Genomic DNA, 144179 nt, shown 5'->3' on the forward strand with positions numbered 1-144179 from the left:
ATAGAAAGTTTTGCTGAGCATGTTTACTTCCGTTTATGTGATTCTTGTCAACTTTTTTTTCAGATGATAAGAAACATTGGTTTGGAGATAGACTGTGCGCACCAGGCTCTAAACAGTAATGTAATGTGTTAGACTAGAGGAAGTGCACTCTAAAAAGAAAAAAAAAATCTAAGAAGGAGGAGGATTAAGCACTTCTGTGCTTCTGAAAAAATATAATCTATGCAAGCCCTGAAATATAGTTTACTGTATAGAATTTAATGGCTGGGCATGGGGTAGAATCAGAAGCCTTTTGGGGCTATAAAACCAATGTTACTAAAGATACGGTACTTACTGATGTTTGCTTATCTCAACACAAGACGATGGCATTTTGTCTCCCTTCCCCCTAAATTGCGGGCCAGATGCCTCAAACTGTGCCCACCCCATTGCCGGCAATGGCAAACAAGTTATGAAACGTCACGACACGTCACGTGACATTGTGAGTTTGACACCCCTGCCCTAAACCCAAAATGAGAATTCAAGCACAGGGGTTCCCAATTTTGGCAGTTTTAAGACGTGTAGATTTCAACTTCCAAAATTCCCCAGCCAGCATGGGTGGGGGAGTTGAAGTCCACACATTTTAAAGTTGCTAAGATTGGGAACCCCTGTTCTCGCATCAGCGACGTGGTTTTCTAATTCAGCTTCCAGTCAACAGAGAAATCAAGGGACGTAGAAGCATGGATAAGGGTGAAGGGAGCAGGGTTCTTTGTTCCCCGAGGCAAAGTTTTCAAAAAACCCCATTCCCCCCCAGGGTAAAAAAAAAATGGTTAGCACCAAGCTTTCTCAGGCTGCAACAGTTGGGGGTGTCACAAATCCTCTTCTTCCCTTCCACCATTAGCTAGGGAAGGGCTTCTCCCCCCATTTAGATAGAATATAGCCACATGGGCATGTTTGGACTTACATACCCCTCAGAAGACCCCCAGCCACAGTGGCTGCCTGAAAGTTTTATCTTTTCAGACCTATTAGATCTGGACTGCAAAAACCATGAGATGGCAGCAAGAAGGGACAAAAGAGCAGGCCAAGAGATTGAGTGGCCTGATCTAGCAGATTTATTCTCTCTCAAGGCAAAGAAAGAAAAGAGGAAGGAAGCAGCCAACAATCAACAGAGAAGCCACCAGGGACCACTTCAGGACCTGCTGGGGGCCTCTCCTTTCATCTGTGCTTCTCTTTCACCATGGTTCCTGTTCTCAAACAGGACAGCAGAGATACAGAAACTGGTTGTTGTTGTCTAGAGGTCACCAAGATTTTTCCAGTCCAGACCATGTAGCCCAAGCCATTGTGTTTGCTCAAGGCCTGGGCAACAAAGGGGAACTTGGTTGAGGCCCCCAGTGGTTGCAGATCTTAAGGCAAATGCCTCCCCAGCCTTTACAGTAACTAATACTTCCCCGTTTATTAGCAATGTATTACAGATCTCATTTTCAGGTGAGAGACTGCGAGCTATTGCAATCTACTTCCCAGCCATTTTGAAGCTGAAGCTGCTTTAGGTAAGGTAAAGGTTCACCCGCACATGCATGCTAGTCGTTTCCAACTCTAGGGGCCGGTGCTTATCTCCGTTTCAAAGCCGAAGAGCCAGTGCTTGTCCGAGGACATCTCCGTGGTCATGTGGCCGGCATGACTAGACGCCAAAGGTGCATGGAACGCTGTTACCTTCCCTCCGTAGTGGTCCCTATTTTTCTACTTGCATTTTTACATGCTTTCGAACTGCTAGGTTGGCAGAAGCTGGGACGAGTAACACGCTCACTCTGTTACGCGGCATTCGGGATTCGACCTGCCAAACTACCGACCTTCTGATTGACAAGCTCAGCGTCCTAACCCACTGAGCCACCGCGTCCTTGAAGCTGCTTTACAGGTAGTCATTCTGATAAATGGTTTAGCAAGGAGGAATGCTTCTGCATCAATTCCCCAGCTCTCTCAGTACCATTTGTGATGAAATTCTGCTTCTTGCCAGATTGGGTGGAGGGAGGCTTATTGGGATGATTCACTGGTTCCTGGCTGGCAGATCCCACAAAGGGATCTGCAGCACCTTTCCTCATTTTTAAGGCATGCATTCCATGGGGTTCTGCAGATTTACTTTGTGTTTTCATTGCTACTAAAAGTGCTGTGGTTAAGAGCTAATTAGTTTGTTAGCTAATCAACTTATTCTTTTCAGGCTAACTAGAGGTATTTATTCACCCATGAACGATATTCAGATAGAAATCTATTTCCATCCTTTATACACCTCTTAAAACATTAGAGATTTTATTTTTTTCTTTTCACAACAAAAATATTAATATTAGTGTGACAGTATAAACATATTCAGAAGTTCTCCATCTGTGCAAATCAACAGATCCATTTCCAATGGGCATTTTGTGGGTCCAAGAGGGCTTGATGCAACTTCAGCTGAAGATTCTAGTTTAGGATGAAAGTGATTCATCTTGATTTTTATCAAGAATGAAGTGATTTAAGAATGAAGATTCATATTGAAAGAACCATCTGCAGACTTTAACAGATACACTTCTCAGTGGCAATAATTTGGAAAAAAAATCACAGGAAAGTGAGGTTTTTTTTACCTTTTGGGTTTCTATGGTAATAGGATTACCCAGTGCTTTTTTTGTAAAAAAAAAAAAAAAGTGCCAGAACTCACACGTGTCATACAACCCGCCTTGCCTACCCTACAAGGTTCCATCCAAAAAAGGTGCCGGAACTCCGTTCTGGGCATTCTATGACCAAAAAAAAGCCCTGGGATTACCACATACCAGGCACAATCACCAGTTTGACTTTCTTGAACTCTAGACCTTTATGGAACCCCCCTGTAGATTTGGATGAAGATAACAGGGATGGTAGACCTTTTAAGGCAGAGGTCCCCAACCCCCTGCCCCCTACTGGCCTGCTCTACAGGGGTGTGAATGCTTTGTTGCTTCTTGCCTATTGCTTATTAATGATTATGTAGCTATGTTTTCCAAAAGTGTACAAAAACTATGCTAATTTGGATATTGGAGCCTTTTGATTTGGAATGTAGTTCCAAGAGCCCACCTGTTTGCACTGTACACTTGGCCACTTCGCACCAGGGGAAAAATATGTCCGGCATTTGATTGGGGTGGTTCACAGTTTGGCCATCAAGCAGGAGTGCTTTCTTGCACCTGCCTGCACTGCTATTTGCCTGTGGAGCCTTCAGGGCAAAGAGATGCTTCCTCCCACCTGCAGCTTCTTGGATATTGGGCTTAATAGCTCCTGTCTTTGCCTTCGCAGTAGTTACTAGTGATACAGGAGGATCATTTCCCACTTGCTGCAAGTGATCCTGTTGGTGCTGCCACTTCACTCGGTTAAGGGTATAATCCTGCCTCCTTCCCCATATCCTCTGTGCCCCTGCAAAATACAGGCTATTTTGAAGGAAAAATCTGCTGCCTGCAGGCGGAGGAGAGCTCAGTCAGGAAGGGTCCGACCTCCCCGGTTTTTTTTTGGTCAAAAGTCCTCTCCAGCAGTTCTTCGGCCTCCTCCTCCGACTGAAAGCTCCCCCATCTCCCTCGGGGCTACGGCACAGGCAGCAACTATTAACGCAGCTGGGTCTGCTCTGCTGCTGCCCTGGGTCCCTCCTGGGACTTGCTGAGGGAGACGGCAGGTGTCTCCCCATTTTCTCTCTGCCTTCACCTCGGTTAGAGGTCATTAAAATACGAACTCTCCCAAATCCAGTTCAACACACATCTTTGAAGGGTGCGCACGCGATCACTCCCGGATATCAAGAACCCTCGGATTAATTTTTTTTTTAAAAAAAAAAAAAGGCGTGGATTTTATGCCGAATCATCTAACCGACAAAAGAGCTCCAAATCCAGTTGCTCAGGCTGGAGAAGGAGAGAAACGGCAGGCTTTCCCTGCTCTCCCGGGGGTTGGGGGTAATGAAAAGGGAGTCAACAAGGGCGAGGCAGGCAGGATCAGGCGAGAGGCTTAAGTCAGAATTGTAATTATATGCAGCTTTGTGGGCTTGGGAAAGGTAGGATCGCGCACCAAAGCAAGCAAAAGCAAGAAATTAGAATTAGCGCGGTAGAGGAAACGCAACGAATGCAGCTTCACCTAGAGCAGGGGTAGGCAACCTCGGCTCTTTTACGACTCATGGACTTCAAATCCCAGAATTCCTGAGCCAGCCAAGCTGGCTCAGGAATTCTGGGAGTTGAAGTCCATGAGTCATAAAAGAGCCGAGGTTGCCTACCCCTGACCTAGAGAGAGCCGAAAAAACAGCGCAACAAAAAAAAAAGCCGACCAGGGCCAGCCCCACAGAATTTTGATAGGTCGATTTTATTAAGATGGTAAAGCCGATTGGCCAGCCGCTAGCATCACTTTTAGGGAGCCTATCACGCTGCTCAGTTACCACGCTCCCCCCTCCAAACCTGAAGTTGTAACATGGTCTGATAGAATCAGAGGGGTGCGTTTACATCAGAGACGCAACATTCTGGACATCTCTGGACCGCTGCCGGGAGTTGGTTTTCTCTTTCTTTCCTTGCACCTGATGTTCTTCCTCGGTAGTGCAACTCACAACTCTGTGGTGTTTTGTTTTTTTGCAATGTTCTTATGTTTTTTTTATGAAATTTGCAAGATTGGGATGTCTTCATCCATCAAAATATCTCTGAACAATTATTTTTAGCATTTTATTTAAATGTCCTTAAAGGGTGAAGAAAGGTTTTCAGCTGGGAACAAGAATCCTCTGAATTTTTTTTCAACACATACAAAATACAGAGAGGGAAGGAGAAAACTCTTCACTAATTAGACGGCTATACATACATTCATCAAGGATATTCTTCCAACTCTAGCTGTCCGTATAAAGTGGCTTATGCAAGGCTACTGTGCAGTATCTGAGGAAAAATTGAGAACACTACAGTAGGTGTTGACCTCCCGTTATGTCTCGCTCCAAACACCCACAGCCATTCAGTTTGGGCAAGACTGAGTTGGAAATAAAATCTGGAGTTTGACTTGGCAGGCCTTTGATCAAAAGATGAATTTGGCATCATCAGCATAGTATTGTTACTGAACCCAGTTGGCAGATGACCTCACCCAGTGGAGTTTCATATAGATCAGAGGTGTTGAAACTTGGCCCTTTTATGACCTGTGGACTTCAACTCCCAGAATTCCTCAGCCAGGCATTTAAGTCCTTAAGTCATAAAAGGGTCAAGTTTGAAGACCCCCTGATATAGATGTTAAAAAAGCAGGAGAGATAGTAGGGCAACATAGCAACACTCCCAGAGAGGAGAGGCCTGGAGGCAGATCTCTCCCCAAAACCAACACCAACAGGAACCAGCCTGGAGAAGAGAACTAACATAAAACCATGCCCCCAATCCCCAACTGCCTGGAAGTGGTATCAAAAGCTGCTGAGACGCAAGGAGCACAAGGATGAAGGACCACCTCCGACTCAATTCCGCCACTCCATCAACAAACAATTGATAATCTATGACAATGTCCTCCTGAGGGTGCGAGCTTTGCCAGGAATTCACATGTACCTATCAAGGACAGGACATTCTTGAGACAGATTTAGTCATTTGGGAATTTTCACTTCAAGCACCAATTCTTGAAAGCTTTTTGCATCATCAATTCAAGTTTTATATTACTTGCTGTTTTAATTTTATATACAAATAATTTTATCTAATAGTATTAATTTGTCTTGTTTCTGATTTTTCTAAACCCATGTTTGCCCAAACTATACTTTGATAGATCTTGTTGCCACCAGCTGGTTTTTGCAGCAAATTAAAATTTATACAATATTTTCTCTTTGGTTTCCTGGTTTAAAGTTTGTTATGAATATTAAGTTGCAAGAAACAAATGCAAACAATGTAATAGCTCAAAGAATTCAATTTATTCACTCCATGTCATGATAGAATAAGGCAATAAGTCATAAATATTAAGTATAAGACCAAAGTTAGGAAATTACCATTAGATAAGTAGCATGGGCCTAAGCTATTTGGAAACTATTAAGAAAACCCAAGGGTCACCAACATCCCCCCTCCCCCCAGATCCCTCTGGATGCTTCTGACTGAAGATCTCACTAATCAAAGTGATGCCAGCACTGCTGGGAACTGCAATTCAACATCTAGACCAATGTGCTCCCTGAAGCACTATTGTATTTAAACTATACGAGAGTAAAGTTGTGACTTAAGTCATCTAAATCCCTCTTCATTTAGCCTTTTGGCTAATCAAATTTATCAGTCACTATGAAATAAGGAAGCAAATACTTTGGTGTATAGAATAAGCAGTTTGTCAACTAAGGGTGGCATATGGTTCCATGTTTGAGATATCTGTAGTCACTCAAGATTGGGCTGATGAAATTTTGAAGCAAAACTCCACTTCCTTGGGAGCAAAGTGAAAAACAATAAGCCCAATAAATTAAAACACCAATGCCTCCTATTCTTAAAAACCCATCAAAACCTATCCTGCAATAAAACTCTTGTTGCCCTTATAGGTGATATTTATCCAAATTGAAAAGTTGCCAATCACTGGTGTAGACTGGTATTTAGATAATGCTTTGACCAGAATAACCTGTAAAAGTCCTTCTACAATCCCCATGTCAGGAACACAATTTACACTGACTTATTTTCCAGATTCCAGACTGTCAGAGCTTGTTTCTGGTTTTTCCTGTGGATGCATTTCAGAGTGAGGCATCCTTACTGGTAACTTTGGGTCTTCAGAACAAAACAGCAGAGTTGGGAAGGACCTTTGAGGTCATCTAGTCCAATCACCTGCTCGGGCAGGAAACCCTACACCATTTCAGACAAATGGCTGTCCAATCTTTTGAATGTTCCACCAAATTTTAATCCAAAAAGCTTTTATATTTCTACAAGTCCACCAGATATGAAAATAAGTAGCATCCAAACTGCCACATCTCCAACATTTGGGCTGTAAATTAGGATACATACAAGACAACTTTTTAGGATCCAAACGCCATCTATAAAACATTTTATAAAAAATTTCTCTTAAATTTTGGGCCTGGGTAAATTTTACATTTCTAACCCAAATTACCTCCCGTATATCCAATGGGATCGGTTCTTGAATATTTTGAGCCCACTTTACCATACAATCTTTAACTAATTCCATTTCCAAATCCCAATTCTATTAAAGCGTTGTAAATTCTCTTTATATGCGCTCGATTTTGATCTTTGATCTGCTTTGGAGAATATCTTGACTCCCTCTTCTTTGTGGCAGCCCCTGAGATATTCATGCACCTAATTATGGCATCAACATGTCCTGGCATTTTCTTTTTTTTCTTGGTCCATAGCCTTCATCTTAGCCCCAGCCCACAAGTAGGACAGGTTGAAGTTGCCATTAGCTGTATTTCCTCACTTAAATAAGTGCCATCAAAGTGGAGCTTCAACATTGTGAATCTAAGACTGTTACCTTGAAGAGAAGGCAAGCAACTGACTGTGATGCAAGAGCGGCAAGAGATGGCAATTCTATTTTCTGCCAATTCAAGGATAGATGGATAATGCCCTGATTCAGCAGTGAGGAAAATACCTTTCTAATATCTTCTATAACCACCAAACCATTGTTATGTCAAAATAACAGTAAAAAAGGACAGCCCTTATATCACCACAGTAATGACTGGATGATACTAGAAAATATACTGGAAAAGTCTGTAACTGGGATCTCGTTTTAGTTCCACTCTTCTTCTCTCCCAAATAAAATAAATCAACGCTTGCATAAAAGAAGAAGAAGTAGAAATAGCTAGGAAATAAGAGACACAACTACAAAAGAATTTATGCTATTGGGAGCTCTCAAATGCAATGGACAATGCTAAACCTTGAGGCATTTCTTGGAGAATTTAATGTAGAGTGGCAGCTATGTTCAGCCTGCATATTTGAAAATAAATGTATCTGTCACAAACTCTTATAAATCCAAAGAAAGCCGAACCCTGGCAGATAATTTTCCCGCAAGCAATTTCATTTTTTTTTTGAGAAGTGGATTGAACTTTAACAGCATAATATTAATTAGTATCCATTTCCTCCTCTAGCTCATTCTGAAGTGCATCCACACGTGAACTATCCTGACTTGTATAAGGAGGAAATGTAGAATCAAACCAAGGTTTAAATTTGGACTGCATTTTAAAAATGATTGAGCAAATTAAATAGCCCCATTCAATTATGCTACACTCTTTGTTGCCCATTTTATAAGCAAATCCAGAAGCGTGCATAGCAACAAGTCGCCCATTTTTGTCAAACACCGGTGAACCTGATGAGCCATCCAAAAAACAAGTATTGTAAGTGACAAGATTCGGATTGTTTTTTTCTTTCTCAAAACCTTTTGGATTATACGCATGGATGCATCTTTTATCCGAGTTGTAACCACACACGTAGTTGCTGCATTGAATTTTCTGCCCTTTCTGCCATTGTTCGCTATATTGATTGCCACGCTCAAATACGCTGACAACAAGACAAACATCCATAGACTTGATTCCTCCCTTTGGGTGACCCGTGATAAAAATGGGACCGTTTGGTGGTGGTGGGTAATGAAATTGCAACAGTCCTGGTGGAGGATGATTTTCACTTTCACTTTCTTCCAATTTCAGGACAGCAAAATCAAGATCCTCATCCGATATTTGAAACCAGTTTTCCAATGAGAACCACTTTTCTGTAGGATAGTCTTCTTTATAAGAGAAAGTTACACGGGCTAACTGCTTAATTCTATCTCCCCATTCCTTTGCTTCAGTTCCTTCTCCAACTATCTTCTTTACTACATGGTGACATGTTAATATATATCTACCGTGGAGAACAAAGCAAGTTCCAGCCCCTTGAAGGCATCCTAAGATATTCTTCCATTCTATATATCCAACTGAATTCATACGGGTACAAAGTGTCTCCACCAACTTAGCTGAGAGTGAGTCATTTACCTCCTTTCCAAAGCTTTTTTTATAAACTTCAAAGTCCTTGTTTTTATGACTCAAAAATTTGTAAATGTTTTCTCCTTCTTCCTTCAGCTTAGGATACACATGCAGGAGCCGGCATTCAAAGTACTGCTGGTGTAGTAGTTTAGAAGTACTGAGCTGTCCCTGCTCACAGTCTGGCTGTGGCTGTTGTGTTTTAGAAGCACTGAGTTGTCCCTGCTCACAGTCCGGCTGTGGCATTTCAGGGGTACTCAGCTGCCCCTCCCCAGCCAAGTCTAAATCATTCTGTTTCTTGTTTAGATCACTACTGTATCTGGCACCTTTTTTAGGCTGCACGTTAATTTCATAAACTTCATCTGGTTGATTTGATAAGGTTTCAACTAAGTCACAGTTTCCTCTGATTGTTCCTTTTTGTTCCAGTGTCCAATCCTCTTCTTTCAGAAATGGCAGAAAGCGGCCATCATTGCACAGGGCATCTTTTATCGATTCTCCTTTAGGGGCAAAGATACAAAATGTGCAATATTTGTTAATTAGCCTGCCATTTTTTATTATCGTACGGCTTTGTTTTCCACGGTTTCTACAACCTGTTCCACGGACATAGAACAATATACATTCTCTCCTATTGTCATATTGGCGATACCATACTTCATCAGTTTGCTTGTAGGACTTCATTTCAAATTCTGAGTCATCAGATAGGTACTTTAGAGGCATTCCCAGATTGATGAAGGAATCCCAAGTCTTTTTCTTCTCTATTAAGTGGAATTCTTTTTTCTTGTTTCTGTCCATCCAGGTACGAACACGTTGATTAGACCTGAGGGCACTAAGCAGACAGTCGGTAAGCCTGCCTCTCACTACATACTTCCCTCCATCTTCACCGAATGTCACCTTGAATTCTCGTTCTTCTTCACTTGCAGACTTGCGACTTGTTGCAACTTTTTCAGGACAATTATATTCATTGCTACTTAGTGGCTCTTGTTTGATCTAATAAAAGGCAACAATTAAATATGCATTTGCATTGTTATTTTGTTTTTCGTTAAAACACCAATAACCTATGTAAAGTAGATGTGAAACAATATTTGGTATGGAATATTTTCATAGGTGCTTTTAACCCAATTCAGGCATTTTCTGAACTGAATGTAATTAAGCTACCTAAGAAAGAAAGAAAATAACTAAGGCCGTGAGCACAAATCTTGGCTCAACATGTCAACAGTAGCAGATACTTTTTCCTCTTGAACACAATAACCTGAAGGTCAATTGTCTACATATTCAAACTGAAGGGGCTTATAATCTTCCCTTAACCAGGCACACTGCAGACCTGGGATTCTCAATCATGGATTAATTTAAAACATGTTCTGCTCTCCAGGTGCATGTGATTCCATAATGTACTAAGGAGAGGCACGGAGACTGTGGGGAAATTCCACCATGATATCCCAAAAGGAAAAGAATTAAAGGAAAGTTAGCTTGATTCATCAGTCCCAGTAATAGCAGAGTCAACTAACACTTTCAAAAACCAAGCACTGAGGATCCAATCAGGAGAATTGGCCTCTCTTATGTGGCATTTAAAAACAGGAAAAGGACAGACTCCATGTTTGTCTTTCAGGGTTTCTGTTTCTTCCTCTGGAGCAGGTGAAAGCCAAGTTAGCAGAGAGCCCTTAGCCATCAGCAGTGCAATTGCACATTCCGTTCTGAATTTGAATTTGGATAGAATGCTAGGATCAGTGGTTTCTTGTGGGATGGACCAAGATTTTCAAACTCTATTTTACAGAGAACTTAAGGGCCAAAATCAATAGAATCAAACTCAACCAATTTTCTATTACTAGAGTATGATTTGAACCAAGGTCTAGAGCAGGGGTAAGCAAGCTCGGCTCTGTTGACTCAGGAATTCTGGGAGTTGAAGTCCATGAGTCATAAAAGAGCTGAGGTTGCCTTCCCCTGCTCTAGAGCCTGCTCAGCTAGAGACAAGACTTAAGAGGCTGTGTCTGTTTAGCCCCTCCCCAGGTTGGGGAAGTTTTCACTGTCCGGCTGGGATAGGGTACTACTTCCCTATTTGAGTCTGGGGTACAACTTGGGGAGCCTCCTGGACTGGCAGCGAGTGCTGAAAGAGCAGGTAGCAGCTGCGGCAGGAGTGCCCTTGCACAGCCTCATCTTGCAGACCAATCACGTTCATTCCTTGCTCAACCGGAGGCCTTGCAATGGTTACTCATGCCCTCGTAATTGGACTTTGCAATGTATTCTACCTGGGGCTGCCCTTGAGCACAATGTGGAAGCTACAGCTGATTCCAACTGCAGCAGTGCAAGCAATAATGTATGCTTTTCACTATGCCCGTGTGTCACCACTGCTAGGTGAGCTGCGTTGGCTGCCAGTTGTGCATTTCAAGTGCCAATTGTCCTCAGGGCCTTGTCGCCTAAGGAAATGCCTCTCTCCGTTCTTTTCTGCCCACCCCGTAGTTAAGCAAAATAACTAGGTCCTCTCTCTTAAGTACAGTCATGGCCGAAATTGTTGGCACCCCAGAAATTTTTCCAGAAAATCAAGTATTTGTCACAGAAAAGTATTGCAGGAAAACATGTTTTGCTATACACAGGTTTATTCCCTTTGTGTGTATTGGAACACAACAAAAAAGGGAGGAAAAAAAGCAAATTGGAGATAATGTCAAACAAAACTCCAAAAATGGGCTGGACAAAATTATTGGCACCCTTTCAAAATTGTGGATAAACAAGATTGTTTCAAGCATGTGATGCTCCTTTAAACTCACCTGGGGCAAGTAACAGGTGTGGGCAATATAAAAATCACACCTGAAAGCAGATAAAAAGGAGAGAAGTTCACTTAGTCTTTGCATTGTGTGTCTGTGTGTGCCACACTAAGCATGGACAACAGAAAGAGGAGAAGAGAACTGTCTGAGGACTTGAGAACCAAAATTGTGGACAAATATCAACAATCTCAAGGTTACAAGTCCATCTCCAGAGATCTAGATTTGCCTTTGTCCACAGTGCGCAACATTATCAAGAAGTTTGCAACCCATGGCACTGTAGCGAATCTCCCTGGTCGTGGACGGAAGAGAAAAATTGATGAAAGGTTTGCAACGCAGGATAGTCCGGATGGTGGATAAGCAGCCCCAAACAAGTTCCAAAGGAATGCAAGCTGTCCTGCAGGCTCAGGGATCATCAGTGTCAGCGCGAACTATCCGTCGACATTTAAATGAAATGAAACGCTATGGCAGGAGACCCAGGAGGACCCCACTGCTGACACAGAGACATAAAAAAGCAAGATTACAGTTTGCCAAAATGTACTTGAGTAAGCCAAAATCCTTCTGGGAAAACGTCTTGTGGATAGATGACCAAGACAGAGCTTTTTGGTAAAGCACATCATTCTACTGTTTACCGAAAATGAAATGAGGCCTACAAAGAAAAGAACACAGTACCTACAGTGAAATATGGTGGAGGTTCAATGATGTTTTGGAGTTGTTTTGCTGCCTCTGGCACTGGGTGCCTTGAATGTGTGCAAGGCATCATGAAATCTGAGGATTACCAAAGGATTTTGGGTCGCACTGTAGAGCCCAGTGTCAGAAAGCTGGGTTTGCATCCGAGATCTTGGGTCTTCCAGCAGGACAATGACCCCAAACATACATCAAAAAGCAACCAGAAATGGATGGCAAGAAAGTGCTGGAGTTCTAAAGTGGCCAGCAATGAGTCCAGATCTGAATCCCATTGAACACCTGTGGAGAGATCTTAAAATTGCTGTTGGGAAAAGGCGCCCTTCCAATAAGAGAGACCTGGAGCAGTTTGCAAAGGAAGAGTGGTCCAAAATTCCGGGTGAGAGGTGTAAGAAGCTTATTGATGCTTATAGGAAGCAACTGATTTCAGTTATTTTTTCCAAAGGGTGTGCAAACAAATATTAAGTTAAGGGTGCCAATAATTTTGTCCAGCCCATTTTTGGAGTTTTGTTTGACATTATGTCCAATTATGTCCTACAGCACCTTATAGAACTAACACCAAAAAATGATGTTCTTATCATCATGGGGGATTGGAATGCTAAAGTAGGAAGCCAAAAGATAACCGGAATAACAGGCAAGTTTGGCCTTGGAGTGCAAAATGAAGCAGGGCACAGGCTGATAGAATTCTGTCAAGAGAATATGATGGTCATAGCAAACACTCTTTTCCAACAACCTAAGAGACGGCTCTACACATGGACATCACCAGATCGTCAACACAGAAATCAAATTGACTATATGCTCTGCAGCCAAAGATGGAGAAGCTCTATACAGTGAGTAAAAACAAGACCAGGAGCTGACTGTGGCTCAGACCATGAGCTTCTCATTGCAAAGTTTAGGCTTAAAATGAAGAAAGTAGGAAAAAGCACTAGGCCACTCAGGTATGAATTAAATCATAACCCTGTTGAATATACAGTAGAAGTGACAAATAGATTTAAGGAATTAGATCTGATAGACAGAGTGCCTGAAGAACTATGGACAGAGGTTCGCAACATTATAGAACAGGTAGCAACCAAAACCATCCCAAAGAAAAAGAAATGCAAGAAAGCAAAATGGCTGTCTGAGGAAGCTTTGCAAATAGCAGAGGAAAGGAGGGAAGCGAAAGGCAATGGAGAAAAAGAAAGATACGCCCAATTGAATGCAGAATTCCAGAGAATAGGTAGAAGAGATAAGAATGTCTTCTTAAATGAACAGTGCAAAGAAATAGAAGAAAACAATAGAATAGGGAGGATCAGAGATCTTTTCAAGAAATTTGGAGAGATGAAGGGAACATTTAATGCAAAAATGGGCATGACAAAGGACCAAAATGGCAGGGACCTAACAGAGGCAGAAGAGATTAAGAAGAGGTGGCAAAATTACACAGAGGAACTATACAAGAATGAGCTTAACGTCCCTGATAATCACAATGAGGTGGTCACTGACCTCGAGCCAGACATCCTAGAATGTGAAGTGAAGTGGGCCTTAGAAAAGCTGAGCAACAACAAAGCTAGTGGAGGTGACAGTATTCCAGCTGAGCTATTCAAAATCTTAAAAGACAATGCAGTAAAAGTGCTACACTCAATTTGCCAGCAAATTTGGAAAACTCAACAGTGACCACAGGATTGGAAAAGATCAGTTTACATTCCAATTCCAAAGAAAGGCAGTGCCAAAGAATGTTCAAACTATCACACCATTGCACTCATTTCTCATGCTAGTAAAGTCATGCTTAAAATCCTACAAGCTAGACTTCAGCAGTATGTGGATCGAGAACTACCAGAAGTACAGGCAGGATTTCGAAGAGGCAGAGGAACTAGAGATCAAATTGCCAATATACGCTGGATCATGGAGAAGCTAGGGAGTTCCAGAAAAACATCTACTTCTGCTTCATTGACTATGCTACAGCCTTTGATTGTGTGGATCATAACAAACTGTGGCAAGTTCTTAAAGAGATGGGTGTACCAGACCATCTTATTTGTCTCTTGATAAACCTATATGTGGGCCAAGAAGCAACAGTGAGAACTGGACACGGAACCACTGATTGGTTCAAAATTGGGAAAGGAGTCCGGCAAGGCTGTATACTGTCGCCCTGCCTATTTAACTTATATGCAGAGCACATCATGAGAAAGGCAGGGCTAGATGAATCAAAAGTTGGAATTAAGATTGCCGGGAGAAATATCAACAACCTAAGATATGCAGATGATACCACTCTAATGGCAGAAAGTGAAGAAGAGCTAAAGAGCCTCTTGTTGCGGGTGAAGAAGGAGAGTGCAAAACTTGGGTTGAAACTTAACATTAAGAAAACCAAGATCATGGCACCCGGCCCTCTCAATTCCTGGCAAACAGATGGGGAAGAAATGGAGGTAGTGACAGATTTTATTTTCCTGGGCTCCAAGATCACTGCAGATGGGGACTGTAGCCAAGAAATTAAAAGACGCTTGCTCCTTGGGAGGAAAGCCATGGCAAATCTAGACAGCACACTAAAAAGCAGAAACATCAGCCTGTCAACAAAAGTGCGTATAGTCAAGGCTATGGTCTTCCCAGTTGCAATGTATGGCAGTGAAAGTTGGACCATAAGAAAGGCTGAGCGCCAAAGAATTGTGGCCTTTGAACTATGGTGCTGGAGAATACTCCTGCGAGTCCCTTGGACTGCAAGGCGATCAAACCGGTCAGTCCTAGAGGAGATCAACCCTGACTGCTCTTTAGAAGGCCAGATCCTGAAGCTGAAACTCAAATACTTTGGCCACCTAATGAGAAGGAAGGACTCACTGGAGAAGAGCCTAATGCTGGGAAAGATTGAGGGCAAAAGAAGAAGGGGACGACAGAGAATGAGGTGGCTGGATGGAGTCACTGAAGCAGTAGGCGTGAGCTTAAATGGACTCCAGAAGATGGTAGAGGACAGGAAGGCCTGGAGGAACGTTGTCCATAGGGTCGCGATGGGTTGGACACGACTTCGTAGCTAACAACAACAAAATGTCCAATTCGCTTTTTTTCCTCCCTTTTTTGTTGTGTTCCAATACACACAAAGGGAATAAACCTGTGTATAGCAAAACATGTGTTCCTGCAATACTTTTCTGTGAGAAATACTTGATTTTCTGGAAAAATTTCTGGGGTGCCAACAATTTCGGCCATGACTGTATTATCATCTTGTAAAACCAAGGAAGTGGGCCTCCTGAAACAGTCCCCACTGTCTGAAATAGCATCCCATCAGCAATAAGGGCAGCATCTACTATGCTGGGATTCAGGAAAGGCCTTAATATGTCTCTGAGGTCCCTGTTGTGATCTCCTGTTTTAGTCTGGCCGAATCATTTTAAGTTTTTTGCTGTTCTTGGATTGAGTGGCTAATAATAATAGAGGCAGTCCTCAACTTACAACCATTTGTTTACAATAGAACTGAAAAAAGCGGCTTATGAGCATTCTTCAATTACACGAGTTGCACCATCCCCACAGTCACATGATCAAAATTCAGGCACTGGGCAACTGGCATGTATTTATGATGGCCGCACTGTCCCAGGATCATGTGATCATGTCCCAGGATCATTTGTACCCATTGACAAGCAAAGATAATTGGGGAAGTCAAATTCACTTAACAGTTACACAATTCACTCCACGACTGTGGCAAAAAAAGATCATAAAATGAGGCATAACTCACTTTAACTGCCTCACTTAGCAATGGAAATTTTGAGCTCAGTTGTGATTGTGGTTCAAGAACTGCCTGTAATGGCTGCCATACTAAAAATACCTTTGACTGCACTTAAGAGGATCCACACATTGACAAAACCTCTGCCACTTACCAAAGGCAAGGCTGCTTGGATCCACACATTCAGTGTGTGCCCATACTTTACAACATCCTTGGTTCTCTCAGAAATTGATGTGTATGAAGGCCAACCCTAGTTAAAAGAACTGGCGGCTGTGATCTCACAGTTGTCTACATAATAGGAATGATAAATGTTAACAGGTCCCACAGCCTGAAAATGTTTAAGCCACAGGATTGGAGGCAAGGAGAGTGTAAGGAAATGCATGTCATGACATGCCCATGGAAAGCATGACTCACCACACACAGACCATGAGAACAGGAACCAACTCAGAACAAGCAAGAACTCTACCTTTGCATTTTCATCACTGCTTACAACAGCGGAAGCATCTTTCGGCAATTCCATCCTTACTGCTGGTAAAATGAGGGGGAGAAAAAAAAGAGATGATGACCTAAACAAGAGGATTATACTCAATTTGTCCTGCTATTTTGACTTTTTTTTTACCCACTCCATTATTTATTTTCAGCATTTTTGCTGCTTTAGGCACATAAGCTTTTCGTTTATTCTCCCCGTTTATTGAATAAACCAAAACGCCACACTAAATCATGATCAAGATCACTAGCTTATGGCTGCGTGTGCTGGGTCAACCAGCTATAGTTTCTCCCGCCCGCCGACTGCTGTGAGATTAAATTCGCAGGCGGGACGACAGCTATAAAACTTGTCGGCAGAGAGAGTACTGTAATAAAGGAAATCACGATCGTTCGTCGTTTCGCGTTCACACGTTCATTCAAGAATTCTGTACCTTTAAAAGGACCTATCAGCCGAGGTTTGGAAACAAAAGTCGACAACGGGAGGTCTCTATCACACCTTCCACAACGCCAAAAAGGGGGAAATGACTACGATTTCTTGCGTCAGCTTTTCTAGAAAAAGCGAAGAGGGAGGGGACAAAGCGATTTTGTCCTCTTTTCCGGGGCGGTGGTTTGGGCCCTGGGCAACAACTGACTCATTTCGGCAAAAGTGATTTTCCCGCCCTTTTCCTTTTAGATAGCAGGAAGTGGAAAGCAGCCGCTAGCCGGGAAATGAAAGCGAAACTGGATCGACTTCTGAAATTCCTGGGCTTTCATTATGGCCTCTTGGAGCGCTCTGAGTCAAACAGTTACCGGAAGGCACAGAAGTGGGGGAAGAGTCGCCGAAGCCGGCGGGAGACTGCATCGGGATCGTTCCCCTCCTACTGGAAAGCTGGAAAGGCCTGGCGGGGGCTGGATGATTCAGAGCCTTGCTCGTTTCGGCTTCCGAATTTCAGTCCTGCTTGCATTCCAGCCCTTATCTGAAAAATAGGGACGGGGGGGGGAGGAGGAAACAAATCAGCGAACACCATTCTAGAGGCAAACAAAGTCATTACTAAAAGCCAACATGGGCTTGTCAAAAACAGATCATGCCAAACAAATCTTATTGCATTCTTTGACCGGGTGACAAAATTAGTGGACCAGAGGAATTCTTTGGATATGATTTACTTGGACTTCAGTAAGATATTTAATAAAGTAGATCACAACCTTCTCCTTGATAAGATAGAAAAATGTGGGTTAGACAGCATCACGTGGAGTCAGCGTGTGGTCCTCAATGGAACTGCATCTACATGGAGGGAAGTGTGTAGTGGGGTGCCCCAGGGCTCTGTTCTGGGCCCAGTGCTCTTCAACATCTTCATCAATGATTTGGACGAGGGGAGAGATGGGGAACTCATCAAATTTGCAGACGACACCAAGCTGGCAGGAATAGCCAACATTCCAGAAGACAGGCTTAAGATACAGGAGGACCTGGACAGACTTGAACACGGCGCTATCTAACAAGATGAAATTCAATGGTGAAAAAAGTAAGGTTCTACACTTAGGCAAGAAAAAACAAGTGCATAGGTATAGGTGTGGAGTCCTAGTGGACAATCACTTAAATATGAGCCCGCAGTGTGCTGCAGCTGCCAGAAAAGCCAACAACACAGTGCTGGACTGCATTAACAGAGGATAGAATCAAGATCACAAGAAGTATTAATACCACTTTACAATGCCTTGGTAAGGCCAAACTTGGAATACTCCATCCAGTTTTGGTCACCACAATGTAAAAAAGATGTTGAGACTAGAAAGAATGCAGAGAAGAGCAACAAAGATGATTAGGGGACTGGAGGCTAAAACATATTAGGAACAGTTGCTGGAATTGGGTATGTCTAGTTTAATGAAGAGAAGGATGAGGGGTAACATGATAGCAGTGTTCCAATATTTCAGGGGTTGCCACAAAGAGGGAGTCAAGCTTTTCTCCAAAGCACCTGAAGGCAGGACAAAAAGCAATGAGTGGAACAACCTTCCTCCAGAAGCTGTGAATTCTCCAACACTGGAGGGTTGTTTTTTTTGTATGAATTTTATTAGTTTTTGTGGGGTTAGTAATGAGATGGGATCGGGATTGGGGTTGGGATTTGGCTTAGGGTTAGGGTTGGGGTTGGGGTTTTTCCAAATAACATTCTCAATATTTAGCAAACAGCATAATATCTGGGTTCATGTGTTTAACAAGAAATAATAAATAGATAATTATCATAAACAATATGTTAATTAATCACTCTATAGTCTTCTTTCTAATATATATTCAAAGTTACATACCACATTCCTTTCTCTCTAACTCATGTTTCTAGCCATTGATATAAATTATCCCATGTACTAAAATACACTAAATCTTGTTTCTCTTTTATCTTTAAAGTCAATCTCCATTTCTACACACTCTATAGTTTTCTTAATTAATACTTCTTCATTTGGTAAATTTTCATTTTTCCAATGTTGGGCAAATACAATTCTTGCTGCAGTTAATAAGTGTAGAATTAAATATATACAACCTAATTTGCTCCTATTATTCCTAACAAAAATAATTCTGGCTTAAAATCTATTTGTTTTTAGTCATTTTCTCCAACCATAGATGTATTTTACGCCAAATCTTTTTGCTTTGGGGCATGTCCACCAGATATGATAGTAAGTACCTGGTCTTTATTTGCATTTCCAACACTTGTTTGAAGTATTTTTAAACATTTTTGCTAATCTCACTGGTGTCGTACGCCATCCGTAAAACATTTTCTATAAGTTTTCTTTATATGCCACTGCTTTAGTTAATTTAACATTTCTTTCCCATAACTCTTGCCAGTCTTCTAATTCTATATCATATCCAAAGTTCTTTGTCCAAATTATCATCGTTTCTTTAACTTGTTCTTCTTCCAAGTTTAACAGAAATTTATAGTGTTTCCTGGCTCGGGAATTCTGGAAGTCCACGAGTCATAAAAGAGCCAAGGTTGCCTATAGGAAAGGTTGCCTATAGAAACCCCTATAGGTTTTCTTGCCTGAGCAGGGTGTTGGACTAGAAGACCTCCAAGGCCCCTTCCAACTCTGTTATTCTATTCCAAATCCAGATTCAGAGAAGGCTGTGGTCAAGATCTTTGGCTTTAACATATGAATAAAAGAATTACCAAGAAGTACAAGCCAAGTCTCTTAAACAATCTTTTAAACTCAACTTGCAAATGTATAATAAAATCATATCATCCCATAGCAAAGTGCTGTAATGCATATTAAATACCTTAGGCATATGAACTGGACCTGTAATTATCTCCTTTTTAAAATACAGGAACTACAATGGCCATCTTCCACTGAGCTGATATACAGCTGGTAATATTTCTACATGCACAAATAACCCTGCTTGTTCTTTAAACATCATTTAATGAATTTCTTATGCTCTCTTCTAAGAGACAGTATATTAGCTTGCGTCTGTGTATACAGTATACAAAGGTAGATGTCCCTGAGTCCAGATAGCCCCTACCCATTTGAGCTTTCGTAACACCTTATAAACCTGGCTCTTCTGACAAGCTTTGGAAGGCATGTAGCGACTGGCTCTCTGATGGTTTGGGTTAATAATTCCTCCGTGTCACAGATGGATAGACCTTTTGCCCAGGGCAACAAATATTTACACTGAAAGCAACATCAAAAGGAAACTATGCAAAAGAAGGTGGGGCCAAGGAGCTTAAGGGGGAGGAGAAGGAACTTGCTGGAAAAAGTTTCTGTTTTGACTTCAAAACTGCTGCCTGAAAAATCAAATCATTCTCCGCAGTTAGGGACACTCCCATCACGTTTCAATGGTCCAATCCTATTGTCTGAGAAAATCGAAGTTCCTCTTTAGTCTTTCTTCATCTTTTACTTTTTTTAAAAAAAGAAATCTGTGAGCAGACTAGCCGAGAGTTCCTTTGGTGGAGAGAAAGAAGCTGTGGATCTGGGGAGCCAAGCAAGGTAAGGAATGCTTTTCAGACGACTTTTCCAAACTTCAGAGACAACCCTATTAGGGACAAAGTGTTCAGGAGATTTGCAGAGTTTTGATCTCCTTTTTTGGGGAGACCAAGTCCCTGCAGGTTTTCTACTAACCTTAGAAACATAGAATATAGAATCAAAGGGCTGGAGGTTATCTAGTCCAACTACCTGCTCAAGGCAGGGGACCTTATACCATCCAGGTCAAATGGTCGTCCAGTCTGTTCTTGAAAATCTCCAGCAATGGAGCATTTGGGAAGGCGAGCTGTTCCATTGATTAATTGTTCTCACTGTCCAGAAGTTTCTCCTTTGTTCCAGGTTGGGTCTCTTTAATGAGCTTCCACCCTTTGCTTCTTATCCTGCTCTCAGGAGCTTTGGAGAATAAACCAAACTCTTCCCCCCCCCCCATCTCAGTGACTCTCTGCAATTGTTTCATACTATCTCTGTCTGTTATCGTTTCACACTGCCCCTCAAGTACTGGAAGTCAGCTGTTATGATTAAAGCTGCTTCCCCTTTGCTGCTGTTCCATCCCCATCCTATGCCCTGTAAAGCACTGTTAGGGGCAAATAGGAGAAGGAGGATAATTCTCGGCACAAAGCCAGAATGAGGTCCTAACTTGGGTTTATCATATTTTTCCCAATTCAAAGAAGCAACCTGGTTAATATGTATTATAAAAACACAAGTGATGGTCTATTGTGTATGTATTGCAGCTATTGTGTGTGTGTGTGTTTGTGTGTGTGTGTGTATAGCAAAATGATATTTAAAAGAGTTGGATTATATATCAACTTCTGCAGCAATACTAAACTATTTTCCATTATCTTCTATTTCTACCATGGGTGGATCCATCCCACCAGGCTCAAGGTTGACTCAGCCTTCCATCCTTCCGAGGTAGGTAAAATGAGGACCCAGATTGTTGGGGGCAATTAAGCTGACTTTGTAATAATGCCGCTTGGGTGTGTGTGTGAAAGCCCTAATAAGCAGGCATATACATAGAATGAAGGCTACTGCTAAGCTTGTAAGCCACCCTGAGTCTTCGGAGAAGGGCGGGATATAAATGGAATTAAAATAAAAAAAAATAAAAATAAAAATTTGCATACATTTCTACTTCAACACAATTGCCAGAAATTGTAATTGTAACATTTGATTGCTACCTTATCTAGCTTTCTCCTTCTCTAGCAGCTTTGCCTTTGATGATGCTGGCTATGATTTCTGATATTTGGAGGGCATCAGCTTAGAGAAGGTTTGATTGAGTAATAACAAATAGTCTTTTCAATAATGAAACTTTTCCCTGTTTTCAGGACTGTGCAAGTAAAGTGGTCTTTTCCCTTCCCTGACCATGGCATTTTGGCTTTGGCCTCTCTTGGTTTTGCTGAGCACAGAGATTGCAATAGCTGAAGATCCGGGATTCAAAGCTTGTAGACTGCAAGGTCTCAGTGAAAAGGTACTCGAAGTACTACCTGGAGGTGGCTGGGACAACTTGCGCAATGTGGAGATGGGCAAGGTCATGACCCTCAACTACTCCCAATGCCGGACCACTGAAGATGGTGAGTACCTCATTCCCAACGATGTCTTTGTGGTGCCCCTCAAGAAGAGCACAGTGGAGATCCACTCTGAAATTATTGAAGACTGGCTGTCCTACACGGATGCATTTTCCAAATCCATCAATGCTGAGGCTTCCTACCTCACCGTGCTCAATGGCAGGTTCTCCACTGGTAGCCAAGAAACGAAGACCCACAATGTCTATGATGAGACAATCACCACAAGAGTGCAGGTACAGCATCACATCTACTCTGTGAAAGCTCAACCATCCTTTACTTTCCACAAGGACTTCCGTCATCAGCTTGTGAGCATAGGCAACCAGCTGGAGAACAACCAGAGTCGGATTGCTGAGTATATGGCAGAAATGCTGGTATTAAGCTATGGCACACATGTCCTCACAAGTGTGGAGGCTGGAGCATCCCTCATACAAGAAGATCAGGTGAAAAAGAAGTTTTTGCTGGACAATGAGGCTATGAAAGCAAGCATCACTGCCTCTGCCTCTGTTACTTTTTTCCACAAAGTCAATGTGGGAATTGGGACCTCCGTGGAAGGTTTGAGTAATATGACTAAGGACTATCTGGTAAATACTGTAAATTCCAAATTGGAGAGCTGGGGCAGTGTGCCCTTCTATCCTGGCATCACCCTCCAGAAGTGGCAGGAGGGCATCCCCAACAGTTTAGTGGCAATAGACAAATCAGGGCTTCCTCTGCCATTTTTCATCACCCCTGATGCTTTACCCGAATTGCCAGAGCCTACAGTCTATCGAGTGGCCACTACAGTGGAAAATGCTATCCGCCTGTACTATGCAATCAACACCCACCCGGGCTGCGTTGAGCCCAGCTCAAAGAACTTCAACTTCCAGGCCAATGTGGATGATGGCTCGTGCCAGAACCCCAGCACAAATTATACCTTTGGTGGAATCTTTCAGGAGTGCCATGGGGTTTCAGGCCAGGACCCAGAAGAGCTTTGCCAGGCTTACCGTATCCAGAACCCTTTGACTGGCAGCTACTCTTGCCCAAAGAACTATTCGGCTGTCCTGCTGCACCAAGAGCAACGTACAGCCAACCAGCCCAAGATGGAGTGTCACCAGCAGTGCCATTCCTGCTGGCTTGTATTTAAATGCTGTAACAAAGTGTGCGGCATCCGCTACTACCCCAGCACAGTGAAGTTCTTTGTTTATTGGTGTGCCGCCGCAGGCCCAATAACTCAGAACACAGGATTTCTCTTTGGAGGACTCTACAGTACTGGGAATGAGAACCCAGTGACCAGCACCTACACCTGTCCAGCCTACTTCTTCCCCCTGGTCCTCTTTGACAATCTGAAGGTGTGCGTCAGCAATGACTATGAGATGGGCTCCCGCTTTGCGGTGCCCTTCGGTGGCTTCTTCAGCTGCCAGTCTGGCAATCCTCTGGCAGGCTTACGGGAGGGGCAAAGCCCTGGAATCCTCCAGGATTTTTTCTACCAAGATTCCCCTACTAAGTACCCCATGAAATGTCCAGCTGGACATAGTCAGCATAAGGCATATTTAAGTGATGGCTGTGAAATTCTCTATTGCTTGCAGGCAGGGACACTTTTTGCTCAGCAGTTGGCTCCCATCAAACTCCCCCCTTTTCTGCGCACACCGTCCCCAAATGGCAGCCTTTCTGAAACAATCCTGGTGAGCACCGAAGGTAGCCAAGCCTGGGTCAAAATACAGCAGAGTGGGAGCTGGAGGTTGGCCAATGGCACAGATGCGAAGGAAATAGCTTTTCTTTTCCAGGGAAATGACCATATGGGACTATCAAACGGGGCCATTGCTGGGATTTGCATGGCAGGGATTGCGGTCTTGGTTATCTTGGTTTTTATCGTGTTCAGACTTCGGCGCTACAAGATGAGAGGCTACCAAAAGGTGACAAATGAGCAACTAGTCGATGATGATGGAAACTATGGAACCACAGAAACACCTCCAGAATTTAGTGCTGCCTGAAACATGTTTTCACCTATACTTTGAAGCTTACTTCCAATTGTGGGAAGTGGGAGAGGTGGAATAATAATGGAGAGTTGTGTAGGGATGGGGGAAGGAAGCATTAACTATGGGTGTAGGTAAAAATGTTTGATCAAAATGATGATAACCGGCTTCCAAGCAAAATAGTTTGCTTTGAATTGAGTGAATACAGGTAATTGATAATTCATTTACCTGAATACAGGTAAAATAAGCAACGAGGGGGAAATAAATTGAAAGATCTAGGTTTTATCACAAATGTCAAATTATATGAATGAAAGGAAAATAATTCAGCTGTAACAATATAGCTTTTTGTTTGAGCAACTGTAGTTCTGTAGCTGAAAGAGAATAGATTACACTGACAAGACAAGATAGGAAAGAACTTATAGGTAATTTTAATAGACTGCGACATGATTTAGAGCAAGAACAGCTCTTGCTGTAGTGTAATGAGAATTCATTTATATGTAGGAGGATTTATTTTACTTTTATTGCATCTGGACAGCCATCACTTGATACATTTTTAAAAAAGCGGATGAGCCACAATACCGAGTATAAGCAAGCTTCCTTCAGCAATCAGTCAATAAATCCTTTGTCAGTCTAATAAATTCTGTGTTGTTGTTTAGAAAAAGGTCTTTGACCCCTTAGGTGATTATTTTTTCACCACTGCCTTATTAAATTAGCCCTAATTGGTAAGATTGAGATAATTGCTTTAATTCCTGGAAATGTATGGGTCTATCAACATACTGTCTTACGAAACTCCACTTGTGCTGGAAAATAGAGATCAGCCAAATGCAAGTCAAATGTATGTGATAATATTCTGAAATGCTTTCTTGCTGAATACTTTGTATATTCCCTTTGTTTATCACAATAAATTGATACATTTGGAAGTTTATCTCTAGTTGCTCTTCTATAAGTGGCATTGTGGCCTAGCGGTGAAGACGCTTGCTTCCCACCCGGAAGGTTAGGAGTTCAGTCCTAGGTAGTGGCAGATGTTTCTTAGGACACAAAGAAAAAATACCTGCTGCGAACTCTGCATGGCATTAGGAAGGGCATCTGGACAGTAAATGCTCAACTCCATCCAGTCACCTGCAACTCTGCCCCGAGTTAAGGGATTTCAGGGTTGTAAAAAGAGAGGGTTTTTTTTTAAAATGGTTAGTTCTTCTCTCTCTTCTGTCAGGAAACCCAGCTTCCCTCCTTTAGACACTAGCCTTGTTTCTTCTCTGGGCCATGGCTGAAGTCCTTTCATCTCCTTTTTTCCACCCTGCAAAAAGACAACGGTTCCAAAACACCAACCAGTTCTATTCTGGGCCTCTGCTGTAGAAACATTCTTAGATAAACAGCTCAGACATTATATTATGCTAAGAATTATTGTGTTCTGGTATTTGGACTGAATGAAGTATTTCAATATACCTACAGAATGAGGGGGACACTACACACTGGCCCTCACTCCAGCCCCACGCGTTGCCCACGGAGCGGGCAGATTTCAAGAGCAGGAATGAAATTTGGCCTGTTAGAAATAATGTTCTCCTCAGTTTGAGTGCATTGAGATGTTGGGGTGGATGTGCCTGGAGAGCCATATGAGTCTTAACACTTAATTGTGCCCAATTCCCACAAAATGAGTGAGCAGGTCAGAGCCGGAAACAATGAATTGTTCAGGGCTACACGCTAGGTTTCACAGTTTAGAAAACTCTCATCAAATATTTTTTGTAAAACTCCCTCATTTCAGTTCTTCTGATATTTTTCTTAACAAATTAGAATAGAATTTAATGCTTAGTTGTTGTTTCTTAATTGACATAAAAGAAATTCTTTATAGCAAACGCTATAATTGGTTCATTAAATTTAGTGCAGGTAGTCCTCGACTTATGGCCGCAATTGAGCCTAGAATTTCCGCTGCTGAGTTTTGCCTCATTTTACGGTCTTTCTTGCCACTGTTCTCAAGTGAATCACTGCCGTTGTAATGTTAGTAACAAGGTTGTTAAATGAATATGGCCTCACAATTGACTTTGCTTGTTAGAAGGTTGCAAAAGGTGATCACACGGCCCTGGGGACACTGCAACCATCACAAATATGAGCCGGTTGCCAAGTGTCTGAATTTGGATCATGTGACTATGGGGGGATGCTGCAAAGGGAGTAAGTGTGACAAATTATCATAAATCACTTTTTTCAGTGCCTATTGAAACTTTGAACGGTCATTATATAAACGGTTGTAAGTGGAGGACTATCTGTATTATACGTACCCATTTTCCTCTCAGATGTGTTGAGCTACAAGTCCCATCATCCCCAGCCAGCATGTATTTCTTCTATTTTGTGGACCTATTAGGAGGTATGCTACACTGTTTAAAGCTGGGATTTAAAGCCTTACAAGCCTTTTCCTTGTGCAAAAATTGACTTTGAAAGAATCTCTCATGCTCTATTCTACTTCACCTATCTGAGGCAATTCTTGATTGGCCTCTTCAGATCAGAAAATAAAGGTGTTGCAGTTGTTCCTTTATTTTATCAGTTAGACCAGGGGTGTCAAACTGCCGGCCGGTGGGCCAGATGCGTCATGCTGAAACCGCACCCACCCCATTGCCGGCAATGGAGAAAAAGTTGCGATATGTCGCAACACGTCACGTGCCATTGTGATTTTGACACCCCTGGGTTAGACAAAGGGAGGAGGTAGAATTACCCAACTGTCAGAGCAGAGAGTATTTAGATTCATGACCTTTTTTAGTAAGGTAGTTGACTCATTGTTTGATGCAGTTGCGCTCACTCAAGGCAAAACAGATACACACATACTTCACTAAAAGCCAAAATCACAAGTCAGCTTGTCTTGATATTGGAACTGTCCTGAATTGTATTCAGAACTCATTTATTTGCAACTTGAGTCCTGGCAAGAATTGGGTCAGAAATAAGATAGCAATTCTCTCTCTTTCTAGCTGCCCCATATACCATTGCATTTATAAGTCTTTGGGGATAGAAATCCATCTTTAGCCAAGGTGCCTAAAACACCCCCAGTGTTGTTTCAAAAATACTTTATATTATTATTTTTATGCTAAAAAAGACCCTCTGTTTTGGTTTTTATGGGAACTGAGGAAGCTCAGGAATACTTGCATATTCAAATAGCTTTCAGCAAAAAGAGGTGATAGGCAAACATCTGTTTGAAGGATTACCTGGAAATAACAATCCAGACAGCTAATGGTCCTAGAGACCCCTCCCATAGGGATAGTATTCCAGGAGAGAGATAACTCATCTCTCAATTGCTGGACAGAAAGGCAGCTTCCTCACAGCAGTGGCTGAATGATCTGTCGCTCTTTATTTCTTTGTCATTGGTACTCCAATATTAAAAATATTGAACACAAATCAGTAGGGTCTTTAGGTTCAGAAGGCAGAGGGAAAACATCTGTCCAATGAACAGGGTATTCTCTAGTTTGGTAATGGAACATCTGCAAGCAAACAACCCAAGCTCAGAGAACACCAAAAACCGCACAGTTCAGTCCTGAGTTACAAATATTCTCTTGTGTCGGTAAATTCAACACTTAGTTTACACTCTTTGAGCAATCCCTACAAAAGTAGTATAAAATAGATAGCTGGTATGTCAGTTTAATTTGGAAGATCCTTGGTTTTCCTCAGCTTCTCCTGAGTATAAAGTAAAATGATACCTGTATAGCTTCCGAAGCATAGGGCTTTCTTTTAAAGAATAGTATGAAATGAATAGTATGCTGAGAATATTGCATAATCCCAGATTCAAAGAACAAACTTCTAATCCCTTGACATGTATAGTTTTTCCTCAAGTATTTAAAAACGCAAATACTTAAGATGGACCTAAACTGGTGAGGTGGGAACCAGCAATTTTTGGGCCAGTAACATTCATTACATAACCACAGCTCAACCATGGCCATCAAGGGTCCAAACAAGTATCTATTAATTCAGAATGGCAGGAGGAAAAGAAGTCAGGAGTACCCACACCTCAAGCATCATCATCATCATCATCATCATCATCATCATCATCATCATCATCATCATCATCATCGTCATCTACCGTAGTTGGAAGGGACCTTGGAGGTCATCTAGTCCAACCGCCTGCTCAGGCAGGAAACCCTATACCATTTCAGACAAATGGCTGTCCAGTCTCTTCTTAAAAACTTCCAGTGTTGGAGCATTCACAGCTTCTGCAGGTAAGTTGTTCCACTGATTAATTGTGCTAATTGTCAGGAAGTTTCTCCTTAGTGCTAGGTTGCTTCTCTCCGTGATTAGTTTCCATCCGTTGCTTCTTGTCTTGCCTTCAGGTGCTTTGGAGAATATAGAAGTCTTCGACTTCTTTGGACTGATGTGAGTGAATACTGTATTTTGAGTCTTCATTCTTATCTGTAGCATACATTGTGATCTAACCAAGTCTGGCAGTCTTCTGTCATTTCTAACCAAGAGCTCAATTATGAGGTTAGATGAGGTCTGCTATTTACTGCCAAGCCTGGGTGGGAAAATTGATTTATCCCATTTACAGAGATTCAATTAAACACTTCAGCCTACATCCATGAGTGTCTGAGCCTGTTCAATATAAAAATAAATACATATGACGTTTTATGACCCTAAGGAGAAAGAAAACATACTCACTACACAGAGAACATATAACGCAATTATTTTTATTAGGTGTATATTGAAGAGAGGTTCTTCTAGCAACTTATAAATGGTACTGTCAGAAGAATTTCCCGGTTCGTTTCCAGCTGGGGAAAGCCAACGATGAAGAAATTTGAGGACAGCAGCTACCGCAAAGCAGGTCTTTATTTCGGGAAGGCAAAAAAGTGACAAAGAAGTGACTTCAGTGTTCCTGCCTTGCAAGGTGGTCTCCCAGTCCTGAGTTGTGATTTTAATATGCTTTTTCTGCCCTAGGGCTGTGGGTTTGCTGGTTCCTTCTTTTGTGTTTTAATGGTTGTCCAATGTTCCCTTTCTTGTCTAAAGTGATATTTCTTTTGTCCAGTTTATATTTTGGGAGTTAATCCCATCAGGGGCAGGGCAAGGAGTTCTTGGCGTCTTTGCTATCTGATTTTCCCAATTGCTGGCTTGCCTCTGGCAAGTGGGGGTTTTGCAGCATTTTATAAGGTGTCACAGAAGTTCAGCAAAAGGCTTTTACAGAAAAAAGTGTGTCTGCATGTTTTTCTAATGGGGAGGAGAATATGGGAGTTTTGTCAGGGTAAATCTTCCAACAGTACCAAGCCCACCTTTTACCCAGAAACTGTTGTCTTGTGCCAGAAATCAGTTCACACTACCCAGAAGATCAAAACCCAAAGATGCCAGTCGTAAAGCTGATGATAGCATTACACTGTTGGAAGGCAGAGCAATGTGTGCCAAATCACCTGCTGTGAAGAATCCCTTTGCAGTGCAGGATGTCGGCTTCTCAGCAATGATGAAGATTTGGGTGGCAAGTGGCTATTTTCTATTGCATGAGAAGTGGTTCTTCATCTCCCAGCCCCTTCCAATTTTCTTCCTTCTGTATCTCATACGAGTGCATTTTTTCCCCCACTATTGTTTTTTTGTCCATGGAAGTCAGTGGTCTAATAAATTTAAGTCTACAAAATACTGAAATAATTCTTAAAATTTTATTTTAACGAATGCAGTTTATCATCTTGAATTAAACATCTATGATTGTATTTTGAATATTGAAACATACTTTAGAATATGGTCCTTCCGTGTATGAGGCTTGGAGCAATCGGATCCATTGAATCCCTCACAAATTAAAATTAAAAAAAAAGAGCCAGTTTGGTCTAGTAGTTAAGGTGTTGGTGTAGCAATCAATACTAATTCTTCAGCTCATTTCTTTTCCTCAGAACTCTGAAACCTGGCTGATATATCCTAAGCTTTAAGTAATTTTGGGGGGTTTATTTAGCTTTACCCCTCCAGTGTGTGAAGACTGTTGCATTTCAGTGTGGAAAATTGAGACACAAATGGAAATATGAGTAGAGAGGAGTTACAATTCATTTTCCACTCTAGTAGCTGAGGTATGGATAGGCATGAACTCATATGAAAAGAGGAACTTGAGTTAATTTAAATGTGACAAGCAATCAGGCATTTATCCTTAGTTACAGGCTGGCTGAAACAGTCACCTCTGATCAGAATATGAAAACATTCTGCTCAGCACCAGACTAAATATGGCAATTCCTCTTTCCCTAACATTCAGCTGTATGTTTAACACATACAGCTTGCCAGAATGCTTTAATTACCTAGCCTTGGTTATAATAAAGTTAGCTGGGCTTGCAAATAAGAAACATTATCTGCTAAACAGGAGATAGCAGCACATGGCCACAATGAGCTAAGTGCAGCTCTTTTCAAAATAAGCTAAGCAGGGTCCGGCTAGGTTAGCTTTTGGAGGGGAGCCATCAAGAAATCTCAGAGTTGTAATTTGCATAAGGTAGTTGAAAAAGAGTCCTAAAGAGGACAATGGCAAACTGCTTCCATGGCTGCCAAGAAAACAAAAGTCTAAGATGAACACAAAGGAATCTTGATGTTTACTCCTTTTCTAGTGCTTAGCTTGCCACTGCAACAGCATTTTCTGTCCAAAAATAAATGACAAAGTAAAATTAAAATATAACAAAATCTTCTCCTGTTGCAATAAATCTAGGGAAATAATGCAACAAACCAAGCCTAAAACTGATGCAATCTTTGGACAAAGATGTGAAGATTTTATTTAGCTAGCTAAATTTATATGGCTGCCCATTTCACACAAGCTGACTCTGGCCAGTACCACAAGATTTCTCATACCAAACAAATTAATAAAAAAGCAACTGCAGGGAAAATGTTAAAATAACAGTGATTTTTTTTTAAAAAAATATTTATTTATTTATTTATTTTAAAAATAGTAGGTTACTGTACTACTCCTGTACTCTTTTCTAGAATGGTGTTTCTGAAAAGACAGAAGGAAGAAGTGCTCTTCAAGAGAGAGAGGAACAATTCTGGCTTGGATAGTTATGTCGATATTAGTTTAGCTTATTTATATCTTAGAAAATTAGTACTAGACTAGTTGGAAATTGTAAGTACCTGTAGAGACATGACAAAAATAAGGCTTGTAAAATGGCTCAGGTCTGGCTTAGGCAAAAATAAGTTTCAGGGTCTTGTGAATCATTACTCCTGCTACATGCAGACGGGATAATCCGTTGGAACACGGGATAATCCGTTGGAACACGTAGGCAAGTAGGCAAGAACAATGAGCTTCCATATAGGGCATAGCCCTGCCTAAGCCCTCTCTGGAGAACCCAGACAGATTTCCATAAATGAAGGATATGCTGCTGGGAATTAATCCTGTCCTTTTAAATGTGTATTGTACAACCTAAGGAAAGAACACACATCAACCTGGGACAAGAAATGGAAAATTCCAGCTCTGACAGTTTGCAACCACTCCTAGTCTGTATCACGAACCCATCATTATGGCTCTGAAGCCCATCACCAAAATGAATTGTGGCCACAAAAGTTTCCCTTGATTCTGCTGTACAGTCACAAGGGAGCAAGAATAAAGCACAAAGTTGAATGGGAAATGACATATTTAATTGAATCAGATTCCTTTCCATGGGAACCTTTTGCAGGGTTAATCAGATTTAGGTCAATGCTATGTTATTTCCCAAATTGTCTACTTCACAAGCAGATCATTCATTGTTTTATCAGGTTTCTCGGCAAAGTTCACCGTGTACTTGGCTCTGACTCAATGCTTATTTCAACTCATTTTTTAATCAGTCAAGACTATCTTGTGCTCCAGTTGCTAAAGAGAGATGGATGGGAACTGAATACACATACAAGTGAGCAGTGGATAAAACACAAGAAAGCTCAGTTTTGCTGTGTGTTTCCTTCTCTGTCTTCAGCATGTTGTTTCAGACATTATTTTCTTCTATAAAACGTGTGTAAGAAATTGTATGCCAAGTGCCTATCACTATGCTATTGGGATTCATTTTTTGTTTTGTGAATGATCAGATCTGCTGTAGACCATTTTAAGCAATTCCTATTCAGGGGACTTAAGCTAATTAAGAAGTGAGTTTTCAACGAAGCCTTTTCAGAAGCCATAAGGATGGAAGTTGACTGACGTAGAAAAGTTTTTAAAAGTATGAGCCAATTGGTCTTTCCTTTTATTTGCAATGAACTCCCAGCCTTGAAGAACAGTGTTACAATAGAACTTTGATATTTATTTTCCCCTGCCCTGTCCTACACACACAGAGAGAGACAGAGAGACACTCAAACAATGCTTGTGGGAATTTTATGAGTGTTATAAAATTTTCTCCAATGAAATTTTTAAATTACAAAATATAATTATTTCTTAATTTTAAAAATATTGAAAGGAAACCACTTTTAATGCTATCTTCCAGAAAAGAGAGAGAGAGAGAGAGAGAGAGAGAGAGAGAGAGAGAGAGAGAGAGAGAGAGAGAGAGAGAGAGAGGGAGAGAAATAATAGACAGGGCAGAGGAAAACAGCCAGTAATACTGGGGCAGAAAAATCCAGTTAAAATTGCTAATGCCCTTTACTGAAAAGGACTTTTGTCTGAAACAACATCATGAACAAGATCTTGGCTGTGATGTAGGGATAATACAGAATGGCAGTAACTCAAAAACACTGAGGATCCAAACATAGAAACAAACCAACATTGGAATTTCACATATTTAATAATCTCCCTAACATAATTTATGACCTTTCTGTTCTCCCTGCTCTTTTGCCTGATTTGCATTTATTTTGCTGCAGCCTTCCCCAGCTGAGTATTTTCTAGAACGGTGTTCGTCAACCTGGGCAACTTTAAGAAGTATGGACTTCAATTGCCAGAATTCCCCAGCCAGCGTGTGAAGTCCACACATTTTAAAAGATTAAGAAATGCTGTTCTAATCTAGATAACTGAAGATGAAACTCAACCTCTTTGCTACCATCTGGCGGTCATCTGAATTTTTGTAGCTCAGTAATAGAATATAGAAAACACAGGATAATTTGACCACAGTAGGAGAGGATTCAACTTCTTTTGTAGTTGTTATATATTCTTAGGCAACTTAATTGCAGTTATAGAAATGCCTCTTCTAAGCAATGTTTTGCAAATACAGGTATTTCCACATAGGCACCAGTCTCATCCCGTTTTTACTTTCTTTCACACGTTCAAAATCTAGCGTCTTCAGAGACAGAGTGAGCTGTTTTGTGGTGTACCTGTCAGAGGCTCACAGGCAACTGAAATGGGTTGGCTGAGCTCTTATATTTCAACCTGATAAGTTGACCCCTGATTTCTCATCTCACTTATCCATTTTGAAACTATTTGGTCCATTTTGAACCAATCAGGAACCAGCTTTTTTGGATTCCTATGGCATGGACCAACCATGGATCTGCTTGCCAGTTCAACCAATCAGTTCTCCACTCTGCCTCTGAAGATGCCAGCCACAACTGCTGATGAAAAGTCAACAGATCACTGTCATTTGGCCCAAAAGCTCACCAGTGCTTCAGTGTCACGTTTTGTGCATTTCAGTAACTACAGGTGTAAATAAAATTCATCAAAAACATTTTTTAAAAGCAGAACATCAAATGGAGTTAAAATCCCGAATAACAAGATTCCTTGAATAACTTTTGAATTGGAATAAAAAGTACAGGAAATATTATCCAGCATTATAGCCGTTCAGAAAGGATAATTCTAAAAGTAAAAAAAGGTTTAACTTGAAAGTTTTTGTTATCACTGCTCTCTGCTGGTAGCAGCATTATCTGCATTCCTGTTTTCTTCTCCCATTGCTTATAATTTATTAGCCTGACATATTTCAAGTTTTGAAATTATTTTACCATTGGAATAATTAATACAAAAAATTGAAAAAAACATACTTTGTTTTAAAATAACACGCTTTATTTTTTAAATCTCTGAACAATTTTCAGTATTTTGATAAATAGCTCTCAAATAAAACCTTTTTGATAACATGAGTTAATCATGAAGTAAATTTCCATGTCTATAAAACTATCACTCTGAGACAAAACAAAACATTAATTGGTAGTCATTAACTGACACACAAATGTGCCATAGCTAGCATAGTCTGAGAAGAGGCATTCCTTCCAGTGCATATAAAAGGAGAATGCCTCTTCTGAGGTGACATTTGCTTGCCACAATTTTTAGAATACCCGAATGAAAGGTAATGCATTCAGCAGTATCCAAACATTAATTAACTTCCTTTTCGGCAAAGGAAATCCTCCATCTTCCCTCTTCTCTTGAATCACCAGAGATTTCGATAGAGCAATAAGAGCTGAAGAGACAGAAGGAATTTGTTCTACAGGCAAAGCTGTTTATAATAAAATTAATTAAAAATAATCTACTTGATTAAATGACACCCACTTTAATATTTTAATAAAATATTAATTTTAACCAATCAAACTAGTTATACCTTTATGTTACAAGTGAAATCTGTCAGTATTATTTTCATTAATCAAAAATACCACACTTAACATTTATTAGATATTTTCTTCCATCAGAAAAGTAGCTCACAGTACAAAAATAAGGAATCACTCATAATGATTACATTTCACATACTTTGCATATTTCAGTAGCTCAACAAACATGCTAAATGAAGCACTTCACATTGTTTTAAAAGAGGATAAATAAGCATTCAAGTTAGAAATAGTACAGAGAGAAGGCAGACACCATTATGGAAAAAATTATTATTTCTCGTGTTTCTTCAATGGACAGGTTCAATCTAGATCTTTCCAGTTTCACAATTCTGAAACTGGGTATTCTTACTGGCAGAGTAGCACTTGTCCTGGGTTCTTTATCCACCTCTGTCTCTAGGTTCTATAGCTGGAAATCTTTTCTGAAGGTTGTGGGATCATTTCAAAATCACATGAGAGGCAGTTCTGAAGATGGCAAAAGTGGAACTAAAAATAATATTTTCTCTCTATTTTTTTAAGAGGGAGCTTCAGCAGAATCTGAGCCAAAGAGCCTTTCATTAACAGAAGAGCAAAACTGGATTCAACCCAATGAAAGAACATTAAATATAAATTGTAAGTAGGAAACAGTGCTCTCCACCCCCAAGAGTCCATAGCTTAGATGACCAGAGCTTTTTACAGAAAAATAAATAGAATTATTTGCTCCTCCTCCCCTGTCCCATATGCCCAGCAATATGGGAGCAAGGAGTCTTACCACTGTGCACCAAGCTTTGTACAAAATCTATTCCATTGTACTGATTTTGGATGTTCATCTTCCTGACAACAAAGGGAATATAAATTTAAATCAGTATTTGCAATAAGGACAACTATTCAGAGGGTGGTCTTTCATGCTACTTGGCTTTCTTCATAATCATTATTCCCAGTAGCAAGCAACCCAAAAAATTTAAGGGAATTACACTCCCCAGAAAACTAAATGTTCTTCCAAATTTTGTGGTGGGGGTAGGGAGGCAGACACCATCACCATAACAGATAAAAGAGTTACTCCTTCCTCCAGCAGTCATTCCGTATTGTCCCTGAGCCTTACTACAGTTCTGTATTCTGAAATCTTCTGCTGTAATCTGGCAGGTCTTGTCAAAGAAGGAGCTCCCATTTCCAATATTGCTGAACATTATGGTATACTGTAGGGTATTCCAAGCAGTGAGGAGATGCCCTACTTCCCAATGTGTAGTCTCCCAATATGGTGACGCACATCAGAAATAAGTAAAATGGCTAAAGATGACAGCCTAAAAAGCTTTCCACTGTCATGAGATTAAATACATTTTTTTTAAAAAAAAAAGAATACATATTCCAGAGAAAGATTTTTTTCCCTCCCAAAACAAAATTGAACGCACAGACAATGCACTTCTTGCTGGCCAGCAAATTAAGCCCGATTAGCTGAGTCATCTTGATGCTCATTCTGTTGCCAGGAAGGACACCTTTCTGTTTGCCCACCAATTGGGTGCCAGCGCTGCAGACTTCCCATGACATAAGCCTGCCCATTGTGTCCTAAAATAACCAGTACATTCCTGTACAGTCAGTAAAGGCCAATCCCTATTTAATCTGTAAATCAGAAGACTTGGGCAATGAAATAGATGGCTAGCTGGAAGTACAATACAAATGCAAAACTGCCATAGCCTTCATAACAGTTCACCCATTCACATTCTTTCTATTCTTCTCTTTTTCTGTCTTTATTTTTGTTACCAAAATGCTTACTTAAGGTTGATTATGTTCATAGAACTGAAGAATTTTGCTTAAAGATTTCTTTTGGCTTATTTTATAAATATAAAACATACCCACAAAACTATTATAGTTCACTCTATTTAAAAAATTTTTTTTAACTTTGACCATACAAAAAAATGTCCATCAGTTTTTGCTCTGCATCAGTGTTGTTACTTATTTCTATTTCCTCTTACTCTGGAAAACAATCCTTGGATTACTCTGGCAACAAAATCCTGAGAGATTATCACAAATCCTTCCTACCTTCCACTAGATGCATACATTCAATTCCATAATCTTCCTTTTGGGGAGAGAGGGAGAGAAAGAGATGGAGTCCCTTCTGCATTTATTTTATGCACTAAATACTCTGGGCCTATATTTATCCAAGGTCACCGAATAGAGATTTCTTCCCCAAACAGAAAGACAGCCCTCAACCCTACACAACATGCTTCCATTGGTTTTTCAGATTTAAGCATGTAGAATCTTATTTATTTTGTGAGAGTTGTCTCAAACTGATCTGCATATAAACTTACAGAAATGATTTCTTGGGCAAATTCCTTCATACTAAATACCAGAACTTGAAATGATTTAACATCTTTAAAAATACTCTCTTGTGCCCCACCTGAGCATCATGGCCTATTGCTGATGAGAATGGAAAGGAGAGGCCTAAAGAAACATTCCTGAATGTCAGCCTTAGTGGTATTGAGGCATACATTTAGGATTGCTAAATGGGAAAAAAAAAGAAAGAAATGTAACTATGTACTTTGATCATGTTGGCTTCAATAATAGTTTTAGTCTGTGCTCTTCCGCCTTACAAAGGACTTTACTTTTTGTTCTTTACCTGCCCTTGAAGTTTCAAAAAACAGAAATTATGTACGTAATGAAAGTAAAAGATGGTTAATCTGAATCCAATTCCTTCCTATTTAATCACAGTTTGTTTAATCATGCTTTATTGACTAATCCACAATTGGTGGGTTCACATGGCATTGTGAAAATGGCTTATAAATGACAATGGCTTATTTGCACAACATGCTAAACCAAAATCTAATGAACCACATTAAGGTTTTGCGGGATGCTTAAACTCTGTAACTGTTGAGGGAGAAAAAGCTTCCTTTGAGTCGGGTCTCAATGTGGCTGCCCTAGGGCGGTGTTTCTCAGACTTTCTGAAATCATGGCCATCTGAAGAAACAATTCAGAGAAAACGTGATGACCATCCAGTTAGACCTGTGATAGGCCACCTTGGCTCTTTTATGACTCGTGGACTTCAACTCTCAGAATTCCTGAGCGAGTCATAAAAGAGCCAAGGTGGCCTACCACTGAGTTAGACAAAGCTTATGGTTTTGTCCTTAAGAACACGGAACACCTTACCTTTTTTGGCAAATAAATTTATGGTTATAATTCTATTTCCCATCCCATCTCCTGCATTTTTACTGTCAAGGCCTCCTAAATTCAGATTTGTACAAAAAAATATAATCCAAAATCAAGTATTTCTTTATTACTCGGGGCAGCAGATGAGTAGAGAGCTGAAACCCCCAAGTGGATTGTCAGGGCATGTAAAAAAAAAACAAAAAACCCTGACATTTTCCACCCGTCCACACATTGATTAGTCAACTGACCACCAATTATTGAAGAATAGACAGAAGCATGGCTGAAACAGTATTATGGAAAGGGTGGGAAAACAACCCACTCCCCCTCCCACTGCCCCAGTGTAGGCACAAGGGGAGTGTTGCCAAAGATGACAAGGAGGCAAGCTGCAGCTGTGATGTGGGTTACTATGCCAACAAGCTAATCTGCTGAATAACAATTGGCAGGTGGCAGTGCAGAAGTGATGGGGATAAAAGGTGTGCCTAAAAGTCAGATTTGTCTTCGGTAAGTACTCCTTGCAGTTGCAATTGGCGTCCCAACATTGCCTTGCCAACATTTTCAGAAGGGGTTTGCCATTGCTTTCTCCCCAAGGCTACAAGCGAGTGAGCGGCCCAGCTGGTTTCATGCTTACGTGTAACAGGAGCCTACACCAAAGCAGTTCTTGGTGACAGAGGAGGGAGGTGATAAAAGTGCTCTGCTTTGGGCTCCAGACATGCTAGGTACACCACTGGGCTGAAGTGACATGGGGAGGTTTACAACAGACTACCACATTGATCTCCGTCGCCATACTCGGAAAATCACTGCCCCGAGGCAGTGGTCCTTCAAAGCCACTGTATTTTAATTTTTTTTTAATAGGGACTGCTGCTAGTCGTCGTAAAGATCTTATCAAAGAAAAAGGCCACCAGAAGCACATTGATAATAATTTTGCAATGGAAGATGAGGAGTCTTTCCTCCTTGAAGAATCATGGGGAGGAGATTAGTGAATGGTATGTATGAAGCAGAGAACTAGTCTAGGCTGAAACTAGAGAGAGGCAGACAGTTCCTGGCAGAACTCCCAGGAAAAAGGCATCCATTGGAGTGTTAATATAATGAACACTCAACTGGTGCTCAGCCTGCATATAGTTGCAAATAGACCTTATATCTCAACAACACTAGAAGCCTAGAGTCACCATGTAGCACTGGTACTCTTGAAATTCTTTATCACTCGGGAATGGGATGCATATAGACTAATATGGATGGGAGCATTCTCTGCATGCTCAGGCTGGCTGGACTGCTTCAATCTAAATACCACAAATAAGGGAGAGACCTTGTTTTAAAGAAGCTTAAGAATACAACAGAAGCCTTATTTTTCCTGGGCCTGAGTCGGGCTGTCGCTCTCAAGTGCGGTGGATGATGCCTGAACTGATGGAGAGATTTTGTGAAGGTCTCGGACTGACCTGACGGTCCATTGGGCAAGCTCCTGTAGCACCTTCATGCCCCTTATTTTCCTTTCAAACAAGCTTTTTCCATCAGGGTTTGTTGTATTTTTTACCTCTTTGGCTGGCATATTGTGCTTCAGCTTTACCATCAGTTCCTCCAGTTGGTTAGCTAAAGCGGAAACTTGCAGCAAAACCGATTGGATAGATTCATGCAAAGCTACATCCTCTGGGGCTAAATCAGTTCTCTGCTCTTCTAAGATTTGATCCAACAGAATCTGAAATGCCCAATAAGCTTGCAAGTTGCTTCCCAGACGTTCATCTTCTGAAATCTCATTCCATTCTTCAACGTCAGCTATAGGTACTCCATCGATCAAATCAACATCGATCAAATCAAGGTTGTAGGGTTGGGCCAGCTCTTGCTTCTCAACCTGAAACAATGGGGAGCAGCAAGAGTGAGGTAGGAGGAGAAGATGATTTTAAATAGTAATTTTATTAAAAATTACAATTGCAACAATAAAAAATAATACAAACTAAAAAATAAATAAACAGAACAAACAAAGGACAGGACATCCAGCGAAGAAATGGTGCACTAGTGGAACTGACAGCTATAGTGGAATGAAGAGCCAGCAAGTATACAGACTCTTCAATAATTCCTCTCTGGACAAGGAGAGGACTTGAGATCAGCCACATGTGTTCCAGACAGTTGATCCTCATGAGGAGATCACAGGACAGTAGTCTCGCCACATGTGTTCCAGACAGTTGATCCTCATGAGGAGACCACAAGACAGTAGTCTCGCCACATGTGTTCCAGACAGTTGATCCTCATGAGGAGACCCCAAGACAGTAGTTTCTGGTGGGTTTTTAGCACTAGGAGATAAGAGAATAACCATCTAGCTGAAATCACAGCTGGATCTTTGAAAGGACACTGGGTTCCCACAATTCCTTTATAAAACACTTTTGGAAATTACTTGTTAACTTCTTTTCAGCTATTAGGAACTTTTGGATCAACAGGTTTTACAACACAGGTTGAATTTCCATCAGTCCTCAGCAAAATAAGTTTTAAATACAAATATTAAGATTTAAAAAATAATGGTTGAAAAAAATAAACCATTTGAAGACTATCCAAACATCCTAAGATAGCAGTATTAAAATTTGGTGGCAAAATTGCTTATTTATTTATTTATTTATTTATTTATTTATTTATTTATTTATTTACTCATTCATTCGTTCGTTCATTCATTCATTGAATTTCTATATGGCCCATCTCACCTAAATGACTCTGGGTTATTTAAATATATGTAATTGCAGGTCACGTGATTCATGGATGAAAAATAGTAAAATACGAACGGGAATGAAGGCCTCATTCTCACTATTAATTCCCAATGCCCAAAGAAAATGAACCCCATATTTTCAACTTAACTAGTGAAAGATATACCTGGCCTCCAAGTTAAAAATGGCTTCATGATCCTCTAAGCCATAAAGTTTGGGGCAGTTGGTCTGAAATGTTGCATAAACCAAGCCATTATGTTTTACTGTATAGCCAGTAGCTTTATCATTCTGAGATGGTTAACCGTCCAAGGATTAATTAGAGCTCAATCAATTTAGCTTCCAAAATTAGCTGAGTCAGCTAAGCACTGCCTCCTGTTGAGGCTATATTCTGAAGGAAAACATTGTTTTTTATTATTTATTAATAATATTTTTAATCTGCTCCAATCCTGGAAAAACCTAAACAGCATAACCATAAAACTCCAAACTCCACCACTGCCAGCCCCTAAATCTTTGTGAGAACAGAGGAAGGTTAGGCATTGGCCTAGCAAACTAAAATGCATTTTTTCCTGTTACTGAAACAACAGATGCAATTAAATGAGATCTGATCACAAGAGAGCAATTATTGCCCAACATGCCAAACAACTCAGATGGAACTAAGTCTAAGTCTAATTAATAAAATAGCAATATTAAATACAGAAGTTCCACTGCCTCATTATGAACCACTAGGGCACAGGTCGGCAACCGGCGGCTCCGGAGCCGCATGCGGCTCTTTGAGCCGTCTCTTGCGGCTCCCAGCCGCCCGGTGCGCGCGCACCTCTTCCAACGGGCAGTGGTGCACGCGCACCTCTCCAAATGGAGAGTGGCACCGCCTGTTTGGAGAGGAGTTGCGCGCGCACCTCCCCAAACCTTTGGGGAGGTGCGCGCGTACCTCCGTGCGAAGTTGCAGCGGTGCCGCTCTTTCAGGAAGGTCCGGTCGTTCGGAGAGGTGCGCGCGCACCTCTCGGAATGGGCAGGGGCGCCGCTCTTTGCGGAAGCTGCCGCGGCCCGTCTGCTAAGCTGCCGCTTTCGGCAGCTTCACAGACGGGCCGCGGCGGGCTTCCTGAAAGAGCGGCACCGCTGCCCATTCGCGCGGAGGTACGCGCGCACCTCCGGTCGTTCGGAGAGGTGCGCGCGCACCTCTCGGAATGGGCAGGGGCGCCGCTCTTTGAGGAAGCTGCCGCGGCCCGTCTGCAAAGCTGCCGAAAGCGGCAGCTTTGCAGACGGGCCGTCGCCATCGGGCAACCGGGAACCGGTTCCATCTCATTTTTAAAAAAATGGCAGCCGTGTGCGTCCGCGCATGCGCAAAAAACCTTTTTGCGCATGCGCGTGCATGGACACACGCACGCGGCTCCCTCTTTTTTTAATTTGTGATGGAACCGGTTCCCAGTGGCTCTTTTTCTTTTTTAGGTTGCCGAGCCCTGCACTAGGGGCAAAACACTCATTGAAGTTTCCATGAACTGGAGTGCTTCCCCACATGGCCACTGAGTGGAACTGCCCACTCAAATAAGAGCAGAACCATTGTAAAATGGTGCCTCTTACTCCCAAACCTTAGGTGTTCCAAAAGGATAAAGTTGGTGGTATTGAAAGCCACGGAAATTTTTAAAAGGACCAAGAAAGGTGTACTAGCCCCATCTAAGTCCTGACATAGGCATTTACTAGGGCAAGGGTCTTCAAACTTGGCCCTTTTATGACTTGTGGACTTCAAGTCCCAGAATTCTTCAGCCAGCGTGCCTGGCTGAGGAATTCTGGGAGTTGAAGTCCACAAGTCATAAAAGGGCCAAGTTTGAAGACCCTGCACTAGAGGAACCAATGTTCTTTCTAACACCTGAATCCTGACTAAAGAGGTTCAAAATCATCAATGTCCTGAGCAATCTTCTATAGCACCAAATTCTTCGTGAAAATTGCAGGTTGAAGACTGAACTTTATCAAACATACGTTGGTCCAGGGATAATTTCTACAATAAAGAGGCTCCTACTGTTTCCTTCAAATGAGGCAGCTTTAGTCCTTCCCTTGAAGAAGCATCAATTATTTTCCAGAACCAGTTGCTCACATCCTGTCTAGCATCTGGAGAATCTAATACCGTGACATACAATGACAAATTTTTCTTAAAGAAGGGGTCAAGTGGAGGCATCATTACTAGGTACATTTAGTAATATCAATTTTAATTTTCTGCAATCCCAATATCAAAATCAGGCAAACAGAAAAATCACTGTTGTTCCTTTAAGAAACAAGTATTTGTAATAATTAATTCTTTGATGCAGATGGGATTTCATATTTGTAATAATTCTATGATACTTTTGGGATTATTTCACGCTATCTTATCATTTATTTTTGAGATGAGCCTTTGAGGATGGGCAGATGATCCTCATCTTCAGTGAGGAAAGGACTCAACCCCATCCTGTGTGTCTTCAAGAGTGCAATTTGGCATATTTATTGACAAGAGTTCAACCTTGCTAAATTCATCACCTGATAATTGTAGCAAACCTAACTAAAACCAACCCATCCATCCTCTAGGAGTTACAATGGAGATCTCTTTTCATTACCATGCCACCTATTATTTTTGGGATGATGGTTATCTCCCCCAACTTACCATGTGAAATAGGTTTGGTCAAGATGGTCATCAGGGTGTCTGTTAAACTCCCTAAAATAAATATTATGTGGTCATGGTTTAAAAAAAAAATCAAGTTATACACATAGTCTCCCACAAGGTGGCCTTCTGGCACATAATTTTATCTCCCCCCCCCTCCCCATTTCTTTCCTGACAAAGCCAGACCTACCTTCAAATAAATAAAATTAAGCCCTTATTTCATTTCTGCCTTGATCTCCAACAGAAAATAGGTTCTCCATCCCTAAGGCAACAAACTGCAAAACATTCCTTTTGGGAGAAGCACTTTAAGATTTTTGTGCACATGGGTAAATACACACACACACACACACACACACACACACAAACAGAGAGAGAGAGAGAGAGAGAGAGAGAGAGAGAGAGGGAGGGAGAGGGAGAGGGAGAGAGAGAGCTTGATAAGCATGAATTCTTAGACATTTGAAATTTCTTTAATTTATTAGTTATTCTTTAGTAATACACCATTTTACTCTGTGATTTGAATGATTTGTTTTCTGCAGTTCAGCATCCAGTTGGGGGTGGATGACTCTGCCCGTGGGCAGGAAGAGCCAGTATGCACAGCGTTTGTCCATTCCAGTTAATATGATTCAGTATACCAATAATTCATCCCCTAATATTAGATGGCTTTTTAAGGGGAGTTGGTGTAAAGAAGAGCCGACGGCAGTCTTCAAATCAAAGGCAAAAAAATACCCAACACAGCAGCACCAGCTTGGTTTGGGAGCTGCACTTAACCCCTGGCACCCATTCCCTTCGGGCGTGATGAAAGCTCTTGCTCAGGTATCATCACGCTTGTGTATAAATCATACAATTTCTTGTGTAGGTATTATACAATTTTCTAACGAGTGTGCGCTGTTCATCGATTGATAGCCTTAACAAAATTATTAGGATTTTTTTTTTTTACAAAAAAAAATTGTGATGGAAGCAACAGCACAACGCTCTCTTCTCTCCAACGACACCCTATTTCTCTCCAATTTTGAACCCCCGGCCCTAAAAGACGACTCTTTCTTGCGCGCGCACAGAGGAACGCACTCAGCAGAGCAGGGGTCTTCAAACGTGGCCCTTTTATGACTTGTGGACTTCAACTCCCAGAATTCCTCAGCCAGCTTTGCTGGCTGAGGAATTCTGGGAGTTGAAGTCCACAAGTCATAAAAGGGCCACGTTTGAAGACCCCTGCAGTAGAGGAACTCACGTAGCATTCCAAGAGGCTGCTGACATCTGAGCGCATCTTCCTCAGGAGGCGAACGGTGCGATGCCACGACTCCTGCTGTGGAGGGGTCCCGGGCTGCCGCTCCGAGGAAGCCATCGCCCGCAGGGGACGGCAGGAGCTGAGGCGCCGCTCGCACCGGTGAAGCGATCTGGAGCTCCGGAATAAACCGCGCTCAGCTCCTTACATTCCAGCCCGAGCGAGAGAATTCCTCACGGGCGCGCCGCACGCGCTCGCTCGCCTTCCTTCCCCTGCGGTTTGAGGAGAAACTGCACATTCCGGGCGCGGAGCTTAACCCTCGGAGAGCAACGCGGGCGTTTCGGTCACCTCCTTGGCCCTTGTTTGGCCCCCGGCGATTGGCTCGTTCGCTCGGCGCTCCGCTCCTGTACGCTTTTCTCGGGCTTTGATTGGCTTAGAGCCCCGCTAATCCTTGTAAATTCAACCCAGGGAAATCTCTAACCCATCACACACGACCGGGAGATAAAAAAAAGATTTCAGACGCGTCTCTTCTCAAGCAGGGTTTATTTTCCAGTTGTGAAAAGAAACGGCTTCTTTGGGTGTCAATAAACCACTCGCCACCTTGGGGTTTTTGTTTTTGTGTTTGTGTGTGTGTGGAAAAGATAGATAACATGAATCTCTGCTGTTTTAGGTGTAGCCTAATTGATGCTGTTGCAATACAGTATTTATTGGCTTACGTTCCTCTCCGCTTTCCTGTTTCTTGGCTCAAGACAATTCGGTCGGAATGAAAACAGGGGAGCTGGCGCTTTCTCTCCTTTCAACCAACTCGAAACAACGGTGCTCAGGTGTGGAGTTGAAAAATAAATATTTTGTTCGTTTTAGACATTTCTTTTTTTCTTTTTAATCCCATTTATATCCCGCCCTTCTCCGAAGACTCAGGGCGGCTTACAATCTAAAGCACAAGTCAATGTGCTTAGCAGTAGCCTTCATTCTATGTATATGCCTGCTTATTAGGGCTTTCGGGCATCCCCCAAGCGGCATTATTACAAAGTCAGCTTAATTGCCCCCAACAATCTGGGTCCTCATTTTACCTACCTCGGAAGGATGGAAGGCTGAGTCAACCTTGAGCCTGGTGGGACGCGAACCTGCACTAATTGCAGGCAGCTGGTGTTCTACTTTGCCCATTCAATTTAAAAACCAACGTAAAACATAATTGCTAAAGAACTCCCACCATAACCAACCCAACCTATAAAAACAACAGCCAAACCCAGTCCATTGGGCTGTGGGATGTCAGCCCCCTGAGAAATCAAGTTTGGCCACTGGGTCACACACGTTTGGACACGAGGGCTGCCTTGGAAACTAACTGGCCCAAATGTAGCACCTAATACAGTAGAGTTATAGAATAACCAGGACACCTGATCCCTTTATTATAGCACACTAGCTGTGTCAAGCCCTGGTTTATAGATCACAATGGCTATTCTAAACAGGACAGATTACGCTGTAGAATATTCTATGAGGTTTGTTTTATGGTGAACCACACTGCCATTTGTTTTAGCTTAACATATTGCTGGAAGGAACACAGCCATTGTCCTTTGTTATAGCTGAGCATATTGTGCAACCCCAGCCCTTCGCTGCTTATTGAGCCATTTCAAGAACAATTCAATGCCATTGATAACTTACAGTGCCATACGTTTCCCAGGCTATTTGAAATATGACATTTATCAATCTGAGTTCTAGCAGCTTCTAGATGTAGAGTGAGTGATGTGCTTGTGCAGTCCCTAAAGTCTGAGCTTGAATGCTGAAAATCAGTGACATCTTTTCCCTGCTATTTTCAGATGCAAAATTACAATGGCATTTAGCAAGGAAAAGAACTAAACCCCAACTCTCATTAAAGACGTAGAAAACCACAGCTGCGTCCACCCATAGATTCAAAATATTTCCCACTTTGCATCAACATCTCACCAGTTTCAGAAATTGGGCCACCAAAAAACATTAGGGGAGGTTTTTGTTCACTCTTTTTCCAGAAAGACCACTGCTGGAGGCATGTTTGGTGGAATAGAAGATACAGGATTTGGGTGGTTGTTTTCCAGATATGACTAAATGGCCCAAAGTCTACATTTTCTATGGAAGAATAAGCGTCATCTAGTAGTAGTTTTTTTTAATCAACTACTTATATATTCTGGAACATTTGCATGGCTAGTGAAAATAGTTTGGTACAATGCACCCTATGATTTAACCACAATTTTAAAAAATGTGTGCAAATGGAGGCAGCATGAAACATGAAGGAGTTAGTCATTATATTTTATTCTACATAGGTTTCTTTGACTGCAGAATTTGAGATTTCATTAATAAATTTCAAACTCTTATTTAAATTAAGCTGATCTGAGGAAAGTTCCATACAGCAATAAGAATTGCCCAACAGTTGTGGCTGATTTCCTATAACAACTTTTAGATTGGTTAGTACTATGGACAGTGCTAATCCCGAATTGTACAATTCTGATAACTTCCCCTATTAAGATTTTTTTTAAAAATGCTGTAATATATATTTGATGTGATTTTTGCTGCTTTCATAATTGTTATAAAAGATTAGCTGCCAGACAAGAATATAAGGTAAGCTACTAAACAATTTAAATAAAATTAACATTGTAGGAAAATGAGATATAAAAGATGAAGCATAAAAATATTAACTGCAAAATGCCCTCACATCAAAATAGTTTTGTAGCAGAAAATTGTTATGCATGATTGTATTATGTCATTGTTTTTCAGTCAGCTTGGTAAAGAATTCTCTGGCACTTGTTTTCATAGCTGAACAAGTAACTGGATATTTTACTGGAATCCAAAGTAGAAGATAATCAAGGCCCAATGGCCGTAAGTTTTCTTGTTTTAGTAATCTGAAACAAATCAAACAAGCCGATACTGAAATTTAAACCTTGTAATGATCTATCAAGACTGTTTATATTCTGCACATACAATTCAAGCCTTAATACCCAAAGGAATTACAACTCCCCAGCCAGCACCTATGAAATAATGAACTTTTCAAGAGAAACTATCAGAGCTCCCATTACACTGTACTAGATTTGTGAAAACGATTTTTATCCTGCCTTATTTTATAAGTAACTCAAAGTAGTAAACAAACAAAATATTCTTTCCTCTTCCTGTCCCCCCCCCCCCAACAATCACCTTGAGTTGGGTTGGGCTGAGAGAATATGACTGGTGAGTCACCCAAGTGTCTTTCAGGCTCATAATTGCTTCATAATTAATTTCAAATTAGCAAAACAAGCTATATTATCCTGCTGTTTTCTAAAATGCTAATCTATGTTTTAAGATGGCATTGAAGTTTCCCTATTCTAGGTTGGGTTCTGTGTCGTGTTCTTGTCAGTTGTTGCAAGTACTAAGTGTATAACAACTCCATCAGTATGAAAAAAATCCTATCCACCAAAGTTATTGTCTAATATAGAAAGACTTCCAAGAATCTGACTTAAACTCACCTGGTTTTCACCAAACATTTCTTTTTAGACCACTCCTAATTTGTCACATTCTACAGTTGTTTTTCTAAAAAACACACCAATCCCCCTACCATGTTTGACATCCTTTGAAATAAGCCATTATGTGCTAGCAGTCTTTTAGTCATTTAGTATGCTACTGCATCTTAACAGAAACATAATGAAGCAGATTGCTCCAATTTCTTTTAACATTCTACTATACTGAAATGTATTTAATCAATTTGATAATTACTCATCTCAACAAGAGATTCAGGGTGGCAGAATCCTATACAATCCTCCAAAATACATTCAAAAAATTTTAAGTTGGGAAGATGTTTGGTTTCTTTTTCTAATAGATATTAGAAATGGTATGTTGCCTTTGTAACGAACCTTATGTTCTACGTAGCTCCTTGAAGGACATTGCTGAATTAGATTGATTTACTACACATTTGGACAGTCCAAATTCAAATGTTACAGAATGTCACTGACAGTCAATGCATGATCAAATACGTTCCATTCCTTAGAAATGTCATCTCTGGAGTTTATGTACATAATCTCCCACACTAGGTAAAAAGGTGAGGAAATTTATTATCCAGAATATTCAGAAACCTCAGAAAAAAATGGCACTTTCTTCTGAACTCAATTTACAGGGCATGCATAAATTTTGTCTGTCCGGTAGGAAACATCCCATTTTTTTCTTAACAGCTCCGTAAGAATTATTCAGCCATGATTCTCTCTCTTCAAGCTTGATCTTTAAAATAGCATACTGAATCATAAATATTAATTCTGTAATTCAATTTGTCTATAACTCCATACTGGAAGCAAAACATTATTTCCAAAGATTTTGAAGATCAATATAGAAATATTAAATTTATCATGATGGGAGAGAATAGAATATATTTTTTGTTAGAAGAATGAAGTAGCATTTTTAACCCTACAAACACAGCCACTTTTCAGGATACTTCCAAAATTAATGCATGCTGTTTGGGATAGTTTCATATTAACAGGCGTTTTCATAGGCCTTAAGCAAATTAACTAACCATTTAAATAGGGTCAGCCACATTTTTAAAAAATGCATTCCTTTCTGGCAGTGGTGGTGGATCCAGGTGTTCCATTTAGTCACATCTTACTGTTGTTTCTTTCATAGGCAATCTTCCGCAGCAGGGCATTGCAGAAAGACCTGCACTATGGCAGCGTGCGGGAAGCTACATTTCTGAACATTTCCCGTGTAGCCAGCATGTAACATGACACAGACTGCTTTTTCCCTTTAAGTATTTATTTTGGTTATGGCTTCCTGAATTTAAAGACATGACATGAAAAAACAAAGCATCCCTTTTAATTGTTTTATTTACTGCTGTACACACAAACCTTTATGAACATGGATCACTGCCCCTCCATCCTGGCACCCCATCTTAACTTCCGCTATCACTTTCTGAAAATGTGGTATGGAACAAGGCTTTTAAGGAATCACAAGACTTGTTAACTCAACCATCTGTTATTTAACTCTAAAAAATAGGGTGTGCCACAATGCAACACAGGTCTGTTGCCACTCAGTGGCTACTACTTCAGGTAGTTCTGCTACAAATTGCAAATCCTGTCCTTTCTCTGGTAGGATTCACAATGCTACTGCAGTTCTCCCTGGTCTTCACTACCATTATTAACAGAGATCTGACAATTCTTTCCAGCTGCAAAGACTTCAGCATTGTGCCACTTTTCAGAAACTATTTGAAGTAGATGGAGTACTTTTCACACAATAGAAGACTAGTCCTTGAAGAACATCTAAGCCTCGTGTTCTCACCAGTTATATTGGTTGTAGTGAAATAAAGGGCCACAAAGAGAGTTCTTATTCATATGACCAAAAAAGCTCCTTTTTGTCAACCTCTGACAAAAAGTGATATGAACTATCCTTTAATATTAACAGGAAGGGGTCCAACTCTTAAGAGAACCAGAGTGAGCTAATAGATATTACTAGACTACGGAACTGTATATGGAGTGGAACAATGTTAAATGAGTTACTGTAAACTATCCATCTGGTAGAGGGAAAATTATACAAGTTCAATTCCCAGCACCATGCTTCTTCCTGCGAAGGGAAAAAAAAAGAAAGGGGGGGGGGGAGATTTACTAGAAGAAAATACAAATAATTTGCTGCAGCTGTATTTGAAACTGCACGCTTATGATGGGAACAACATTAAAGGAATTATTATTGGTTGATAAACAGTCATCACAAATCTAAATTAGAAGTTTTCACCTAGAGTGCAGATGGCTATCCTGGCTAAATATATTATTTTAATAAAAACCACACTTGCATCCAATGGGGGAGGGGGACTAGAAACAAACAAGAGATTGATAGCCAAACAGAATAAATACTTCAAGTAATTTGCAAAACAGGGTTCATATGGTAATTTGTTCATTACGCTAGCAAAATACTGCATACTGTAATCAAGACAGAAGTCAGTTTCCTCAGTAGTATGTACACCTTTTCAGCTCCCGATACTTTTCTCGCATCAATTTTGATCACACAATTTGTAGCAGTAGCAGTCTTGTGGAACATGCAGTCCTGAGCTGCATGCAATGACACCTACACGTTATATACTGTATCTGAATGGCTGCCAAGCATCCAGGCAGGAGTCACAGAAAGTATGTAATGGACTGCAGTAACTGCTTCACTTTAGATCCAGTTAATTCTTGGCTTCAATGTAAAAGAACTATAAGTCTTCCTTCTAGATAATTAGCTTTGTAAAAAGATCTACTGGGAATAATTGTAGTTAATGGCAGCTAGCACTATATAGCAAGGTTTAGAACTATACCGGATACAGCTCCAGAATAAAGTCTGAATTGCAAATTGATTTACTTCTTGATCATATGAACATGTCAGATCATTAACAGAGAAGTACTACCAGGATATTGTACCATCATAAGCTCTCAGGTAAGAGAAGAGTTTATGTAAATCATGTGCTAAATATATCTTAAAGGTATTTTTTTAAACACTATTCCCCTCCAAATCTAGACCTATCTGGTGATAGTCAAATTCCACAGAAGCAATTGCATATATTTGGGAATAGTGGATATAATGCAGAGTAAAGCTGGTGCTGTTACCACTCTAAATCAAATAATGTCTCTAAATGAAGTTTGAAGAATTATATCAAAGTCTCACGAGGCAGAGCATGTTAGCAGCCAAGGCTCTTTAGAATAGTTAATATAACTTCTTCAAGACAAAGCTTCCTGTTAATGGCATGAGCCCATCAACGTCAGAGAGAAAAGAAAAGCACCACAGTGTAAGTGAGCAAATAGCAGGGAAGTTAGTGAGGGAATATATGACACCATTTTCTTGAAGAGGCATTACATCCTTAAACAATAAATGCTGAAGCAAACAGTTCACTAGAGGGGGTGCTAAAGACCTATCCTGCTCCACAAGTATTTCCTTCACTCAGACTGAATAAGAATTCCTAAACATGGTTTGCTGAAGAAGCCCATTCTGTTTTATATCCCTTACATAGGATGTTCAGTTTTGAAACAAAAACATTCTCTAGACAGCAACTAAAATAGACCCCTTTTAAGAAGGCAAATAAATAAGGAATTCATCACAACTTAAAAAAAGACATGTACAAAGTGCAAGTTTTCTTTTATAAGCCTAGCACCCATTCTGATTCTCCCATAGGTATTCTGCACCAGAGCAATTTTATATAGAGAGATGGCACTCCTCTTTCAGAAAGCAAGCACCAACATTTCAAGATCCCTTCTCTTTTCTTATGGATGGGAAGACACAAAATATGGGGAAAATATGCTGTTTTACAGCTCATCCTAAGGAGGGGGGGTTCTAAAGTGCCAAGCTATATCCCAAGCCCTAAAATGAAGAGTAAGAGCTTGCAGGGGTCAGAATTTAGTAATGCATAGAACAGGTTGATACAACTGGAGGAACAGAGTACGGTTTCAAGAATGAAATATTGGTCCAGAGGGTAAGCATTTTCAATCTTGCAATATGGTCAAGAAGCAGGAAGCTTGCTTACTTTGGAAGGGCTGGGAGAGGGTTAGGCTCTAGCTGCTTCCCTCCCATGCATTGCAAGAATTCTTTTGCTTTATCAACCTCTGTGTAAAGGCAACATTCCTCTCCAAGAAGGAAACAGTGAAAAAAAAAATGTAGTGTAGTGATCCACTCTGCGAGAAAGGGATGAGCTGGGGCAGAAGGGGAGGGGGGGGCAGGTCCTTTAGTTATCTTGACTAGTAATTTACTTATGTTTAGTTTCTCTATGTTGAATAAGTTGCTTCTCCCCACTTTTTTTCTTTTAAATACAAGTTCAAGTTGTCCCAATACACATGTGCTCCTCCTCCCACTAAGGTCCTGTAGAATCAGAATCCTCAATTAGAACTTCAGTGGTAGCTCCAAGAATCTCTGTATTGATGACCAGCCCTTCTGTATTCTCACCACTAGCACTGCCAACAAATATTTTTCCATCAGCCATCAGGTTGACCCGGTTACCCCCACTGCAGTATGCCTTAGGCATCCCATCAGAGTTCAGCAAGAGGCACTCTCCAGGAGTGGTGTTTCCAAGGGGATCTGGAAGAAGGGGAAGGCCCTGGCCATCAGTGGGTTGGACAATAGACTCTGGATCAGAACCCAAGATGTCAGTGCTGGTAATGAGAGCCCCTGCGTTGGCTGCCAGTGCTTCAGCAATAAGCACTTCTGGGTGACTCTTGGCCTTATGTGCTACAACGCTGTCTTTTTTCTCAAACTTCTTTCCACATATATTGCATGAAAACTGGTAAAAGGTATCTGCATCATGTTTTTTCATGTGCCAGTTTAATGAGGCCTTCTGCCGGCAGGTGAATCCACAGATCTCACATCTACAGAAAAATGAGAGGAAGCAGAGGACAATTCATTCATCAGAGTAATATTTGAAAAATGTAAAGGGAAAGAAATTATTGATAAGAGCTGGTTTAATCCCTCATGACAAAAATAGACAAGATCAAGGACACTACTCACTGTAATGGCTTCTCCCCTGTGTGGATCATTCGGTGAACTGCCAGATTGTGGGAACTTTTGAAAGCACGGGCACAGTATTCACAAATGTAATCCCTTTGATCTATAAAGCAGCACATAGTATTTTACGTAAAAACCCGAATCGAATCCAAATCCATATCCATTCAATAGAAATCTGGTATGTTCCTAATCACAGTATTAATGTTAATAGTTTAAAACATTAAACGGATAAATATGATTTTCTAATAGTGATGAGGAGGTTTTTCTCAAATACAAATAGAATCTTATGGAAAAAATCCCATTCTTATTCTGAGATTTATATATTATAGTTTTTTCTTCATTCTCCAAAGAAGGAAGGGGAAATAAATTAAAATCTTTTTCATTATATTTGAAAGATCTACATATATTATTCATTTTGTGTGTTAGGCACAGGGAACCAGAACTCTTTGAATAGGCCAACGCAGCTTCTTTATTGTAGTGAGGCATCCCTGGTACTTCTCTGAGCTTGGTTATTTTCTTGCAAACATTTCATTCCCAAACCAGATAACATTATTAATGCACTGAGGATGTTACCCAGTTCCAGTAATGAAATGTCTGCAAGAAAACAACCAAACTCAGAGAGCACCAAGGACCCCTCAATTCAAACCTGAGCTACAAATACTCTCCTTTATTGGTCTTTATTGTAGGTCACCTATATTACAAGAGTCTTGCCAGACTGGCTGAATTCCCTTGGGAACCAGAAGATAAGCCTTCACTAGTCTGGTCTATAACACTTCCTGTCATGGGGCAACTCCACACTGTCATACCTCTTTGCTCCCCCCTCTCCTTTAGCTGGGGATTCCACCACACTGTGCCAATAAAAGCATATATTCATCCAGAGTACATGAAGGTACAGAGGATCATAATGTTCAATGACAGTGGGACCACTGCTTTTCATATACCAATGGAATTATGGAAATTGAAGCTTACACCAAGAGATCACCAGTTTAATAAAAGCAGCTATACATATCTTAATGGAAATATGTTCCTTTTTGCTTATATTCCTTCAAACTATTCGTATATTACCTAAGGAAGTTCAGATTTTGAAACAGGAAGATTAAAAAACAAGTTAGACAGGACTGCCCAAACTTGTCCAAAATGACATGTGTCAAATAAGCAGTCTATTCCAATTACCTGATTTCCTATGCTGTATTCTCCTTATTTATATCAATTGCAAATAATTCATTGCATAATTATGAAGAACAGAATCAGTGTAACTTATTCTTATCTCTATCAGAGCTAAAAGAAGCGAGGAAAGGAAATATTAAAAGACGGGAAGCAGTAACATCCTAACTGCATCCTTCAGTATGAGTCATACTCAATTTAAATATAGCCACAGAACAACATCTGTGTATCTGTCATCAAGCAATCTGCATCAACTTTTTATTTTATATCTAAAGACTTGTCTATTCAAGAAGAAATTTACTTTCCTCCTTAAAGAGACAGTGTGGGGATTTTCTTTGCAATCCGTATTACCTGTGTGATGTTTGGCATGCCGCAACAGTTGTTTCTGGAGCCGGAAAAGTCTCCCACAAGAGGGATGAGGACATACATATTTCTTTTTCAGCAGATGTTGATATTTGATATGATGCTGAAAATAAATAAAACTCTGTATTTTTATTACCTGCGATCTTAATACAAAAATGTGGTAAACACATCTAATATTCTGATAGCCACCTTATATTTCAATAAAAAATATACAGATTAAAACATGAAGAACTTAAAGAACATATGCTAAAAATGTTATGTGTACAGATTGTGTAGAATAACATTTTCTCCCTCTTTTGGTCTCTTTGAGTTAATGTTGATTCCTGGAAACTTTCTGGCCAAATTTTCTGGGGAAGACTTCAAAAGGATGTGAGTGTGTGACTAGTTCAAGGTCATTCACTTATCTTCACGCCTAAAAGCGGAACTAAAATTAAGTCTCAAGGTTTCTACCCTGATGCCTTAATCACAACACCAAACTGGCTCTTTTAATAGGAACATATCAGACAATTTGGAAAGTATAGAGAATTGAAGCTTTAAAGTTCAGAGATCATCTCTATCTAGTATCCAAATTTGGAATTATTTCACTTTTAGGCCCATGACTATAAAAAGATCATTTTCTTTTTCATGCCTACAATAACCATTTTGTGAAGGGGTACATCCCAATTCCACGAATTTTGTAGCACCCATATGATTTCCCAAAATTCCAGTGTTTAACATCCCAAATACCTGGAAATACTACAAAAAGGTATAGGATGAGGTAAATGATGTGGAGGCTTCTGGGAAAATTTGAGAGCAGTAATTTGTTCCCTAAAAGTAAGTCTGGAACTCAAGGCTACACAGAGACAACAATAGCAATAGTTTTATTTTCCATGTATATATAACTAGGGACAATACAAAATTATAACATCAATACTTTATTTCCGTAAACCCACTATAGTACAATGTATCCATTATCATTTTCTTAATTAAAGAATCATTTGCCATTTCCCCCTTGTTGGGGAGGGGAAGGGACAGTTTTCCCTTAAGATAAATTTTATAGGTACTAAAAGAGAAAAAGTATAAGATTGCAGTAGTCTTTAAAGATTAGGACAAGAGGTTAATGCAGGATGTGAGAGGATGAGTAGCAATACAGAGATGTAAGAATTGAAGTTATTCAGAATGATGAGAATTTCATTATGTTTGGTCACACAGTCAGCCAGATGTTTAAACTGGATTTGGTGTTTTTATGCAGCTATTGAGTTTTCCCAAGGACCTGACAGGCAGATGTTATTAAAGAATATTAAATGTATTGTTATAAGTAAAGCTACCTTTTGCAATTGATTGATAGTGATTTTTGTCAATGCCAATGGTATTCAAATGGTGCTCTGAGTATTTTGGGATCACACCCAAGACACCTATTACTATTGGTACTAGATATGTTTTGCTATAGATATTTTACTTCTATTTGCAGGTCTTTGTACTTGTGATTATCCCATTGTTAAAAATATAGATATTTGTTCAACTCTAGGCCAGCCCCTTCACCATTAAACCAAACTGACTCAATGCTGGGTGGGATGTGTGTCAGTGAATGAAGGTGTGATAAAAGACCAGAAAGGTTGTAATAGTCAAGGTAAAAGATTACTGTGACACATAAAAGAATTTTGCTGAAAGAAAAGAATGGAAGGCTGGTTTTTTTGGAATGCTGTGCAGGGAGAAGCAACAAGAGTTGGGCATGGGGGGGGGGAGGGAGAGAGGAGTCAATAAATCCAAGGCTCTGTTTAGTCAGATTAGTGACAAAATTTTCAATGGACACAGAAAATGAGTAAAGCGACTAAGGAAACAAAGTATACAGAAAAAGAATTAAAAATTCAACTCCTTAAATATAAATGAAGGGAACTCAATAAAGTAAAATCACAGAAAAGTAGGACATAAAGGAAATCAATTTGGAAAGAGCATTCAACTGCATTAAAAATAGCAAAATAAAGTTTGAATTAAGTTTTTTTTTAAAAAAAATCTAACAATGAAGGTCATTAGCAGTGAGATAAAAGATGTTTGACTTTCTCATCTTTGTGAAAATTTTTTGAATCTAGACTCCGCAATAAGATTTAGATGTGAGAATATTGAAACTATGAGAATAAAAGGTACTTTCCAATAGTCTAGAACTCAGAGGAAGATACATTAATAATTGCATATTCAGATGCCAAAAAAACAAACAACCCAGATAAAGAAAAACGAATAGTTCGTGTGATGAATAGGGTGGATAATGGAGGGTTTGGGTATGACTAATGTCAAACCAGGACAAGATCAAGGAATCCTGGTTAGTGTAATGTGGGATTTGATAATAAAATGAATGAAATGTAATAGCAGAGCGGGAAAAAGAAGTGGTGAAAGGTTATGAAAAAAGTAGCAATAGCACTTAAGACTTATATGCAGTTTCACAGTGTTTTTACAGCCCTTTTTGACGGTTTAAAGAGTTGGCATCTTGCCCCAACAATCTGGGCCCTCATTTTTACCAACCTCAGAAGGATGGAAGGCTGAATCAACCCTGAACAGTAGCTAGAATAAATAAGTTACAATTTAGCATTTTAGGAGAAAGAATCATGAACAGGGTTGAAAAGTAAGTCATGCCGTGTTATGAAACAAGGATTTTGGATTTGAAGCGTTTAGAATTTGGAGCATCAGAGAATTGTTGCAATGTTTTTAGGCTAGTCCACAAAATAGAAAAAGAAATTTATAGAGAACAAAGAAGGGCATCTCTTTTTCCTTCCTTTGCTTGCAAATATTATTTTTACCTGTAGGTAGCGAGGGTGTGCAAGAACTGTGCCACATCCTTCCATTTCACAACGTACATATTGTATTGGAGGCTTCTTCCTAAAATGCACACAGATGAGCAATAAAGAGAAAACAGCACAACTTTGACAAATATTATATACAGGTAGTTCCCAATTTGTGGCTATAAGTGAGCCAGTTGCCATATTTATTTTATTTATTTATTATTGGGACTTATATGCCACCCTATCTCCCGAAGGACTCAGGGCGGCTAACAACAATAACATACAATACAGAAGTTAAAATAAAAATTAAATTAATGGCCCCTGTAGAATAAATTAAAATTAAAATTAAAATAAATTAAAAATTAGAGTTAAAAATTAAAAACATAATTAAAATCCCTGTCAGTCCAGGTCAGCCAGGTGGAAAAGGAGTGTTTTGGGGCCACGGCGAAAGGACTGGAGATCCGGGGCCATCCGAAGCTCAAGGGGGAGCTGGTTCCACAGGGCTGGCGCTCCCACAGAGAAGGGTCTCCTCCTGGGGGTCGCCAGCCGAAATTGTCTAGCCGACGGTACCCTGAGGAGGCCTTCTCTGTGTGAGCGTACTGGGCGATGGGAAGTCGTTCCCGGCAGCAGATGGTCCTGCAAGTATGCCTAAAATGTAGTTGTGTGACCATGAGGGGAATGTGCAGCCGTCACAACTGCAGAACTGAGTCATAAGTAGCTTTTGGAGGGTCTATTATAACTTTAAACTGTCACTAAGCAACTGGTCATTATGCAAAAACTACCTGTAACACAGTATTCTTTCTAATGTACACAGCAGATAATAATTTTGTGTATTGCAAGAGCTCAGCAATGTTAAAAACCACATTAAATGGTTTAATTTCTTCATTAATATATAATAAGTGTTAAATACAAATAATTTAAAATAAATGCAGTCTTTAAAATCCACTGTAAGAAAGAATATTGTATTCTGCGTATGTTTTGTTCCACACAATTTCTCAGCCCTTTCTTTAGAAGATTAAATCGTCAAACAGAGCTTAATATAGTTCTTGGGAACAAGAAGTTGTGAAAATCATCCCTTTAAATTGTTGGCTTGCTCTCAACTTTATGGCATTTGCTGTTTTTGTGACTTATTCCAACACAGTTTTGATGCTATGAATTCAGTTATAGGTGTAATGAATTGTATAGTTTCTACCTTTTTTTCCTAGATGATCATGTTTAACAAATACATAGGAAGACTGAATTTAATAATTCCTGAAAACATACTATATTCATAACATTGAAAGATCTGTAGATGTAGGCTTGCAGTGCAGTTTAGGAAGGTATCACCCAAGGTATGGCTTTTTTCCAAATAGCTGATGAATTAGGCATCTACCATCTATTTGCTATCGCATTACTTCCACACAAAACTAAGAAAAAGCGAGAGAAGGCCCTTTAAAGATGAATATACTATTAAATAATTATTAGATAACTGGACTTGTACTAGATTATATTTTTAAGCAATACAAAAACAACTTACCTTCTTTTAGGAAGCCGTGGACTTTTGTCATCTTTTCTCCGCCTTCCTCTCCTGAAACATCATGACAAAGTGAAACGTGAAAATGAAAGAAGACAAAATGAAAGAAGACATGTAACTGAATTCTTAAGTTATGCAATACACAAATATACAAAAATCCACCACTAAAGAAAATGCAGCACAAGGAAACAACAGCCAAAGACTTAATAGCCAGCCATCGACATCCCAATCTACATCTATAAAGCTACACACAACAGGCACCATACAAATACCACACACAGAACAGCCCAAAGCATGGAGAGAAATTCCCTGAGGATGGTCTTCAGCACGAGTCCAAAAGCTTGAAAGACAAAACCTTTGCTCCCGGTGACCGACCCAGATTGGATCCTAAAACCCCAAATGGATGCTCTCCACAAGTAATAGGGCCACAGTTTTCAGGGAATCAATCTCTCTCTGAAAATCTACAAAACTGCTTACAAACTTTGTATAAAGTTAAAGACATAAGAATTATTTTTGAATTCCAGTTATAATTAAAGCATTGGCAGGCCTTTGGTTTTTTCCTACGTCTTGGTATTACTGAGGATTACAGGACAGGCTATACCAGGGGTAGGCAACCTCGTCTCTTTTATGACTCATGGACTTCAACTCCCAGAATTCCTGAGCCAGCCAAGCTGGCTCAGGAATTCTGAGAGTTGAAGTCCATGAGTCATAAAAGAGACGAGGTTGCCTACCCCTGGGCTATACTAATTCACAGCCTCTAATACTCAGATACTCACTTCCTGGGCGGATCCTCATCTTCTCGAAATTCACTTTTTTCTTTAACTTCCATCTCCACTTTAATCTCTTTCTGTTTCTCTTTTTCTTCTTTTCCCTTCCCCGTTTTTTTCTTTTGCTTTGGAGCATCTCTGCAGATAACCATTATATATTACATATTCAAGAACATAAATACTTTCTAGTTAAAAGTCATGCCGAAGTTTTTAGACAGTCCAACATGGATTTCTTTTTGGTATTTGTCACATCTGCAATTTTAAATATGCATAGTCCTGGTCTTAATTATTTAAAAATAGTCTATTTGCCCACAATAGCAGAAACATAACGGAATACTAAGAGTTCTACCAGTTAGATAAGTTTATTATTTTTCAACAGGCTAAACTGACAATAATTAATTAAATTTACTTGCTACCCATCTTGTTTTGAAGTGACTATACAAATGCTTTCTGCACTGAAAATAAAACAGAGCACCTGTCTAAATGGGGTTTGTAAGTTTCATCTCTGGGATCGTCTTTGAAGGGAACCTCCTCTTCACTGATGAGCATTTCTTCTTCATCACTTGACAACAAGAAAGAAAAGGGAAAACACTGAATACAATTCTTCCATGAATGTAAGAGACACCCAGCCCTTTATTAATACAAACCAATCTCTTCCAGGACATGTGCTAAAAAGGACATATTCGTCCAATAAGGTATCATATTAGCAACAGTTCAATTAATTTAACAACATGATTTACTAAATATAAGCAGAACACTTAGACCTTGCTTTCTAACAATTTTTTTAGCCTGTAAGGACATATTTTTGTGTGCCTAAAATATTGGGCAATAACTTAGGCACAGAAGAAAAAACACAACTGAGCTTGTCATCAGCTTAGAGCATTTATATACCTACAGACAGACATCAGCTCGCCACGGTCAGTTATATGCAAGTGTCACTAGAACACCGACCTGAATCTTTCTGGACATTTTTTTCCCAACAGGTATAAAGAAATAAGATCCTGGTATAATGGAATAAGATTTCAATACAAGAGAATATATTCAGCTCAGGGCTGAACTGTAGAGTCCTCTCTGCTGCAAACCCCACTCCTTCCTAGCACCAAAGACCTTATCCAGACGGACAATGAAAGATCTGCGTGAAAACAACCAAGCTCAGAGAGCACTAAAGACTCCAGAGAATAAGCTTTCTCAGATACAGCAGACATTTGTTCAACAATTCTGTAATTTCAAGAGTCAAGTTTACGTTAGAGAAAATCTGACACTAGTGTTCCTATGAAAGTGCACTATAATGATTCTACAATAGTCCTGCAGGAAAATTCATTGATTATGTGTTCATTCCATGGGATTTCCTTATTGAGGAAATATGTAGTCACTGAAGTTTACAAAACACACACACACACACACATCCTGGAGTTAAAAACAACCATTCTTCTAAATCAGGAAGTGAAGTGTTTACCTGGTTATTGAATACAGCCTACAGCACACCTCTTAAGATGACAGAGGCAAGAGAAAAAATAAAACTACCATTTTAAATCATTTTAACAAGATAAACTCCTGGGCTGTATATGCTGCAATTAGGTTCTTTCCCATAACAATGAATCGATTCACTACTTTAACAGATATTTACTATATAAGTGGAGACTCAATTTAATGGAACTTCATTTAGCATTCCTCAAATGCGACTGAGCAAATTATGATCCTGACAGCCTCCAGAAATAACACACAGGTTCTTGAATGCAAAGTATCTTGGATGAAACATTTTATGAAACTTTGCATGTCATCAATATATGACAAATATTGCCACATATGATCCCCAAAGTATTTTTCCCAATGCTTTTGGATGAGAAGCAAAACATTTTCAACAAAAAAACTAACAAAGCCTAGTTGTCTTTTGGAAAAACACCTTTGGGACAACCAGGACCTGGATGACTGAAAATCTCCATATAGTCATTTTGCCACAAATATAATTTTATATTACCTGCAGCAATGACATACTTTTGTATTTAATAATCATTTAGGGACAGACACACATTCCCCTCAAAAGATTAAAACAAAGTTTCACTGAACTTCTATTCTCCTAGCACCTGGTGCTGAACTTGGAAGCTAAGCAGAAATGAGGCCTGGTTACTACTTGGGTAGAGAACTAAATACCATAAAGTATACTCAAAAGTTAAAGAACATCTTAGAAGATGGCAATCCTAAGGCACTTCTGCAATATTGTTCAGAAAACCACATAGTTGTGACCAATCAGTCACCAAGAATTAAGTTCAAATCAAGGACAATTGTATAGTTTAAAAACTACTGTTTATGAACCAGGAGATTTTGTATCCTAACTAATTTTCCAGCAACTGTATAATTGCTTACCTGATTCTAGTTGGAGATGAATGCTCTTCAGTAACTTCTAAAAAAGAAACATATTTAGATGTAAAAATCTGATAAGCTTACATATCAGTACTTATACAAACATATTGCTATGCTACTGTGTTAAAGTGATGTGCGTTAAGCCTCTGAAATAGAAAAAAAGGTTGCTCAAGACAAATATAATAGTGCATATTATATATATATATATATATATATATATATATATATATATATATATATATATATATATATATATATATATATATATATATATATATATATATATATGTATAAAATAATGTATATACTACTCAGTGAATAATTTTGCTTTTAAAGTCTTGGAGTATATTCTGTTGCATGTGATTAACCAAAAATATCTTTCTATTAACAATCTTTTTTGGCATTAATAGAACATGTGTGACTTTATATTTATTTATTATAGGTTTTACACAGACTCATTGAGAATACTGTTTTATTTCCCAGTAATAAAAAACCCCATACCAAATTCTAACTGGTCTGGATTTGGTTCTGATTTGCAAATGAGTTGCTGGGACCCAGTCTTTGATCTGGAGCTCCGGGAATTCTCTGCATCGCATTGCTGAACGGTAGTAATAGCCCTGTTGCTACGCCAACTCCGGCTGGGTTTAGTTGTAGTGACTGAGGCATCAGCTGCCGCAGTAGTGGAAACTTGCTTCTCGTCTGTTTCTTCTTTCATTTGTTTGTTTGTTTCTGAAGAACAAGCAGGTTTTTAGGAGGCTCCCAACAGGGCAAGAAGGAAAATTCTATCTAAGAAGGCCTCATTCCTTTCTCTTCAGGGCTTTCTCCCACAGAGCAACTACTACTTTCAGATCCTATTAGCCTATGTTATCCAGATCATAAATAAGACTTTCAATTTTCCGATCATCCATTGCTTACTAGTATTTCCAAATAAGTATTTACAAGTAGTCTTCAATTTATGACTACAACTTATGATTTTATGACCTTTTTTTTTGCTATGGTTAAGATATAAGCATTCACTTGACTGTGACTCGTGTCTCCTGATTTTGTTCATTGATTTTGCTTGTAGGAAACTGGCTGGGAAGGTCGCAAATGGCAATCATATGACTGCATGACACCGCAACTGTTGTAAGCGCAAGCTGGTTGCCAAGCACCTGACCGTGATCACATGACCACAGTGATACTGTGACAGTAAGTACAAGTGGTAATTGTAAGTTATTTTTATTCAGTGTCGTAACTTTGAACAGTCTCTAAACAAATGGTCATTAAGCAAGGACTACCTGGATACAAAAGTCTTCCTGAAATCAACTACGGTAGCGGCATTTAATTTCAAATCCTAACTGGCTAGCAGAACCAGCAAGTCCAAGTTTTATTTTAGAATACCTTAATGATTTATTTATACTTTATTTAAATAAATGAATTATAAATATATTAACCAGAAAGGCAATGGAATGGCTACATAAGAAACAGGTTATAAAATGGGTTAAAAAAAGTGAAAGCTACAATATTATAACTGAAGGTGTTAGAAAGGCTCTGAGATCTGAGTAAGTCTTATACAGGTAATCCCCGAGTTACAAGCGTTCACTTAATGCTCGTTCAAAGTTATGTGATGAGCCCCCTAGTGTTTACGAGGAAGCCCAACGTTATGAATATTGCAGCACCCTTACGAGCGACTGCAGTGGCTCTGCAACATTCACCTCCCTTCCCATCCCGTCCCGTCTCTCCCTGGGCACCAGGCCTTCAATACTGTCCCTGCGAAGATCGAAATCCTTCACTTTCCTGGCTGCTCCAGCCTTTGGCGCGTTCTCAGAGAATGGAGGCCTAAAGTAACACAAGATCACGCGAGATCAATGGGGCAGGTTCTCACGTGATGTCATGGTACTTTAGGCCTCTGTTCTCTGCAACAGAGCACAGAACCAAAGCTGGGGGACACTTCCACGTGCCTCTGGAGGCTGGATCGGGGCTCCGGAGGCTTTTTCCAGGCCGCTGCCACCCGAATTTGAGCCCGGGGAACACTTCTGCGCCCCGATTTCGATTCTGGAGGCCATTTTCAGGACACTACTGCCCAGATATGAGGCCGGGGGATGCTTGCACAGCCCCCCTCCCCCCGCTGTCCAATCAGGCCTGGACAAACCCTGAAATAGAGGAAAATGTTGCTCAAGAGACATATAATAGTAAAATAATGTATATACTACTCAGTGAATAATTTTGCTTTTAAAGTCTTGGAGTATATTCTGTTGCATGTTATTAACCAAAATTATCTTTCTACTAACAATCTTTTTTGACATAATAGAACATGTTTGACTTTATATTTATTTATGATAAGTTTTACACAGACTCATTGGGAAGACTATTGTTTTATTTCCCAGTAATAAATAAAACCCCATACCAAATTCTAGCTGGTCTGGATTTGGTTCTGATTTGCAAATGAGTTGCTGGGACCCAGTCTTTGATCTGGAACTCCGGGAATTCTCTGCATCGCATTGCTGAATGGTAGTAGTAGCCCTGTTGCTACGCCAACTCCGGCTGGGTTTAGTTGTAGTGACTGAGGCACCAACTTCTTTCTCCTCTGCCCCTTCTTCTTTGGGATCTGTGATATAAACAAATACAAAGCACACTTGGATCAAGAAAGGAAATTTCTGAGTTTTCAATATCAAAGAGCTGACACAGATCAAAGAAGTATTGCTCTCTCTTAGAAAGGCAAAGCCATTCATTTATTTCTGAAGAACAAGCAGGTTTTAGGAGGCTCCCAACAGGGCAAGAAGGAAAATTCTATCTAAGAAGGCCTCATTCCTTTCTCTTCAGGGCCTTCTCCCACAGTAGTTTCAGATCCTATTAGCCTATGTTATCCAGATCATAATTAACAAAAGAAGAGAGGCTTCACTGTTAAATATTCTGAGAAAAGTAACTCAGAATAATTGTCACAAATAGGCGGAATACTATAATTAACTATACCTAATCAAAAAGACAGGAGTTATTAATTTGAAAATAAAATGAACAGTTGTTTTATAACACCTTCTTTCTGTTACCTAAATATAACCAAGACTGGACATAACATTCTAATACAACTTTGTCAATTGTACCAAATTGCCTGTACCTATGAATCTGACCTAATAAAAAAGTTCAAGCTCATAATTACTTCTAAATTTTTACCCTAATGAAGACATGTACCACAACAGTATCACGAAAAACAAATCATAAAAAATTTATTCTGAATACTATTGCAGCATGGTTTAGCTACTGCGGACAATCAAGAAAACCTCTACAAAAAGCTTCTGGTTTGTTATTTAAAAAAGCGTGGTGGCTTTGTAGTGCAGACGCTTGCCTCCCACTTGAAGGTTGAGAGTTGAATAATAGGTAACGGCAGATGTTTCTCTCCTAGGGTGCAAAGAACTCAGCATGGCATCAGGAAGAGCATCCGGCTAATAAACACTCAGCTCCATCCAATCGCCCCAACTCTACCCCGAATTAAGGGATAACAGGGTCATAAAATGGGAGTTTTGTTTTTAGATAAAACATGTTTAATTTCTATATTGGTTTCCTGAATGTTTGCTTTCCAGAGAAATAAGACTTTCAATTTGCAGAACACCCATTGCTTACTAGTATTTACAAATAAGTATTTACAAGTGCGCAGATGATACCACTCTAATGGCAGAAAGTGAAGAGGAACTAAAGAGCCTCTTGTTGCGAGTGAAGAAGGAGAGTGCAAACCTAGGTTGAAACTAAACATTAAGAAAACTAAGATCATGGCAACCGGCCCTCTCAATTCCTGGCAAATAGATGGGGAAGAAATGGAGGTAGTGACAGATTTTATTTTCCTGGGCTCCAAGATCACTGCAGATGGGGACTGTAGCCAAGAAATTAAAAGACGCTTGCTCCTTGGGAGGAAAGCCATGGCAAATCTAGACAGCACACTAAAAAGCAGAGACATCACCCTGTCAACAAAAGTGCGTACAGTCAAGGCTATGGTCTTCCCAGTTGCAATGTATGGCAGTGAAAGCTGGACCATAAGAAAGGCTGAGCGCCAAAGAATTGAAGCCTTTGAACTATGGTGCTGGAGAAGACTCCTGCGAGTCCCTTGGACTGCAAGGCGATCAAACCGGTCAGTCCTAGAGGAGATCAACCCTGACTGCTCTTTAGAAGGCCAGATCCTGAAGCTAAAACTCAAATACTTTGGCCACCTAATGAGAAGGAAGGACTCACTGGAGAAGAGCCTAATGCTGGGAAAGATTGAGGGCAAGAGAAGAAGGGGACAGAGAATGAGGTGGCTGGATGGAGTCACTGAAGCAGTAGGCGTGAGCTTAAATCACAGGTCTGCAACCCGCGGCTCCAGAGCCGCATGCGGCTCTTTCAGCCATCTCCTGCGGCTCCCAGTCCTCTGCCATGTGCAGTCCAAAAAAAAAAAGTGGGACTAAAAAAGTTCAACCAATCAATTCAAATATGCAGGGTAGGTGCATATTTCGCCTTGGCTCCACTCTTCAAACCCTGTTCTGCGCATGCGCACATGTACGTGCATGCGCACACATTTCTTTGCGGCTCCCAGTTTTTTCTTTTGTGAGGGAACCGGTTCCGAGTGGCTCTTTCACTGTTTCAGGTTGCTGACCCCTGGCTTAAATGGACTCCAGAAGATGGTAGAGGACAGGAAGGCCTGGAGGAACGTTGTCCATGGGGTCGCGATGGGTCGAACACGACTTCGCAACTAACAAAAACAACAACATTTACAAGTGCCCCTTCGTGGATTACTGCCTTGTCTCCAGTGAGTCTCCACGTGCCCCTAATGCTGGGAAAGATCGAGGGCAATAGAAGAAGGGGACGACAAAGAATGGGGTGGCTGGAGTCACTGAAGCAGTAGGCGTGAGCTTAAATGGACTCCAGAAGATGGTAGAGGACAGGAAGGCCTGGAGGAACGTTGTCCATGGGGTCGCGATGGGTCGAACACGACTTCGCAACTAACAAAAACAACAACATTTACAAGTGCCCCTTCGTGGATTACTGCCTTGTCTCCAGTGAGTCTCCACGTGCCCCTAATGCTGGGAAAGATCGAGGGCAATAGAAGAAGGGGACGACAAAGAATGGGGTGGCTGGAGTCACTGAAGCAGTAGGCGTGAGCTTAAATGGACTCCAGAAGATGGTAGAGGACAGGAAGGTCTGGAGGAACGTTGTCCATGGGGTCGCGATGGGTTGGACACGACTTCGCAACTAACAACAACAAATTTACAAGTAGTCTTCAACTTATGACTACAAATAGGGACTGGAAAATTCACTATTAAGCAGGGCAGCAATTAAGTGACTGCACCTGATTTTATGACCTTTTTTTTGCTATGGTTAAGATATAAGAATTCACTTGACTGTGACTCGTGTCTCCTGATTTTGTTCATTGATTTTGCTTGTTGGAAACTGGCTGGGAAGGTCGCAAATGGCAATCATATGACTGCAGGACACTGCAACTGTTGTAAGCGCAAGCTGGTTGCCAAGCACCTGATCGCGATCACATGACCACAGTGATACTGTGACAGTAAGTATGAGTGGTAATTGTAAGTTACTTTTATTCAGTGTTGTAACTTTGAACACTCTCTAAACAAATGGTCATTAAGCAAGGACTACCTGGATAGAAAGCTAAAGTCTTCTAAAATTAACTACTGTAGCAGCATTTAATTTCAAATCCTAACTGGCTAGCAGAACCAGCAAGTCCAAGAACATGCTGATCAATCCTTCCACCCCACATCCACAAAGGAATGCAGCATATAACATCTTGAAGGCAACAGAACTTATAAGTTTTATTTTAGAATACCTTAATGATTTATACTTTACTTAAATAAATGAATTATGAATATATTAACCAGAAAGGCAATGGAATGGCTACATAAGAAACAGGTAAAAAAAATAGGTTAAAAAAAGTGAAAGCTACAATATTATAACTGAAGGTGTTAGAAAGGCTCTGAGATCTGAGTAAGTCTTATACAGGTAATCCCCGAGTTACAAGCGTTCACTTAATGCTCGTTCAAAGTTATGTGATGAGCCCCCTAGTGTTTACGAGGAAGCCCAACGTTATGAATATTGCAGCACCCTTACAGCGACTGCAGTGGCTCTGCAACATTCACCTCCCTTCCCATCCCGTCCCGTCTCTCCCTGGGCACCAGGCCTTCAATACTGTCTCTGCGAAGATCGAAATCCTTCACTTTCCTGGCTGCTCCAGCCTTTGGCGCGTTCTCAGAGAATGGAGGCCTAAAGTAACACAAGATCACGCGAGATCAATGGGGCAGGTTCTCACGTGATGTCATGGTACTTTAGGCCTCTGTTCTCTGCAACAGAGCACAGAACCAAAGCTGGGGGACACTTCCACGTGCCTCTGGAGGCTGGATCGGGGCTCCGGAGGCTTTTTCCAGGCCGCTGCCACCCGAATTTGAGCCCGGGGAACACTTCTGCGCCCCGATTTCGATTCTGGAGGCCATTTTCAGGACACTACTGCCCAGATATGAGGCCGGGGGATGCTTGCACAGCCCCCCTCCCCCCGCTGTCCAATCAGGCCTGGACAAACCCTGAAATAGAGGAAAATGTTGCTCAAGAGACATTTAATAGTAAAATAATGTATATACTACTCAGTGAATAATTTTGCTTTTAAAGTCTTGGAGTATATTCTGTTGCATGTTATTAACCAAAATTATCTTTCTACTAACAATCTTTTTTGACATAATAGAACATGTTTGACTTTATATTTATTTATGATAAGTTTTACACAGACTCATTGGGAAGACTATTGTTTTATTTCCCAGTAATAAATAAAACCCCATACCAAATTCTAGCTGGTCTGGATTTGGTTCTGATTTGCAAATGAGTTGCTGGGACCCAGTCTTTGATCTGGAACTCCGGGAATTCTCTGCATCGCATTGCTGAACGGTAGTAGTAGCCCTGTTGCTACGCCAACTCCGGCTGGGTTTAGTTGTAGTGACTGAGGCACCAACGTCTTTCTCCTCTGCCCCTTCTTCTTTGGGATCTGTGATATAAACAAATACAAAGCACACTTGGATCAAGAAAGGAAATTTCTGAGTTTTTAATATCAAAGAGCTGACACAGATCAAAGAAGTATTTCTCTCTCTTAGAAAGGCAGATGAGTGGCTAAATGAGTGGCTGAAAAGTGAGGACTGCCCGTATTGTCGATATAATTTTATGGCAACCATTGTTTAGACTGCTGTTAAGACAACGAGTTTGGCCAGTGGAGTTGGAAAACCAGTCCTGTAGATACCCAAGTGCCAAGCTAAGAAGAGCTTTATGTATCTTTTTTTTGGGGGGGGCGGTGTTCAAATCAGTTCTTTTTAAATCTCTGAGATCTACCTGGACAAGTCCCTACAGTTTATTTGAGAAGGTTTTCCAGCAGTAGTTTGCCATTGCCTTTCTAGGAGTGAGAGAGAGGGACTAGCCCAAGGTCACCCAGCTGCCTAAGGCAGGATTAGAACTTACAACCTCCTGATTTCTGGCCTCATGCCTTAATCACTACACCAAGCTGTCTATAGGTCCACATCAGCACCTTAAATTGCACCTCACTGGTACAATTAACACTGGTTAAAAGTGAGGGACTTGCAAAATTGGTGTTATATTCTCTCAGTTTTGGTAAGGACAGAGTCTTTCACAGGGGTCCCCAACCCCTGGTCGCCAGTCAGGAACCGGCCCCCGCAGCTGGAGGCATGCAGTGGTGAGTCTGCGTGGGTCTGGGCAGGAGAGCAGCAGGGCAGAAGCCGGCTTGCTCAGTTCTCCAGCGGCTGCGCTTGCAACTGGCTTGAAACTTCTAAGCTCAGCATCCTTCCTCCTCCTGCTTCTTGTGCTCTCTCTTCTTCTGCCTCCTCCTCCTTTCCCTCCTGCTACATTCTTCCTCCTTCTCTTCTTTCTCACTTTCCTCCTCTGCCCCTTCCGGCACCCCAGCTGGGCTTGTGCTCCCTTCGGGCCAAGTTTCCAAAGGCAAGTGTGCGCCAGCCCAGCTTGGACCCGTGGGCTTCCCCAAAACCTCACTGGAGGGGGATTTGCATCCTGAGGGTCCTTTCTCAGGATGCAAATAGGGGCAAGGAGAAGCTACCTTTCACTTTCAGCACTGCGTCTTTCTTCAAGGGAATTTCTCTCTCTCGTTTCCACTTTTTCTAAGACCGCTGAGGTTTTTTTTTTGCCTTGTTTTGATGGTGCTCCAGGTGCCTCATGTTTTGGCAATTTCCTGCCTGCTTTTCATGGTTTAATTTGGGGTGTGTGTGTTTTCACATGTTGTTCTTCGTGCAGCTCTCACGTTTGCAAGCTAAGCATGCTCCTACCCAGCTTGCAATGGGGGAGGGGGGGAAGCTACATTTCTCCTTAAGCACTGTGTCTCCAAGAGAATCTCTCTCTCTCTCATCTGCATCTTTTCCAAGGCTGTTGAGCTTGCACAGTGCCCTCCCTCTCTTTTTGAATGGTTTTCTCAGCACTTCCTCAACATGCTGGGTCTTTGGTTTCTTTTGCTGGAAGGCTGAGTTTAGGATTGCCTCCTTGCCTCTAGTCTATCGCATTCTGGTCCAGTTGCAGGTTTCAAAGAGCAACTACATTAAAGCAATTGCAATGTCATCAGGAAGTCATTGTAACTGTGTCCTTTAGCACTAGGTGAGAGTGCAACTGGTGCACCATACAAAGCCAGGTAGTTTTCTCTAGCCACTGCCTATACAGCAGTGGCCAAAATTGTGGAAACCTTTTGGGAAAAATGTACAGTAGAAATGCCACCTCTGGTTAAGTTTCCACCAATTTTTCTTCTAATTTCTTTATAACTGTAGCCTTGTTCACTTAATAATACCATTTTACATCGCTTTTTGGGCGACCAGTCAATTCTTTGCACCATTACTTTAATTTTATTACGTTTTACAAGCTCACTAAATGAAAGAACACAAAAAACCCCCAACCAACTTGATAGTGATCACATAACACTGACAAATGTCTTCCTCTCAGCTTCAATACCTGACATCAGTAACTAAATCCTACTGTGATCTGATTGGCTCATTACCAAAACAAGAGGACACCTGATAGGCTCTCTAAACACTCAAGCTCATTGGCTACAATCAGATGAAGGAAAGCTACCTGATATCAACCTAAGCAAGTTGTGCTTCCTTTTTCTGGTTATTTGGCTATAACCTTTCATAGAATATAGATAATTGAACAAACTTTGTTGCATTACATTCTTGATTAAGTTATCTTTCCACTGATATATAGTTTTATAGTACTACTCCAAAAACAAGTGGTGTTACTAGCCATCAAGCTTCAAATGTACACTTTTCCCAAAAGGTTTCCACAATTTTGGCCACTACTGTATCTGCTATTTGAGAAGACATGAATTCAGAAAGAACACCAAATAGCAAATTAGTCTTTCGAGGCTAATGTCTGTCCATATATAGACAACATTAGCATCAACAGAGAATCCAGAGCAGAGAATGCAAAAACGGGAATTCTGTTCTACTAGGATTCAGCTTTAATCTGTTTTTCCTATCCAAATTTTACTGCCTCTTAGCACTAGACAAGGTGTCAATAGCATTTCAACCTGTAGAAATGGTTCTTAAATGGGATTTGTAAGTAAATATTTTAAAAAATTATCCATTTTAATTTCTAATAAAGTTAATAAACTACTTAAGCAAAATTTTGGGGGGTCCTCTATCTTTAAAAATGTAAAGGTGTCCCAAAACCAAACTGTTTGAGAACCACCGCCTCATAGTAATGGTGCTGATGTCATCAGCATACCCTGAACCATGACCTATCCCAGTAGACTTTGTGTAGATATTATCTATTGTACACCATAAATCAGGGACACCAAACCAATCTCTCACTGTCTCTCCAATTAAAATTACCTATAACAAATGAAGCAGAACCACTACAAAACTGTCTCCAATCACAAAATTCCATAGGTACTTCACTTAAACACTAAAAACTAAAATCTTTGACAATATCAAGTCACCTGGAGATCCAAAAGGATGAAGGATGCACTAATCTCATCTAAATTCCGACATCAAGGATGTGTTTCTTTTCCATGTCCAGGCCTAAAATTAAGACTGAAAGGGGTCTAGATAATCTACTTCAGATTATTAGAGGATTCAGATTCACTGGATTATTTCAATCCTCTCTCAAAAGGGAAGGTTGGAGACAGAATGGTTGTTTTCTAAACCCATAGTTCCAAGGACAGTTTCTTAAGGGGGGGATACCATATCCTTCCTTAACACTGACAGAAACTGTCCTTCTCAGAAGCAGCATTGACAATTTTATGGATTCAGGTTGTTCCATGCCTTGCAACAGCCAGGATGGGGAAGGGGCAAGAAGTAGTTAGAAATGAAAAGCTAGACTTCCTGGGATGTCATAGACCAAAGAGTCCCAAAACTTCATAACATGGTGCTATAGTCACTGTTAAAGAATTCCAATTCAATTTATCAGCGAAGTGATACGCAAATTAATCACAGCAGCCAGATGTGAGATGTTCATCTTGTCTCTTCCCAGAAAGGAATTACTTTAATTAAGGCTTCTGAATGGCAGACCATTGATGAAATAAGAGAGAAATAAGCATGTTTTGCCTTCCTTCCTGAAACAGTGTAGGCTTGAACATGGGCACATACCCAGGCTCAGTCAGATTAGCATCTTGTTTTCCTCCACTGGCATTTCCTTCAGATGTCATTTTACTTCCCAAAGAGCTGCAGAAAACTTAGCCGCCAGTTGAAATTGATTGCCAGAGAGATGGTGGCAACCAAGCTCAGAGCAACACGTCTAAGCTTGGAGCAATTCCTATTGTCAGTTATGTATCAAGCAGTGGATAGATCTGCTTTCCAGAGTGTCAGGAAACTCCCCAGCATCTGCTAGAAACCAATCAGTTGCCCAAGACAGACCATTCAAATAGATTCCACTGTCCAGAAAGGCGAGGAGTAGTGTTGAATTGTAATGAGATGAAGGAATTATTTGACCATGGGAATGGATGATGAAAATCTCCTTCTCCAGATCATCTCAAGCTCAGAGACGGATTCAGTCAGAAGCATAGCAAATTAGTACATTAGCAGGATCACAACCTTAAAGGTAAAGTAAAGGTTCCCCCGCACATGCGTGCTAGTCGTTTACAAGTCTAGGGGCCGGTGCTCATCTCCGTTTCATAGCCGAAGAGCCAGCGCTTGTCCGAGGACGTCTCAGTGGTCATGTGGCCGGCATGACTAGACGCCAAAGGCGCACGGAACGCTGTTACCTTCCCACCGTAGCGGTCCCTATTTTTCTACTTGCATTTTTACGTGCTTTCGAACTGCTAGGTGGGCAGAAGCTGGGACGAGTAACAGGCGCTCACTCTGCTACGCGGCACTCGGGATTCGACCCGCCAAACTGCCGACCTTCCGATAGACAAGCTCAGCGTCCTAACCCACCGCGTCCCTTTATCACAACCTTACACCCCAATATAAAAGCGCTCACATCCAATTATCTTATGTTCAGTGCTCCTGACCCTTGATGGTATATCTTAACAATCACCATCCATCCTTCTGCTAGATAATTTAAATCTTACCTTTCACTGTTGCTTTATCCAAGCACCTGAAATAGAAATTAAACAATCCGAATTAGCACAATGCCCAATACTAAGATGTAGATGCTTATAAAAGTTCCTAACTGTGTATTTTTCTAGTCATCTACCTTGCACACATAGAAGCCAGGCCTACACAAATCAAAGATGGTTACCTCTATCGTAATACAAAAAAAATTAAAATATGGTAATACGTATGTAAATCTGTTTTTTTCCTAATATTCTCCCCATCCACAATGGATGAACGGCTGCAAAAGTTGATGTTTAACCCAAGATGGCTAAACTGACTTGCTTTGACTAAAGAAAAAACACAATTACTTTTGTTTCTACTTGGAAACAGCTTTGTGCTTGAGGTGGAAAACAATGAAACTTTGAATTTGGGTTTTACCTATTAGATAGGTTTATTGTTATAGAAATGGCTAGTTTATACTATTACGCAAAAGTAAAAAGTTGAAATTTGGTGTTATTATTCTACTGCACCAAAGGGAGTTGGAAGTCAATGCCTTTTCCTACACTTTTCCCTTCCCTTTTCCTTCCTTCATCTTTCCTATTTCCTTTATAATTTATATAAAGGAAATAATTTATGTAAATTGATTAATAAATTAATAAAAATAATACTCTAATCCAAAGCTTAGATTATTTCTAATCTAATCTAAAATCTAAATTTAGGACTATTCACTCTGAGGTTTACCAGATACATGGAACTTATTTCAAATCAAGATGCATACAGCTATACTGAAAATTGGTTACAGCTATACAAACAGGCACCAACACTTTTCTAGAACTTACTACAGTAGTGGATAAAAGGTAAAACATTTATTTATTTAATTGAATTTGTATACCGCCCTTTCCCCGGAAGGACTCAGGGTGGTTTACAGGGAATTAAAATAAGAAATACAAAAGTTAATTCCCTCCCCACCCTACTATCCCTCCTCCTCTTCGTTACACGGAATGAAAAATACACGTCTATGGAAAAAAAAAGTAACACAGAAGGAGAAATCTAGTACAACTTTAGTTAGGGTGCAAGAATTGGGTGAAAGGTCTCCGCCCATCCATACCCTTCTAAACAAGCCAACCTGCAACAAACGTGGAAGGCAACTGCCTCTCTAGCGTATATAACCAGAGAAAAGTTCCTATCAAATCCTACTTTTTGATATTGGCGGCAAGTTTCTGCAGTGGAAACTGAAGAGACTGCGACCGGGCCACTCCAGCCAAAAACTTTTCTACCGTAACCTCCCGAAAGCACCGAACGGCTTCGATACTTACGAGCTGCGTGGCGTGCCTTTTCGACCAACGCTCCCAGAAGGCGCAGCGGCTGACGGAGGCGCTCCAGCTTCTTCAACCCCCGGTGCAGGCGGCAACTCCTCCGGCTCTTGGTTCTGCCGAGCGCCGGGACTGTTCCGGCGCCGCCGCGGATATTCGGCCTTTCTTCGGCGGGAAGCGGCCGCCGCCGCGGCTGCAGCTCGTCCGCGCTCCCGACCTCCCCGCAGCACCCGACTGCCGCCAGACTCCGCCCCCTGCTCGGTGGAGACTACGGGAGGGGGCAGGGGACGCCGGCGACCGCTAGGAGGCGGAGTCCGTTCCTCTTCTCTCTCTCGGTCTTCCTCCTGGGTCTCCGCCTGCTCGGGCGCCCCCGGCATTAGAGCAGCTAGCGGAGGAAGCCCCCGACAGCGGATCCCCGCCCCTCCCCCCCCGCTTCTGACAGCAGCACCCGCCGTCCACTCCGCCTCTCCACGAAGCTCCCGCCCCCTCGCGTGACTTTGTCCAACCAAGAGCAAGTTCGGAGTTCAAACGGGAGGCGAGGTCTCTCCGTATCGCCCAATCGGGAGACAAACGCGAAGACACACCCCCTCACCCACTTCTCTCCCAAGGTAGCCAATAACAGCAGCAAGCCGGGCTGGTTCTCTCCCGGCCAATCAGCGGGCGAGGTTCGCCGGGGACACGCGCGCCCGCGCGCGCAGCTGTGCTGTCGGAATCCTGGCCGTGGCGCGCGCTTCGCAGAACGGAGTCGTTTTAGCAGTTATCTCTCCCGCGCGCCAAATTAAATGCCCTCCGTGGCCCTGCAGAAAAGGCGTCTGTATAAACGTCCCACGCGCTTTATCTTCAACTCCAGAATAGTTATTGCCCTGCAGTGACCGCAAATAAAACTAGAAGTATCGCTCGTCCTACTGCCGTCGCCCCCCTCCCCCCCTTTTCTCCTCTTCCTCCTCACAACACGCCCCGCAGTCTGGCCGGTCTGCTATCCCCGAGCTTTTATTTTCCAAAGCGAAACGGATAGAGAGGAGGTACCTTCCGGAAACTTTTTTTCCTCGTTTTCACATCGACTGCAGTTTTCGGTGTCTCATACTTGCAGGGGATTTAAAAAAAAAACATTGTCGCTTCTCCTTTAAGAAAAAAAAGCACCGTCGTGTGGCGGGTGAAAGTCGGCGACAAAATGGCGTCCGATAGGGAGAGGCGGGACTTATGGAGTACGCACGCATTTCCGTTCTCGTCTTGCGCGCGTCAGCGCATGTCTAACAAAGCATTATGGGAGTTATAGTTTTTTTAAAAAAAAAAACTACGCCACTGGAAGCTTCAAGGTGCAGTTTTTTTTAAATTCCATTTATATCCCGCCCTTCTCCGAAGACTCAGGGCGGCTTACAAGCTTAGCAGTAGCCTTCATTCTATGTATATGCCTGCTTATTAGGGCTTTCACACACACCCCCAAGCGGTATTATTACAAAGTCAGCTTAATTGCCCCCAACAATCTGGGTCCTGTTTCTGTTGATAGCGTTAAAATAAAGCGTTTGACACTTTCTCACTATATTGCTTTGAAAATGCGTGATGAACCAAACGTCTATGTTGGTTCCATACAGTCTGCTTTTAAAGGTAAAGAAAATTCTTTACAATAGCTACATACAGTAAACAGGAATGGAAAGCAGGAGCAAATTCCTTTACTGTTTAATAACAGATACACTTTTTTAAAAATCCTCATTTAATAAGACTCCAGAATTTTCACCACTCTAGAAGTAACTCTGCACCTGTGTGATACCTCAAGCCTCTATTTCACCAGCTGAGCTGATTTATTTCTGATTCAGCTGCAGAGTATTTACAATTGCAGGAAAGATGATGATATTTGCAGTGTTAAAGCTTAACTATCTTACCAGTCGGTCATTATCCCATTTGTTAACACGTGTTTCAACTTGTCTCATCCCAGCCTCTTTTCTATCTCCACAGAAATTTTGCTGCCATTTGAAACAAATAGAGTTTTGTGGTTTTTCAACTCCTCCCTCATAGTAATTAATGGTTCATTTATGGACAAATATGCACAATATGAGCTAAAATATGGATACTTACTGAATGCTGGTTTTGCCCTCTCGGACATTTGGAAGAAAGAATTCATGCTCTTTTCAACAATCTAAAACTGGTGTTAAAAATTAGTGTTTGAACTGCTTAGAAAGGATTGGGGAGTAGAAATTATGGTGTTGTAGAAGTGCCAGCCATAGATTGTTCAAAATGTAATATAATTAGAAAATAAATTTCAGATATGTAAACTAGGTATAGATGGAGGCATAAGTCAGGCAGGATATATGCAAAAATTGTGCATTTATTACTCTTATAGTGCAGTTCTGACACCCAGTGGCCCATTTAAATAATACAGATTGTTTGATATTACTGAAGGTCGGTAACAAGTTCACTGAATGAAAATTATAAAATGTTGCATTAACAAGGCTTTTCTCTTTAAAATTTAGTAGTAAATCACTAGATCAGGGGTGTCAAAACTGCCGACCCATGGGCCAGTTTCATCATACTGAAGCTGCGCCCACCCCATTGCCAGCAATGCAAAAAGAGCCGCAATATGTCGCGACACATCACGTGTGCATTTGACACCCGTGCACTAGATTTTAATATGGCCAAGGATCGATAGACTTCAGAGAAGGAAGGAATGTAAAAGTACTAGTTTCTAAGAATTTTGATTAAGCATTTCTAGCTCTTTAATAATTCTTGCATTAACATATTTTAAAATTTTAATCCCCATCTTTTATATATTAAATCATTGTTAATACATTTTTCTATTAGAATGTATCAATTATTTTACATTATTCCTATTTTTTGTTTAAAAATCTATGAAATATTGTTGCTAGTTGAAAAAAATGATGATCAATGCAAGATGCTGCCAATTTTCACCATTCTTGTGTTCATTATGGACATTCTGAACAGACACTGCAGCAGGCTTTAGATATTTCTATATTGAGGTGTATATATTAAAAACAGATTTAAAACAGCAATGTTTAGCAGCAATGTTTAGCTTGATCAGCAGTGCAAGTGGATCAAAACAAAATAAAAGAATGGAGTGAGTCACATAAAATTTAGAGGAAATTAATACTTGTTTAACTTCATGAGTTAGGGAATGTAAATTGCTTCAAAGATAGAATTAAAGCATGATCTGTCAATTTGGCATGGTGTAGTGCAGGGGTCGGCAACCTAAAAAAGAAAAAGAGCCACTGGGAACCGGTTCCATCACAAATTAAAAAAAGAGGGAGCCGCGTGCGTGTGTCCATGCACGCGCATGCGCAAAAAGGTTCCCGGTTGCCCGACGGCGACGGCCCGTCTGCAAAGCTGCCGCTTTCGGCAGCTTTGCAGACGGGCCCGTGGCAGCTTCCTCAAAGAGCGGCGCCCCTGCCCATTCCGAGAGGTGCGCGCGCACCTCTCCGAACGACCGGAGGTGCGCGCGTACCTCCGCGCGAAGGCAGCGGTGCCGCTCTTTGAGGAAGCTGCCGCGGCCCGTCTTCGAAGCTGCCGCTTTCGGCAGCTTCGCAGACGGGCCGTGGCAGCTTCCTCAAAAAGAGAGGCGCCCCTGCCCATTCCGAGAGGTGCGCGCGCACCTCTCCGAACGACCGGAGGTGCGCGCGTACCTCCGTGCGAAGGGGCAGCGGCGCCGCTCTTTGAGGAAGATGCCGAAAGCGGCAGCTTCCTCAAAGAGCGGCACCGCTGCCCGTTCGCGCGGAGGTACGCGCGCACCTCCCCAAAGGTTTGGGGAGGTGCGCGCGCACCTCCGGTCGTTCGGAGAGGTGCGCGCGCACCTCTCGGAATGGGCAGGGGCGCCGCTCTTTGAGGAAGCTGCCGCGGCCCGTCTGCTAAGCTGCCGCTTTCGGCAGCTTCACAAGACGGGCCGCGGCAGCTTCCTGAAAGAGCGGCACCGCTGCCCATTCGCGCGGAGGTACGCGCGCACCTCCCCAAAGGTTTGGGGAGGTGCGCGCGCAACTCCGGTCGTTCGGAGAGGTGCGCGCGCACCTCTCGGAATGGGCAGGGGCGCCGCTCTTTGAGGAAGCTGCCGCGGCCCGTCTGCTAAGCTGCCGCTTTCGGCAGCTTCACAGACGGGCCGCGGCAGCTTCCTGAAAGAGCGGCACCGCTGCCCATTCGCGCGGAGGTACGCGCGCACCTGTCCAAACGGGCGGTGCCACTCTCCATTTGGAGAGGTGCGCGCGCACCACTGCCCGTTGGAAGAGGTGCGCGCGCACCGGGCGGCTGGGAGCCGCAGGTTGCCGACCTGTGGTGTAGTGTATGCCTTTAAAGCATACAGGGAAATGTCAGCACAGCAGGGGGCTGGACAGCTCCAGGCTATAACCGCTTTTGGCGGAAAGCCTGAATAGAGTGAGTCATTGATAGCCCCAGGGCATGGTCAGCTCTGGCGGGAAGCCAGGGTTTAAATCCATTAGCCACCTGCACTGGCGGGGAGCCCAGGTTTAAATCTATTGGTCACCATTCACCTGGGCAGGTATAAAGAGACGCCAGGTAACCCCTTTGCTCCAGCTTCATTTCTGACTCAATAAAGAAATACTACCCAGCTCAAGTGTCCGCCTCTCTGTTCAACCATGCGACATTGCACTGGCGACGAAGGTGGGATCCTGCACCGGACAACGCTAGCCGCGGACGGAATCCAATCGGCAGCCCCAGATCAAGACGCAGGACAACCGAGACGGCAGAATGGCACAACTGGGTCAGTATCCCCTTCTCAATAGCAACCGCCCAGAGGAGTGGGAAGCCTTCGTAGGGCAGCTAGAGTGCTACCTACGGGCAAATGGGGTGGAAGATGACCAGCAGAGAGCAGTAGCGCTACTCTGCAGCTGCGGCACGGAAACGTACCAGCTGGCGGTCGGTCTCTGCGCACCCGACGACATTCACTCCGTCGGGTACAACGAGTTGCTGGCAAAACTGACTGAGCACTTCAAGCCTGAGACGTCCGAGATCGCCTGGCGGTATCGTTTTGAGAAGCGGGACCAGCGGCCAGGTGAGTCTGCAAAGTAATACATGGCCACCCTGAGGCAGGCAGCTCGCCTCTGTAATTTCGAGAATTTAGAGATCCGGCTGCGAGATCGAATCGTCTGCGGGTTGAGGGACAGGAAGCTGCGCCAGAAAATTTTTGCAAAACAGAAGCTGACCCTGAGGGATGTCCAAGAGGAATTCCTAGCCTGGGACGCGGCCGAGGAGTCCGACACGAGGGAAGGCAAGTCCATCCACCAGTTGAGCAGTTGCGGCGACGCAGACGGGGCCGAATTGGAAGTGGACGCCATCCACCGACAACAGCGACCCGTCACCTCCAACCGAGACAACGTGAGGGAGCCAAGACCAGCCGCGGCGGACACAAGATGCCAGGAGTGCAGGTGCGGAGTGAACGGCCCCCGGTCTACCCAACTCCATGGCTACAGCGTGAATCGGCCCCGGTCTACCCAGCATTGCGTTTGCGGCCCCCGGTCTACCCAGCACAGCAGCTGCGGACAATCCCGGTCTACCCAGTGTTCCGGCTGCGGCATGAACAGCTCCCGGTCTACCCATTGCGCCAGCTGTGGAGGACAGCATCCCCGGTCTACCTGCTGTTTCAAGTCGGCCAAGTGTCGGGCGTGCGGGAAAACCGGGCACATCACGGCGGTCTGCAGGAGCAAACAGCGGGATAGCCTGCACGAGGTGGAGGTGGAGTTCCCATTTGCTACAGGTACCGGGGAGCGGTTGCCGGGACAGACGGTCAGCCACACGGCAGGACGGCCAGACGTTTATCTAACAGGGGCCCCTGTGGCACTAACCCCGAAAATAAAATTGAGGGTGAAGCTGCAAGGGGTCCCCTGCACGATGGAGCTGGACTCAGGGTCAGCCGTGTCCATCATCTCCGCCAGAACATTTAAGGAGATTTGCAACCAAGGGGTTCCCTTGAGGCCATCCAGACTGACCCTCTCTGACTTTCAAAATTCACCCATTAACGTCTGGGGGGAGGTGTTGGTGAGGGTTCAGTACAAAGGGTTCGAGGGCAAATTGAGAGTACTGGTCATTGAAGGCCAGCAGACCAGCCTCGTAGTGTTAGGGTGGTTCAACGCGCTGGGCATTGGAATCACGGGGATTCACCAGATGCGGAGCTGCCTTTCCCTTGAAGCTGTCTGCAAGGATTTTGTGGACGTGTTCGACGGGCAGCTAGGAAGGTACACTGGTCCCCCAATCTCATTTTAGTTAGACCCCCAGGTGCAACCCATAAGAATGAAGGCTAGGAGGGTTCCATTTGCGCTAAAACACAAGATAGAGCGGGAATTGGATAAGCTGGTAGACCAGGGGGTGCTAACGCCAGTCGATGGAGCGGAATGGGAAACCCCCATCGTAACACCGCTCAAGGCAAACGGCGAAATTAGAATTTGCGCCGACTATAAGGGGACAATCAACCGGGCTCTGAGCGCTCATTCTTACCCGGTTCCTGCGGTAAACAGCATTCTGGCTTCCCTGCAAGGCGGGTCGGTGTTCGCTAAACTGGATCTCGCCCAAGCTTATCAGCAGCTGCCGGTAGACCCAGGGGCTGCTAGAGCACAAACAATCATCACACACAAAGGGGCATTCCGGGTAGACCGGTTGCAGTTTGGGGTCAGTGTGGCTCCTGGAATATTCCAGGAGGTGATGGAAAGGACCCTCAAGGGAATACCAGGGGTTTGCCCCTATTTCGATGACGTCCTGATCGCAGCCAGCTCCGAGGACGTCCTGGCATCCCGTTTGAAGGCAGTACTTGAGAGGTTCAGGGGTGCAGGGTTGAAGTTCAAAAGGGAGAAATGCAAGATTGGGGTAACTGAGACAGAGTTCTTGGGGTTCAGGATTGATGCTCAAGGCATCCACCCATCTGCATCCAAAGTCAGGGCAATCAAAGAAGCCCCTACTCCCAAGAACAAGTCTGAGTTGCAGGCATTCCTGGGCCTCCTCAACTTTTACCACGCATTCCTGCCACACAAGGCTACAATTGCAGAACCCCTACACAGGTTGCTTGACAAGCAAGCATCCTGGGACTGGACTGACAAACACGCTAACGCATTCAAAACACTGAAGAACCTGTTAGCAGGCAATGCCACAGTCACCCACTTCAGGGAGGACCAGCCAATCTGCCTTGCTTGTGATGCATCCCCTTATGGGATTGGGGCAGTTCTCAGCCACTTAAGGGAGGATGGAACTCAGGCCCCCATCGCCTACTACTCCAGGACCCTGTCAGCTACAGAGCGGAACTATGCCCAGATAGACAAGGAGGCACTGGCAGTGGTTGCAGGAGTAAAGAAATTTCATGACTACCTTTATGGTAGGGAATTCCTAATTTATACAGACCATAAGCCATTATTAGGGTTATTTACAACAGAGAAGCAGACACCACAGATCCTGTCACCCCGGATGTTACGCTGGTCCATATTCCTATCCGCTTACTCATGCAAATTGGTACACAGGCCGGGCAAAGAGATGGGGCACGCCGATGGCCTCAGCAGATTTCCCCTAAGGGACACTGAGCCAGACCCAGCACCGCCCGGCCAAATACTGGCAATACAGGAACTGCCAGAATGCCCCTTCAACGCAAGGGACATAGCCACAGAGACCTCCAAGGACAAGGTTCTGAGCAGGGTACAATCATAGGTGAGCAGTGGGTGGCAGGACAAATCACCAGGGCAAGATTTCATTGCTTACTTCTCCAGAAGGCATGAACTGTCCACACACAAGGGATGCCTATTGTGGGGAAGTAGAGTCATCATCCCCACGAGGCTCAGAGAAAGAGTCCTCCAGTCATTACACGAAGGCCACCCAGGAGTAGTAAGAATGAAGGCCCTGGCAAGGAGCTACCTGTGGTGGCCAGGGTTGGACAAGGAGATAGAAGGACTAGTAGCGGGGTGTTATACATGCCAGAGGACACGGCCAGAACAACCACATGCACCAGTCCACAAGTGGGAGGAAACACACTCACCATGGTCCAGAGTGCATATAGACTATGCAGGCCCATTCCAAGGTCACACATTTCTGGTAGCAGTAGACAGCCATTCTAAATGGCTGGAGGTGGTGCCTGTGGGCAACATGACCTCAGCAGGAACGATTCAAGCATTGAGGGGGATGTTTGCTACACATGGTCTGCCTGATGTAATCGTGTCAGATAATGGAACACAATTTACCTCCTCGGATTTCCAGGTGTTCCTGAGGACCTTGGGGATTAGACACGCCACCTCGGCTCCCTTCCACCCTGCCAGTAACGGATTGGCAGAACGATTCGTGTGGACAACGAAGGATGCCCTCAAGCGCATAGTACAGGGAAATTGGAAGCAAAGACTAGCCACATTCCTCCTACACCAACATGCAACACACTGCACCGCCACAGGCAAAAGTCCAGCGGAACTCAGATGGGGCAGACGCTTCATAACTACATTGGACAGGCTTCACCCAGACAGGGTAGCAGCAGACGCCGGGACCCCCAACATCAAAACAAGCTTCAACACAGGAGACCCCATCTGGGCTAGGAACTATAGCACAGGCCATCCATGGGTGCCAGGGGAGGTATTAGAACAAACAGGACCCCTTTCCTACAGAGTAAGGGTGGAGGGGGGACTCCTTTGGAAAAGGCACCTGGATCAGCTGAGGAAAAGGGCTCCTGAAAGGTTTATAGAGGACACACTGGGGGCGGAGGAGGAAGAGCCAACACAAACACAGACGCAGACACCCAGGAGGGGTACCAGAGGGGCACAGTGGCAACCCCACCCCAGGCGGGAGATTAACAGAGAAACCAGGCAGTCACCAGAACCCAGCAGAACACAAAACCCGGGCACCGCAACACACACACACACACACACACACCACAATCCACCACAACATTCACAACAGGGAAGAGAGCCTAGGCATGGCACCACACCACCAGGGGAACCAGTCCCAAGAAGATCAAGCAGGCCACATAAGGCTCCAAGCTACCTCGCGGACTATGTGCGTTCTTAGGCGGGTGGAAAAGCAACCAAGGAATAACAACTGTGAACTCTTGTATATGTAAATTTTGTGTATAGTGTAAATAAGTGTATATAGTTATGGAGACAGAATGACAGGGGGTAATTCCTCACTATGGGGGAAGGGGTGTAGTGTATGCCTTTAAAGCATACACGGAAATGTCAGCACAGCAGGGGGCTGGACAGCTCCAGGCTATAACCGCTTTTGGCGGGAAAGCCTGAATAGAGCGAGTCATTGACAGCCCCAGGGCATGGTCAGCTCTGGCGGGAAGCCAGGGTTTAAATCCATTGGCCACCTGCACTGGCGGGAAGCCCAGGTTTAAATCTATTGGTCACCATTCACCTGGGCAGGTATAAAGAGACGCCAGGTAACCCCTTTGCTCCAGCTTCATTTCTGACTCAATAAAGAAATACTACCCAGCTCAAGTGTCCGCCTCTCCGTTCAACCACGCGACATTGCACATGCCAACCAGGAGTATTTTATGAGAGCAACCATGAAACCTTTCAAATAGGCATTTATTTTTAGCCCTCTGCCTTCTGGAAATTTCCATCTAGAAACTTTATGCTACAGGCACAAAAAGCTTCCAGTGCACTAACCAGATATGGAGCTCTACAGGGAATACCTCTATGCCTACAGCAATTAAACTATTGAATGCTAAAATACTAAATCTTTTGCTATATGTGAAAAACAGGATGTATATAGGATAAAAATATCGCTGCACTAGAAGGAGCCTAATCTAAATTCCTGAGGTCTGTGCTCCAAGCCCCTTGCTCTGTTGCATATATGCATTTCTCATTAGAACTTGGCTATATCTCTGTTGAGGCCTATTTGAGGTTATTCCAATTAAAATACTCGCTTAAACCAATATATGGTGGTGAGTCTCTAGTCCAGCATGTATTGATAGACAATTATAGTTTCCTCTGGAGGAATCAAATTATATCTGACCTGGTTTACTGATATAATTTACTGTGGACTTATCCCCCAGTCTTCTATGCTGGGTTTAGGTAAAGCGTAGACTGAGGGATGTGGTGGCTCAGTGAGTTAGGACGCTGAGCTTGTCGATCTGAAGGTCGGCAGTTTGGCAGGTCAAATCCCAAGTGCCGCGTAACAGAGTGAGCGCCTGTTATTCGTCCCAGCTTCTGCCAACCTAGCAGTTTGAAAGCACGTAAAAATGCAAGTAGAAAAATAGGAACCACTACGGTGGGAAGGTAACACCGTTCCGTGCGCCTTTGGCATCTAGTCATGCCGGCCACATGACCACTGAGACATCCTCGGACAAGCGCTGGCTCTTCGGCTTTGAAATGGAGATGAGCACCGGCCCCTAGAGTCGGAAACGACTAGCACGCATGTGCGGGGGAACCTTTACCTTTTACTAGACTGAGGTCAAGCAGGAAAAAATATCTTGATATACAAAGAGTTAACATATATAGTTAACATTTCACGTCAGTATTATAATGAGCTCACACATCAGTTTTTAAGATCCTCAAATATTTTTAGTGTATCCTTGTGCCGTAACAGAACAATGCTTACATTAGTGTGCTTGGATACCCTCAGTGATGTTGATGAGAGAATTTAATGCAGCTTGCTATTAAGGGTCCTTTTGCATATTTTCAGACCCTGAAATTGAGACAGTTGTGTATATACTCCTAAAATGAGCTATTTATCATTTGTGAAGGACCAAATTAATCATGAATTATTTGGACTTGTTCCAACAGGCAGTTGTACATTTCCTGCTAAATGACCAGTACTATGAAGCTTCCCCCAAAGAGCAAATTTTGTGCTACAGCAATAGCTTTAGAAGTTGCTGGACATAGCCTACATATGCTTCATTTCTGATATAAACGTTTTTTAAGTGATATGGTTTGTATTTTATCTGTATTTTAGTGTCTGTGAAGAGAAATAAATAATTCCTATCTATAGGGAAGATTACCCAATGAGCATATCAGACACACATCTCTTTCTCTTGTACCATCTGAGTATAAGTTTTGAAAAATCTGCTTAAGATGTAACCCACAGTAGGGGAAAGAAACATTAACCTCTAAACAGAGGAAGTGCAGTTAGAGTGAGGAACTGAAAAAGTCTGTGCAAAGCACTGCCCTACGCCTTCACCATCTTGCTCATTTCCCCTTCTATTACTCAACAAACCTGCTTCTCTACTAGAGATTCGGTCAAGAAGACCCAGTGGCAACAGGCCATGGATGATTTAGGTAAGTGATTCTTTTTTTTAGTATAGCAAAAGAATAAAGACTGCAGAGATGGGTTTGTAATTGTATGACAAAGGGGTTCATCTTATGCAGAATGGGACAAACAGAGAACTGAAGACGGCAAGGAGATCTTGAACCCAAGGCAGAGGCTTTGTTCCTCTAGCTGCTGCTTAATGGGTATACAGTTCTCTCCTCAAACCATAATGGTTGGATTGCTGTAAACCACGGCAACCTATTTGGTTTCTGTTATACGTAAAAGTGAATTCACACTGAAATAATGTTGGAGGAACCAAGAACCTAATTTAAGAGTAGAAACGGATGAAGTTTATTTTTTAAATTTTAAATCAGGATTTTTCTTCTATGAGATTATATTTAAAATGTGATAACATAGTGCAATAAGTAGAAAATTATTTAGGCAGGGGAAAAACACATGTAAATTGTTAAAAGAACAAACATTTCATCATCAAAGTAGAACTAGGAAAATATATAGAATTATGTTTTTAAATTTGATCCTGCTGTGCTAGTCCTCATACATATCAAAGAGGTTGGAGTCCCTCTAGGTATTTCTCTTGAAGACTACAACATTTTAGTACACATTTTTTTAATGTTTTCAACATCATAATTTCTATCATTTTTTATGTTATATCCAACGTGCCCTTACATCTTGCATGCTGGTAGTCCTATATACTCGTACAACTTTTTATACTTTTTAAAAGATGAAAAGTGAACAAATCTGTGACCAACAATCCCATTCCTGATTTAAAAATAGTTACTATCATCCTTGTAATGCAATAATACCACTAACGGTGACTTACCAGTATTTTAAAGTGCAATTATTATATTAAAGAGACTTAGGAAGGAAGTGCCACTTCTGTTCCACCAAAATCATTTTGGAATTAGCAATCAGCTACATGATGTTATTGGTGGGCAAGGAGCATATGATATGAAGATGAAACAAGCAGCCTTCGTTAATCCAATTTTGTCAGAAGGATTTTTTTAAAACTTTCAGTTTGATGAGTGCAATACCGTAGCAGCAGGTTTTTGTTGTACCAAGGAATTCAGATCTGTTACAATTATTAACACCGTTGCTCATAATGTGGGATAAAGAAGTGTCATGACACACTTCCTATAGTCTCTTTGCACTCTTTTTTGAAGCTTGATCAAGAACTAAAATGTTCCATGCTAATTGAGATGAATACAATGGTCACAGTAGTAAAAACTAAAGAGAGGTTGAGGAGGATAAACAAAAATCAAAGAAACCAGCTTAGAACTGATTATTTATTATACTGATTTATATAACCACCCACTTTCCAAATTGTAAGTCTGGGCAGTGACCAGAGTTGGCACTCTCTGAGTTCCTTCAATTAAACAATGTCATTTACTGGGCTTTGGAAGTGCACCATCTCTGTAGTGGTTCCTCCCAAGTTTTGGATGGCCCCCATTCTGCTGTTGTTTACAAAAGTCTTGAGTACCTGGCTCTTCACCCAATCCTTTCGGTGAGGGAGAGTGGCTCCCCTTGCTTCATTGCACTTGCCATCTTTTATCTTTTATTGATTTTTTTTGGTAATTTCTTTGTTTAATTGTGAGACATCCAGAATTGTTGAGTTGGATAGTGTACAAATTTAATACAAGCATTATTTTAAAATATTTTGATTCTATAATATATGTGGATTTATAGGATTAATCATTACTTATACAACATGATGTATTTGCTACTTAGCCAGCATTTACAAGCCAGATCAAAATTTTACAGTCTTCAGAAGTGAGGATATATTATCAGAAGATTTCTTCAGTCTAAAAAAATAGCTGCAAGTCCTTAAAGTAATCAGAAACAACTGGCAAGAAGAACCTTTAAAGTAATGGGATTTATTGAGATATGAAAGTGGTTTGATAACAACCACATGTCAGCCTCAATCAATATATCAACACTCAAGCTACCAGTATATATGGTGTTTACAAGGGTCTTGCAGTCTAAAACAGACAAATAGGTTAAATTTGCAAGTAGGGTACATAGTTTTTATGTTTTTCCTGTTCCTAGCTTTTCATTGTGTCTTCACACACAGAAGGATGTCTGTGTGAATGCTAAATTTTATTGCCTCCGAAGAACTAGGTACATACTTCCATACGTGGTGGTCCTGTAGCAAATCACAAAGATTTTGGAAAATGATTTGGACATGGCTGAAAGAAATATTAAGACAAGAAGTTGAGTTTAGTCCAGAATTTTTCTTATTGGGCATAACAAAAGAGAAATACCCTAAAGACGAGTTGTATCTGATGATTCACATTATTACAGCAGCAAGAATGTCATTTGCTCAAAACTGGAAAAGGAATGAAATCCCAGTAGAAAATGAGGTAATTAGGAAAATTTGGGAATGCGCAGAAATGGATAAATTAACTCTGGAATTTCAAAATAAAGATCAATCAGATTACTACAGAATTTGGAATAAATTTTATCTTTGGCAGGAACAAAAGGAAGGTCTCTTTTAGGTCTTACAGATTGGTTCACTAAGTATTGTATTATACTTAACTGATTTGTATCTTAAGCGTATTTAAGTGTATTTTACATATATATATATATATATATATATATATATATATATATATATATATATATATATATATATATATATATATATATATATGAATATTGTAGACAAGAAGGTTTGTCAGTCCGTTTGTACCGTGTCCAATGTTTTTAAATAATAAATTTAATAAAATATATTAAAAAAACAATTTTATTGCCTCTCTTTCTTGTGTTTTTCTACTGCATCATAGTAATTTAGTATAATCTTTTGGTTCTACTTAGCTTTTAGATCCAACTTTTTCTGTGAATACATTCATTCTGGGAAGGATATAATAATCCTTAAATTGATGAGCAATTCTTTTTTGCCTCTCTGTTACAAGATATAGTTTGTTTTTTTCTATAGTGGCAGCAGTCTGGAATAGCAAGAGGTCTTTTCCTACACTTCTGTTTGCCCCATCGTAGACCATCTTAGATCAAGGAGATGTCTAATAGCAATATTGTAGTTTTACAGATTCGGTAGGGTTATTTTGCTGCCAAAGAATTCACCGTGAGATGGGATGCACGTACCAAAGGGCTGGTAGAAAACCAAGATAAAAAGACAGAAACATTTAAACCATAATGGTTTTGTTTAGATGCTTTATTGGCAGAACTGGAACAAACCACGCAGAGCCTGTGTGTGAATGACTCAGACCCAAATGTTTGCTTTCTTCTGGAGCGTGACAACAAACCAAAATCAGTGGCAGCAACAACAGAAAGCCATCCTACCCATCACCCAAAATTAACACCTCAAGAAGCCAAAAAGGTATTTTCTTTAAGATATATAAGTCTTAGGAAGTTAAAAGTTATGAAAGGAAGTGCTCACAAATTGGACCCTACTAGAAAATTAATTCCAGCCCTTGGATCAGCCCTGTTCTGATGTATAAAATATTCTTTACTGAGAAGTCCATTTGCTTGCCTTTCTCTCCAATTTGTATCTGGAACACAGTTGACCATTACAACATGTAGAAGAACTGGTTCCAGAATGGGAGATGATAGTTTAGACTAGAGGCTGCTTTAGAAGAATAAGGCAGTGCAACATTTTCTGAATGGCTGAAGTTAGCACGATAATAATCAGAAACCAAGCATTTTCTTTAGGCAGTATTCTTACACATAACTGCTGTGTATATTTTTCCAGGTAGAACCAGCACATGATGTTCAAACCCATAAAGAAGATGCAGATAATATTTACAGGTAACTATTATTACAGGAAAAAAAGATAAACAGACCTCAAATTATTCTACTGTTTTGCATTTCATGTCTTCTAAAGCTGTGTCACTGTCCTCATTTCTCTATGCTTGCTAAAGAAATTAGAAAGATCGATTTCATTACAAAAAGCTCATTTCCAGACTGTAACATGACATTTTAATCACTTTCCCAGGGATTAAATAAAGGTTTCTTAGCACATTCATCAATGTAAGAATGTCTGTTTTTTTACCCAATAGAGCCTATCTATAGGTTGGAGTTACCAAGGCACATTTTGCATTTTCATAGAATGTTGTGGCACCTTATTGAAATGGGATGGAGCTTGCCCAATAAAAAATGTGTGCTAGAGTGTGTTTGGCCAGTTATATACACAAAAGGTTATCAATTCTCCCTAGCCATTAATTCTAGGTTACTCACAATCAGCTTCTAGTAGGATGCTACAATTGAGCCACTTTATTTCAGTTTCTGAGTGTTAACATTACCAAACCAATGATTATAACATTAATTAAAAATTAATTAATTAAATAAAATAGAATTGTTGGTATTTTAAATACCATTTAATATTTATCTGTACAATACTCACAAGGCTAAATGTAAATATATTCTGAGTCAGAAATATAAAGCACTGGAAATTAGTCATCCTTATTTCCAAGAACCCTGGATGATTTAGTATATAATGTAATTCTTGGCTTTCAGTGTGAGTGAAAATTATACTGGATTTTTTTATTATTATCATCCATAATATACACTTATGCCATCTAACCAGAATATTTTAGGGTGACTTAAATTAATAAATTAAACATTAGCATAAAAATTGAGTGTTGCAACTCAATATTTTTTCTTCATAATGAAAGTTTCAACTGCTTTATAAAAAGAATATTTTCATTTGCCAGTTCATTGCTTAAGGATGATGAGCAAAAGACAGATAAATTGTTGTTTTATTTTTTTTTATTTTTATTTTTTATTTTAATCCCATTTATATCCCGCCCTTCTCCGAAGACTCAGGGAGGCTTACAATTTAAGCACAAACCAATGTGCTTAGCAATAGCCTTCATTCTATGTATATGCCTGCTTATTAGGGCTTTCGCCCCCCCCCAAGCGGCATTATTACAAAGTCAGCTTATTGCCCCCAACAATCTGGGTCCTCATTTTACCTACCTTGGAAGGATGGAAGGCTGAGTCAACCTTGAGCCTGGTGGGACGCGAACCTGCACTAATTGCAGGCAGCTGGTGTTACTTAAGGAGGTATTAGCCCACTGCTCCACCAAGGCTCCTGTTGTTGTTGTTAGCTGCGAAGTCGTGTCCAACCCATCGCGACCCTATGGACAACGTTCCTCCAGGCCTTCCTGTCCTCTACCGTCTTCTGGAGTCCATTTAAGCTCACACCTACTGCTTCAGTGACTCCATCCAGCCACCTCATTCTCTGTCGTCCCCTTCTTCTATTGCCCTCAATCTTTTCCAGCATTAGGCTCTTCTCCAGTGAGTCCTTCCTTCTCATTAGGTGGCCAAAGTATTTGAGTTTTAGCTTCAGGATCTGGCCTTCTAAAGAGCAGTCAGGGTTGATCTCCTCTAGGACTGTCCGGTTTGATCGCCTTGCAGTCCAAGGGACTCGCAGGAGTCTTCTCCAGCACCATAGTTCAAAGGCCTCCATTCTTTGGCGCTCAGCCTTTTTTATGGTCCAACTTTCACTGCCATACATTGTAACTGGACAGATAAATTAAATGACATGAAAATGTGTCGTCTCCACATGTTGCATTACATTTCTGCAGCATTTCACAAATTGGGCTGTCTTACACATGCATGCAATCTGTCTGTACTGTATAGAAAATGGGAAATCAGTAAGAGGTCCGGCAGAATTATTGCTTGCCTAATACAAATACAATAGAACAGCAAATAAATCACAGGTTTTGCCATTTATACATTTGAGCCATATTCTGAGGTGAACTTTTGAGATCAATAAGTAAATAACTGAAATAGTGGGTTGCTTTTTGAGCAGGTATTATATATATAATGACAGGATGATAGTATATGCAAGAGTTTAAAGGTTTACTTTTTATTCCTTTCACTTGGTCGATCATAAATATTTCTCTTTTTTGTAGCAAAATTTTATCTTCACAGCCAACAGTGTCCTCCTCATCTTCTACCTCAATTGCTCAGGAACTGGATGATATTTTGGCTTGCTTAGGAACAATCCAATCCAAGGTGAATAATGGGATTTTAACCTAAATAAATTTTGAAATGAAAACTGATTGTTTATACAAGCAGTAATAAACTCCCAATTCTAGGAGTCGAAGTCCATATATATTGAATTTGTCCAAGGTTGAAAAACACTGACAAATAAATTAAGGAAAGATGGAGCTTGCCTACATTCAAGTCAGCTTGCATACTTGAAATACACATTGACAGGAAAAAAATCATAAAGCGTTTAAAAATACTTAAGAAGTGAAAATGGAGGCTATCATGAGTACTATTATTCTGAATGTCTTTAAATTACTTCTCAAGATGGTTGAGTATATCCTATGCTTCTGTATATATCTAGTTTATTTTATGACTGCATGTTGTTCTTGGCTTTTTTTTCTTGGTCCTATGTCTTTGATCACTGCAACCTCCCTGACTGCCTTTGCTTCAGATCTGGAAAAGAACTGTAGGACGGGATTTTCGTAACATCATCTTGGTAGTTTGAACACAGGAAGTTAGGGGAGTGAAAAGCCTTGTACAGATGAGTGTACAAAATAAAACAGAACATAAACCATGTCCTTACTGTGTTATATAATTAAGACTTCTTAGATTTGCTATTCAAATGGAAAAGCATGGTTCTGTTTGTTCCAAATATTTTTTTCAGTAAAGAAAAGATGGGATATATATGTGAGAGTTATCAAGAATCAAGATCACATGAAGTATTAATACCACTTTACAATGCCTTGGTAAGGCCACACCTGGAATATTGCATCCAGTTTTGGTCACCACGATGTAAAAAAGATGTTGAGACTCTAGAAAGGGTACAAAGAAGAGCAACAAAGATGATTGAGGGACTGGAGGCTAAATCATATAGGGAACGGTTGCTGGAATTGGGTATGTGTAGTTTAAAGAAGAGAAGGGTGAGGGGTGACATGATAGCAGTGTTCCAATATCTCAGGGGCTGCCACAAAGAAGAGGGAGTCAAGCTATTCTCCAAAGCTCCCGAAGGCAGGACAAGAAGCAATGGATGGAAACTAGTCAAGGAGAGAAGCAACCTAGAACCAAGGAGAAACTTCCTGATAGAACAATTAACCAGTGGAACAACCTGCCTCCAGAAGTGGTGAATGCTGGAAGTTTTTAAGAAGAGACTGGACAGCCATTTGCCTGAAATGGTATAGGGTTTCCTGCCTGAGCAGGGGGTTGGACTAGATGACCTCCAAGGTCCCTTTCACTTCTTCTTCTTCTTCTTCTTCTTCTTCTTCTTCTTCTTCTTCTTCTTCTTCTTCTTCTTCTTCTTCTTCTTCTTCTTCTTCTTCTTCTTCTTCTTCTTCATTATTATTATTATTATTATTATTATTATTATTATTATTATTATTATTATTCATCTAAAATGTTTTATAAAAGTGTGTGTATGTTGCAGGTTAATAGATCAATTAAAACCTGTTCTGGAAGCAGAGGAAGCTACACAAAAAGGTAGAGAACTGCAAATTATTTGTTCTCCTGCAGGTCTCAGATGGCCTGCCCACCTCTGGCCAGTCAACATCAGCAGAAGGGAATACCACTGACAACCTAGACAGCATGTTGAAGAGTTTGACTCATGATATGCAGGACCTTGGTGTTGCTACTGTGCCTAAGGGCAACTGTGCCTTTTGCCACAAACCTATTGCTGGAAAGGTAAGCATGGGGATGGGAATTGTGGATCTAGCTATGTGCTCTTTTTACCATTCTCAGTCTCACCGAGGTTGCTACAATCAATTGCTTATTTGTCTCACTTTTAAACTGCATGGCGTATATAGCTAAGAAGGCAAATTAGAGGTCTTCTTTTGCAATGTTATTACTGGGAATCTTTATGTCTTAGCCTAAAGAGATTCTCTTGCTCGCTAAGCCAATGCGGGGAGATTGATGTGAAACAGAGCATCTTTAAGAATATGTAGCTTCTGTGTAGAGAAAGAAGTATCTATATCCAATATACTCAACTAAATTTTTAATGAATTCTAGGTGGTTACAGCTCTGGGAAAGATATGGCATCCTGAACACTTCACATGTACTCACTGTGGAACGGAAATGGGTTCCCGGCCATTCTTTGAGCGGGACAACAAAGCTTACTGCCAAGAAGATTACCATCAGCTCTTCTCTCCTCGCTGTGCTTACTGTACTGCACCTATCAAAGAGGTATGGATCACTGTTTCTGCCTTCTGATGATCAACTACCTTCATTGTAAGGACCCACTTCAAAACCTCATCCCAAGAATGCAGGACTCTTGGAACAACTCCATTCCAAAAGGAAATTTTATTAGGAGAAGCTGACAGCAGGCAAAGAAGGCAGGATCTGAAGGTTTCCCACCCAGATCAATAGGTTAAAAGAGCATCAAGCAAACCCCACCCCAATAGTTCATCCAGTCAGTTCAAATGAGCCAATCCTAGATGTTGTCTGCTGTGGGAACGAAGCTGATAATGGTGTCTGTTCCCATGCTTGTGAAGATGTTGTTGGGTCTTCGCACCTTCTCTTCCATAGCGAGAGATAAGCCAGATGGCCAGAGGCACATTCCTTTCTCACCCCAGGTTGACAAGGGGGAACAGTTCAAAGAGCAAACAGATAGGAAAGGCAGAGAGGATACATTCTAGCTAAACAAAAGGAGAAATGATGCATTCCCTAGAGCCTCCCCCCTCCCACCAGGAGAATGACAGAACCCACAGGAAGAAACCGAAAGAGAACAGAACTAATTCCACCCCCCCCCGCAAACAAAGAAATGGGTTCTGACATTCATAACTGGTCCTAAATATTAGCTATCTGTGGCTAAAGATAAAATGATGCCACCCTCCCTGTTCCATGTACCAAAGATGCCCATGCATCAGTGGAATTGCACTTTCAGCACTAAGGATGCTTTTGTCAAATCTGGTCATCTAGCTGAAGGTCTGCAAGATAGGCTGCAATTCAGCACCTCACGGCTGTCCTCTATGATCTGCCCATTAATGTAGATCAGACATGTCAAACTCGCAACGTCACATGATGTCGCACGACATATCGGGACTGTTTTGCCGTTGCTGGCAATGGGGTGGGCACGGGTTCCGTGTGACGCATCCGGCCTGCAGGCCAGCAGTTTGACACCCCTGATGTAGATGTTTCTGTTTGTCTACTGGAAGCTTTGTACTTGAATTTTCCCTGTTTCAGAGTAGGGCAAGCTGGGGATATACCTTTCGTGCCTGCCATCTTTTCTTTCTCATATATACTGGTAACACTATTCCAGTAAAGCTTTCTTGTTTTCTTTGCAGAAACTCCTAACAGCTATGGATCAGACTTGGCACCCTGAGCATTTTTTTTGTACACATTGTGGGACTGTGTTTGGTGATGGTGGTGAGTCATTATTTCTCAGAGTTCCTGACCTAGCTTTTGCAAGCTTGTTTAATGTCTATATCTATTGGTATAAATATAATCTAGGTCAGGGGTCGGCAACCGGAAAAAGGAAAAGAGCCACTGAGAACCGGTTCCATCACACAAACAAAAAAGTGGGAGCTGCAAAAAGTGCACACGTGTGCGTCCACTCACGCGCATGCGCAAAAAACATTTTGAGCATGCGCAAAATGGGCAGCACCTGCGCGGTGACAGGTCTCCCCTTTGGAGAGGTGCGCGCCGTCCCGTTCAGAGACCTGCCACGTTCGTCAAACATGGACGAACGTGGCAGCTGTGCAAACGGGACGCCGGCGGTTTGGAGAGTGCACGCGCACCTCTCCAAGCCTCCGCCGTCCCATCCGGAGACCTGCCACGTTTGTCAATCATGGACGAACGTGGCAGCTGTGCAAACGGGACATCGGCGGTTTGGAGAGTGCGCACGCACCTCTCCCAAGCCGCCGCCGTGACGTCCGGAGACCTGCCGTGTTCATCAAACATGGACGAATGCGGCAGCTGTGCAAACGGGACGGCGGAGGTTTGGAGAGGTGTTTGATGAACGCGGCAGGTCTCCGGACAGCGGCGGCCTGGGAGAGGTGCGTGCGCACTCTCCAAACCGCCGCCGTCACATTTGCACAGCTGCCGCGTTCGTCCATGTTTGACGAACGCAGCAGGTCTCCAAACGGGATGGCAGTGGCTTGGAGAGGTGCGCGTGCACCTCCGCCCTTCGGAAAGGTGCGTGCGCACCTCTCGGAATGGGCGGTGCCACTCTCCATTTGGAGAGGTGCGCGTGCACCACTGCCCGTTCGAAGAGGTGCGCGCGCACCGGGCGACTGGGAGCCGCAGGAGACGGCTCAAAGAGCCGCATGCGGCTCCGGAGCCGCGGGTTGCCGACCTGTGATCTAGGTAGATGAGTGTGAAACATTTCTAAGTAGAAGTATTCTTTCCCACAAATCTCTCATTCCTATTCTGCGGGAAGTGATTCAATATTATACACAAGCAAAGAAAAAATTGAGGATGCCTTGTGTGTGAACTTCCAAATGAGAAAAGGGATGGAGCATTTTTAAAGATGGAAAATGCCACTAGAAATTTGCCAGGAGGATGGAGTAAGGAATCTTGTTGAAAGATGCAAAAGTGGCTGCGAATAAATGCATGCTTCTGTCCACATTTGTTATATAGAAGTCAGAATTTTTATATTTCAGAAAAAATATACAAATGCAGAGGAAGTGGGGTGTTTACATGTACAATAAAACAGGAAAAGATAGAATCAAGAATGAATGAAAGAACAAATGAATGAATGAATACGTGAGTGAATGGGTGCTGAATGAATGTGGACTGGATTAAAAAATGAGAGTACTAAAGAAGTACCCGGTATCATAGTTTTCTTTGAATGCATTTTATCTCTCCTGAGTGTAAGCAATATACAGAGCATCAGAGGGGAGCACTGATTAAAGTGTTTCAATTTCATTTTTCCTGGATAGCATGTTGCAAATAATTATTTTTTTCTGCTTGACAAACAACAATCAGAAAAGCATCAGCACACTCACAGTGGGATTTGATGACAGACTAGCACTAATAGGACACCAGGAATTGAGGTCCAGTAATTAGCTCCTGGGGGGAACTCTGAGCCCATATCGGTAAATGCGGGTCCCCAAGCTCCTAATTAGAACTAAAATGCAAAAAGTTTTACAGGTCAGTTTAGAGATGAGCTGGATTCTATCTAAATTAAGTCTTTGAAACAACCCAAGGGCACTATTCGTTCTTTCTTGGCCATGCGGGAGGATTTCCCCTGAGCATTGCTCAGAGTTATTGCTTCATGCTTTCGGAAGCAACTTTCAGGACTTTATTGCATTGGCAGCGATTTCTTCATCTTTGGTGTGGTAACTCACTCCAATGCAATAAGTGCTTTGTGCAATTATGGACTGTTTCTCTTGCAGAATTGCAGAAGTTTAGCAAAATATTTATCTGACCCCATGGTGAACCCAATTATATTTTTACCAGTATGAATGTAGCAAGGTGGTTAGTGGCATGAGCAGGCGTGATTTGTACAACCATCATTCTCTTCTTGACTGTGGAAGCTCACATTGACTAGGTTGTTAATTCTGATTCGGCAGCAGAAACTTTTTATTTATTTAATCAAGTTTACTTATTTTATCTTAACATGTTTTATAAAGAGAAATACAGGTAGTCCTCAACTTATGACCACAATTGAGCCCAAAATTTTTGTTGCTAAGTGAGAGAGTTGTCAAGTGAGTTTTGCCCCATTTTATGACCTTTCTTGCCACAGTTGTTAAGTGAATCACTGCAGTTGTTAAGTTGTTATGTCAATCAGTTGCCAAGCATCTGAATTTTGATGACATGACTATGATGATCCTGCAATGGTTGTAAGTGTGAAAAATGGCCATAAATCACTTTTTCCAGTGCCATTTTAACTTCAGTCACTAAATGAACTGTTGTAAGTTGAGGACTACCTGTACAGAAAAATGGGGAAAAGAAAATATAAAAAAGAAAAACACTTTATTCCCCAAAAAATTATATTTGAAGTCAAGAAAAGTCCTTAAAATAGTCATTGTAATAATTGGTTTAATTTAACTGTTTTCCAGATTCTGCTCAAATCTGTCCAATAGGTTTTTGGTCCCAATTTTTGAAATAGAATTATTCCATAAATAACTATTTATCTAAATATTAATGAGCCTTAACATAAAAATCCAGCCTACAAACCAACAGAGCTCAAACATATCTAGCAGCTCACAGTCTCAGAAACAAAATACCCTTTTGACTGTGTCAAAATTAATGTAAATGAGCAAAACCTTTCCAATGAAGCCACCAAAAGTTGAGTCACTGCTGAATTTTCATTCCACATAGATATATACTGTAATGTAATAAAAAAATATAAGCTCAATTATATTTTTGAAAAGTTGCTAAATTAAAAGTACCTTCTTCAAGAGAATTTTTAATTAAGCCAATAAATTCTAGATGTTCTATTTTCTTATATAACTTTCCTCAACAATTTATCAATTTCAAGAAACTATTTATTTGGAATTAACATTGAAATTGTCAGGCATGAGAAACCAGGTGCACACATGAGCATTCAATTTAGCTGATTTATTGCTAAAAACCTATGCACAGAAATGTTCTCAACTAACAGTCTGCACCTAGTTAGAGCTAAGTAAGTTTCAGTGGGGTCTGGATGCAGTTCATTTGAGGTTACATAAAGACTAAACCGGGGGTGTCAAACTCGCAATGTCACATGACGTGTCATGACGTATTGCGACTTTTTCCCCATTGCCGGAGCTGGGGTGGCCGCGGTTTTGGCATGATGCATCTGGCCTGCGGGCCAGCAATTTGAAACCCCTGCTCTAAACTGATCCCTCTTTTTACCCCTTCCCCAGGTAATCCTGACAACTATCATCCTGTAACTCAAGTGCATCTAAAATCAGTTGGTTTGTGATAACTCTTGCACAGGGTTGCCAATAATAAATTTCCATCCACTTAATAATAGGAATCAGGAACTCATATCTACACATTAGCCGCATAAGATAATTAATCCAGGCCATAACAAGAGCTTTTACAGAATCTAAAAACACAGTACAGCAGAGTCTGTTGTACCTTGAGTTGAATCCAAAATATCATTAATAAAGATAAATGACCTGATATCTATTTTTGTCATGACGCTTCATAAGTAATTATGCTCTTAAATTTAGAAGACCAATTTATTAGCCTTAGAACTTGTGTTAATCTTCTCTTGAGCAGGTTTTATATCACTATATACAGTGATATACTGTACTTGCGTACAGTCACCCATGCGCTCGTGACCTCTCGTCTAGACTACTGTAATGCTCTCTACATGGGGCTGCCCTTGAAGTCCACTCGGAGGCTCCAACTGGTGCAGAATGCAGCCGCGCGAGTTGTACTGGGAGTTTCCTGATACTCCCATGTTACACCTTTGCTCCGCGAGCTGCATTGGCTGGCAGTTGTCCTCCGGGTGAGATTCAAGGTGTTGGTAATGACTTACAAAGCCCTACATGGCATGGGTCCGGATTACCTACGGCAACACCTGCGGCCGGCGTCAACTTCCCTCCGTCCAGTGCGCTCCCACAGAGAGGGCCTCCTCAGGGTGCCTCCAATCAAAGAATGTCGATTGGTGGCCCCCAGGGGGAGGGTGTTCTCTGTGGGCGCGCCAGATCTGTGGAACCGCTTGCCGGTTGAGCTCCGGATGGCCCCCGACCTTCGCTCCTTCTGGCGCGATCTAAAAACGTATCTATTTGAGCAATCGGACCTGGTTTGATGGGTTAGGGTTGGGGTTTTAATATGTTTTTTAATTATTGTTTTAAAATTGGGCATTATATTTAATCGTTTTTTAACTTTTGTATTCTGTTTTTATATTTATTGCCCTGTACACCGCCCTGAGTCCTTCGGGAGAAGGGCGGTATAAAAATATAATAAATAAATAAATAAATAAATACTATCATAGCTATTTACTCAGCAATTCCTTTGTCACTGTTTTCCTTGAAATCTGCATCATTGGGATCACTGTAGAAGTAGAAGTATCTAAGCTTAATAGAAGCTGTCTTTGGGAAATTCTGGTTGAGGTAACACCTTTTGCAGATATTACCCATTCCTAATCAAACGTTCTTATCTTTAGTATGAATGGCTTCAAAGGAAGAATTCAACAAACTTTAAAGAATAATATACCGGTATTCTAGATTCCTATGCGTAGCTTGAAGTTATGCCTTTTTTTGGCATAACAAGTACATTTTACATCCAATTGCTTCTTTCATGAACATCTCATTCATAACTTCTAATGTAATTGAGTAAATGCTGAAATAAGGATGTTCAGATCTGGTTAGTACTTCAGTTAAAAAAGACCAGCTGGAAAACTGAGGTCTATAGATCAGACAGAGCAATAATCAACCAATAAATCAATCCTGGAAAAAGACAATGACAATCCATTCCCATAGTACTGCCAAGAAAACTGAATACCCATATTCCTAAAGTCATCTGAAATCAGGCTTGATTTTTTTTTTGCACTGCACACAGTCTTAGTAACTGAGGGGAAACCTTGTTCACTCTAACCTTATAAGAATATTCTATAATCTTCCTGAGGCCTTAATAGCAAATTAAATCAATTTATCAAGGATGAGATCAATATAGGAAGACTTAAGGAAATTCACTGGAAACAGTGTATAAATGCCTTTTTAGAGATTTATTTATATTTATTTATATTTAAATTTATATACCGCCCTATTCCCGTAGGACTCAGGGTGGTTTACAGGGAAAATAAAAAGTTAAAATACATCATATACAATTAAAAACGATTAAAACTAAGATTAAATTAATCCCTGAACTTAACTAAAACCCCATTAATTAAATAATTAAAACCCCTCAGTCTGGGTCAGACAACTCAAAAAACCAAGTTTTCAAGTCCCTACGAAATGAGCGAAGGTCGGGGGCGGTCCTAAGCTCCGTGGGAAGCTGGTTCCAAAGGGCCGGCGCGCCCACAGAGAACGCCCTTCCCCTGGGGATAACCCGCCGGCATTCCCTAACCGGCGGTACCCTAAGAAGGCCCTCCCTGTGGGAGCGCACAGGACGATGGGAAGTTGATGCCGGCAGCAGGTGTTCCCTGTGGAGTCCAAAAAAAAAAAAGCTTTATAAACAATTATCTACCTAAAAACCCTCACACTATAGTTTCTCTAAACAAAATGTGCTATAAAATATCCCAAGCATTTAAGTACATAAGATTGGTAATAAACAAAACAATTTCCTTTTGTTAGCAGCAACTTGTAACTTTCACTTTCAAATTCTATATAAGGAAGTTTAGATCAATATGCCCTTGAGTTGGGCTACATGAAAACAGCCATGCATTTTTCTTGACTAGAGTACCAAAAGACAGTTGTCACTGCCTCTTAGAATAGTCTTCATCTTCTCAGTTTCATCTAAAAAGTAAATACGGTACTTAGCAAATTGAGCTGAATTCCTGATGACTGCATTCTTGCCGTTTTAAGTCCTGGGGTATCTGGGTAGTATCTCACTCAAATATTAAACATACTAATATTAACTTAGACGAGGTATTGCATCAGACATAGTATGAGAGATAGTAAGGTTTAGAGGAAATCAAATTGCAGATGTCCCTAATATCAAACTCTTATCTTTAATAACTTCTAATTTAAAACTCATCCTTGTTTTCTGCCTCAAAATCTTTTTTTAAAAAAAATCCTCCACTTTTCTGCATCACAGCAATTTGCCTTTAACTGTAGTTCCTGTGATGATTTTTTCTTTAAGCTAGGTAAGGAGTCTTAGGCTTTCTTGAAACAGAGCAAATCTAAAAATCTAATCTAAATGTTCATGTTTATCTATTTTGTATGAAAGATAAGGGGGCAGAACGTAATGTACCAGAATTCTGTCTAGAATGGTTCATCTGCACTGATAATATATCTGTTCTTGGCTTAACTTCCTGGAATCCTCTTGTGGTCATAAGAGCAAATCTTTTAGCCTTTACTTATTGATTCAGTAACTCTTAAACTTTCTGATGTAGCCAGCTAATGCAAAGAACCTACTCTGATTATAGAGCCTCCTGTTGAAAATATTTGTCACATAACGTCTTGTGAATGCACTTTCTTTATTATAGGTTTTGTAAATTAACATATGCATTAACAGATTAACAGCATGCTTGTATTTTTTGTTCAAACAAAGTATTTCATTTTATTTTATTTATTTTATTTTATTATATTTATATACCGCCCTTTCCCGAAGGACTCAGGGCGGATTAAAACAAAAAATACAAAAGTTAAAAACAATTAAAAAATCATATCCGTCCCTGAACAAATAAAACCCCAGTTAAAATTAAAATAAAAATTAAAATTCTCAGCCTGGGCCAGAGAGCTCGAAGAGCCAGGTCTTCAGGTCCCGGCGGAATGAACGGAGGTCGGGGGCAGTCCTAAGCTCCACTGGCAGCTGGTTCCAAAGGGCAGGCGCACCCACTGAGAAGGCGCTATCCCTGGGTGTTGTCCGCCAGCAATCTCTTACCGGTGGTACCCTGAGAAGACCCTCCCTGTGAGAGCGCACTGGACGAAGGGAGCTTGATGCCGGCAGCAAGTGTTCCCTCAGATATCCCGGACCCAAGCCATTTAGGGCTTTATAGGTCATCACCAGCACCTTGAATCTCACCTGGAGGGCAACCGGGAGCCAATGCAGCTCGCGGAGTAGAGGTGTTACATGGGAGTATCGGGAAACCCCCATCACAACTCGCGCGACCGCATTCTGCACCAGCTGAAGCCTCCGAGTGGTCCTCAAGGGCAGCCCCAAGTAGAGAGTGTTGCAGTAGTCTAAACGGGAGGTCACGAGCACATGAGTGACTGTGCGTAGGGCATCTCGGTCCAGATAGGGTTGCAACTGGCGCACCAGGCGAACCTGGGCAAAAGCCCCCCTGGTCACAGCTCCTATATGGTCTTCAAAATTGAGTCGTGAATCCAGGAGGACGCCCAAGTTCTGAGCTCTATCAACGGGGGGTAACACCTCACCCCCCCATCGTTAGAGATGGAATAGTCTGGTTAGCCCGAGATGCCGATATGCACAGCCACTCAGTCTTGGCAGGATTGAGACGAAGCCTGTTTCTCCCCATCCAGACCTGGACCGCCTCCAGGCAACGGGACATCACGGCGAGGGCATCGCTTGGTTGGTTCAGGGTGGAAAGAAAAAGTTGGGTATCATCAACGTACTGATGATACCCCACCCCGAAACCACGAATGATCTCACCCAGCGGCTTCATATAGATGTTGAACAGGAGGGGTGACAGAACCGACCCCTGAGGAACTCCACAAACGAGAGGCCTCGGGGCGGATCTCTGCCCTCCCGTCAACACCGACTGCGAACGGCCCAGGAGATAGGAGAACCACCATAAAACAGTGCCTCCCACTCCCAACCCCCTGAGACGCCGCAGTAGGATACCGTGGTATATTTTAGTACAACATAAAACCTTTACCTGGAGCAGAACTGGCTTGTAAAAAGTGGCCAGTTTTTTCCCCCCCTAGAAAATATAAAGCTCCATTATACTCACAAGGGTGCAGGAAAGCACATCAGTATCATTTTCTTTGTCCAGCTTGTTCGCCAATTCATAGAATGTATAGAAATCCCTCCATACTGAGTTTTTGCATACTACACAGACTCTCTACATACATTGGCCAAAATGAGATCTCAGAACATCCTGAGTCATGCTGCTCCACAGAGATCTGAGATGTCATTTTTGCCAGTTTATTGTGCCTTTTCTGTTTCATCTTAAAAGGCTACTCCGGTGAATCGGATTACAATAACATTTCTTTTATTAAGCTATGCAATGAAATAATACATAATAAATAATTATTAACAAATCATTAATTATTATTAATCAACAATAAATAATAAAGTTAAGACTTGGACTAGAAGACCTCTAAGGTCACTTCCAGTTCTCTTACTCTGTGTTCTGTAAGACAGTGTCATAATTCAGTCTTTAAACCTTGGCAACCAGCAGAAATATTTAGTCACTGTCTGTCTATCTAGCTATTTATATGGTATACAGAAGGTAACTATCCAAGGTACATTCTAGCTGGAGGTTCCTGGCTGCCTTTGGCTGAGAAACTCAGTCCTTATCAGTCTGGTTCCACGAGTACACCTCTTCTGGCTGTGAGTGGAGGCTCATCTGGAAATCGAGAACGAAAGGTGTGGCAAGAACATAGGGGCAGCTTCATTGCCTACCATACAGACACTGAAGTGCAGCCTTATGTGGCCATTTTGGACACTTTCTTCCCAGGAAGCAATCAAGCTACCATTATTCAAAACCCCCAGCAAATAAATAGACTTAGGGCAGATGTGGTCACGGTCACAATATTACACCCAACCTATAACCAAATTCTTTGCCCGCTTATTTCAATTCATCATCGCTCAGCCATAGCTATTTCATTACAGGTGTTATTTTCAGAACTAGGCTTTTTAATTTGTAAGTCATTTGTGCATGCATTAAAAATGTATTGCTTCTTTTATTGTATATTGTAGAATATCACAATCTATTTTAAATTTTTAAATGTTTAATATTCTGTAAAAATTACAGTGCCAAACTGTCAACCTTTAATCATAGATTACTTATAACATTCAATTTATCAATAGAAGAGTTATTATTAGTAGCACAACATACCGTATTTAATTTTTCCAGAACCAATAAAAATGTGATTCATCACTTAGAGAAGTCAGCATTCAAACTTTATTAGTCACTTTTTCCATAAGAACAATTAACCATACTTTTGCATGCCAATTATTCAATGACAGGTTATCTAGAAATTTCAGTTTTGAGCGAGCTTCAATTCTGCAGCCAGAAGTAAGAATACAATAAGCTACTTTTTATTTAGAATTATCTCCCTCAATAATACCGTATGTAATAATCACAATGTGATTATTCAATTCCACAGTGGGAATTGAACACATTCTACTTTTTGTTTAGTTATTATTCTTTTGTTTGTTGTTATTCTAACTTCTTTAAATAGTATCTTCCAGTAATTCACTACCTTTTCATAAGTCTACCACAACTGAAAAAAATGTTCCTTTCTGATTCCAAGCCCTATAACAATTTGATGAATGACTATGGATCATTCATGCTAGTTAGAGCTAAATGCCAGTAATGTAATACCTTCCACTGCATTTCTTGTATGGAAGCTAAGAGAAAGCCATTAATCACAGATTCCTTTCCACCAGTCTCTCAACTCTCCATCTCGCTTCTCTTCTTGTCTCTACCCTGTTTCTTCCTGCCTCTATGGCAGAACATGCAACTGTAAGAACTCATAAAAACAACTGTATGTCAAAATAGTTCTTGCTTTGTAGCAAGATCTTTAACAGATCATTGTTGAACTAGTCTGAAGATCAGGGACCACTCCTTTCCTACTGCTTTTCCAATCAAAGAGATAGCATGCCTTTGGGTCTGTGTGAGAGGAATTCACTGTTTTTAATTATTATCTTCCCAAACCTTCTCCTGTAGGTTTCCATGTGAAAGATGGAAAGCCATACTGCCAGAAAGATTTCGAAAGCATTTTTTCTCCCAAATGCAGAGGCTGTGATCGTCCTGTGATGAATCAATACTTGTCAGCTCTGAATGCTGTGTGGCACCCCGAATGTTTTGTGTGCAGAGTAAGTATGTAGAAGTATGGTAGCTATGCGATGGCATTGGGGTTAGTGGTACAGCCAATATTTAAGGGGCTCTAGATAGACTTTGGTCACAATCTTGAATATAATTAGACTTCTTAAATCTCAGCTAGCTAATTTGTTATTTGTATTTTGATATAGGAAAGTCTCTCAAGCTAAAAATATTAAAATCTGATATTAAACCTGTACTATAAAGCATGTATTTTTGTGCGTGTACACACATACCTACATGTATACACATACACATATATACCCTCTATACAAATATTGGTGGCAGCACGTTAATTTTGTTAAAAGTGGAAGATGCTCTGCAACACAGTTGAGTGTCTACATGTGGACTTGGATACCTGTACTGAAAAACCTTGGACAGGTTTAGCTACAGTATTTTTGTAAGCTTCTATCCTGGATGGGTTTATGTTTCAAACATAATTCCAAGAAGAAAATAATGAATTAGGGGGAAAAACAGCCAAACCTATTTATTTTAAATAGTAGTGGACTAGCAACCAATGTGCCCTTGCCCAATGCAGCATTGGGAAGAATCTAACCATATGCCAATCTCAGAAATATTTTTTATACCCTGACGCAGGCTCCTTTCGTGTATTTTCAGGATTGTTTCTGCAGTTTTACTGGCGGTTCTTTCTTCGAAATAAAAGGTCAGCCCTACTGTGAGCTTCACTATCATCATCATCAGGGAACAGTGTGCCATGGTTGTGAAAAACCTATTGTTGGGCGGTGCGTCAGTGCCATGGGGCACAAGTTTCACCCAGAGCACTTTGTTTGTGCCTTTTGCCTTACTCAGTTGCACAATGGTATTTTTCAGGAGCAGAATGGTAAAACCTACTGTCACTCTTGCTTTGAAAAACTCTTTGTTTAACTTAAAAGTATGCGAAACATTACTCTTCCCAAGAATGTTATTGCAAAACAAATACAAAAGCTGTAAGCCTCAGAACAATTCCTTGGTGTATAGAGCTTCCTGAGATTTTCTCTTGAGTAAACCCGCCCCCCCACCAAATTAGGCAACATTAAATATTATAACACACTATGTTTTCAAATTAATCAGCTGTTAGGCATGTATTCTTTGTGTTGAATTTAAATAACTTTACTAGAATTCATTATCTGGGTATTTGTGTTTTTTAGAAATATTAAGAGCAGCTTTTCTCTCTCTGTCCACACACACACACACACTAACACACACACACTAAAATGAAACAAAATAGTAGCTCTTCTTCTCTGAAAAGTTTTTGAGGTTTTTTTTCCAGCTGATAAGAACAAGTTGGTTTTTTAACCAATACATATTCATCTGCAGAAATATCTTTCATTATTTCTATATTTTTTTGTAACTAATAGCAGAAACCTATGTTGTCTTGAAGTAGATATGCTGCAAATTACAGAAAATCTTTCAAAAGTCAGGCTTACTTCCTGATCAGGGTGGATAAAACTGTTCTGAGTAGGATAATCTCATTTAAACTGCTATTTAGATGACAAGGGGAAGATATACCGATGCATCTTGAAGTCAATGGCTTTTTAATGCTAGACTTGTGCAAAATTGCATTACAGATGCACATATAGTCTGTGGAGTAAACAATATGGAAAGGGTGTACTTCTCCCTGTGCTACTCAGGCAGCAGAGTTCCATTAAGGTATCTTTTATAAAAATAGCTCATCTCTCAGGGTTAGTATCATAATGCCCTAGCAAAATCAGTCATCTATCTTTTTAATCTGCTAAATCTTATCTACAGTATGTGTGCAAGCAGCCTCTGTCCAGATTATTTGAATATTCATCCTCCCCTTAATTTTCTTAACTTGTCATACACAGCAATGAAGAATGTCTTTGTTATCTTCGCTTCTAAACAATTAAATGATACACAAATGATACACAAATAAATTTTATTTTCTTGTTGGTCATGTGTGTTTGATTTTTAGAACTACAGTATTTTGCATGCAAATCTGATTGATGCTAATCAGCATAAAAATAAGAAGTAGCCTTTCTACTATGTTACTATTAGGGTTGGCTCTAACAGCACAAATTTATCTAAAAAATAAAACTAGGAATGAAAGATCCAAAAGAGATGCAATAATTCAACAAGAATAATGTTAACAAGAAAACAAATGTAAAAATTAAATATAAAAGTAGAATCAATCACTGCATATCCTAATAAAAACAGAGTAGTCACAAAGTACATAACGGCATTCTTCAAGAAGTTGTTGAAATATTAAATACACATCATTTGTATTTATTTCATATAAATAATAAAATAATATCTGAGTCAATTCACCCAGCTTGCTTAATATGACATAAAGATGCCATGGGCTTTTTTGTCATAGAACACTCAGAACGGCGTTCCGGCACCTTTTTTTTTTTTTGCAAAAAAAGCTCCCTCTATTTGCTTTAGGAGTAGGCAATCTTGGCTCTTTTTTATAACTCATGGACTTCAATTCCCAGAAACCCTGAGCCAGCCACGCTGAGGGGAAAGAGAGAGGTTTCCAAGCTGAGCCATGCTGGCTCAGGAATTCTGGGAGTTGAAGTCCTTGAGTCATAAAAGAGCCAATTTTGCCTACCCTGCACTAGGGAGGACATTAAAATTATTTACAAGGATACTTCTTTAGGAACTAAACTTTTAGAATCTAAAACAGCTAATTCAAAAAACTCAACAGGAAAGAACCTCACATTTTTCATCTGCTTCTGTCTTTTGGAAGGTAAAATTAGATAACAAAACAATCTATTTCCTATGTTAACATCTCTGCAATGAAATCAATAAAGGTAACAGGAAAGAAATGAGAAACATTTTTCTCAATGTAATATGTCTAATTTAGCTGATGCTAGTAAAAAATAGTATCTTTTGTACATTCCTGAAAACTATTTTGAATCTATAACCATCTATTACAACTAAACCACTTTAAATTAAACAATTCTTAAGAATGAAATATTCTTAATTTGGACTTTACTTTTACTGTTTGGACTGTTGTGTGTTTTGGAAAATAGATTATTTAGAATCTAGTTATGTTGCAGTTCAGTCTTTAAATAATTAACCTAGTATATACATAACAATATATGATGTTTTCCATGGTGAGCTTAACATCAATAACAACATTTATTAAAAAGGCTAAAATAATTTCTGGTGGTATTATCTGTACATTAAAATTTTGTTTAGTCACAATCTTTCAAAAGATGTTATATATGTGCATAAGTGTAGTCTGTAGCATATGCCTTTTTAAAAATATCAAACATGCAAAGAAACAAAAATAAGTCCAAAATATCTGTATTACAGCCAGAAATGCCAACTTTGCAACCAATATTTCTCATCCATACGGCACCCTAAGGATATCTGCATACATGCAAATGCTTCTCTGGAATCAGTAACGCAGCAGAGGTTGCTTTTTCCTTCCAGTAACAGATTGCTGGGAAATACCAAACATGGCCTTGAGAATTCCAATGTTTGTTACGAATTTTTCTGGATGTGTTTGGAAAGAGGCTGTTTGGCACTGGAGACCACTGCCATGAGAAACACAGCTCTGGGTCGGGGTTCGGAGCAGCTCCGGGTGGGGGCTCAGCATGGGTTGCGGCATGGCAACTGTGGGGAGGGGAATCCCTGCGGCGGCTGTGGGGAGGGGAAACCCCATGGCCTGTGGCTCCGAGCCGCAGGGGTGGGGGTGCAAAGGACGGGTGGCGATGCCGTAGCAAGACACCGGTATCACTCCCAGTGACAGCACCTCTGAGTTCTGGCACCTTTTTTAAAATAGAAATAAAGCACTGAAGATGCCCCATTTCCTGTTTTACATAGGCATATTCTCATAGTGGAGCCTCAATCTCATAGGTAGCCCATGGCTGAGGTGGGCTGAAGCCACTTGCATGTTCCAACTTGTAAGTTGATAGTTTCTTCTTCATGAAGCTTTGCAAAGCTAATTCTGAACATGTTGCACTATCTTCTAGAGAATTCAAGGCCTTTGGCAATTGATTCTTTGAAAGGGCAGATAGATAGGCTTTCAACTTCCAAAATCACTGCTCTCAAAATATTGAGAACATGATGGACAAGAAAGAAATGATGTTAATTTACAGTAAGTTGATTGTTATTCAAATATTTAAATTTTAACAATAAAATTTAAGTCTCTAGTCTAACAGTATTGAATTGCACAGCTGTACCATTTCTTTCTGCATTGCATGATGAATTTCCTAGATAATGGATTGCACTTACCTTACATAATTTTTACTAGGGTTGATTTTAACAACAAAACGTTTAACCAAACAAGAAAACTAGGAATAAAAGATCAAAAAAGAGATGCAATCGACCTGTGTAACAACAGAACAAATGTGAAAATAAAGATAAAAGTAGAATCAATCACCATATATCCTAATGAAAACAGAGTGGACACAAAATTCATAATGGAATTGTTCAAGAAGTTGTTGAACTATTGAATACACATAATTAGCATTTTTCCATATAAAATAAAAATAAAGTCCAAGTCAGTTCAGTGAACATGAACATAAACGTGTATATGGATGGGCTTCATTTCAATAATCTTATTCATCATTAAACTGGGAGTAAGAAAGACTTCATAGTTGAGCTCCTCTCTGGAATTGCCTCCCAATAGCTGCCCTTTAGTCCCCCAGAAATTTATAGAGGTCATCCACACGGCTTGCTTATCATGACATAAAGATGCTCCATTTCCTGTTTGCCCTTGGCATCTTCTCATAGTGGAGCCTCAATCTCATAAGTAGCCCACTGCTGAGGCAGGTTGAAGCTGCTTACAATGTTCCAACTTGTAAGTAATATTGTTTGTGATCTTTTGGGAGAAGACTCCCATGCAAATAACCTAGTGGACATGGAGGAGCGATTGAAATAGGCAGTGATATTCTGGGCAACATCTGTTCTGCTGTAGGACTCTTATGTGGCTGGAGGCTTTTGGCCTCCAGGGCAAGTTTTCTTGTTGCTGCATGAGGAATCTGAAGTGTCAATGGCACAGACTTTGTGTCTTTGGATGTATGTTGCTTGCTCATGGGAGTATAGCCTCTTGGAAGATCAGTTAGATCTAATGGAAGATCAATTAAAGGAAATGAGCCATTGTGGAGCAGTCTACCACTGGAAGTAAGAACTGCTCTGCCGTTTTGACCTTCTAGAAGGCAATTAAAGCTTGGCTTTGACAGTTGGCTTGGGGCGCTGAAGGAGTGCTCATTGCTAGAGTGGTTGACATGGAATAAGAAGACCAATTATTATGACAGATCCACAAAAGCAAAAGTTTCACAAATGCTTCTTTTCTCCTGGAGGTTAGGTAACAGCTGATTTTTTTTAATGAAAACTTTTGCATTGTTGTAGGAATTTCTGCATGATCTTCAGCTCCTGGGTCACTTTGAAGAATCTGCCACATTGGATACCAATTTGGTGGTGGGGGCCTTCAGTGCAGTTGTTAGCAGCAAAAAAAAAGCTTCAAGCCTAAACTGCTGGGGTGGTCTATATTTCCCAGCTTTTGTTCCCATAAACCACCATGTAGGTCATGTAGACCAGGACTAAACTCCTCTAGACAGAAGATGAGGTTAGGTTATATATACATTCTCACAATTTTAGAACCTGCTGCTTAGATATCATTGCTTCCTCTCTTGCTCTGATCTATTGGCCACACACTTTTCTGATGAATATTGTTCAGTCACTATAATTCCCCTCACCTAGAATAGTTTCTTCACTAGAGCCTATTCTTTACAGTTCCACATTTCTTCCTTCCTCAACTGGAGAAAGATGTAAAAAGAAAAACCTACACATAGGTCCCTACTGTGATAGAACTGAACTGAGCTGGCCACTGGATGTAAGAGTAATTAATTCAGTACTGACATTCAGCACTATAATCTTCTCCCTGTCCATCAGGATTTGGTGCCTGCCATTTGAAAGCATTTCCATGAATTATGAATATTTTGGTGGCCACATCCCAATGCCTTGCGTTCTTTTGAACATGACTGCAGTGTTTTCATGTATGATAGTAGTAACTACTATCTACTTAGATGTCAATGGCAGTGCACTTCAATGGTTCAAATCTTTTTTGTTTTCTCATTCTTTATAATACAATATAACAATATACAATACAATATAACCTGGTGGATTTCAGCCCTGAAAATTTCCCCAATACAGAATGTATCTCTCATAAATCCTGAATTCTGTTATGTTTATAAGCTTCAAAATTATTTTAGTATCATTGTTACAATGCTATTTATTGATCTTTGGTGATCTTTGATCATGATGCATAGACAAAAGAGATGTAATCTTCATCTTATCCAGTTGCTTATCCTATCAACTTAATGTGGATAAATCAGAGACTGCCATGTTTAGCATGAATATCCTTTCCAGCTTCTAGTGTGTCATCCCTTATTAGCCACCTCAGTTTCTTCCCCTAAGCTCCACAGAATCACAACTGATGAACACCTGACTTTGTCCCCTTTTATTGATTCTTGAAACCTTCTCACATCTTGGCAGTTCTTAAGTTAATAACTGTTTTAATTTTAATCAATATACAAACGCTGTCATATTGCAGGAGATAACAATGGCTATGGTACACATGATTGTATACCTATAAAAGAATTCATTTCTGATTTTGTGCTTTTTGATAAATTATAATAGGATTTATACATTTCTTTTAAAAAGCTATATTTATTTATAGGGTTTCAGCTTTCTTTGTAAATAGGTACTTGAAGCTATTTATATACATACTAAATATCCATATGCATTTCCAATCCATTTGAAATGGGATAATAGTAAGAACAGGTCCTGATTATTATGCCATATAATCATAAATGGGGACAAGAGAAAAGAGTATCCCCAGCACAAAAAGATCGTTCAGAAATATTGTTTAAGTTGATAGTTTCTTCTTCATAATGCTTTTCAAAGCTAATTCTGAACATGATGCACTAGTTTTTAGAATATTAAAGACTTTTGAAATAGTTATGTAGACCCTGGCTATTGACTCTTTGAGACAGAGAAAGGGCAGATAGAATAGACTTTAGACTATCAAAATTACTACTCTCAAAACATTGAGAATAGGGTGGACAACAAAGAAATGATATGAAGCAGTTATATTAACCACATCTTATTGTTCTTCTATCTACATCTTGACCACAGTTGGTCCAAAACTTTCTACACAGAATACTGAAATGAATTCCTTGCAGGCCTTTGGCTTCTGAAGTTTTTATTGCTTCTTGAAAAACTTTGTCACACTGGGATGCCATAGGAGAACTGTTTTTTGTTTTGTTTTTTAATGACAAATACTTGGCATCTCTACTGGGGATAATATCTAGCAAGAAGACAAAGACTACCCTGATTGGCTGGAGAAAAGATAATGGCTATGAAGAGATGGCTACCTTTGCCTGCCTTCCATTTCTGATTCGGTGAATTGGGAGGAACCTGATTACTATACTCAATCTAGCAAGTAGCCTGGACTCATCCTAGGAAAGGACTCACAGATAACCCACCTAGAAAGCTGGGCTAAAAAACCCTACCTATCTGTTGATAGATATTTGATGAAATTTCATTCCCCTTTCACCTTTTGAGCCAGAAAACATCACCAAGAAGAAGAGAGCTCTTTTGTAGTCCTGGATCAGAGGCATCTTACAAGGTAAGAAGAGTACATTATTTAGCTTCGCTAGATCCTTGGTCTGTTTCTGGGAGACTTGAGTGGACTTTGAATGTCAAGGACTTCACAGGATTTAAGCCAGAAATATTCCAACTCAATGCAGAGATGCAGGGATTTTACTTTTAACTCATTTTAAATAGCTTTTTATTCCTTCTCCAGCATCTAGAGATGCAGGGGAGGAGGGGTTCTTTTACCTCATTTTCCATTTCTTTTTATTGCATCTCCTGCATAGGGTCTGCAGTAGGCAGGGAGCAAAAATAGGAAGATTTTTAAGAGATGGTTGTTGTTTAACTGCTTTTCTTCCCAAATTCAGGATTGATTTTGCTGACATTCAGAACGCTTTTCATAATTATGCTCTTGGATTACATTCATAATGACAATGAAAATGTACCAGTTCAAGACCATAGTTGTGTATAATGAAGACATTCTGAGCACTGCTAAATCAGTTGTGACAGTGAGAAAGGCAGAAGAGGAATGGATGATATAATCAGTTTATTGGTTTATGATCTAGCAATCAATATCGGAAATGTACAGACTGTATTTATTTAGAAGCAATACTATTTTTATATAAATAATTTACCTTTAAAATGAGAAAATTGCAAAGATTAACTGAGAATTTTACAATTAATGCTCTTTAATCTTTCAGAGTGTTGAGGTGTTTTATTTCAGGATATTTTCAGTGAATGTAATGCTGTTCTATTTCTTGTAAATATTTTTCAGCTTCACATTTCTATTCATCTAATCACTTTTCTTCCACCAGATTTTTTTATTTTTCCCTGAAAAAGAAACAGTAGAAAACTATATTAAAGCTATCATCTTTTTAAAAGTAGTTAAAATAGTAGATTTCTCACAGCTCTTAAAATTACTTTTACTCAGTACACAAAAGCTGGTAGCACAGAAGTTGAGTAATATCTATAAAGTCCTGAACACTGAATTGTACACACAAGGTAGGTCTATATTCTATAATTGTGCTTTTTGCTTTTGGCATGTATGACCCTATCTGCTGTGGGAAACGAAGCAAGGCTGAGCATGATTAATACTTGAATGGAATTCCATTAAGCAGAATCAAGTCTCAACTAGAAAATTATAAACATCTAAAAGACAGTGGCAAACTATTTTTACTCCCTTGCTGGGAAAATGACCTGGATGTGTCCATTAAAGGTCCATTGAGTAGACCTGAGCTCTGCTCAAAGGAGTAGACCTGAGCTCTGCTCAAAGGAGTAGACCTGAGCTCTGCTCAAAGGAGTAGACCTGAACTCTACTCAAAGGAGTTGACCTGAGCTCTACTTAAAAGAGTAGATCTGAGCTCTTCTCAAAGGAGTAGATCTGAGCTCTACTCAAAGTAGGCCTGAGCTCTACTCAAAGGAGACTATTTTTGTGCTAAATTTGAATTCAGCCCTTAAAACATATTCAACAAATAACAGGTAAAATAAATCATGGTTTATGGCAATGTATTAATTTAATGACAGATCGACATAGTGTACTTTTGCCATACTCATTCTTATTTTAACCCTAGGTTCTCCCTGACCTCACCTAGTATAAACCTGCTCTCTTTACCCAAATTTTTGCAGCAAACCCTTTGCAGGTTTCTACTGTTGCATTAGTGATATATCCTAGGAATACAATCTGGACAGCTGGCATGCCAAAGAAGGGAAGCCAATAGCTGCCCTCTCACCTTCCTCACCTTGCTTCCTTGTCACAGGCTCAAAGGGGGCAGCACTACAACGGGCCAAAGCTGGAAGTGAGAAAGGAGGTTCCTTGGGAAGACAAGCAGATATTATACTAAAACTATTAGTAGGGACTGAGGTGACCTGGTTCTCTGATGGGGGTAAACTGGACCATGGGAATTAAAAAAAAATACTGTGAAATAAATACTGGTTCTCTTATGGAGGTAAGTTTGATGAGAGCTGAATCATTGGAACTGTAAAGTGCTGTGAAATGAAATGCACAGGGATGCCAGCTGTTTTATTAAATAATCTCAATCAAATTTGTGGTATTTTCAGCCTATCCTTCAACTCTTCCACCCTTTGTTCTCTTGGGTCTGGAACCTTTGTACATCGGAGCAGATGAAAATACACTCATGAAAAGGCTGCCCACTCCTGATAATAGTAGGAGCTTGTTTTCAACATTTGCACAATTGATATTGTATTCATCTAAAATAATATCCTGGAAGAGCTGGAATTTGCTTGGGTACAGCCTAATTTAGGAGATGAAGAGAAGTGAACAGTCTAGGATTAACCACTGAGATTTCACATATCAGATCTGAGTATCATACAGGACGTGGCTTTTTAAACATTTGAAAAGACATGTTACTGTTTAACTGGTTTTCTTTCTTTTTTTCTTTAATGATAGAGAAGATGTATCTGACAATTTCAAACTGGGATAATCAGTCCATGGCCCATGAGTTCATCTTCCAGGCATTCTCTACTGTTCCTGAGATACAACATCTTATTTTCATTTTCTTTCTTTTGTTATATCTCACAATCATTTTTGGTAACTGTTCAGTCCTTTGGGTTATCTGCACAGTCCATTTTCTGCACACCCCCATGTATTTCTTCCTGGCCAGCCTCTCTTTTCTGGAGATTTGTTATACCACTGTGGTAGTACCTCAAATGCTTGCTAGCATTTCTGATTGCCACAGAACAATCCCACTGGTAAACTGTGGCATCCAGATGTTCTTCTTTACAACACTAGGGGGCACTGATTGTTTTATGTTGGCTGTCATGGCTTATGATCGCTATGTAGCCATCTGCCACCCACTTCGCTACACCCTCATCATGACCTGGAGGGTTTGTTTTTGGCTGGTGATTGGCTCCCTGATCCTTTCCTTAGCGCTGTGTCTGCAGCTAACTGCTTTGATTTTTAGCTTGCCTTTTTGTGGTTACCAGCCCAAGATCAATCATTTCCTATGTGATGTACCGCCAGTTCTACAGGTGGCATGTGCCGATACCCATCTCCACCAAACTGCCGTATATGGTGTTGGCATCATGGTTTTAACAATTCCCTTTTTTCTGATATGCATCTCCTATGTCTATATTGTGGCTGCCATTCTCCGGATTAAGTCCACATCTGGGCAGCACCAGGCCTTCTCCACTTGCTCCTCCCACCTGACAGTTGTGATCCTACAGTATGGAGTCTGCAGCCTTGTGTATCTGCGTCCCAAGTCCAGCGCTTCAGAGGATGAGGATAGAAAACTGGCTCTTATATATACTTTTGTCACTCCCCTTCTGAACCCTTTGATCTATACCCTGAGGAACAAAGATATCAAGCAGGCTTTCAGGAAGGTCATGAAGAAAATGATTGCATCTCAGACCTGAGTCTCAATTCATTTTATACCCTCAAAACCAGTTGTGGATTAGCATTATCACAGAAAGAAGGCATCTTGAATCCTTCAGGTATTTGTTGAACATTTACCAGCATATCTTAGCACTGCTCATGTTATCTGGGGTTCTGGGTTGTATTTTGTCACAGGTTGTCTACTTCTATAATTGACCTCAGTCAGCCTGAGATCTTTTAATTATGGACGTCAGGTTGTGGGATGATCTTTCAGAAAACACCAAAACAAAAGCCTTATTCCAGCATACTCTAATTCTGCACCTGGCAGCAATGAATTTCCATATCTGTATCCTATGGTGGTGTGTTTTTATAGGCAAATTGGGCAATCATCTTGAGTTCCTAGTTAAGTGGGCTATCAAATTTCAAGGAAAAAAAACCTGCTTAGATATCCATTGCTTGTGGTTGATCTGTGTAGTTCTGGTGCCCTGTGAGCTTGGTTGTTAGCTTGCGGCCATTTCCTTACCCAAGAAGGTAACATCATCAGTGCGAATGAGTGTGAGGTTTGCTCCTTGTTTTTATGTACTACTTTCTCCTGCCAGGTTTGGTAAGAATGTATGTTCCTCTTTGGTGGTTCCCTGATTAGATTTCATACCATCCAAAAGAGGCAATAAAAAGCTAAAAAGACTAGTGTAAGAGTCCACATTCAGATAAGCAGGGATCAACACCAAACAGAATAACAGAGTAGGTAGGGACCTTGGCTGTCTTCTAGTCCAACCCCTGTTCAGGTAGAAAACCCTATAACATTTCAGGCAAATGGTTGTCCAATCTCTTCTTAAAAACCCACAACTTCTAGAGACAGGTTGTTCCACTGATTAATTGTTCTAACTGTCAGGAAATTTCTCCTTAGTTCTAGTTGGTTCTCTGCTTGATTAATTTCCATCCTTTGCAAACAATCAGGCTGAAAACAATACTCTAATCATAGAACCACCATGGAGAAAATTACACTCCACCAAATCTGGCAGAGCAAGCTACTGCATATAAAGAAGAAGCCAATACCACACTCGCTTGCACTGATCATATTATTTAGCTGGGTAAGGTAATGTATACAGCAAACCACTAAGTTCAGACAGCATCAAGAATTCCACTAAAAGCAATCTACAATTTTAAAATATAAAGTATATTTTCTTTGGCATTTGGGTACGGAGAATTGATTTTATGTTTTGCCTATGGCACCAAATGCTGGCAAATACTCTGCTTCTTTCAGTTCAGTTGAAGACTACAGTATATAAGACATACATGATTGAAACTGCATTAATTTTCTCTTCCATATTTTTTACTATGGTGTCTAATTAAAAAATGGAAGAGGTTACAAGTTGAGAGCTTAAAAGTTAATTTAGAATTTCATGTGGCTTTATAAAGGTATGGCTTTATAAGAATATTGGATTTCTTTCAGAAGATTTTTATTGAATTTTATTAAATTGAAGCAGTTTGTTCTTCTGACTCTGTCACATTCACTTCCTGATTATAGTAAAACTAATCTCAATTCCTGCTTTACCCAAAAGAAAAGATTAATTTCTTCAATTAATTCACAGTTTGTTGATTGTTATTCAAATATTTACATTTTAAAAATAAAATTTAAGTTTCTAAGGATATGAATTGCAAAGTTGTGCAATCTCTTTCCACATTGTCATGTCATGTGCAAGAAATCAGGAACCAAGGTTGTTCAAAAGCGTATAAGTTTAATGCATGCTAGATCACTACAAGGATCAAAGCAACTTTGCAGTAGATAAGAATCAACAGAATTTAAGGAAGGCTGGATCTCTGGTGGGCATGAAGGGATTCCAAACTGACGACACACTTGACCCCTCCTTCAAACTCAGCCTTGTCATATTTATTTATTTATAAAATGTATTGGCTGTCCATCTCAGCATAGGGTAACTCTGGGTGGCTTATAGTCATAAAAATGTATCTACACATATACAATTAAAACATAAATAAATTAAAATCAAACATTAAAACTAGGGACACATGGGGAGGGTGGAGGCAGAGTGGGAGGAGGTGCGATCTGTTGTTATTCGATCAACCACCTCCACTGTGCTGTTCCCTCAGTCTGGCCTCAAGCCAATTAGCAAAGCCATGTCTTTAGCCCTTACCAAAGGATGGGAAGGTTGGGGGTAACCTGACATTGGGGAGCAAGATGTTCTGGAGGGTGGGAGCAAGAGCAGAAAAGACCCACCTCCTGGACCCCTCCAGCTGGAATAATCAGGTTGACAGGATCTGCAGGATGCCTCCACTGCCAACACATATTGTACTTGCCATGAGAATTTCCTAAATAATAGATTGCACTTGACTTTCTTACTAGGGTTGGCCTTAACAGCAAACATTTAACCAGACAAGAAAACCAGGAATAAAAGACCCCAAAAGAGATGTAATCAATCTGTGTAACAATAGAACAAATGTAAAAAATAAAGATAAAAGCAGAATCGGTCACCATATATCCTAATAAAAACAGAGTAGATACAAAATGCATAATGGAATTTCCAAGAGGTTGCTGAAAATTATACACATAATTAGCATTAGCATTTTTTCATATAAAATAAAAATAAAATCCAAGTCGGTTCAGTGAACTTGAACATAAACATGTATGGATGGGCTTCATTTTCATTGTCTTAGTCATCACGAAGCTGGGGGTTAGAAAGACTTCAGAGTTGAGGTTCTCTCTGGAATTGCCTCCCAGTGGCTGCCCTGTTAGTCCCCCAGAAAGCAATAGTGGTCATTCACATGGCTTGCTTATCATGATATAAAAATGGCCCATTTCCTGTTTGCCCTGGGCCTATGCTCCATCTCATAAGTAGCCCACTCTGAGGCATGTTGAAGCCACTTACGGTGTTCCAACTAGTAAGTAACATGGTTTGTGCTCTTTGGGGAGAAGACACCCATGCAAAAACCTAGTGGACATGGAAGAAGGACTAAAAATGCCAGTGATCTGCCGAGCAACTTCTGTTCTGCTGTAGGACTCTTATGTGGCTGGAGGTTTTTGGCCTCCAGGGCCAGTTTTCTTGTTGCTGCCTGAGGAATGTGAAATGTCAGTGGCAGAGGTGTTTGGGTCTTGTCTGTATTTTGCTTCCTCATGGGAATATTGATCTCGTGGAAGGTCAATTATAGCTTTTCTACAAAGTTATCACTTCTATAGTTCCACAGCAGCAAAGGTTTCACAGTGCTTCTCTTCTTCTGAAAGGTAGGAATCAGATGATTTTTTTAAAAAAAGAAAGCTTTTGTACTGCTGTAGGAATTTTTGCATGATTTTCAGCTCCTCTGTCACATTGGATACCAAGGTTGAATTTTGTGGGGGGCTTGAGTACATTTGGTGGTGGCAAAAAAAGGCTGTCAAGCTCCCAAACTGGAAGGGCACTCTGCATTTCGAAGCACGTGTTACCTCTGATCAGCATCCACTTCTTATGTAGACCTGGGAGTAAACTCCACTGGACATAAGAAGATGAGGTTCGGCCATGTATATGTTATCAGCAATATGTGAAAAGCTGGCATTGTACAGAATGCCTAGGAAATCTGTAGAATATATGAGGGTTTTTTTGGCAACGTATGAAATATTTGTTATTTTAATATGCTCTATACATTCCCTAGGCATTGAATACAGTATAAAACCTAGGCATTATGCAGAATGACAAGAACTATTTAGGCAAAATATGAAAAGAGAGTCATGAAAAGGGTTGGGGGTTAGGGTTAGGATTAGGCTAATCATAACCAGGGATAGGATTCAGCCAGTTTGCACCACTTCGGCAAAACCGGTAGCTAGTTTTTGTTGCCCAGGCCCAGAACGGACTTCTGGAAGCGGCATCCACACAGAGAACAGGTTGTTCACATATTTGAATCCCACCACTGATCATAACCCTAAATCTTTATTGAAAAGACATATGTGAAAATGAAGAAGAAATGCAAAATAAAGTACAGGACTTACTTACTGGGGGGGGGGGGGAACCAAGAAAAAAGACCACTATTGACCTACCTGTTGCAACAAGGAAGGCTAGAATGGCATTTTAGTGGGAGTATTTTCTACTTCCCCAGTTTGCTTTTGGCACAGCATAGAAAGTCTAGGAAAAGTGTGTTTCATACTTTGATGTCCCATTTTTGGCATTCTATAGATTTCCTAGGCACTCTATAGTATAAGTGCCTAATTTCACACATTGACAGTAACATATACATTCTCGCAATTTTAGAACCTGCTCCTTAGGTATCAGTCCCCCCTCTCTTGCTAACCTATTGGCTACACAATTTTCTGATGTATATTGTTAAATCAGTACAATCCCCCTCACCTAGAATAGTTTCTTCTTTATTGTTTATGTAATGTATTGGCCTTATATGCTTAAATCACTTGCTTTGTAACTGACTACATACTTAATGGCTGACCTACTTACATGTTATGCAACGGTTGTTGACTGGGCTAGACTTGCTGTCTCCAGCAGGTTAAGTAGGTTTGGGGATGGGAAACTGCTAGTTTAAACCTATTGGTCGCCACCTAGAGGGCAACTGTATAAATAGCTGCGCAGCAGCTATTAGAGTGCTTCTGTTGTTATGTTCTGACTGAGAATAAACCTGTTGCTGTTTGAACACTTTGTCTCACTTAATGCCTCAAGAACCGAATACTTAACTGTTTATATTTCAAGATTCCTTTTTTTCTCACCTGGAAAATGTAAAAAGAAAAACCAGGTAGAATGCCTACACAAAGGTCCCAACAGAACTGAGCTGAGCTGAGCTGCCACTGAACGTAAGAATAATTAATTCAGTGCTGACATTCAGCACTTTAGTCCTATGGCTAGAACTTTGAAAGAATTAGTCCATAATTATCAGCCCTGTTGTGTATGGGAGGATATACTACCTGTCCAGCTTTTCTTCCCTTCCATTCAGGATAGCGGCAGGTGATGATGCAAGTAGGGGAAGGAAAGGACAGCAGGAGCCCGTCAGTTGTTGCCCTGAAATTGTTCCACCTCAAGCCAGCAGCAGCATGGCGCAATCAATCTCTTTGCTGAGGTGGATTAAAGGGAAATTTTTTATTTGTTTTATTTCAGAGATAAAATAAAAATTAAAAACAGTAAACAACAATAAAAAGCAGAAAGAATCAAACCAAATAAATGAAAATAACAAGGCATAAGCATACAATAAATGGTTTGGAGTGACTCATTCATTTCAGAGTTTCTCTGAAAAATGTAATTAGTCAATCGGAGTGGATGAGCAGAAGCTCTGTTAAACAATCATTCTATCTTACGTGTCCTTTTTCTTTATTTAATAAAAATATAAAATCAGTCATTGCAAAAACAGATTTGTCCAGTAAAAATAAATGATCACTAGAGGCAAAGATTTTATATTTGCCAGTTGTCATGAAATGACTTTGCCTCCAAGTAAGAGCAGTTCAGCAAAATCTTCCAAGAGACCCAGTTGTGTTCTTTTTATGACATGCTACATGTATTCGACCTTGTCACTGCAGCACAGGTAAAAAAATTGGGTTTCATAATAACCAGGGAATGAGCTCATTTTATTCATGCAGAGTCCAGTGTTCTCAAATTATTTATTATTTATTTATTTATTTATTAGTTTTTATAAACCGCCCTTCTCCCGAGGGACTCGGGGCGGTGTACAGAGGAAGGAATGTATACAGATTGAACAATAAAATAATAAGAAACACTAATGAAAACAAACTGGGACCCCAATTAACGCTATCATGCCAGGCCGGACTGCTGGAACAGGAAAGTTTTTAAGTCGCGACGGAAGGTACGGAGGTCAGGGGCCATCCGGATTTCGGTTGGTAAGCTGTTCCAGAGGGCTGGCACACCCACTGAGAATGCCCTCCCCCTGGGGGCCACCAGCCGACATTCCTTGAGCGGTGGCACCCTGAGGAGGCCCTCTCTGTGGGAGCGCACAGGACGGTGGGGTGCTGACATTGGCAGAAGGTGCTCCCGTAGGTAGTCCGGACCCATGCCATGTAGGGCTTTGTATGTCATTGTTAGCACCTTGAACTTCACACGGAAGGCAACCGGAAGCCAGTGCAGCGCACGGAGGAGAGGTGTGATATGGGAGTATCGGGAGGCTCCCAAGAGTGTCCGTGCCGCCGCACTTTGCACCAGTTGAAGCTTCCGAGTGGATCTCAAGGGCAGCCCCATGTAGAGAGCGTTACAATAGTCTAGGCGAGAGGTCACAAGGGCATGGGTGACTGTACGTAAGGAATCCAGGTCCAGATAAGGCCGTAGTTGGCGAACTAGTCGAACCCGGGAGAAGGCCCCCTTGGTCACAGCTCCTATGTGGTCTTCCATGGAGAGCTGCGAGTCTAGGAGGACACCCAGGTTGCGGGCCCTATCAACAGGGGGAAGTAACTTGTCCCCAATGTTAAGCAGTGGGACGTTCTGAATATCCTGGCTTGCCGGTACGTACAGCCATTCAGTCTTGTCCGGGTTCAGTTGAAGCCTGTTTCTCCCCATCCATTCCCGGACCGCTTTCAGGCAGCGGGACATCACGTCTAGGGCATCACTGATATTGTTTGGAGATGAGATAAAAAGCTGGGTGTCATCAGCATACTGATGGTACCCTACTCCAAAACTGCGAATGATCTCACCCAGCGGTTTCATGTAGATGTTGAACAGGAGAGGCGAGAGGACCGACCCCTGAGGGACTCCGCAAGCGAGAGGCCTCGTGGTCGACCTCTGTCCCCCTGTCAGCACCGACTGCGAGCGACCCTGGAGAAAGGAGGAGAACCAACGCAGAACCGTGCCTCCCACTCCCAGTCCCCTGAGGCGTCGCAGCAAGATACCATGGTCGATGGTATCGAAAGCCGCCGAGAGGTCTAATAAGACTAGGACAGAGGAATGGCCCCTGTCCCGGGCTCTCCAGAGATCATTCATCAGAGCGACCAATGCCGTCTCCGTGCTGTAGCCCGGCCTGAAACCCGATTGGTACGGGTCTAGATAAACCGCTTCATCCAGGATCTGAGGAAGTTGGTGCGCCACCACGCTCTCAACAACCTTCGCAAGGAAGCGAAGATTGGAGACTGGACGAAAGTTATTCAAAGAGGATGGGTCCAAGGTGGGCTTCTTGAGGAGAGGTCTCACCACCGCCTCCTTCAAGGCGGTGGGGAAGTGACCCTCACTCAGAGAAGCAGAGATGACCGCTAGGAACCAGCCTCGTGTCCCCTCTCGAGCTCCATAGGCCAGCCAGGAAGGGCACGGGTCCAGTAAGCATGTGGAGGAGCTCAACCTTCTCATAATCCTGTCCACTTCCTTAGGAGTTACAGGATCAAATTCTTCCCAGATGACGTCGACAAGACTGTCCATGTCTTGTTCTTCCATCTCAGCCCAGTTGGAGTCCAGGCCAGTTCGAATCCGAGCAATTTTATCCAGCAGATATTGACCAAATTCCTCGGCTCGACCCTGCAAGGGTTCCTCCCTCACCTCTTGGTTTAGTAGGGAGCGAGTCACCCTGAACAAGGCAGCCGGGCGATTATCTGCGGACGCGATGAGGGTGGAAAAGTAGTTGGATTTTGCCACCCTTATCGCAGCGAGATAAGACCTGGTGAGGATTCTTAGTCGCAATCGGTCGGATTCGGATCGACTGGATCTCCAACGGCTCTCTAGGCCCCGTCTCCGACGCTTCATCTCCCGGAGCTCCTCGGTGAACCATGGGGCTCGCTGGGATCTGCGCCAGGTCAGAGGCCGCAAGGGTACAACTCGGTCCAGAGCCTCCGTGGCTGCCTTTTCCCAGGCTTCCACTAAGGCATCCGCCGAGCTGTGGGCAGGGGGTGCATGCGTGTCCCTAAGCGCTGCCTGAAACTTATCAGGGTCCATTAGGCGCCTAGGGCGGTACCATCTGACTGGCACCGTGCACCCACGGTGGGGGGTGGCAAGGGGGAAGTCTAGCCGCAGGAGGTGGTGATCGGTCCATGACAGGGGCGTAACAGTTGTGGCACCCCCACCGATATCATCACGCCACCGTCCAGACAAGAACACCAAGTCTGGGTTGTGGCCTCTCTCATGAGTCGGCCCAGAAATTATTTGCAACAGGTCCATTATGCTGTATTTTAACTTTAAAAATGGAAAATAGCATCTTCAAGTCCGTTTTGACTCCTGGCAAATACCTGGACAAGTCCCTGCAGTTTCTTTGGCAATGTTTTCAAAAGTGGTTTGCCATTGTCTGCTTCGTAGAGCAGAGAGAGATGGACTGGCGCAGGGTTGCTCAGCTGGCTTTATGTCTAACAAAGGACTAGAACTCACAGTCTCCAGGTTTTTAGCATGATGTCCTGACCATTAGAACAATTTGGATCTTTAACTATGGTTTGCTGAATAAATTATCATTGCCTAATTTGCATATCGTGTTTGAGCACAAACTATAATTCACAGATGAAAATAGTTGGACCCATAAACCAATGCCACCTGACACCAAATAGCTGTATGGCATCTTTGTTTAGTATATTTTCCTATTCACATTTTTCTAGTCTTTGTCTTTACATTTTTTTTCCTTTTACTGTCTGATGAGAGAGGATGCAGTTGGTTAGCTTTCTTTGTATATATATATATATATATATATATATATATATATATATATATATATATATATATATATATATATATATATATATATATATTTGTGATTAAAGGTTTTTAATAGAATATGCGTCGGGTTTTATTTCCTTCACCAACACGCATTATGCATCATCTGAAGCACGGTCCATTGCCCTCTGATAGGAAGAATTATTCCTTGACATTTGGTTGCCGAGGATGGTTTGATTTATGTTTTTAGACGATGCATGTTTCTGAGACTATCAGTTAGTTAGTTCTGGCGACTGAGGAAGCTGTGATTAACTGCTGAAACATGTCAGGAAGGAAGGCATGGATAAAAAGGGAGGCTCAGAGCCTGTCTCTGGGGCATCTACTTTTGAGTTTACAGACTCCGCTCACTTCAGCCACACGCCTTGGGGAAGACGCACCTGCTCCTGTCGACGATGCAAGGTAAGTCACTCTTTTTTCTGCTTTTCCAAGCTCCCTGGCAGCTGCCCTTGAAAATGTTCATACTCCAGGGGCTCATGATGAATTCCAAAGGCTTGGAGAGAAACCTAAAGTCAGGCTGGAGAACATTCCTCATGCTCCTCCAAGCCCTGAGCCAACTATGCGAGAGAGGGCTATGCAAGGCTACTGTGAACAAATTGGTGTTTTTGAAAAGCGATTGCAGCAGGCAAAAGAATATGTATCAATGATTCAGCAGCATGAGAGGGGCTCTGCTGTGATTCAAAGGCCAGTGTCGGCCATGTTGCCTTCACCTCCTCCTTCTTCTCCAAAGCCAAAGTCACACCCACCATTGAGTGTCATGTCAGATGAATGGGAACTGGAAGCTCCTATGTTACAGTCACATGACTATGGGCAGTCTCAAATGTCTACACACAGAGTCACAATGATGCCTGAATCTAAAATTAGAGCACCATCTGCTGGTGAAGCCGCATTAAGATATGAATTGCAAAGCCTGGAGCTCTCACTCTCACAAATGTCCAAGCAGGAATCATTGCTCAGAGACGCAAAGCTTCTACAGTTACCTGAGGCTCCAGCTCCTGATGGTGCTAGTATTCCTGTTAATATTGCTTCTATGCAAGTCCCTCTACCTGGCAGAGCACATCCATATTTAGCCCACACGCAATTGCCACTGGGTTCTCAATTGTGAAGGCCAGTGCCATCTACAGGTCATGCTAATGCACCAGCCCCAGCGCCAGCGCCTCCTGCTGGCCAGGGTGGACTGGCGGCTCAAATACAGTCACAGCCAGCACCTGTACCACCAGCAGCTCCAATGCAAATGCTGCATGTCCAGGCACAGGCACAGACGCCACTGATGCCCCCTGCAGGTTATGGTCAGATTGCACAACCTGCACAGCATGTACCTCAACTGCATGTTCCTCAACAGACACCCTCTATTGTACCACTGGCTGGTGACCTAAAATCAAAGCAGTCAGGATAGAATTACAGGGCATGGGTCAGTGAAGTTGGCCTATTGCTACGCCTATTGCCTGAAACATGGTGGGTGAAAAGAACCTGGAATGTTTAGAACAGAACAGAACAGAATAGAGCTTTTTCCATTCATAGAGACCTGAAGTTATTTATATACACACTGTATATCCACATGAATTTTCAATGCATCTGAAATGTGGTGATAGAGGAGCAGTTCCTGACTATTACTTAATATAATTATAAATAAGGAGGAGAGAGAAGAGCATCCCCAGGATCAAAGGATTGTTCAGAATGATCAATGAGGTTGATAGCTTCTTCTTTATAATGCTTTGCGAAGCTAATTTTGAACGTAATGCATTAGCTTCTAGAGTATTCAAGAGTTTTGAAAGTGTTAGATGGATCCTGCCAGCTGATTTGGCCACAGTTTGTCCAAAACCTTTTCCACAGAATGCTGACATGAATTTATTGCAACCCTTTGGCCTCTGAAGCGTTAATTACTTATTTAAGAACTTTGTAACACTGGGATTCCTAAGGAGAATTGCTTTTGTTTTTAAATAATAAATACTTGACACGTCTTCTGGGTATAATACCTTGCAAAGAAGATAAAGACTAGCCTGATTGGCTGGAGAATAGCTCAGTGAGTGGCTACCTTTGCTTGCATTCCTGTATTGATTCAGTGAATTGGGAGGAACCTGGCTGTATTCAGTCTAACAGGTAACCTGGATTCATCCGAGAGAAGAACTCATAGGTAATCCAGCCAGAAAGCTCACCATCCTGTTCATAGAAAGTTGATAAAATTTCATTCCCCTTTCATCTTTTGAGACAGAAAACATCACCAAGAAGAAGAGAGCCCCCCCCTTTTGTTTTGCAGTCCTGGATCAGAGGCATCATACCAGGTAAGAGTGCATTGGTGAGCTTAGCTAGATCCTTTATTTGGGGGTGGGGGGGTATTGACTGTTTGGCAATCCTCTCGATTTCAGCCAGAGATTTTCAAGCTTTATCTAGAGAAGCGGGGGTGGGTGGGTATCTTTTACCTCATTTTCATTTCTTTTTTAATTCCTTCTCCCGCCTTGGTTCTGCAGTGGGCACTGCGCAAAAAGAGAAAGATTTTAAGAGATGACAGTTGATTAAATGTTTTACTTCCCAAAATCAGGATGATAGTGCTGACATTCAAAACACTTTTCACAATTATGGTCCCGGACTTCAGAATGCAAATGAAAACGTACCAATTCGAGACCATAGTTGGGATTATTGAAGACATTCTGGGCATTGTTAAAATCAGTAAGAAAGGGAGAATTGGAATGAATGATGTAATCTGTAGCTATTTGTTTATGAGAGCACAGTGATCTAGGAATACATGTGGGACGACTTACAGACTATATTTGCCTAGAAACAATATTATTTGAGATCAAATAATTTACCTTTAAAAGGAGAAAGCTGCAAAGATTAACTGAGAGTATGACAACGGATGCTGTCTAATCCTTCAGAGTGATAGGGGTGGAAACTGTTTCAATTTAGGAATTACTCCCTTTTTAGTAAATGTAATACTACCCTTTTCCTTGCAAAGTTTTGTAAGAAAAGTGACTCTCTCTATTTAGTGATACTGTCTTTTAAAAAAAAAAAGAGTGAATAAAACCGTGGCCTAAAGAGCAATCCATTCCATTATGCATTCCCCAGCAATTCCCCTTTCCTCCCCTTAAACCAGCTGTCATTATATAATGACTAAATTCATGGATGTTGCCCGGAAGATGGCTACTAATGTGTTGCCCTGCTATTTGCACTTGGCATTCTGGGACTTTTCCCAGGCTCCAAATACAGTATTTATGCCGAAGGCTGCTTTCTAATCTTCCCCACTTCGTTTCCTTGCTCACAGGTTTGAAGTGGGCAGTACTGCAATGGATGAAAGCTGGAAGCTGGAAGTGAGAAAGGAATTTCCTTGGGAAGATAAGCAATTATTATAATAAAAGCATCAGTAGAGCTCTTTGATGGAGGTAAGTCTTACGAGAGCTGAATCGCTACAAATGTAAAGTGTTGTGAAAAGAAACGCTACATGAGGAAAGCCAGCTATTTTACTAAACAATCTCAATCAAAGTTGTATTATTTTCAGTCTACACGTCAACTCTTCCACCCCTTTTTTGCATAGGTCTTAACCATGTTACATCAGAACAGCTGAAAATATACCCCTCTCCATGCTCTATTGGGAGATGGGAAATGCACACAACTGAACTTAAACCAAAGTCTGATCTCAAACATCTATGGGACTTGGACTCATCTCCTGCCTTTTAATGTAGTTCCTTGCTTTCAAAGGTTGACCTCCCCTGATACAGTAGGGGCAATAGGATAACTTGTGTTATCCTATTGATAACACAAGTTCTGTAAATATCAGCTTTTGTATCTATTTGGTCAGTTTGGGACAATTGATATTGTAATGCATCTAAAATAATATCCTGGGAGTGTTAGAATTTGCTTGGGTAGAGGCTAATTGCGAAATGAAGGAAAATGAAAAACTAGAATTAATCATTGAGATTTCATGTATCAGACCTCAATATCATACACTCCACAGGTTTTTGACTCTGAAACCTATGGAAATATACTATATATAATTATGTTTTTTTCCTTTTTATAGTGATAGATGAGATGTATTTGACAAGTACAAACTGGGATAATCAATCCATTGCCTATGAATTCATCTTCCAGACATTCTCCACTGTTCCTGAGATACAATATCTTATCTTCACATTCTTTCTTTTACTCTATCTCATAATCATTTTTGGTAATATCTCCATCCTTTGTATTATCTGTACTCTCCGTTCCTTGCACACCCCCATGTATTTCTTCCTAGCCAGCCTCTCTTTCCTGGAAATTTGTTATACTACTGTGGTAGTACCTCAAATGCTTGCTAGCATTTCTGATTTCCACAGAACAATCCCATTGGTGAACTGTGGCATCCAGATGTTCTTCTTTATAACACTAGGAAGCACTGATTGTTTTATGTTGGCTGTCATGGCTTATGATCGCTATGTAGCCATCTGCCACCCACTTCGATACACTCTCATCATGACCTGGAGGGTTTGCATGTGGCTGGTAATTGGCTCCCTGATCCTTGCCATAGTGCTGTGTCTGCAACTAACTGTCTTGGTTTTCAACTTGCCTTTCTGTGGTTACCAGCCCAAGATCAATCATTTCCTATGTGATGTACCACCTGTGCTACAGTTGGCATGTGCTGACACCCATCTCCACCAAACTGTGCTATATGGTGTTGGCATCATGGTTTTAACAATTCCCTTTCTTATAATTTGCATCTCCTATGTCTATATTGTGGTTGCCATTCTCCGAATTAAGACCACATCTGGACGACAGCAGGCCTTCTCCACCTGCTCCTCCCACCTGACAGTTGTGATCCTACAGTATGGAGTCTGCAGCCTTGTGTATCTGCGTCCCAAGTCCAGCGCTTCAGAGGATGAGGATAGAAAACTGGCTCTTATATATACCTTTGTCACTCCCCTCCTGAACCCTTTGATCTATACCCTGAGGAACAAAGATATCAAGCAGGCTTTCAGGAAGGTTATGAAGAAAATGATTGCATCTCAGACTTGAGTCTCAATTCATCTATAACATTATTATACCCTCAAAACCAGTTGTGGATTAGCATTATCACAGAAAGAAGGAATCTTGAATCCTTCGGGTATTTGTTGAACATTTAACAGCATCTCTTAATGTTGTTCATATTATCTGGTGTTCTGGGTTGTATTTTGTTGCTGGTTCTCTACTTCTTATCTGCTTAATTAAGTACACTGTGGTATGGATGTCTAATAGATCTGACTCAGCCTGAGATCTTTTAATTATGGAATCAGGTGGCAATGAAACAGCATACAGGGGGGAGGTACAAAAACTATCCATATGGTGTTTAGAGAACAACTTGCACCTGAACATTAGCAAGACAAAAGAGATGGTGCTAGACCTCTGGAGGAAAAGAGAGGAACCTGCCCCACTTTACATCGGGGGTGGGGGGCTGTGTGGAGAGAGTTTCCTCCTTTAAATTCCTGGGAGTCTACCTGTGTGAAGATCTTACCTGGATAGTCAATACAACCCAGGTGGCCAGAAACGCCCAGCAGAGACTCCACTTCCTCAGGGTCTTGTGAAAGAACAGGGTAGAACAACGGCTAATGACCTTCTTTTACCGGTCTACTATAGTGTCCTCTCACACTGTATTGTGGTTTGGTATGCTGGCCTGACAGCCACAAATAGGAAAGTATTACAGAGGGTAGTGAGCACAGCACAAGACATTGTGGGCTGTCCCCTGACACCACTGGATGACATCACCAGGGCTTGCTGCCTTGGAAGAGTGAGAAAAATTCTCAGGGACGACTCATACCCTGGTCGGTACTTCTTTACTCTCCTACCATCAGGTAGGAGATACAGGAGTATAGTCAGGCTGAAGAACAGCTTCTATCCATGGGCTGTCAGTCTCTTGAACGGGAAATAATTTTATAATTTTATGTATGATTGACTTGCGAGGCTGGTGTGTTGTGCAATTAGCTTACATGGTGTAACAAGATGGTGGGTTGTTGTCACTGTGAGTTGTGGTGGTGGGGCACAAAGGGAGGCTCAGCTAATCTCAATGTATACATGGTTGTACTTTGACAATAAAGGTTCATTCATTCATCAAGTTGATGAATGATTTTGCAAAATTTATTAAAACAAAAGCCTTATTCCAGCATTCTTTGGGACAGTCCTGACCCCATCTGTAACTTGACAGAAATGAATTTCCATATCTGTAGCCAAGAGCAGTCTTTATTGTTGTTAATATTATTAATCAAATTTAACAATATTAACATATTATCGCTCAAGGTATGGGCAAATTAACCAGTCACATAGGGTACCTGGTTAAGGAAGGTATCAAATTTCAAGAAAAACCTGACTCCAACTGTTGTTTAATGATATATCCCCTTGCTGAGACCCCTGTGCCTGGCCTGTATAAGTGGATACAATCAGTGCTGACAGTCTTGCCAGATAGCTGAATTCATGAAATTACTTTTTTATCATCCATGAGGATCTTTATTTGCATGCAGAGAAGATTACAGCAGACAAGATGTAGTAGATGATGAAATGGATGGTATTTCAAGGTCAAAGACAGTAATGGTCCAAACCAGGGCTTTTTTTCTCATAGAACGCTCAGAACGGAGTTCCAGCACCTTTTGTGGATGGAACCTTGTAAGGTAGGCAAGGTGTGTTGTATGACATGTGTGAGTTCCGGCACCTTTTTCTTTTACAAAAAAAGCACTGGTCCTAACCATGAGAGCAGACCGCATGTGAATGGTGCTCAGGAAGTGATAGAACATTCAGGGTTAAGAAGAAGGAGGAAGTACATCACTAAATGGGAGGGGTTGGCTGAACAGATTAACATAACTGATTTACATAACAGATTTACATAACAAATTAACATAAATGTTGTAGTTCCCAAATGACTGCATAATACTTTATAGCTGATGTAACAGCACACCTGCAATAGAAGAGAACATACTTAGCTCAGGGTTGAATTGTAGAGTTTACATTAGAGACCATTCAAAAGAGCAAAAAAACGCTAGGGAGGAAATGAAAAGACTACAACAGCCCACATTCCGATAGGCAGAGATCAGCACCAGATAAACAATCAGGTAGAAAACAATACAATAATCAATAAAAAATGTACAAAATTGAAAAATCCATAAAAACAGATAAAATATAAAACCACATAAACAGCCCATATTTATAAAGAGCAAAGAACAAAAGACATATTTATTGATAACCCTTATCAGAATGAGGACCATATACTGCATATTTTCAGAAATGATTACTGATTTTATTAAAAGAAAGGCTTCCTTGATCAAACATGCTCTTCAGAGTCCAATTTGCCATCTTTCTTTTCTTGCAAGTAAAGAATAATGTTTAAGACTCACAATAGCTGTACTTAATTATAGCTGTAAAAGCTGTATAAATTCCTCACAAAATAGAATCTACATTGAGTTTAAGATCCAGGTACTTGTGAAGAACATAATTAGCAAAGTTGCACCCGGTACAGATATAACCATTTTTGTAGTAATCAAAATGGGATACAATTATCTTGAGAAGTATCTGTAAATATTCCATGGAGGTATATGAGCTGAGACACATATCATAAACCATTTAGATTAAGCAACTGCACCTTAGGGATTCCACAAAGAACAAGACAGAAAAGTCTGGCTGATGTATCCAGAGACTGATAGCACTTCACAGGTAGGTGAACACACACATTCTCAAGAAGAACCATTTTCTTCAGCAAGGGAGTAAGACCTTGCCTGTTTTAACCTATCCATAAGACTGTTATTTGACAAAAAACTTCCAGTCCTCTTTTTCCTGATCAAACCTATGACTGAACAATTTTTTCATCTTGGCAGTCCAAATACAGACAGAAATCAGGAGAAGAGCAGTGCAACTGCCACTTATCCTCCTTGGTAAGTTGCTCATTCTGCACCATGTTGTATTTAGCTGTTTTCTAATTTTTATTTATTTGCTTATTTATTAAATTTGTATGCCACCCATCTCGCTGTCCGAGGTGCCTCTAATGTCTTACGTTCAATGCAATCCTCATCTGCATGGTAAGATGGCCTCAGAGATAAGAATATAAACAAGGGTGAAAGTTACCCTTCTATACACCTTTGGTAGATTTTCATGTGTATCCAGCACCTTTGAAGCAAACATAACACAATCTATTGGCAAATGATTTGTCAGGATGAATTAGTTTTCTCATTTTCCAAGTGGCAGTCAATACATTATGATCTTAAATAGAAATCATGGATTAATTGTCACCACAATTCTATTGAATGACAGATGCCCATATTACAAAAAACATACAGAGAATGACATTATTTTCTTAGGATACAGAGAGGAAGTAATGTTTTTTAAAATCACTATCTAGCAAAAAGGCATGTTTTCTTAACTCAACACAAATGACTACCTATAGACATGTGCAAACAAGCATCTAGAATACAGCATTAACAGCAATTTCTTTTTTTAAAAAAAATCAGCTTTGAGGAAAAAGAATGGAAAATCACTTAGCCGAGATATTGGAATGGCTATCCTTGTCCTATATGTAAAATCCTTCATGAGTGGTTCTACTCACTGATGACAAATGCAATCTATGAGAAGGCTTTTCTACTGATGTGCTGCATTTTTTTTACTACTCTTCAGGATAAGTAGTAAAACTTTCAAAAAGTATTTTCAAAGAGTTTTAAAATGTCAGCTGAATAATTGTTATTCTGCTGTTCTTGTTCTGTATTCTTCTGCTTTTTGGTTCTTGTTACTGAAACCAATATTGAATTTTGTGGTATCTTAAATCAATGCATTTCTTGTGGTGTAAGGTGTCTGTGAACTAGAGCAAAGAAAGCTTTATGGATCTAACTTTTCTAGATCTAACTTTTTTGACCTGCTATTTTGATCCAAACTTGTTCCTCCCTTGTGGTTCTTCTGTGCATTCAGAAGTTCCCTATGAAATTATTTTTCATACTTACACAAAGGAGGAGGAGAGAAACTTTGGAGGAGTTGCAGATTAATCACTTACTTTTCATTGCATTCATTGTTCATAATTTGGTTGAGATAGAATCTAAGGTTCCAAGCTGTAATTCTAGACAAATAAGGGAAAATAGTGAAGAAATTTTATGAATTCAGGTGTGCAAATTTCCTATCTTGCACGTCTTCTTGAGAAGAATTTTCATCGCCTAATTTTCCATGTCTTTTCAATCAGGAGAGGGGATTATGCTTATATTTACTATCAAATACTGTTTATGTCTTAATGGGACATCTAATTAAAACTAAGAGGATAGGTCACCACTTTGTTCCAAAGAAGTATTTGCTTGATGCTTCACAAGTACTGATATGTTTATCAGCTTGTGAAGATTTTTCCACATCAACTATGCATGAAGATAAAGCAGTGGAGCATTATGATGGTCCTTTAGCTTCCAATTAAATGACCAAATGAAGTGAAACAGTGAAAAAGTAATGAAGTACTGATAACGGAATCCTATATTCCAACTTGTACAGGATGACCATGTAATTAACAAAAAGAACAAGCAACATGAAGTGAGCTTTAGCTACTATATATTAACCTATTATTTAGTATTCAGCAGTTTCCCCTTACCTATTGACCTCCAAATTGTTGGATTTTAATCTTTGTAGCCCTCTTGAACCAGGTAGTTTGAACTCCAATACATTTTGGAGCTGCTCCAGTATAATGTTAGAAGCAAAGTGATTTGTGAAAGCTAAAGAACATTAAGACATTTTCCACATGCTAACTAGTCTTCAGTACTTCAAGTCTTCATAGTTTCAGCTGTGAACTCATCCCAACTTCATGGGAAATGCTAGAGCGGGCATGCTGGCTGAGGAATTCTGGGAGTTGAAGTCCACAAGTCATAAAAGGACCAAGTTTGAAGACCCCTGTGCTAGAGTTTCTGAATATTACTCCTTGCGTTTAAGAACTATTGCTAGTTGTGGCAGTGAAACTATACAGTATCATGCCTCAGTTTTACAACCATTTGTTTTTTCAGTAGCTGAACACATAGGCAAATTATTGCTGCCTAATACCATCCAGCCATCACTGAGACAATATAAAGCCTATCTATATTACAGTTATTTTGGGACAATGATGGCTGTATAAGACATTACCATATACAAGTGGAGACCATGACATCACTCTGTGTGGTTGCTATGGAGGAGAGAAGAAAAGACATTTAAAACAATACCTACAATCCATCACCAGAAACAGAATTTTGAAGGCTGTGAGGGAAGTAGGCTTGAGTTGTGGCAAAGAGAGATGGTCCTGAAAAAAGCAGATAATCATGCATTCCTATTCAGCAAGCAAGAAACTGCTAGCATTCCCTCCTGCCACCCACAAGACAGTGTCTTAAAAAAATTAACAGCAACTTGGTGCTTTGCATCAGAGAAATCCTGCCACAGAATAGAAAAGGAAATGGAAATCTTGCCAATTTCTCCCCAGCACTCACTCACTCACTGCCTAGATTAATGTGCTTGGGGGTTGGAGATTTGCAAGAAGCCACAAAGAATCAAAATAGTTCAGAATCATTCTAACTGTGTTTTAAAGTAGAATTGCAGAATGAGGTTCATTTGCCTGGCCCTAGTCAAAAATCAGAATGGAATGGTTGCAGTGATGAACCTCTGAACAGAATGCTATATATCAGGTCAAGTTCTAAAACCAGGATGAGTCAAGAGTTCCTCTGAATTGCCAAACTTCACTCCTCAAAATGGAAATAATCACTTTTTGGCTATTTCAAGTAAATCAGAGCTGATTCAGAAATACGTTTGCCCAGCTGTTGAAAACAAATGATTGTTTAAGAACACAAATCCCTAGAACCAATTCTAAAATTGTAGAAAGAACGCAAACCATATTAAACTTAAGGTAAAGGTAAAGGTTCCCCCGCACATGCGTGCTAGTTGTTTCCAACTCTAGGGGCTGGTGCTCATCTCCGTTTCAAAGCCGAAGAGCCAGCGCTTGTCCGAGGACGTCTCCGTGGTCATGTGGCCGGCATGACTAGATGCCAAAGGCGCACGGAACGCTGTTACCTTCCCACTGTAGTGGTCCTTGTTTTTCTACTTGCTTTCAAACTGCTAGGTTGGCAGAAGCTGGGACGAGTAACAGGCGCTCACTCTGTTACACGGCACTCGGGATTCGACCCGCCAAACTGCCAAACTTCTGATCGACAAGCTCAGCGTCCTAACCCACTGAGCCCTACTTCCAACTCTTGACTCACTCTTTTCTAAGTTTATGCTGTGGATAAAAGCTGTAGTGTTTCATCCCATTCCCCCTTTTGACCTGTGAACTTTTTAAACTGAAAAATCAAAATTAAAAGGACATTAGTTTTATCACATTAATTAACAATCCATCCATATATTTATATACTAAAATTATTTATAATCTTTTATGAAAAATAAATTATAAGCTGGCTCACTTGGTTCTTTTTCTAAAGGATGAAAAAACTTAAAAGTTTTTTTTCTGCTTTGTTGTCATAACATCTCAAACATATCTTAGTCCTGTAAATTATTTCTCCTGGAATCATGATTTTTTTTAAAAAAAAATATAATAATATAAATTTGCACCTCTACAGGCCTGTAGCAGGAGGTGGCAGGAGGTGACATTTTTCCAGTTGAAAAATCAGTTCCTCAAAATCCACCCCACTTGCCCTGTTGTTTCAAAAGTTCAAAAAGCAGTTATTCAAAAATTATAAAACAACGCTGATATGGAAATGGTCACATAAAACAAGCTTCTGTGATTCTGTGTTGCTTATTTTTTTGATTATGAATATGTCTTCATGCTATTGCATGAACTGCAATAGCAGCAATCAAGGATTTCAGTAAAAATAACAGACACAGAATCATAAGATAACCATGTGTAGGTGTGTGTTCATTAAACTTGTCAAACAGAAGGATAGATTTGCACCATACACAATAAAAATGGTAAGTCAAGAATACAAAACAGCATTATTTTAGTTTGGTATGAATTTCTATAGTGCTTGGAAGCACTCTTACATATTTTTCCCTTCATTTAGTGCAACTACTAATGTGATACTCCAGAGGCTGTTGAATTCTAATTCTCTCTAACCCATCATCTTCCTGCCCATTGAGGAGGATTCATAGAAACTTCAGCTCAACATTAGAGAACTACACATTGACCTTCACCCTTTTGTTATATCAAACCCTCTGTTTATTTCAGGTATCATGTGCCTTCTATATACTGACTTGATCGCAGATTTTCTTATTTTCTCTTTGGATTACTTTTAGGATAGGGGCAATCATTCTGGATGCTTCAGGAGAACTGTACAGCAATGCTGGATTTTGTGTTTTTGGCTTTCCCCACTCAACCACTGTATCAGTTTTTGCTTTTCTTGGGCATTAACACAGTTTATGCAATCATAATTACAGCTAACACACTGATTATATTAGCTATCTGGAGGAACCCTCATATGCACATCCCTATGTATTTCTTTTTGGGAGTTCTCTCTGTGATTGAACTCTGCTATACAGCATCTGTGGTCCCACAGATCTTGGTGACCAGCTTGCAAAACAAGAAGTTCATCAGTTTTAGGAGTTGCTGTGCTCAGATGTTTCTTTTCATTGGACTAGGTAGTGCTGATTGCTTCTTGCTGGCTATCATGGCCTTTGACCGTTATGTGGCTATTTGTAAGCCTTTGAGATACAACTTCATCATGACTCAGCAGCTATGCATTCAGCTAGTAGTTGTCTCACTGATTATTGCTTTCCTGATTTCCCTGATACTGGTATGGCTAGTCTTTCACCTCTCCTTCTGTGCAAAGCTTGGAATTGAACACTTCTTCTGTGATGTGCCCCCTATATACCAGCTCATAAGTAACAAAACTGAAGTCAATGACGTTGGGATACTGTTTTCAGGAATAATGGCCATTGCAGTGCCTTTCATATTGATCTGCATCTCTTATCTTTTCATCACGATTGAAGTGCTGCAGATCCATTCAGCCAATGCTCATCAAAAGATTATTTCTACTTGCTCTTCCCACCTAGCTGTGGTGGCCCTCCAGTATGGTTGTTGCAGCTTTATGTACTTGCGTCCAAACACCAGCTTTTCTCCAAAGCAAGACCAGCTACTCTCCATGGCTTATACTCTGGGCACACCATTACTCAACCCCATAATCTACAGTCTAAGGAACAAAGAGATGAAGGTAGCCCTGAAGAAAGTCCTCAGCCACTGAATTTTTCAAAAGGATTAATTATCCCACTAACTGCTTAATGTCTTGGAGAATGGATGCCCTTAAGACTCTTAAAATCCTGCATAGAAAAATTGCTTTGCATCTGGAGGTGGATTATTTTTCTGGACATTAAGTTTGATAACTTTAAAGAATGACTTCAGGGAAGCTAGACACTGAGGAAAATATTAGGTCATCTATTTTATGCTTTCATGACGGAGTGAATGCACAAATGAAGGCACTAATAGGACAGCATGTGTAGAGCACAGCAATGGGGTCTATGACAATTTGCCACTGCCAACTTGCCATGACCAACTCATCACAGCCAACTTGCCATGGCCAACTCATCACAGCCAACTTGCCATGGCCAACTCATCACAGCCAACTTGCCATGGCCAACTCATCACAGCCAACTTGCCATGGCCAACTCATCACAGCCAACTCACCACGGCCAACTCATCACAGCCAACTTGCCATGGCCAATTTATCACAGCCAACACATCATGGCCAATTCTCCATGGCCAACTCACCACAGGACAATTTGCTGCGGGATAAGACTTACACTAATATCAAAGAAATGGTGGAAAATAATCATTAAAGAAAGGGTGCAAAAGGAGTAAGTTAGTGAAATGTGAATGAGAAAAATTAAAATATTTTTAATTTATTTTAAATAATTAAATTGAATTGTTAAGTTGTCCCGAGGTGAGTTGTCCCATTCCATGGCAGTGATACAGCTCCTTCCTTGTCCTTTGATTTTCTTTTACAACCACTATTCCCAACAGCTCTTGAATTATTTTCTCAGCTGAATGCTCAGACTAAACCAAACTGGTTGGAGGATTTGCAAAGGAGAATAAGGAAGCATTAAAAACAACAACAATGGGATTGGTCTGCCTCACCCATGCTGGCAGAAAGGGCATGCTGTGGGTTGTATCAGTCAAGAAGTTCCTTCTCTGCTGGGGCTCCTGCCCTTTCGAACATCTTACTCGCTTCCCCCAAGGTGAGATCTATTCTGACTTTCTGTAAGGGCCTAAAGGCCAGGCTCTGCCAGTTGGCCTGGGGCCTCAATGGGGGTGGATATAACTCTGGAGGTAGCTGCTAGATTAGAAGACCTCCACCTCTCCCTGTGTTCTTCGTGTTCCTTCTCCTCTCCATCTTTTAATGATAAATTATTAATATATCATTTATTGTTTTATCCCTTTTAATGTGTACTACTTTTAATATTTGTAAGCTGCCCAAAGTTGCCTCTAGATGAGATGGAAAGCACATAAATTTAATAAACAGTAACATAACATAACATAACATAACATAACATAACATAACATAACATAACATAACAACATAACATAACAACATAACATAACATAACATAACATAACATAACATAACATAACATAACATAACATAACATAACATAACATACCATGCATCAACCTTCCTTGAAGCAAGGCAGGGGGCAAATCCTACAGGAATGCAGCTGATGATAGTTTCCATTAGCAGCATCTGTGAATGAGGGTGGGGAGGGTGTTTCAAAAAAAGTTAAATGGCAGGCATGACTGTACATTGGGAGCCCTGCCTCTTTTTATGTGCATTGCATGCCCAACCCCTAAAAACAAGAGATAGGATTTTGTTCAAATAGTTGTGGCAGCCATCTTGAATCTCCTGCTGGACACACCTGCTTTCCAGAGAGTTAGTGCTTCATTCCAAGGAAATGGCCACCTGAGGGAGGCATCGTATCGTAATTTTGATTTGTTCTTCTGTTTACTTTCTTATTGAAGCAATTGACACAATAGGACAGCTGGAGTTAAGCTCCAAAGAATCTGTCAGCTCCGATGCTGAGCCTTTTTTCTCAGAGCAAAGTGCTCTGGGCAAAGAGGCCCAGGAGACCCCCTTGTGCCCCAGAGGTAGTTTCTGCAGCCACCTGTCCCGGAACACTTTGTTCAGAAGGAAAACCCCTTCAAAACATGGTGCCTGTCGCCTTGCTGGAGCAGTGGGCTAATGCCTCCTTAAGTAACACCAGCGGCCTGCAATTAGTGCAGGTTCGCGTCCCACCAGGCTCAAGGTTGACTCAGCCTTCCATCCTTCCGAGGTAGGTAAAATGAGGACCCAGATTGTTGGGGGCAATAAGCTGACTTTGTAATAATGCCACTTGGTGTGTGTGTGAAAGCCCTAATAAGCAGGCATATACATAGAATGAAGGCTACTGCTAAGCTTGTAAGCCGCCCTGAGTCTTCGGAGAAGGGCGGGATATAAATGGAAATAAAATAAAATTAAAAAAAACAGCACTTGCACTGCCTCCAATGGGAGACTTTGTTTTATGCACTCCTCTCTGAATGATAATTTTATCAGTAGCTGATGGGATATCCTTGGCTGCGCTGCTCCACATGGGCCACACCAGGGGGCGACTCTCCTCCAGGGGGGCTGCTGGTGAACAGGGGGCCGCAGGGGGAGGTGGGACTGGGGTGACAGCACGCATGCTCACAGAGAGGGCTCTGAGTGCCGCCTCTGGCACGCGTGCCATACGTTCACCACCACTGTGATAGACCTATTCAAACTGAACACAAATATAATTTCAGAATGACCGTCACACAGAGATCTTGAGAAATATGAAATTAACTTTTAATGATTGCCATGTATTTAATTGCATAATGTTTCTGATATTCTGCATGAATTCAACAGAGCTGCAAATATTTTGCTGCCGATTTTCATTTGTACTCAGTGTCCTATGCATCTCGCTGCAGTATCCAACAATAGTCAACCAACACTGATAGATTCCAGTTGCCCTGATACTGTTTTTGTATTGTGGCAATGTCCTTTCACCATTTTCGTCACTGACTCCACATAGATTTTCAGAAAAGAAACCCTAGTGTGAATGAAAAAAAAGAATCTTCAGTGACATTGTGGGTCATGGTCTTATATGGTGTAAGAAGTTTGTCAACCAGCTGAATATAGTTTGGTGCTCTGTAGTTGCCAAAAAAATTATCAACAACAGTGGAGACAAAAATAACTTTGTTGAGTCAACAAGTGGTTCATATACCGCATTTTTCTGTCCTGAAACCAAATTTCTTCAGAGTGACCATTTGTTTTTGAGGTAATGTGACTCTCTTGCAAAGCTGTCCCATTTGTATATGTAACAACAGTACCTGGTATATCCAAGTTGCATTTCAAGCAGGACCAAATTTCCTCAATGTCAAAGTAGGTATGATTGTATAAGTATAAAGTCATTTCTAATAGGTCCTTTGACTGGAGTTACATCATTTGCTTATCCCTCCACGCATTTTCTAGGTATCTTAAGGCTGATTCATACTGAGTGAGGTGCTGGAAAGGAGCTGAAGAGACCTTCATCCTGCAGTGAATTGATTTGGATGACGATGATGGTGGTGGTGGGGTGATGATGATATCCCACCTGACTCACTGTGAATTATATTTAAAATGAAACATTTCCCTAATTATCAAAATAATTTATAATCTGGAAAACACTTAGTTCAGTGGGAAGAGCAACCAGTCCAAAAATCACGAGAGAGTAAATAAAATGTGATAGAAAAATTATTCTTTTACAGTTAAAAAGAACATGGATGCAAAAGGGTAATATTATTATTCATTACATTTCCATACTGTTAAACTTTTTAGATTCACAGTGGCTTACAACAACCCTAAGCAAATCACATTGTGCAGTACAATTTTAGAAAAACATTTTTTTCAAAACAAAAGATATAACTTATATACCAAATAAACAATAGACTAAAGAGATACAGTTCAAAATGGCACACAACCACCCCCAAAAGCTTTCCACAAGAAAAGACTCTAACTGCTGGAAGACAATCACCCAGAGCAGTGGCCCCCCAACCTTTTGGGCACCAGGGACCGGTTCCATGGAAAGAGGTTTTTTCCTGGACTGAAGTGGGGAGGTGGTTTTGCATTCTGCCTGCATCCTGCAGATGGGGTTTTGCTTGTTTGCACGGACCAGTTTCTTGCATGCCATGGACTGGTTCTGGTCCGCGGACTGGGGGTTGGGGACCCCTGACCCAATGGACCGCCTTAGCTTCTAGATGGACGTTATTTCAGATTATAATTTTCAAGACTGAAAAATCATGGAAGCTTCACCTCACAAAATCAGTCTGTATAAGTAGGTTTTTCCAAGAGGATCTCTTCGGTTAATTGTAATTGGAGGAGGCAGTTCTGATAAATACAGCATAGGACTTTACGTCATCACTAGTATTTTGAATTGCACCCAGAAACTTGTTGGTAATTAGGCCCTGCAAGATAGTGTAATACGATTGTAGCCATTAGCGCCAATCAATAGGTAGACCACTAAGTTTTGATTGAATTCTAGTTAATGTGGTCTTCAAAGACAAGTGTCCTGTATGTACAGGGCATTCCAGAAATCGAAAGATATAACTATAGTGTCCTGATCTAGGAAGGGCTGCAACTGGAGCACCAACTAAAGTTACACAAAGGGGCTTCTCACCATGGTAGATCTGCCCCTGCAGACCTGCAGAGTCATCCCCTTGAGAGACAACACTTTATCTGAAAAGAACTGAGTTAAACCTGTGTCGTCCCGTTCAGACCCCAATATGTCTAGGAACCAGGACAAGATTTGACAGTATTTGCAGTTGGGGCCAAGGTGGTAATAAAAAGCTTGTCACACATAATTTGCGTCTTGTGACCACACTGAACCCAAAATTTGCATTGCTAAGCAAGACAGTTATTAAGTGAGTTTTGCCCCATGTTATGTCCTTGCTTGCCACAGTTGTTAAGAGAATCACTGCAGTTGTTAAGCTTGAATACAGTTGTTAATGAATCTTACTTTCCCAGTGAGTGTTTTATTTATTTATTTTTATTTTAATTCCATTTATATCCCACCCTTCTCCGAAGACTCAGGGCGGCTTACAAGCTTAGCAGTAAGTGTGCTTGTCAGAAGGTCACAAAAAGTGATTATATGACCCTGGGACACTGCAACTGTCACAAATACTTGCCACTTGCCAAGCATCCATTTTCTGATCACGTGACAATGGGGATGTTGTAATGGTCATAAGTGTGAAAAATGGCCATATGTCACTTTTTTCAGTGCCATTGCCTTTTGAACAGTTACTAAAGAAATGGTTGTAAGTTGAGGATTAGACTGTATCACCAGAATAATGTACCCTCAAGTGTGCCTTTCTTAATACCGTAGAAGTTAAGTAAAAAAGGAGCCTTAAAGATCAGCAAATTTATTTTGAAATAATAACATATTATTAATGTTAAAATAATTTTGATGGAGCAGAGGGTTTTTTTATGATGCTGAAGTACATTTGTCTTTAGAAATCTATGGAATTAAACAAGCTTATTCTGATGAAAATGAAAAATGACTGATAAAAAATTTCTAAAGACACAAAGCAAACAGACTAGCTAAGGCTTATAAACACCCACATTGCCTTTAAATTCCCCTTCCGAATCAGATCACTTTGATGAGTTCAGCAAATAGTGAGATCACTATTTCACTTAACTCATAAATCTCACATATTAGTAGAATTATTGTTACTTACATCAGGGGTCCTCAACCCTCAGTCCATGGACCAGTACTGAGCCATGGCATGCCAGCAACCAGTCTGCACAAACAAGTGAAGCCCCATCCGCAGGATGCAGGCAGCACACAAAACCACACACACACACTCCGGCCGCTGGAAAAATCTCTCTTCACAGAACCGGTCCCTGGTGCCCAAAAGGTTGGGGACCTCTGACTTACATGATAAAGAAGTGTATCACTCTGTATTCAAGAAGATGCAAAGAATGAAACAAGCCTTCCTTTGCGTAAATTCCAATTTCAAGACTAGGTTTCCACAAACAATAAGACAATGAGATATGAAAATTGATGTGCCAGAAGTCTAACAGATTGTTCCTCAGAACAAACATTAACACTAACTGGAAAGCCACCACCTTTACTTTCATAGCTGAGCAGATCAGCTCAGACCTAAGGTTCTCATTGCCACAACCAGAACTGGTACTGTAGCTACATCACATGGCAACACCTATAATAGCTAGCACTGTTGCACTTTGGTGATTTCAGCTCTGAGCTTAATGATTTGATTTAGAGGAGTTCATGAAGTGCTAAATGTACTACTGGATTTACTTCAAACTACTGTGAGCCTGTCCTAATATATGTAGGGTTCCTATATTTGTTCAGCAGAACGGGACCCAGGACCTCTACTCTAAAATTCTGCAGTGGAGACAGTGCTGATCATAAGGCATGCAATGATGTTATGACGCTATTGCTTGCAGTGTTTGATATATTACTCATGCTTGTTTCGGTTCTCAAATTTGGAGTAATTTTATTTTCCTGATGAAACATCTAGGATTCTCTTTGGAAAAGAAAAAAATAGGTTATAAAAAGTAACATAAAATGTTTTCCTGCCACTATTCTAATAGTTTCTCATTTGGCAAAGCTATTTTCCTGGTAACAATTTTGCATAAATGACAATACTGTGAAATGTTTCAGCATCTGTAAAAATGGCACTCAGATTTAAAAGAATCTCCAGCTAAAATTAAGCAGTCACTTCCATTCTCCATTTATAATCCCAAGAAATTGAATAAACAAGAGGGATATTATTAGTGATTCCGAACTAATCTTGCTTTCTTTTAGCTCTTTCCAAAACCCGTAATATTAATATGAATGCTTCTTTTGTCGCTGATGTCACATTACAACTGGCTTTTTCTTGGAAATAATTCTATATAAAGCACCCTTCACTTCTGTATTTCTTAAACTGTAGATTAGAGGATTAAGGACAGGTGTGACTATTGCATAAAAG

The 144179-nt window shown here is 41.0% G+C and overlaps 8 protein-coding genes across 19 annotated transcripts in view; 5 read left to right on the top strand and 3 right to left on the bottom strand.

The window, feature by feature from the left end:
• Positions 1-5847: 5847 nt before the first annotated feature.
• On the bottom strand, positions 5848-16967 carry FAM111A (FAM111 trypsin like peptidase A). 2 transcript variants are annotated; one of them, XM_083349611.1, is made up of 3 exons: positions 16894-16967; positions 16443-16501; positions 5848-9853 (listed from the first exon to the last, which is right to left on the bottom strand). In XM_083349611.1, the coding sequence occupies exons 2-3, from the start codon at positions 16494-16496 to the stop codon at positions 7976-7978; spliced, it is 1932 nt and encodes a 643-aa protein (XP_083205737.1). In that variant the 5' UTR covers positions 16497-16501; positions 16894-16967; the 3' UTR covers positions 5848-7975. The 2 variants fall into 2 exon arrangements, with proteins under 2 accessions (XP_083205737.1, XP_083205736.1); XM_083349610.1 differs by having other exon boundaries at positions 16443-16504; positions 16894-16957.
• Positions 16968-20344: 3377 nt separating this feature from the next.
• LOC310631630 (macrophage-expressed gene 1 protein-like) lies at positions 20345-24777 on the top strand. 2 transcript variants are annotated; one of them, XM_083348227.1, is made up of 2 exons: positions 20345-20395; positions 21675-24777. In XM_083348227.1, exon 2 carries the CDS (start codon positions 21747-21749, stop codon positions 23913-23915), a length of 2169 nt encoding a protein of 722 aa, XP_083204353.1. In that variant the 5' UTR covers positions 20345-20395; positions 21675-21746; the 3' UTR covers positions 23916-24777. The 2 variants fall into 2 exon arrangements, with proteins under 2 accessions (XP_083204353.1, XP_083204352.1); XM_083348226.1 differs by having other exon boundaries at positions 20351-20395; positions 21709-24777.
• Positions 24778-39113: 14336 nt separating this feature from the next.
• ZFP91 (ZFP91 zinc finger protein, atypical E3 ubiquitin ligase) lies at positions 39114-75263 on the bottom strand. Of its 9 annotated transcripts, none has more exons than XM_083350084.1 (16): positions 74092-75263; positions 72811-72836; positions 68080-68280; positions 63676-63876; positions 61791-62018; positions 61293-61329; positions 59404-59490; positions 58938-59066; positions 58165-58215; positions 56667-56745; positions 53884-53998; positions 52372-52471; positions 51814-52232; positions 48431-48684; positions 47781-47953; positions 46199-46799 (listed from the first exon to the last, which is right to left on the bottom strand). In XM_083350084.1, the coding sequence occupies exons 1-14, from the start codon at positions 74463-74465 to the stop codon at positions 48596-48598; spliced, it is 2136 nt and encodes a 711-aa protein (XP_083206210.1). In that variant the 5' UTR covers positions 74466-75263; the 3' UTR covers positions 46199-46799; positions 47781-47953; positions 48431-48595. The 9 variants fall into 9 exon arrangements, with proteins under 9 accessions (XP_083206212.1, XP_083206210.1, XP_083206211.1 ...); XM_083350085.1 differs by having other exon boundaries at positions 48431-49470; positions 74092-75262; XM_083350083.1 differs by having other exon boundaries at positions 48431-49470; positions 51621-52232; positions 74092-75262.
• A 9973-nt stretch (positions 75264-85236) lies between these two features.
• On the top strand, positions 85237-106671 carry LPXN (leupaxin). 2 transcript variants are annotated; one of them, XM_083350298.1, is made up of 9 exons: positions 85237-85280; positions 88434-88603; positions 88976-89031; positions 91143-91245; positions 92728-92895; positions 93220-93393; positions 94494-94575; positions 104609-104757; positions 105380-106671. In XM_083350298.1, the coding sequence occupies exons 1-9, from the start codon at positions 85268-85270 to the stop codon at positions 105644-105646; spliced, it is 1182 nt and encodes a 393-aa protein (XP_083206424.1). In that variant the 5' UTR covers positions 85237-85267; the 3' UTR covers positions 105647-106671. The 2 variants fall into 2 exon arrangements, with proteins under 2 accessions (XP_083206424.1, XP_083206425.1); XM_083350299.1 differs by lacking the exon at positions 88976-89031 and having other exon boundaries at positions 91162-91245.
• Positions 106672-114678: 8007 nt separating this feature from the next.
• On the top strand, positions 114679-115699 carry LOC310633159 (olfactory receptor 10Q1-like; the record flags this gene model as incomplete). Its single annotated transcript, XM_083350834.1, has 1 exon — positions 114679-115699. The coding sequence occupies exon 1, from the start codon at positions 114689-114691 to the stop codon at positions 115697-115699; it is 1011 nt and encodes a 336-aa protein (XP_083206960.1). The 5' UTR covers positions 114679-114688.
• A 12588-nt stretch (positions 115700-128287) lies between these two features.
• On the top strand, positions 128288-129247 carry LOC310632556 (olfactory receptor 10Q1-like; the record flags this gene model as incomplete). Its single annotated transcript, XM_083349807.1, has 1 exon — positions 128288-129247. One exon carries the CDS (start codon positions 128288-128290, stop codon positions 129245-129247), a length of 960 nt encoding a protein of 319 aa, XP_083205933.1.
• A 7232-nt stretch (positions 129248-136479) lies between these two features.
• Positions 136480-137403, top strand: LOC310632557 (olfactory receptor 10W1-like; the record flags this gene model as incomplete). The annotated part of the gene is made up of 1 exon (XM_083349808.1): positions 136480-137403. One exon carries the CDS (start codon positions 136480-136482, stop codon positions 137401-137403), a length of 924 nt encoding a protein of 307 aa, XP_083205934.1.
• Positions 137404-144064: 6661 nt separating this feature from the next.
• LOC310639181 (olfactory receptor 6Q1-like) overlaps positions 144065-144179 on the bottom strand; it is a gene marked incomplete at both ends in the record, with an annotated part of 954 nt that continues 839 nt past the window's right edge. The window contains one exon of the mRNA XM_083360669.1: positions 144065-144179. This exon is cut by the window's right edge and continues 839 nt beyond it. Within this exon, the coding sequence (XP_083216795.1) occupies positions 144065-144179 (115 nt within the window).

This window comes from Vipera ursinii (genome assembly GCF_947247035.1).
Source record: "Vipera ursinii genome assembly, chromosome: 1".
Classification (NCBI taxonomy): domain Eukaryota; kingdom Metazoa; phylum Chordata; class Lepidosauria; order Squamata; family Viperidae; genus Vipera; species Vipera ursinii.

Excerpts from the sequence above, each read along its gene's own strand:
- FAM111A (XM_083349611.1), bottom strand. The coding sequence starts at position 16,496 with ATGGAATTGCCGAAAGATGCTTCCGCTGTTGTAAGCAGTGATGAAAAT. Across the intron at positions 9,854-16,442 it reads GCAGTGATGAAAATGCAAAG|ATCAAACAAGAGCCACTAAG; the intron begins GTAGAGTTCTTG and ends GCCTTTTATTAG.
- ZFP91 (XM_083350083.1), bottom strand. The coding sequence starts at position 74,465 with ATGCCGGGGGCGCCCGAGCAGGCGGAGACCCAGGAGGAAGACCGAGAG. Across the intron at positions 56,746-58,164 it reads CCACGGCTTCCTAAAAGAAG|GAAGAAGCCTCCAATACAAT; the intron begins GTAAGTTGTTTT and ends TGTGCATTTTAG. Across the intron at positions 52,233-52,371 it reads ACAGGGGAGAAGCCATTACA|ATGTGAGATCTGTGGATTCA; the intron begins GTGAGTAGTGTC and ends ATTTTTCTGTAG.
- LPXN (XM_083350298.1), top strand. Across the intron at positions 89,032-91,142 it reads GATGCAGATAATATTTACAG|CAAAATTTTATCTTCACAGC; the intron begins GTAACTATTATT and ends TCTTTTTTGTAG. Across the intron at positions 91,246-92,727 it reads TAGGAACAATCCAATCCAAG|GTCTCAGATGGCCTGCCCAC; the intron begins GTGAATAATGGG and ends GTTCTCCTGCAG.
- LOC310631630 (XM_083348227.1), top strand. The coding sequence starts at position 21,747 with ATGGCATTTTGGCTTTGGCCTCTCTTGGTTTTGCTGAGCACAGAGATT.